Below are 144,179 nucleotides of genomic sequence, written 5' to 3' on the forward strand. Positions count from 1 at the left end.
GGTTATAAAGGGATTTTAGGGTGACTGGACATCTACAATAAAGATGCCCACACATGAGCGACAGGTCTATGAGCTCAATAACACCTTTCTCTCTTTCATGAAATCCATGTGGTTTGAATTTTTTGAAGATTCATCATTCTATTGTCAGTTATGATGACCTAAAATGAGGTGCTTGCATGTAATTTAGCAAATACAAAGTATAAGGTGGCATTTTGGAGGAATTTCACTCGCTTTGGTAAAGCTTTCTGCTCCTAATTTTTTTTTTAGCTTCAGCATATTCCATGTTCTCAGACAGAGAGAGCTGAGAGAGACAGTAAAACACACTGGAGAACTAATTACCATCTTAGAAAATACATCTCATAAGAACTTTCTGGGAACTTTCCTTCAATGCCTACTTTGCCATTTCTGCCAACTGGCAGTGCAGGTATCTCTCTGAAACATCTTCAATTCTGACCTGATTCTAAGACAGTTATACCATTGGAGTCAGAAATTGTCCCAGAATTACTATTAGTTATTTTTTAATGATAGACACATTATTGACTTTAAACTCACAGTTCCTTTCACACTGCTGAGGTATGAGCATGGCTTCTAATACAGATGGAGTATAGATAAAGGCTATTCCTTAGGGCCTGTGGAGCCCCACATTTGAGATTTCCAACATTTTTATGAATTGCCAAACACACTTATACAGGCCATCCACAGGATACTTGTGAGAAAGACATGTTGATATAATATGGGACAGGAAAAGAGAGTCCCCAGTTAATGTTTGTTATGGAATTGCTCTTTCAATGTAGTATTAACTTTCAGTCTAAGCAAAAGAAATTGTGCCAGATTTGGAGAAATTGTAGTTCTGAGAAAGAGAATCAATATTTTTTCTCTGTTTTAATAGCATAGTAGGTTAATTCAAGGAGCACTGATTGGAAAAGAGGTTTTCAGTTGGTAAGTCAGTCCAAAAAATAAATGTTCAGGCCTTGAAAGTATGTCATAGTATCATGCAATATTTCATTTATATCTCACAATTTGGATCTCTTGGGTCTTTGTCTGGCTCTATCAATGTCTCTCATATAAAAAACTCAGACCTTTAGCCTTCATATGCTGAATATACATAACTGCAGTGTGTTTCAGATTTATAGTGTCAAAAAGGCCTGTCTCAGTTATACTGATTCTCTTAAACAAAGTCCTGTTTCCATATAGATGTGTGCATTCATGTGAGATCACATATGGCCAAACTCAGCTGCACATTAGCTGCAGGTGGAAAACTGCCACCATTTGTAGACTCTAATGACAGAATGTGTCTATTGTGGGTCACCTTTTTCCTCTCCATATCTAAAAATAATGTTAAAAGGATTTTCATTCTGCAGGCATTATTATCCTTTTAAATCTACTTAGTGTACATGGATTAGTCTAATAGAAGAAACCGTCTCATTAGACAGCCATCATATGCTTTCAAGGAACTATAACTACAGTCTCTTTAGGGGATGGAAGGGAGAAGCAAAGAATCAAAAGTGTATAACTATTTACTAGGCCTCAGAGGGTCAAAAGTCTTTCATTTTGTGTGCTTGTAATTAACTTGTCTATCTGGCATTTCAACTGAGACAAAGTCTAAAGTTCTCTAACCCTTTTTTATAATGTCTCTGTGATGTCTCTTCTTAAGTGTCAATTAAAAAGTGTTCTCATCATAGACAGAGGGAAATGGAGAAATGAAAGGGTTGTGTGAGTGTAATTTTCTTATAAACCTGTAATCAGAGAGATAAATTAGCCTCAAGAGGAGACAAAGTGAGAAAGGACATTTGTACAACACAGAAATATAAAGATACTGTTATTTTATTAGAGTTTATAAGCTGCAAGGAAATGGAGTGTGAGAAAAAAGCGAAGCTTTATTGAAAGGAGGAAGTCAGTCATTTATTATTCCAAGTCTCAGAAAGTTTGCAATCTCAAATTCACCTTTCCCACCCAATTCAACCTTAGAAACCTTTTTAAAAATGTAACTCCTCTGCTGCTTTGCATATGAGGGTTTACCCAGCTTCTCAACCTGACACTGTGTCTCAGAGAAAGAAGAAATTGTTTCATTTATTTTCCAATTAAAAAAAAAAATTCCTCTGACAAGGTTATTTCCTCTCTATCCCATTCCCTTTAATCAAAATGAGTGTATGAGGCTTTCCCTTCAACCCCCATAGCAGAATTTTTTTTTTTATTCCTGATATCATACATCAATCAGTATGTTGCTGGTCTTTGCTAGACATCAAACTTGCTGTGAGTCAAGTGAACTTGGAGAAGCAGCAGCTGAATACAGGATTCCTTATTACAAAGGTGCCAGCCAAATTATCAGCTCAAATTCCCTCAAGCCATTTTTATTGTAAATTGTATCTTAGGTATAATAATTAGGCTCCTCAATTTCAGCTAGAACACCTTTTAGTACTGGAGCAGATGACTCCCCAGATGGCACAAAGTTGATCTCATGTATTTAGGCTGGGTCCCGGGAGGTGTAATCCAGGCTAAATTCTAATGTCATGATCAAAATTCCTGACACTGCCACCATGAAGCTGTATCTGATATTTTTGTCTAGGAGGAGAAAAAGCCAACTATGAAGTGCCTCTCACAGGTGACATTTAGCCATATTTACCTAAAAAGTAAAAGAAACAAGTGGTTAGTAAAAAACTATCCGGATTTCTGTAAATCATAGGCAAAATACCTGGAAAGTTCTTGTATGGAAAATTCATGTTATCTTTTTATGAAAAAATAAATGGTACATTTTGTTTACTGGACATTTTAAAAATTTTTGTCAAAACATTGATATCTATTGATGGAGTTTTTTTTTTAATGTTACAATGTAACTTTATTAAGATCTCATTCATATTACATTAGGAGTTTTACATATTTTGTATTCTAAGCTGCTCCTAGATTCACAGGACCCTTTGTGTCTTTTACTGTGTCAAAATATCAATGTCCAAATATAACACCTTACAGAGCCTTCTCACTGACTTCAAAATTTAACTTATGGTACTGGAATGGGGTGGGATAGAGCGGGTGTACACTAATACAGGAATGGTTTTCATAGAAAAGTCTTCTTAACCAGTCTTTCTAAAATCTATGGTCACCCAAAATCATCAATTGCCATTATGCATTATTTCAAGAAGCAGCTTGTAACAGCTATAAGAATTTCCTTGACTTAGATGTTTTCATGAAATATGTGTATTAATTAATATATTAAATTGTTATAGAAAGTAATTTCCAAAATAGGAAATGCTTCATGTTGAAACATAGTAATGAATTACCAAGAGGGAAAGGGTAAGATTCATTATGATTTATTTATTAATCAATCAAATAGAGCAGGTGAGACTTTGTTAAATTAAGCCAGGCACAGCTACAAGTTGGAGACATTTTGGCAGTTTGAGATCTGCCCTTCCTTTTTTATAAATTAACAGGTACAAGGCGTTTATTCTTATTAGAATTGAATGCTGGTATCAGATGGATCAAGAGTTGCTTTTAAGCATCTATAGGCAACCAAAAAGCTTTAGCATTCAGGAAGAGGTTGGGGTACATGCTTAAATCTCAACAGCCTGAATGTGTGCATACCATGGATTTGTTTGTCAGTGGTAAGGAAGATTGACCACACATGAAGAAATGTGTGGTCAATCCTGGATAAGATTAAGTGCTATGAAAGAATGACTTTTACAGCAGCACTTGATTAATCCCTTCCACAGTGGGCTTTTCTTTTTTTCAGGCAAACCCTTCCTTTGATCAACTATAGAAGACTTCTCTCAGCTGCATGATCTCTTTTGCCTGTAACGAATGACAAAACATGCTTATTCAGTAAGATGTCGCCTTCTAGAGATAATTATGTCATATGTGACATAAACCCATTAACCTTTTGGTAGTAACATGAAATTAAATAAGTGAGAGATGTGTGAGATTTTCTTAAAAGAAAGGGTATGTAACTACCTGCAGTATGGAGAGATCAATGAGTACCTTAAATATCCCAGAGACCTGGAATAATTCTTAGATATATTAGTAATTCCAGTTCCAAAGATTTTCTGTTGTCTCCACAGATGCCAGAAGCTTCAGGGGCTAGACAAGGGTCCTTTTCAAATTTCATATCATCTTTAGCCTTTCATGCACAAGCTGTGAAAATCAATTAGACTTGGTGAAACTAAGCTGCTGCATGTTCTCAATAATGAAAAATAACAACTGTGCTCTGGTGATATTCTCTGTCTGTAAAAAGAAGGATGTTGCTTCTGAATTTCTTTCTCACGTTTTTCCTACATATAGTTGACTTTTTACTTCTGCTTTTGAAATTTAACAGATGTGCCAGACAGGTTAAAACAGGACAGTGTTTAAAAAGGCAAGAAAGCTATACTGTAACCCAGTTCTGACATTTGTGATTCCCTAAGGCTTGTGCAAAGCCAGCTCTCAAAGTGAAAAGCATCTGACTGAGTGCCAAAGTTGACTTACACTAATTCCTTGATAATATTATGATGCCCAGCAATTCCTTGGGAGTTTAAAAGTTGTTCCTCTTACAAATGTCTTCTGCTTCTTTCTTTGGTTACGAGAAAAGACAGGATCTTTGAACTTGAGAAACTTTAAGACAATGTTTGAAGAAGTGGATAAGAACAATCTGCCTGCACTAATTACAATGTTATAGACAAAGGGAGTTGCATCCTTCTAGCATCTGGCATTACTGATTTCAACATAAATAAGAAGATAAATGGAAAAAAATCCATTTTTAAGACTCCAGTGCTTATTATCTCTCAGACATTTTGTGTTTGAATTGGTGAGTTTATCTTCTTTTCCCTTTCCCCTTTCCTCTCAGGAGTCTCAAGCTTCTTTGGTTCCTTCTACTGCTACTACTTCTAGTAGGCAACACAAATCTAGGGAAAAACTTAGGAATGGATCTGACATAGATACAGGAAGTTGGAATAACTCACTGTGTAAGAGTCATTCCCTGGAGAACTTTCTGAACACAATAAGCATTTACTGACTTGCTGAGAAGCATCTAAGTTCACTGTGTCAGAGGGCAGGGTGATTTTCTTCATGACAAAAATTAAATTTTGAGTTAAATCCCCACAGATGCCTGTTGGCTTATAGTATTATATCCTGGCATTTTTCTGAGCTTTTATTCACACTTCAATGGTATCAGCTACCTTTCACACCAAGGACTGAAATGCCACTGGCCCAGTCTATTGCTTCCAACAAAATAACACACAGAAGAGGTCTTTTCCATAACTTAATTTTTTGAATGACAATACCATTATTTTATTTTATTCCTCAATTCAAACATAAGCATATCCAAAGACAGTGGTCCCACCTCTCCCTAAAATGAGACCAACAGAACCACAGACTTTATTTTGCCAAGGAAGGAGTACTGGGAAATGATTGAAAGTAAGTGTATAAAACCTGCAGTCTTGGCAGAAAGGGTGTAAGTATACTTTGAGTTATTTTATGGCTGTCTTCTGCAATGAAGCATTTGTATGTTTAGCAGATAGAAGTATCCAAGTTATGCCTAGATCCTGTGCCTGGACATGGAAGGACAGCTAACAAAATATAAGGTCTGTCACAAGGTCTGACTTTGGATAAATAAAAGATATTGCAATGGGATTTTTCCTCATGGTTGCAATACTATCTATATATCAGTAGAAAATTTAGTTAAACAAACTGTAAAGAACAATACGTTCAATTCTGTTGTAATTTCACTTCTTTATTAAAGTAAGAAATTAGAGTTGTGTAAAAAGTGATGATTTGGTTACTTTTGTGTAAGTCCTACTTTTTCTTGTACCTCCTAGGTATGTTTTGCTTCTATAAAACCTTCATAAAATAAATCAAACCTGAATATTCTATCTGTGAAGTATATTCAAAAAATTGAGTTGTTTATAGTGTTGATTGAGAAAAACAATTGTAAGGACTTACAGATTGCATCATAGATCACCTACAAATGAGTGAATCAGGATTCTAATGTTTTGTTTGTTATTTGGTTGTACAAGGCAATATATTGGAAACAGAAGAAGTCAGGGTTAGTTAGACATTTAAAATATATTTCATTCATATTCCTCTAGTGTGTTTAAGATAGACTGTAAAGAAAAAACAGAAGAGGTGTTTCAAATATGTAAATCTTCTCTTTCATCTCACATTTCTTGAAAGTTGCTCTCAGTATGATTTCCTTAGTTCCTAGATATGAGAAATAGACCATCTATATGAACAGTTGTGTAGTGTACATCTGTACTCTATATCAGAATAGGAATTGACCTCCAGAATTCTGCATCATTAAAACAAACAAAAATATAAATATATACAAGTTACTGTATTAGTAATCAGCCTGGAATATTTTTAATGTACTGCTGCTTTTAATGTACTGATAAAGTTTTAAACACTTTCTTAAATTAAATAGAAAAATGATTAATGCACTGTAACTACTGCAACTATCTGTACTTTCAATAGACAATGATATTCTGTTAGTCAGAGAATTCTACCAATGAAGAAACAAACTAGAGAAATGTACCTTGAATTTCACCAAGAAAAAGGGATTTTCATTAATTTTGGGCTAAAATAACTTAGTGGTGTCTGATGTCTTTCATCCTAACAAAGTGTAATGTATCAGCTTCTTCTTTATGGCAGAATCAGTGCTTCTTCTTTATTCCAGAATCAGTGTCAAAACAGTTCTGAAGACACCCATATAACATGTAACATTACACAAAAACATGCATGGATTATTCAAAAAGTGCCACTAAACAGAGAAGAGTTACCCTCTTTAGGCAGTTACCCAAGATCAACCTCTCTGTGATCTTGTGTCAATGACATCAGATCGAGTGGCGTTACCTGACCACACCCACCACAGTGCAGTTCCATTAGCTGCCAACATCCCAGTCCAGCTCATATATATATATATATATATATATATATATGTATGTATGTATGTATATATATATATATCCATCTAACACAAACCTGTCCTTCCTAGATCAAGTGACAAGGAATTCTGACAGAACATTTCACTGCAAGACAAGGGCAATCTACCAGGGACCTAAGAAAGGCATGTATACAAGTACCATTAATTTCAAAGGAGCAGCCACCTCCTCTCAGCCTTTAAAAATCCTTGTCATCACCACAGTTTTAAACTTTCAGCCTGATGGCTGAAGAAAGAGTATAGAAAAGCTAGCACTGTGGGAGTCACAAAGATATATCTCAGCAACAGAATAATTCCATATATCAACAAGAGCAAAACCAAATTTGTGCACCAAACTCAACTAGCATAACTTTCTCAAAAGACCATCTGGTTAAACATTATCATTAGTACTTCTTATTTATCTGACCCTGCAGTCATCCAGAACCATTACTGAGGTAGGTTGTTAGAAGTTAAGGACAGCTTTATATGCTGCTCTTTTGCCAACTTGATTCTCTATAAACTAGTAATTTAAAATTTCCCAAGCCCCTCTTACAAGTTATTGCACACTTAGTACCAAAGATGACTCAGGGAAATAAATGGTAAATACTTTTTCTTGTTCCATTGGACATCTTGCCACTTCAACATAGTTTCTAATAATCACACTGTTAACCTTGTTACAGTCAAAGAACAACTCCCTTAAAAAAACTGGTTCCTGTCCTCTTCACATCAGCCTTATTTTTCTGAGGCACACAAGATTTTTTTTCTTTGAGCTAAAAGCTTTGATTCGTCTTTGCAGCTCAGGCTGAAAGACTTTTGTCCATAATAATGCAATTTTACCTTTTCAGTTTCTGTTCTTCCACTCCAGCTGATGATTACATTCCAACCTTCACCTGAAAACCAAAAGCTCTATCAACTTCACTGAAATCAAGCGATATTCCAATAACTCAGTTTTTTTACATCACGCTACTGCTTCAAACTGTCCAAAGAGAGAAACTGGAAAAGATGGGTAATTGTCAATGTGGAACTGAATAGAAAGCAAAAAGCTCTTTAGAATAAACCCCATATTTTACTGAATAAAAATTTATGGCAATAAAATTACAGCAACTTGTTTTATTAAATTGATAATTTAATTCCAAGGTGAATTTGTAAGCCTTCAGGATGAAGAAAGAAAATAACTTTCAAAGGTAATGATATCCTCAAATTAATTTGGAATGTGTGGTCCACATACTACAAATTTTACTGCTTAACTAGAAATAATATCTCCAGACAGGTCTTGTGTCTTAATTAAATTCACACGTTTCAAATAAAACACTCTAAAGCTAGCAGCTGAAGGAAACTAATTAACAGAAACTAGTAATTCTGAAGCTTAATGTCATGGTCCTAAATATTTATTTTGTTTTATTTATTTATTTAATTTTGTTTCATTTAAATGTCATTATCTTATCAATTATTACTTTGAAACAAGTTGTAGAGCAATTTTGAAGCACCTACTTTTGCAAAACATCTTTAAACGGTAAATGTATTTTGTTTTTCTTTTCCCTTTCCTTTTGCTTTAAAACCAAGAATTTTTAGGGTTTTCTTGATTTTTTTTCAGTTTATTTTTCTATTGCACAGTAAATGTGAGTTTATGAGCTGCCAAATTTCCTATTACGTGAACTTTAAAAATAATTTTGTCATTTTCAATAAGCTATAAGAAACACATTTAAAGGTACATCTGCAAATCAATAGGTGAGATGTAGAGCTATTCAGAGAGAAGAAAAAATAATTTTTTATATGTAATATGTGTTTGTCTTCCTACAAGATAGCATTAAGGCTTATCATTTTTTATAGCTTCTGTACTCCTTTTCTGAGACTCACTATATATTAGAGAATACAATCCCAGTATCTGCTACTTTCCACACTTCCAGAGAAGTCTTCTATGCCTTGAGTATGTTAGGTTTATACTTCTCCTTTTAAACAAAAAATTTTAGTCTTTTATAGTAATTCTCAACCAGGGGGCACTGACTGACATCCTCTCTGCATATGCTGCATATGGTTTTAATACTGCATTCCATGAACTCTGGATTTCGGGGCTTCATTTCCTTTTCTCATCACCTTTTTTGGCTCAAGGGGAAATTCAAGGCATCGGAGAGCATCAAATTCATCACTTGAAATGCAGTGAGACCTCAAGACAGATTTATTGCTTTACAAATGAATTTAAATAAAAGTAATTAGCTAGCATTCTTTACTAAAGGAAAAAAAAAAAAAAAAGATAATTTACCTCTACAGAGAAATCCTTCTTGAGATTCAAGACTTACTGGAATTATCCCTGAGGGTGATCCAATAGCACAAGAGTAAATACACCATTAACCAATTACACATAATGACTCTAAGACATAACAGTCGTGATGTCATTCAGGTGATTTATTAGATTTACTTCAAAGAGTCTAATTCTAATTTGTATTTATTAGAGAAAACATTATATGTATGCAGGACATAACATGACGTTTTAAATCTTGCACCATGATACAAAAATTTCAATACTTTCTTTCTTAAAAGAGGGGAAAAAATGAACCTTGAAGACAGTCTATATTACATAAAAATGATATCAAAGATTTCCTGAATTATCCCAGACTTTATGAGCTTAAGGACTGATGTGCTTATGGGATTACTTTAAATGAATCCTCAATTTGATTTCACTTCTAGTATTACTTAACAGAAGAAACACAAATGAAGATATATTTTAGTGCTAGTAATTAGATAGGAAGAGAAAGGAGAATGGACTCAAAGAAGGATTGTTTGATCATGTTCTGGAGCTAAATAAAAGTGTATTGTTTTTATCTTGAATAAAGAACATTGGAAGACTTTTCTTTTACTCAAAACCTCAGAAGCTGAAAGAAAAATTTCTTTTTCTGAAAAAAGAATATCTATAGTGTCATAAACAAGTATTTTCTCCCTAACTTATCACTAAAGCAATATATACAGAAATCTCCTCAGCACAGTCCTATGAAAAAAGTAGATCTGATGCATGAAAAAGTCAAAGAAAAAAGTAAACCAAAACTGAAATACCTTACCCAACATAATAAACTAGAGAAGGAATAAATGACAGTGTTATTAATTTATACAACATGGTTCTTTCTAAAGCCACAAATATGCCTATGATATCACATTGCATGGGTGCCAGTATTCATGACTATCTCTTACATCTGTGGAGAGTGGGACAGACAGGCCTGTGTGAGGAGTTCCTGCATGAGGAGCAACTCTAATGTTGGCTAGGTGGTCAGAGATCTCCCCATTCCTGCAGTAATGAAAGACATTTTCTGATCAGGGCTTGGAGGTGCTTCCTAAAACCTCTTCCTTTTTATCTGCAACACATTGGTTTCCTCTCCATATTTCCTTTTTATCTGTTACATACCTACAACCCTGCTCTTTACCTTCCCTCCTTTTTCCATGGATTTTAACTTTCATTAACAAGTACTTCTTGAAAAAATAGTAAAAAAAAAGAGAGAATTCTTTATTCTTTCTGCCATGTTTTATCTTGGTGATATTTAGGATGTCCCACATTCTGTGCACTTAATGTTAATATGTGATCAATACTCTATGAAAGAAAATTATCTTCTATTGTCTAGCATAATCAAGTTTCATTGTTTATTGGCCTCTAGGTGCTGTCCTAATAAAAATTAGCAATAATAATGCCTGAAATAACCCATGTTCTTGTCTTAGTTGTACAGCTGTGAATTACTACAAATTAAAGGTATTTCTGTAATTAAGGATTTCTTTTGTTTTTAGTATAAATCTCAGGAAAAAGTTTGTGTGATTGCTTGTTTATTTATTTTCTTTTGATTACTGTATGTCCCCAATTGTGTAATGCTCCAAACCAGTCCCTTAGTGTTATGTGGACCCCATTCCTTTGGCATAAATCCAATAATTTATTTAAACCTGAAGGAACACTACAACACTAAAGAATTTAATCAGAGTTCCCAGATTAAATGAATAATTTTTAATAACTATTGTTTTTCTTTGATCCCCAAAAGAAAAGGTAAAACAAGGAGAAATTGCTCATTGCTGAGAACTCATCACCAAGATATTAGTGCAATTTAAAACTATGAGATGACCCTACAGTCTCATATGTTTCATCTATGAGACAGGGCTACTACAACTAAAGAAAAATCTACCAAAACCATATCATTCCATTGTCCATGGATTATTCCATATTATTCCATGTATTAAAAACGGATTTGTCTTTAATTTTTCAACAAAACTGCATGTAATTTTTTAAAACGTATGCATGACAATACTTCCGAAGTTTGATCTATTTATGATTTTTCTTCATAATTTATTTATTAAAGTTGAACTTCAAATAAAGAAAATTCTATATTCAATTGTGCAGTATAGCAATACAATATAACACTGGAAGCAACAAAATGTTCCCTTTTTGTTCTGTCATGTTCATGTGCACAACAAATATGTTGTCAAATCTGTGCTCAGTTCAGGAACTAAAAGTTAGTGTCAGCTCTTCAGTTCATATAAACAACATTGCTTGGATGCTTCAATGCTAATTTGCACCAGCAGAGAAGATGTGAACCGAAGGATCTACAATGACATATATAATTTGAAGGGAGAATGCAAACACAAAAGATTTGCCTATTCTGATCCACAGGGAGCATAGGAGTTTAATGCAATATAGTTTTTCTTTTGCATCACAAACCTGTAGATATATTTGTTGCATGTTTAGTCTTGGTTTGTGCTGTATGTTTAAGGATAGTAAATGAAATTAATGTAAACAGATAGCACAAGCACTAACTTGATACCTCATCCCTCAAATGTGATTTCATGTTTACATTTAAGCATAACTAGAATACTTCTGGGGCAGTGGAATTTTTTATTAAAATTAATTCAAAGAAATGTGTGAATATGTGTGACATGAAGATTCTGAGACAAATATTTTGGATGCCAGAGAGGAGCTGGACTGTATTTAAATCAGATAGAAGGTTTGATAGTCAAGATGTAATGAATTGCTGCTCTGACTAATGTGATATCATTAATGTTTTCTACTTCCAATTAATGCAGATGTCTTCAAATTAATTAGACTCTCAGGAAAGAAGACTCAAGTCTAGATCTTTACAGAAATGGGATATCTGTATTACTCTGTGCAAATAGAGTAATTTAAACAAAAAATATCACATCAAGTCTCCCAACAGGAGAAAGATCTTGAGCTTAAGAGTACTGAATTGAAATTTGAGGTATTTGTATTCAGTTTTTACCTTTTATTGTCTTTAATTTCTATTACACAAAGCAATCACTATGGTTAAGAAAAAAATTCCTCACATAAAATGGAATAGTGCTATAATTTAATCTTTGGAATCTGCAACTTCATTCTCCCACACTGAGATTTTGATCCTTCCCCTTTACCAAAAAAAATATTTAAAACAGATCCATGAAAATTCCGTAATAAAAGTAGCTCTTCATAACTACATAGACAGATGTAACTATCTAATTTATTGTCTTCTGTGTTTAAACAGTAATGGAAAAAACCCCAACCAAACCCACATCTTTAGTTCTCTCCACAGTGTCAGAATAAATGCCATTGTACATTTGATTACTAAACTAATGAAGACACAACCCTAACCCACACAAGGAAGTTGTAGATTGTGACAAGGTCCCCAGAAGGGAGGAAGCATTTTGATCAGTTTTGGATGCACATCAACTCTTTCAGAATCTTCAAACTCGGAACATGTTCCAAATAATTTTTTTTTCATGAATTTTTAATTCTATTTGTAAATTGAGCCACAATCTTAGAAAAACCCCTGAAACACAGTCTTTCAAAATAACCAACAGCACCAAGATAATTTTAGATTATGTTTGGTTTAGTATACAACAAGAGCTAAGATTGAGAAAAATGACTGGATGTTTCTCATTGTATCTTTATTAGATCAGCCATCATTTACTTCATTCATGGACACTCAGAACCTAAAGCAGATCAAAAATGCCAAATTTTGATCAACTGCTAATGAAATTCTTCTCATATGATTTAAAATACTTCTGAGAGGAGACAAAGCAGCAATTGCTCCATCACAATTTTAAAGAGCCCACAGGATAATATTTCTGTTTCCACACAGCAAAAAGCAGGGTTCTATGTCTTTGCATACAAGGGAGATAACAAAGAGAAGGTATTGTAACATTAGAATTTTGTTTGTTTTTTAAACTGTATTTTTACTGCTCTTTTTCTTAGTAACTTTGCAACAATCAGAACTGAAATCTCACAAAGAGCTGCATATTATAACTGCCTTACTGGTATTGTTATTTCTGAAAACTCAAAGTTCAAAGAGCCATGGACACCCACCTTAATAAAAGATAAAAGAATGTTGCTGTATATCTGGTTTAAATTTCTTATCCCTTATTAAGCAAATGCATAGCCTTGTCAGTTGTGTAATGATGTTCTTGAACAAACAGACTTCATCTACAAGAAACTGGTGATGTTTCACATTTTATTTCCCTGTAAATGAATTAAGGATGGCAAATGAGGTCTTAGAATTTGAATTTATCAATAAAAATGTCTCTTCATGACCCACAGGGTTCAGTAGAAGTTTTGGCTTTTGCTTTCCACTCCATAATTTCTGGGAGGGTGATTTTACATAGTTTCTGTTGGTATTTTGGAAAAAAAAAATTAAGAAAATGAATCTTTGTGCATTTCAAAATATGTTAATATAAGTTAATATATTAAAAATATATTAATATAAATATATTAATTGTGGCAAGCATTTTATTGTTGATCATTAAATTGTGTAATACTAATCAGCTTTCTGTTAAAAAGTTATTTAGCACAATAAAAAGTGCAAAAGAAATGGTTTATTTAGTACGTTGGTTACTGTGGTGCTTTAAATAAAAATTTATAATTTGGTTCATGGAGGGCACAGCATTTCATGCTAACCAATGCCATTTTGCTTTCCAGCATCCCCATGTTTGCTCCCTCTGATCTGCATTGCTTGGGATGACACCGTTCTGCATTTGTGCAGAATGTGACAGAATTAAAATCCCTTCTACACCAAACTCTGGGTGTCAGACAGTGATTGCACAAATAAAGAAATAAAGAAATAAATAACACTGTAGAAGTGAGAGATTTTTTGTATATATATTCCCCAGTACTTCTGTATGAGTTCAATAACTCAGTGGCACCACTTACCTTTGCCCCGGGCTGGCACAGCCTGTGCTCCTGTGACTGTAATCATCTACTTTCAGTGATTAGGGAAGAAATTTGAATAAACAATGCAGACTGATAAATTCATATTTACTGGGAATGGCAGACTAATTAGAGGAGATTAAATGTCTTGTATAAAATGTAGAGACTTGTATAGCCCTTCAGGACTTGAATTTACCTAAAAAAAATTTACGATCTCTTGTCTTTATTACAAGGAATTTACATTTGATTCCACAGCTCAATTTGCACAAATATAGTAAATACCTAGAGAAAACCTCAAATATTTAACATATTTATTCTTTAAATGAATATAAAATTTAAACAATATATTTGGGGTTGTATTTAGTTTTGTTTGAAGGCTTATTTAGTGGTTTCAAAGACACTGTGCCAGGTATTCAAATGAAGCTGAAACATGAACTACCATTTCTAATATACCATATCTTTCATTTATAAGCAGCTGATATAGCCTGGAAACTGCTGGGACATATAGTATCTCTTCAATGTATGATGAAGGAAACAGAAATACACTCTTACAAAATGTTCTCTCCAAGGACCACGTACCCTGTAAAGAGCATCAAATACAGCTGTAGATCAAGAGGTGAACAACACCTCATGGTCCAAAGCCCTGTGGGGAAAATCAAATGATTTATTTTGCAGATCCAGTAGTAAGTAAGACCACACAGATAAATATTTCAAATCTGAAATAAACTTTTAGGTTTTGTTGAACACAATTTAAACCTGATTATATTAAAAAGTAAGGATGCATGCCTAAATCACTTTGAAGTATCTTAATATTTTAATATCAAACTTTGATAACTTTATTGAAATGAATCTCAGTATAAAATTCACACTAACCAAAGTGACTCAGTATTAAGCATGTTCCACTTACGAATTTAGACTGTAAAATGAGAAATGCAAATAGATATAACTGAAGAATATTAGATCCTTAGAAGGTGAATTTTCAGTTCCTCATTTTTAAGATATTGAAATCAAAGCTTTGCCTTCAGTGTTACCTACCCATTAAAGGGCAACCAAAAGCACTGTTTTCTGCAGTCACTGTCATAATTTTTATATGTTACAAAAGTGGGAAATTTGAGTGCAATGAACCTGTGCTGTAATAACAATAAACAGTCAAGAATTATTCATTCTGTAAGTTATATAGGATGAAAGAAATTAATACTTTTTAAAATAATAATTCACATTCATTATCTATGGTATATGGAGTTGTTTCAAATCCACACTGAATTAATATTAAGTAATAAATTAACTCTTCTAGTAACCCAGAACTAAACAGAAGTTTACTTCCATTAACTCACTCGCATTCCTCACTGCTGCCACCAAATTTACTCCAGTTCAGCAGAAAAGAGAAAGATATTAAAGTATCTCTTGCTATTTTTGAAGGAGAATCCTTGGAAAAATAAAAACGATGGTTTCTCACTCTGTGTTGGTTTTTAAAAGGTACAAAACCTATCAAGAGCTCCTGAGGAAAAAACCATTAAGATTAATAATTCATAATGTGAGTCCCAGATATCTTCAGAAGAAAGATAAATAAAGGAATAACTAGGAGAAGAAAGTTAAAAAACTAGGTCTCTGCAGTAAAGATGTTATGTTGAAAAGGAAAAAAAAGAGAAGCCTTTTAAGGAAAATGTAGTTCAATATCCACTGTAATTTGGAGATGCATGGCATCCCAACTGGACATGTTAACCAAGTCTAGGCTTAGTGCTGTAGGTGAATTCAACCAGGCACAAGCCAGACTGCTGCCCTTGATTCCTGTGTTAGCAGATTCCTCTGAGCTGACAATAGCAGCCTCCAGGCTGTGTGTGCCCTTGGGGAAAGCAACCTGCCATGTTCTGGCAGATACGACCATTTCAAATCTCAGGGGGAGACATTTGATTGTTCCAGGAGTGTGTGCTCCTTAAATAGAAGTTTCTTGTCTTCCCCAGGGATAATGGAGTAGGTTACTACAGCATTTGTAACTGCCACCACCTTGTCAGCAGCATGTAATTATGTATAAGAAAAAACATTTACAGGAATTTCCCAGTAGACAAAAAAAACTTATAGTGTCAGATCCCTTCTAGCTGCAAAATGGTTGTTTCCCTCTTCAAAGTCTTGGATTCTATAATACATTGGAAAGATGCCAGATTCTGTGACTATGTTATTATAGATTTAGTGGCATTTTGAGTGGCATGATCTTAGAAAGTCATGCCTCCTAAAACTATTCTTACAGTCTCCATCTGGAAATTCAGGATGACACTCCACACTGGGCTCAGGTTTCTCAGGTTAAGTGTCAATGGAAGATGGGAAAGGAAAAGGGAAAGGGAAAGGGAAAGGGAAAAAAACATCCAAAGAACCCTGGACAGAAGTTTCTCCAGAAAGGATAAGTTCTGTAGAAAATTCTATGACAGCTCAAGAATATGCAGAATCCTAAAACAACTGTAGTAGAAATTAGAGCTTTAGTATTAGTATGGTTTTATTCGCTGCAAAGTATGTATGAATTCTTTAGTTATTGTGTGCTGTGTTTGAAATTATAAAATTCACAGTGCATTTAGGCAGTACCTTTTCTATAGATTCTGTCTCAACATAAAGAGATCCCAAACCCTTGAACAATTGCAGCATTTAAATGAGATGCTTTAAGCACTAAATTGATATTATATTATGTTTATTATACATTTTCTAAGGAGTCCAGTCATTTACGACATTTAAAATATTTTTTATGCTCTAGAAGAGTCTTCTGAAAACTTTAAAAATTAAACAATAAAAGAAAGAAAGAAAAGAAGAAAATCCAAAGATTTCCATGGTTAATTGCTTATTGAAGGAAACCCTTTGCTGTCAGAATAGCTCAAGACCTGCCAAAATGTTGGTCACTAAGTGGGCCTGAAAAGCTGCATGATAGACTGCAGCTTGTCAAGAACTAACTTATTCATTCTCATTAGATTCAGAACATCCTGCACTGCAGCAGCTGCAGGGATTTATTTTTCACAGAGTTCTTTAAAAGATTTTGTTGTTTGCACATTCAAACTCTTTTCTGAACTCTGGAAACCTTTGAAAATACTTCACTTAGGAAAACACAGAAAGGGCATGTCTGTAGGAAAAAGAATGTTTTTCTAACTTAGCTTCACTCACCCAAGTAAATAAAATCAGTCTAATGCAGCAGTCAGGCAAGTTATCTCAGTCTTTGGTTGGGTTAAGCCCTTGAAACTTTCCAACACCTGCAATGACTCTGTACAACAAATGACAGTATGCAACCTGATGGATGTCTGCAAAGTTTATTTCCTCCTCCAATTTTGGTTCAAAGAGAGCCCATAGCTCAGCTGGAGCAATTAAAATTGCTGTCTTTACTGGACTATTAACTTTAAATGGTCTGAGGCAAGCATGTTGAAGTTAAGAACACATTTCTTCAGGATGAAGAAATTTTGCCCACTTCATCTCTAGAGTGAACATGTTTTGGAGTATGATCAGGAGATCCAGGAGATCCAGCTATAGAAATGGAAATCAGTGGCACACACCAGTCTTTAGTGTAGTAATGACACCTATGAGAGCCTTCTTAGGATAACAGAAAGTCATCATCAGCCTACAGCTATCAAGGTTAAGGGAGTCTTACCAGCTTTAAAGGCATTATGTGCTGTCACCTCAAAACATTCTTCAGTTACATCCCCTTTTCTGTAAATCAAGCTCCTGAATTCTGAGAGGTCTAACCAAGACCAGAAATGAAATTAAAGAATGGGTATCAACATCCTCTAGAGCAAAGATAATCATGAATTTGGTTTTGCTTAATCAATTGGCATTTCATTAACCATGATGATATCATACTATGGGGTTATCCCCTCAATGGATTCTAAATGCAGTGACTGTTTTTTAGGTGTCATTCAAGTCTTTCTCATGAGTCTGTCAAATATTTCTCTTATATACTTACAGCAATCAAATCAAAAGATAGTTCTTGTATGATTTCAATCTGCTTTGGTTTAAATTAATAAATTATAAGCACAATTTTTTTTAAATAAAAAGTTACAATTTAGCATGAGAACAAGCAAAAAATGTTATTCTGTTAAAAATTATACTTTATTGTTTTGAAATAGGCTTGATTTTAAAATTATCTTAATTCTCTGAGGTAATTCCAGCAAAGAAAGAGAAGTAAACATAATACCCAGAAATAAAATTTTGAGAAGGGTCTGTGTAAGCAACCTGATATATAATGCCTAGACACAATGACTTATGATATGGGGCACTAGTAAAAAGCATGTTTCTCTACCTTCCAATTAAATCCAGTACATTTCATCCACTGTATATTGAGCCTCCTCTGAAGGTAAATAAATAGTGTTTCTACCTAGGAAAGCAATTATACTGTAAAAAAATCACAGAGCTTTCAACCCTAAGTGGTGTTAAAATAATAAAATAAATGCATTGGTGTGATTCTCTCTTTCTCAGCATACTTTGACTCCTAAATAAAAACTGCAAGATATAAACTTGAAGGTGTCACCACTTGAGAATTAGTGTTAATATAACCAAGAGTGTCTATCATTCCCATGGTCTAAAACTGGATTCCTTATGTTACAATACTTGAGGTGCAATGATTTCTGTTATTACTACTGCTTAGTAATGACAACTTGAACATTTAAAGTCAGTCAGGCAAAACCCACTAATATGTAGACACTCCACAGTGTTATCAAAATGCAGTTTAAAAGAGTGAAACATTCATTTCATTCATTTGGAATTTAGCTGATTGCTGCTTCTGAATCTCAAGGATTTAGACTGATGTCTATGCAAATTCTCAAATGCACATTTCCTAGAGTTATGAAGATACTTTCAACTTGAGCAATGGTGGATTTTGGTGAAATTGGGACTGTGACAGTGTGAACTAATCTTTTCATACTGCAAACCTTGCTTTTGACTATACTGCAGTTTTAGCATGTTGAAGATATTTATCCTCTTGTAATTCAAAACCAAACCAGGCTTTTTTTTTTTTTTTTTTTCTGAGAGACATGCTCAAGATTTTATTTCTCACACAACTCCTGGTGAAGTGATTTTTTTCTTGACAATAGTGAAAGCGTTTTCCAAAATAGAGATGAGTCATCTGGCCACGACAAAATTTTCCCTGGACATTTTTCTTTACAGAAAAATTAAAGCAATAGTAGACAGAACAAATGGCTAAAAAGTCTCTGTGTTTTTTCTGTATTTCCCTTTGAACTGTCATATCAGTTATGTGGGTCTACTTAAGGTTTGGAGGAATGATGAAGAAAGAGGATAAGAAAATTTATAACTTTCAGCTATATTAAGCATCTGACTATGTTTAATGGAATTTGTCAAGGAAATAGGGGAGGAAACAAGATAGATAATAAAAAGCAAGTAACTGACAACTTTTGATGTGCTGGGGGCCATGGATGTTCCTCAGTAAAAATAAATTATTTGTTACCAAAGTATTTCCAAAACATATTACTGCTATTATTATTATTATTATTATTATTAAATATATTATAATTGTTGTCATAATAATTGTTATTATTTTAGAGTCTTATAACTTTCTGACTCAGGTAAATTCACTTCTCTTTGGTGAGCTCAATCCATGAACCCTCTTCTGTCACTGGTATCAGTACAGTGCTCTGTTTATTGTATATGTGGGTCCTGGAATTGTTTGCTTACTGACATCTCACACATTCCTTTGTTAGATGTAGCTATTTTGCATATTTTACTTTTGTAGTTTGCCTTCTAGATACTAAGCAGCCAAATCTGTCTGGGATTACAGAGTATACTTTATATTTGCATTTCATGGAGACACATGTAATCTCATAATGCTGAGAGCACATTCTCAGATGACATCAGTCCAAGGTAAAATGAGATATATCCCAATATGAATCTCTGATTTCTCTAAACAATGTAAAGATATAGAGTTTTGAAATGGGTTTCTGTAATCAGCTTTGCAAACCTTCATTTGGAAACGTTCCTTCCAGTGATTAAAGTCCAACTAGATGCAGAAACAACAATAACTTATCTTAGCCATTTGTTGCAAAATTATTAAAATTAGACATTTTAATGACTTGAGAATATTTTTCTTATGAATTTCATAATAAATATTATACCACAACCAACTTTTACAAAAATACCAATGCAGTTCCAGAAGTATATCCAGTTTTGCAATGCACAGAGAATGGAGGTTTAATTTAACAAAAAGGTTAAGTATATGGGATTTTTCCTCCCTTTAAAGAAACACTAAAAAAATGTAACACTTCTGAATTTGATAGATAGCAGAGGACAAGAAATTTGCCATTATAAAATTTGCCATTAAACTGAATTTATACTTTAAAAAAAAAAAATTTAGACAAAAAAAAGAAAAAAAAGTTTCCGTATATAAATGCACATATGTAAAAGATACGAAAATATTACTACATTTGTTGAAAGTGATTAAAAAGAGAGATTTATTTGTTTTTTTCTTAGCACAGGATTCTTTTTACCCCATTAAATGTCTCTGGTTTCTTGTCTATGCACCATACATTGCAAAATTAGTCCCTGTTGGATATACATTAGTACTTTGTCCAGTCTAAACATCTTGGGCAATGGAATGTCCATTGGGAGACTTATTTTCCATAGTCTAATACATCTCACTGTCAGAAAATTGTTTCTGATATCCAGCCTAATTTTTTCCTCCCTTAATTTCCTCCCATTGCTCCTAATTACACCTCCTTACGCCACCCTAAATCATTTGTCCCCCTGCTTAGTGTTTATGGCCTTCAAATACTTGCAGAATGCTATCATATCCTTATGAGTTGTCATTTAGCCAAATTCTGTGTAGAAATTTATGTAAATTGGCACTACTATATTGATTTATAGCTGTTTTTACCACCTGAGGATAAAAAGCATGGCATTTGATTCTCTAGGAGGGAATTTTATACTAGTTTGTGTCATGACTCACACCTGCCTAGAGAAGAGAGAAGAAAATTGTGCTTCAAACATTATGTATTTCACCTAGTCCCCATGGCCTGCTACTGCTGCTGTAGTCTGCAAAGTTGTGAATAGATTCAAATACATATATATATATATCTATATATATATATATATCTATATATATATATATATATATATATATATATATATGTGTGCTTGTGTGTGTGTGTGTGTGTGAAATACTGGACACAAACACTGTAAAAAATCTCTGATGCTAGCATTTTTTACATATTTGAAAAGGGATGACCATAATAGGGCAAAGCCTTAGGCTTTTTCTACATGCAGTGAATATATTTTACTTCTGGACCGGTGAACTTTAGAGGAACATCATAAATCCTCACAGGGCTACATTACAATGCCTACGTCCCAACCAGAAAACTCTCCTGCAGAAAGCAACTAGTCCTTGAAGGACAGTATAGGAGAAAGAACAGTAAAGACTCTTCTTTTGAGCAGTCTTTATGCTTTTACTATCACCTGTTCTGATCAGACAGAACATGGACTTCGATGACAATTCTGTAAACACCACTAATTGCTGGAATAAATCATATTTCTTGATAAATTAGTGATTGCTTTTCAGCAAACACCAGTTCTGCACATTCTCAGCAAGATCCAGTTCAGCTAACAAAATCTTCCAGTGGTCTGGGTATCCTATAATTATCTAGATACGTGGGTACTTCAGGCAGTGGTACAAGAGAGATTGGGTTATCACAAGAGATATTTGTGTGATTTTCATATCATTCAGATTATAAGAAACCTGATAACCTGAGAAATAGCTTCCCAGGCCTATGAAATTTATCACCCTCTTTCATTCTGTAAACTCTTCTGAGAGGACAGAACTGAATTCAGCACAGATGTAATCTCCTTAGCACAGCTGCAATTTCATCTAAAGAAGCACAGTCTTGAGGCAGAACAGTAGACAGATAACAAAGATTCCTTGCTTGCTCCTTCAAACCAGCATGGGTCTATACCAAACACATGACAAGGCAGGTTGGTTTCAAATAAAGAGCATCTCAGAGGGTGTCTCTCTGACAAGCACACTTCCCACACAACACTTCTCAGTGTCAAACTCTCACAGCAGGAGCATTAGGAAACTGTGCAACGTGACCTAGGAATGCAGCAGAGGATATAAAATGGGGATGTTAGAATACAAGGTGCTCTTTTATCCCTATAATCACCAAATTATTCAGCAAAGAGATTATATTTGTGTATGTAATCCTCATGCTGTTTTGACACTCTTTGTAATGCCAGTGTTAAAAGTATTCATTACAAAAATGAAATTAATCCTTAACAGTTAGAGATATTTCTAGACATTACCGCCATGCATGATGAGAAAGATTTAGTGATAGAGACTAAAATTCCCCTTAATAAAATGCGTATAATGCAGTTGACAATGATCTGAAACACATTTTAGTAGGGTGTAACTGCTACTGAGCAGGACGGCCTGTGCCCCTAGCTGCAGTCTGCACAGCACCCATCTGCATCTCTGGAGCTGCACATGAGGAAAATGATCATGACTGAATGTCACATGAACACATAACAGTACCTATTTTTTAGGTCTGTTTCTATGTCAGCAGACACTCAGAAAAACAAAAAAGGCAGAAGAAATTCTGTGTTGCAGTGAAGAAATAAACAAACCCATCATCAGTCAGTCCTAATGGACAAAAAATGACGACACTGCAGAAAGATCCCCTGACACACAAAACTTTTCCTTCCATTAGAGAAGCCTTCAGTAGGCTACAAAAATTAACAACAACAAAAAAGTAATTTTTAACAGAGTAAATAAGTAAATAAATCAATTTTCTGTGCTACTAGAATACCAATGAAGGCACTATTTCAGCTTTCCTAAGTATGATCTTCTTGAACCGCATTACTAAAATTGCAGAGATTTTTCCTAATTATGTTTGGTATTGTAAACTTTCAACTCAATCTTATTCTTCTATGTCACCAGGACTCTGTGAAGTTTGTACCCTTCTGGAGTTTTTATTAAAACATTTCTAACTGTTCCTGTTTAGTTAGTTTGTACCTTATCTCTTTGATGGATACCTTATCTCCAGTCTGTTTGTGTGTGTGTGTGCATGAGCACATTTCTGCATGTGTGTGGTGTTATTTTTCCCTTTTGAATGTTTTCTAGGCTAGGAGTACATAATAAAGAAAAATAAATAATTACTGAGGCCAAAAAGGGTCTGTGACATGTTTCCAAATTACTAATTTCCTCTCAGTACTGTCAAAGTGTGCCTTTCTTGTTGGGAATAAATACCACAGCAGCCTGGATTTTATTATTATTGTGTTCTATTAATTTTCATTATAAGCAAATCTAAATATGCATAAAATCTAAAAATGCATAAAATATTTGATGTTAGAATCAGCTGTACTAGTAGAAAAAATGGGTATAGCATTCTGGTTTCACCACAAGATGTGCTCCTGTGGAAGTTTTGGTGAGTATGCAGACAAGCCCATTCAGGTGTGAGCATCTGGGAACAAGTGCCAGAGTTTTTTCAAGATATCTTAAATTTCCCTGCCTCAGGGTGAGTGACATGGTGATGTCCAAGTTGTGAATACAAATGCTTGAACTGAGTTTCAAACGTAATTGACTACTCAGCTCAATGAAAAATAATTTCAGGGGGGTGTGTAGGATAATAATATTAGAGAATGCTTTCTAGTGTAAGGTCATTCAGCTACTTGATTTGTGATCTTCCCATTTGGTCATGTAGATACTAAGATACAGATGAAAACTGAGAAAAGTTTAAAGATATTTTCTTTCTGAACATAAATTAAAAAATATGTAGAATATATGAGTTCTGATTTTCAGAATGTTTTGTGAAATTAACTTCTGGAGAGGAAATATGATTGTTGAAGGTGATTTGAGTCTTAGCTTCAGATTTCCAGTAAAACATCCTGGCAAAACAGCTAAGTGTTTGGATATTGAGATGGTCAACTGTAGTTGTGGGATGATAACTCCTTTCTTTTTCAACAGAAATGTTTCATCTTTCACATTCTAAATATTCCTGAAAGCACAGGACATTTTCCCCTACAGTAATTGTAGCAGGCGCCTAGTAAGATCAGGTTTTTAAGGCTAAAGTGACTTTCTGGATATCCACTTGATTTCTTCTTTCTAGCCCCATTTGTAAAATTAATTTTCCCAAATTTCAGCAATATTTATAAAGACAAAAAAAACCCAACTTTGTATTGTTGAGATGTGTCACTACATAAGAAATTTAAGATAAGCTTCCTCCAACCTTACAAGTAAAAAATGAAAAATAAATGAAGGTCCATAACATATTTAAGTGTCTAATTTAAGGAATTTACTGAAAAGTTCATGGGCACTCATGACTGTTTTGATAGAATTTCCCAGCATGAGTAAATCGTGTGCTTGTGTCCCATATGTAGTGTTAAGCAGGTTGAAAATTGAGCCACACGTAGCATAAATTTTGACTATGCAGAGCAATAGCAGAAAAGCAACTTTCCCTGTGTTTAATTTATTCAGCTATAGAGACATATAGAAATATTGCACTTATAGTGCTATAAATATATCCTTAGCAAGTCAACATAATTAAACCTGGACAGAATATTTTCAGCAATATTAAAAGGGAAGGCAGACTGATCAAAGTCTGCTGTTTTATCCAAATCAACAGAAGTCATTAAAACACAGTTTTCATATAAATTTTCAACTGGAAAATATATTCAATTTGTATTGTCACACTAAATATAATAATTTTTTAATTAATTTAATTTTTTAAAAAATAAAACAAGCAGAAATTTAAAGTGCAAAGTAGTTGGTATTTACATTATAAAATATTAATTTCATGATGGTAGTAATTTTGATAATATGTCTAAGGGTACTAAATTAGAAAAACAAGTGGTGCTTAAAACTTGTCATGAAGTAGAATAGGTAGGTGCAAATGCACCCAAATTTACATTAATTTATATTTATATATATATAAATTTAAGAGTTTTAACTTTTCTGATTAAATATATTGAATTTACTGTACTAAGATTAAAAACATTTTAGACCTCAAATAGTTTGCCACTGAACTAAGTGATGATCCTTCTCTTGGCCACAGTAGATTTCGGATCAGGAACTATGTTTGTGACAGGGAAATCTGTGAGTACCTCTATTTCATGTCAGTGAATGATCTGATAATACCCCTGATGCATTTCACAGCAAAGAACCAAGAAAAGAAAATTACAGCCGTTGGCAGTCTCTATTTCATACTTGCTTGACTTGCAGGTGTTCCCTTGCTTTCACATACTTGTGGTCTGGCCATATTTTCAGTGTAGATGAAATTAGGACTTTCCTGTTATTGAAAGGGGAAAAAATAATTAACATTCCTTCTTTACAGTGCAATGGATAGCAAAGAGAGTATGTTATTGCTAGGATTTCCCTCCTCTTTTTAAAGATGTCAATTTTTACATCTGTTTTAAAACCACATGCAGAATCATTTGCTCTTTCTTGGCGGTGTTATGCAGTATTCTTTTTATTTTCTTCACATTTTTGAATATTGCAAACAAGCAAGGTTACTCTGCCCTTGATGAAGATTTTCTCATATTCTCGTTGTTTAAGATCTTAGCACTATTATTTTTCAAAAGCAAAAGCCAGACTGGCTGTATTCCCTTAGGATAAGTAGAAAAAAAAATCATTTTTTCCTACGCATTCCTCACATGTTTGTGCATGGTACTGGAAAGCACATTCATGCAATGTTGCCTCTGGAGTATTGGTATCTGTTCTTCACTATGCTGTCAGGAATTTATGCCTGTACCTCTGACTTTAATCTGAAAAGGTCAGGCTGTTAAATATATAGAAATAATATAGCTCTTCTTTAGCTCTATCTGAGAACAGATGGTAAATCATCCTTAGAAAAAGAGAGAATAATTGGGTTCTTTTTTTTTTTTTGGAGAGAGGCATTCCTGAAAGTTTCTTCAAGGCTGATTGGAAGAAAGTGAAACATAAAGTGGTATTCACAGGCCATGAGAAGGTATTCCCTGTCTTGCTAAATGCCATTAGGCATTAGGACAGTCACAATGATCTAAGACTAGGTTGGGAAAAAAAAAAAGTCAATAATCTATTAGTCCATTTCCTATCTTCTTTTTTGCAGGCATTTTGTCTCAGAACAAGTTGCTTCCCAAAAGCTGATTGCAAATCCTTCTATAAATGTTTTGTTCAAAACTGACATTCAAAGGAAGAAGTCTAAAATTGCATATAGATGTCACAAAACATGTTTATGCAATCTGTTAGCATAGGTTGTGAATGAATATTTTGAATTAATTTTCCATAAATATTGTGATCCATGATACTTTAAATTTACTTCTTCTGTATGTGCATGTATTTTCTAATATTTTTGACTTTCATTATCTTAGGAGCTAGTCCATCTATCTTTTAACATTTGATAAAAAAATTATGTCCAGTTGGAGATACCAAAGGAGGAAGATTTGTGGCTTACACATATCACTCCTAGGTAAGCTTCTGTTCACTTAACATCATTAATATGCCAGAAGTATCAGAACAGGAGTGATACAAAGTGTGTATTTAAACACTGTTTAATATTTATAGTTAACTGTTTTTCTTTCACTTTCCCTGTATGCCTACACAAAGTTCTGAGTGTGTGCTCTTGAACTTTGGGGTCCTTGAAGTGGGACTTGGTGGAAAACTACCACAACAGTTATACCTATGTAGCAATTTTTAACTATAGGGATGTAAATTCTTTGCACACATCTTGTCCCAATATCACAGATAATAAATAATGCTACTTTTCACTTATGTAGGAAATTTTCACCCATTAGATAAGCAAATTAAGGTAAAGAAAACAAATGGCAATGCCACATTCAAGTTCTGCTGAGGTGACAGAGCCATTTTTGGACTCCAGTCTGCTGACCTACAATGTGCATCAGGTTTGACCCCTCCTTGTACAACATTGCATTTAATAGGAAGACTGAGTCAACACAGTTACTGAATATCAGAGAAATAAAAAATTAGTAGTGGCAAGCTGGCTTAAACCTGTACTAATGTGTGTGGGGGGGGAGAGGGAGGGTTGTGAGAGGTTTTATCTATTGTTTGATAAACAAATGATAAGCAAATGACAAAGATGCACTGCAATGACAGATAGGTAAAGCATCACTGTCTTATTACAAACTTTGTAGTGAAGATGATTTTATTCTGTTTTTCTGTGACTCTGCTCAATTGTCCATATTTGCTGTCTCTTTAGCTTCCAGAAATGATAAAAAGGATTGATTGTATTGTTTAGTGCAGTTATGATTGGTCTAAAGCACAAAACCTAAACTGTCAAGATTCTGTACAAGGATAAAAAAGGCAGTAACCGGGAAAGATGAAGAAGTGTTTATAAAGCAACATATATTATAAAATCTTTGCAACAAATTGAGTTGTACGGAATTTTATTCTTTAGTGTTTAGTATATAATTTTTCTCCATTTTTCTAACAGTGTAAAGAAAGAATGGTTCTGGAGGTAGATCAGCTAGGTTGCAGCAAACTGGTAGAAATCCAAGTCCAGTTATGACTAATGAAAATGTATCTTTAAGGACAAGAGAATTTGGGAATGACTGCTAGTATTTTAGGCATTTATATGTAGATAATAAGGCCCCCTACAGCTGTGCCATAAAAAGGCAATTGATGTTAGGAGACTTAGGAATGTGAATTTCCTGGCTATGAGAATAATTAAAAAATACAGGGAAAAGAATGTCTTAGGCTGCTGTAGAAACCCTCTGGAAAAAGGTACCTCTACTATTTCTTCTGTTTCTGTGTTCCAAGACATATTGAACTCTCTTAGAAGGAAAGGATTTAGGGCAAACAGGAATGGATGACATATCTAACCAAAGCCTTCTCTCATATTTCCTATTTGCTGGTTTTAATTTGTTGCCTCTTAGCACCCAGACTTCTAAATTTCCCAATATTTTGTCTGTCTGTTCAAAGTACAGGAAGCCCAGCCAGTGGATTATATTCACAGACGGCCATAAAGGAGACTGTACACTGATATGTCACCCCCTGAGCACCTAAATCCTTTGTAGCCCATACACATCCTGCCCCTTTGCGTCTTGCTTTTAAAATGTGTACAATAGCACTTTCTTACCTAATTAGGGCAATGGAAGGAAGAAAACATCAAGTACAAGTGATACAGCTAAATCACTGTAAAAAAAAAACTGCCCCCAAGTATCTAACTCAGACATAGTAAACATTACACCAGACTTCAGGCTGCCAAAGACCATCTTTTTCAGTGATCCTACATAACTTTTAATGTTTTGCCAAAGAAAAGTCATGATACAAAATTAAAGTACACTTTGCTTCTTTAATATCACTAGCATAAATATAGGATTTCCTCTGTGTGTTTCATCTCCCTTTTCCTTCCAGATGTCAATATCAGTGTTGCAGAGTGCTGGTGAAAAAATTAGAATGCTAGAATAGTGAAAGAGATATTTTGGAAAAGGTTCTGATATTTCCTTGTGAATAAGGATGTAATGTTCAAAGAAAACTACCAAAATGGTGATGCTACATGGTTGAACTCTCATTCATATGGTAACATTAAATATTCCTCTTATATGTGCTCAGCATTTCAAATTTGAGACAGAATTTCAGAACTCCTATGTGAGTTACTGTAAAATACTTTAGTTCATAGATTAATAAAAAATATTAAAACTGATAAGAGGTAGTATTAAATAAGTACTGTAATTGACATGGTAGCACTGCAGTAATACCAAAGAAGGGGAACCAAATCACCCAAAAAATAGCTGCATAACACTCTATGACAATGTGTGGGAAGCCGAAATGAAGAATTGAGACCTTTTGAACTGGCATATCCTGTCCAAATATACACTCATTATCTTCATTGCTCTGCTGTGTGTCTTACATGCTGAACACTGATTCAGGCTCTAAGGTTCTCCTATAAGATTATGCTTTGCAAGTGGGATAATAACACAGCAGAGGGAAGAGAGACGCTTATATGGAATTTTGTCATAAACTCAGAAATATTGACGCTGCTTGTTAAAACCAATGCCAGCACATTCTCCTGAGAACTGAGAGGAACAGTGATAAACACTCAAAACCTTATTGTTGGAATGCGTTGTAAACTACTGTCTAAAAAATCCAACCAGCACTCTGCAACTAACCACCCCATCTCCCCCCTCACAAAAAAACCCCACACAATATCCTCCCAGCATAGATTTTGCTGCAGTTAGAGTATTTAAGAATATAATGAACAGATATGGATTAGAGACTATTTCAGATCCAGATGCTGAATGACTCTGAATCAAAAGAAACATCTGGGTCTGAAAGAAATTACGGAAATGTAGCTTGGAAACTAACGGGAACACAGCAAAATAATTGTGAGTCAGATAATCTGTAGAAAAAAAGTGGGGGAAAAGAAATTTCATTAAGGATGTATCCAAAGAGGAAGCTCTTCCTAGTCTACGCAGTGAGGGAATCTAAGCCAAAGTGTTTCTGTGACAATGAAGGCGTTACACATGCATATATATAAATATATACGTATACATATTTTCATGTGTGTGTGTGTAGCACTTTTAAATTTATTTTAAAAAATAGAAAAATTTTTTCCTGATGTACAATCTCTTTACTGTAACCCCATTAGACTCCAAACTATAATTCTGTGATTTGTTTTCTTTTCACGCTAGTAATAGCAGTTTTATTGCCATCTTTCGTCTCAGTTATCCCTCATATTTCTCTTTCAGTAAGTACTACAGATGTCTGCATAGGTAGATTTCTAGAGGTAGTGTGTCTATTCTCACTGTTCTCAGGAGTGACACTTTCAAAGCAAATCTCACAGTTCTCTTCACATGTCTTTGATTCACACAGTGGAACGGTCAAGCTTCAAAGAACTGCATTCCAAGAATATGTGACCTAGGGGTACATGTATTTCATTCCTACTACAAATAGGCATTAAGGTTTTGGTAACAAACAAGAACAAATAAAAGGAGTCTAAATTATATATATTCTTTTGCTATTGCAGTTACTAGTTCTTTCAAATATATGATCTCATGAGCCTTCAGGTTGTTCACGGAACAGCATGAACAATAAAAATGACTAAGAAGCCTGTTTCACTTCTGCTCATAAGATGTGCTCATTTAATAAGTGTACGGCAAAGATTTCTCAAAATAAGATACCTTAGACATGAAAGTTTCTGCTTTTTTTCTGTCCATAGATTATAAATCTGTGAACACCAAGAAGTCTTAGCTGCAGAACAGTTCTTAGACAATTCTGAGATGCCCAGTTTTGCTAATCATCATTATTCCATAAAAATGTCAACCTCTCTTCCAAATCTAATCCTATATGCTCTTGATCACAATCTTCTGCCTTTCATCAAATGTGGCCCTTAATGACCTCCATTCAGTCCTTTCACCCCAGAGCAGTTCACCCAAGTTCAGTGATAAATTGTAAAAGGCAAAAGAAGGAAATCTGCACTGTATCTGTATCTTTCCTAAACTTAAAAATCCCTCCTGCCTAATGAATTAAAAATTATTCACAAATTTATAATCTCTTTGTTTTAGACATGGAAATGTAAGCCCTTGATGTTGTGCTTAAGTTTCCTTTTACCACTTTCTAGAAAACAACAGTTCCATTTTAATTTTACTCCCATTTTTTTTTTCAATTATTCCTAGAATAGTACTAGGGGAATCTAAATTTGAGGGAATCAAAACCTCAAAACGTCAGACATCTGGTTACTGTGTTATTAAAAGTATCTCAAACTTGGTGTGGGCAAGAAACCAAATGAAATACTATGATTAGTGAGAACAGTAATTATATTTGTAGAACTATATCTATTCTGAAACTTCAAAGAAATTCAGGTATGGATCTTATCATCCTCGTTCTTTTCAACCTACAGAATCATGGAAGTTTTTTTTAAAGGAACCTTTTAAAGATCATCTAGCTTAACCCCATTGTTGCCTCATTAGATCAGGTATGTCAATGGCTACACATGAATTGAGGAAATGTGCTCTTATCTCTACCTTCTTAAAAATCTTTCTTGCTTCATCAGTTTTACTTGTTTATGGCCCTCATTACCTATGGCATGCTGTATTTAGGTTTTATAAAATTCTAAACAGGAAAGTAAATTTTTGAGCTGCACTTATATTTAGGTTTTCCTTAGGAAACATAACAGTAATATTGGTCCACCTCCTCTAATGGTGTAAGTCATCACAGCAGCACTGATTTATACCAGCTGAGACTATCTCACAGTAATTCCATTCTTTTTCTGTTAAATACTGTCTGTATGTCTTCTGTACTGGTGAGTAAGTTTAACCAACATCTATGGGGACTTTCCATTTTTTCAATTAAGAGAGAGGTCATTAAGGGTAGAGTTTTGAGAAAATACAGAAAGCAGTGTAGGAAAAGGTCTTAAGCTCATAAATGTTCTTAATTATATATTGTGTCCTTAGTGTAAAGAATTACCTTCAGGTCATTCTGTCTCTTTTATCAGAATAAATCACCATCATCATCTATTCACTTGTGCATTCAATTCATGACATAATAGTGTCAGAGGTGGCACAGAATATACACATATATACTCAAATTCCAGCACAGTGACCCAAATTGTGTCTACAGCCGCCAAGCAGAGTGCCATAGACATTTAACAGAAAGGGTTTGTTTTAAAGAAATATTTTTCCTATGAGGGGAGGTAAATGGAACAATGTCTTAGTGAAGCAGCCCAAGAAACTAGATTCAAAACACATTTATCTCTTAACTGAAAGTGTTTGAATACCTCATGTTAATGTTCATATTGGAAAAATACCAGACTATATGTCCTAAATGGCAATTTTTACTCCAAAGAGAAGGGACCCTGGAAAAGAATAGAGCACTAAATTTCAGAACTGAAGTCCATTAGCAGTGTTGCATCAGTATAGTTTCATGGCAGAAAACAAGTACAAAAATTAAAAAGGTTAAGTTTACCTTGTATTTTAGCAAGTTGGAAGAAAAAATTTATTCACAGAGAAATATTTAATCTCAAATTTTAAGTGTGCATATGCCATCCCTCAGGAAACTTATATCCTTGGCAGTCCAATGATTATGGACATTAAAAAAATGTAAAAACTTTTAAGTTCAATGACTGGATTTTCTGAAGAATTTTCTGAAGAATTCCTATGTAACCACATATCTGTGTTATATTTGCAAAACAGGACAATTCTACATCTGCACAGTGCAGCTTTACAAGCCTACTGGGGACTGCAAAGGCTTGGGCAGAACAGCTCTGGTATATCTGATTTCACAGTGCATGTAGCATAAAGTCACTGTACAAGAACAGAATAACTCTCAGGTGTTGGACTTGCTGTGTACCTGCAGATCAGCTGCGTAATATATGTACATCCAACACACTTATATTGTGATCCTGAGCTCACTTGTCACTGCCAGACATAACCTGAAAAAAGTGCAAAGTGTCCTTGAGAAAATTTATCTGCTACCTTAAGGATGGCAATCTGACATTGACCTTCAATCTCCACATTATGGGAATGTAATGATACAATACCTCCACTCAAAGAACTTAGGAAAGAAAGATCATGAAACACATACCCATAAAAAAGCACCCTTCAGCAAAAGGTCTTAATACAGCAGGTATTTTTACTCCTACAATATTTTATTAAAAAATACCTAATTATTTACATTTTTTTTCCAAATTGATCCCTTAACTGCGGCTTGGGAACCAACAAAAAAAACCCACAAAGTTCAACATCCCTAATTATTGTAACTGTATTTGATGTTTATGCAGCTAGGTCTGTCTTTTGTTTTGCTCCTCAAAAGTCATGAGGGAAGTAGTTCTCTTCTGTCACAATCTGTAAAGCAGCAGGTATTTCACAATCAATCCAGTTTCCAGAAATTGAGTTGGTTGACAATGTAAATAAGTATTCAGCATTTAAGTTTGGAATGTAGTCTAAGATTTTTCAGATTTTGCCCATTCCTTATTAAATTACAATAAGAAGAGAAAATGAGGCAAGCAATTTGAGATGACCCTGACCTCTTTTTCTGAATAAGTGCCCAGGGTTGATAGTTAATCCTGTTTAAGTTCATAGACATGTAAACAAAGAGCTATTAATTTAAGAAAGACTAATTCCTCTTAATTAGATATGACACAGAAATGCCTAATAATTTTTTTTCTCCCTTCATGTTAAGGCTTCGTAATAAGGCTTACTCCAAGACAGGAATTTAGGTTAGGCTTCTGTCCTTAGTGAATTATCAAAACCTTAACAACGTCGGTGGGAGATTTTGCATTTGCTTCATTGCATCATGCCATGGTCTCCCCAGAAACAATGAGCCATGATAACACTTGATTCCATTGTTTTAAAGTTACTTTTTGAAGTGGCACTGTAGATAAGTTTAGACTATTCTATCAACATCTTGAATATGAACTGTAACCTCATTTCAGCTGATGGAGTTTATAAAAGATATTTTTGTGATGGATGATTTTTATTTCTAACAATGACTGCTTGATAATAGAAACATCAAGAATTTTAAGGTGTTCTAGGTTTTTTTGACATTCTATTGTTTGTTTTTCAGGACTTGTTCATTGATAAATGGGGAGTCAGTCTTGGGCACTGGAGAAAGGAAAGCTTCTTTTATTACATGTTATATCTAGAGAAAGCACAGCATCAGGACGTATTGTCCCTTGCTTCTCAAAACATCTCACTGATGCATGTTGGCACATGTAGAAGGTTGTGATGGCTATGTACTTTGAGTTCCCAAAGTAGTAATTTACCATGGATTGTTATACTTTTGCTAATACAGCTGAATCTGGATCAAAACCACCCTTCAGATCCTACCCTAACTAAACTCTTGTTTGTGTCAGTAGTGGGTGTTCCACAATGCATTGTTCTAAAATCAGGACACAACCCTTCCAATGCCCTGTTCCCTAAATATTAAAAACATTCCTGTGTTTAGAAAACTATCATCAGAACTGTGCATGCCAAATATTATTGGTAACTTGATATGAAACACGCTGAAATTGTCTCAGAGTGAATAAAGTAATTATTTTCCTAAAAAAAAGCAAGCTAAGCTGACCTGGGGAAAATGGGTTAATTACTGTAAAATATTATTTGTGAAAAGAAGAAAAACCACTTATAGACTGTTAACCAGGCTGCCAACTTACAATCTAACAAGATTTAAAATAACAAGGACATAAAATGATGTCCCATCAAGTGATGTTTTTAATGGCCAGGAATATGAGTAGGGTAAGACTATGTAGGACATATTAGTCACACAGCAAAGCTACTTAAGTCCTTTGGTACTTCCAGGAAAGCTACAACTATGTGACTCCTAGAAACATTATCTGATAATATTTTCATTTTTGACAGTGGTCTCTAGAGATAGTACATTAGAACACAACAGATAAAAATGTTACTACAGAAGTTTACTATGCTGTGGAGAGTTTATGTGGTCCTAGAGTTCTTGTGAGTGACAAAGTCATGTATCAATTTTGTGTTGATGTCAAATATTCAATGGACTCAACAACTCATCTCAAGAGGTCTGATTGACAAGCAGAAAAGGGAACCAAACTTCATCTGGGGTTTTCTGATTAATGACTCATGTGCTCTCCTTGTAGTAAACTCTCTGATTCAAGTACAATATTCAAAAGTTGTGCAGACTTTTCAGAGTCCAACCCATTGCAATAGACAAATCCTTTTCCACTAATCACACCAGCCATGCACTGAGAATCCCTACAGTGATGCAAGAAGTTCCCAACTGTGCAATGAGAATTTAAATCAAAACAAAGCATCCATCAATCTTTTTCTGAAGGAGAGTAAACTAAAAGACTACTTTTAACAGTTAAGGGACAAATAAGTAAACGTAAATCATAAGCCAGTGCTGATCTTCGTTTGTCCATCTTTGTTGCCAGCGTGCAGGGAGGAAGAACTCTTTTTTTTTCTCTTTTGCCTAAGAATATTATATTACCCCATTTACTGCACTAGGAATAATTCCTATGATCATCTATCTGGTCTTTGTACTAGAAATGTATCTATCAGTCAGAGAGAGAGACAGGGGATCTATCTTTAGGCAAAAAGCAGAAATTCAGGACACTTTGTTGTCCATCCAAGTTACCCCAGTGCAAGGTGTTGGTCTCACTCACAGTGCAGTGTATCAAGAGTGTCTAAGTGTTACTGACTGCAAGCAGCAGCACAACTCTGGTCTCTGAGGAGGCTTTCAGAGTTACATAATGCTTCATTACTTTCAGGAGACACTGAATAGGAACCTTCTTTTAGTCTAGAGATTTGCCTAATTTTTGAAAAGACAACTACTTTGCAGATCTGACAAAATACTTAGAAATCCCACCATGTCGTGACTATTACATTTAGCTGACAGTTTGAAAGAGAGGGGGACAAGTCCCAAATTGTGAAGTGAAATCCTAATTCCTTTAAAATTAAGAAGATTTTTCTTTGTTCTGTTTTGTTTTCCAGTCACGACAATGGAACAAAGAATGTATCCTTGATTATGCTACTTATGGACTGTGAAGACTTGGGTGAGTAAGAGTTCTGTTGTGTTTTTTATCCATTTTCAAAGTAGTTTGTCCATTATCAAGTAAAATAATAAAATTGAGAGCCTTTTCTTGGTTTAACAAAACTAGTGGAGTTACTGTTCTGTGAGATTTCTGGAGAAAATACTTTTGCAGTTATTTGCCTGTACTATCATGCTAACACCCTGTGTGTGCTCCATTTAGCAGTTCAAATAGCGTAGTCTTCATTTAAAAAAAATACATATGTAACATAATGACAGACACTGTCAGAGAAATCTTGTATAGATAAACAGACACAAGATAGAGTTTAAAAAGCAGAGTCACAGCAGTGCAGCATGATGCTATTGCTGAGAATGGTTCCGAATCCGAACATGACAACATAAAGGGGGGTAGAGCAGGAGAGAGGGTTTAAAAGTGTCTTATTGATTCACACCACCTTTGACATTACATTTTTAAGTACTGAAAAGTTTCTAAAAAAAATACAAAACACAAGGTGACTTTATGCTAAAGCAGATAGTGACAAAATCTGCATTCATGTTGCAAATCAGAATCATTCCTAGTATAAAAACTACTGTCTTCCACAGAGTTTACATCAGATGTGAGATTGTTCATGGATGTTAAAAGCCATGGTCATACAAGATTAAAAAGTTTTTCTAAGAGATAGCAATTTTATTTGCATGCAGAAGGATGGGTAGCAGACATCTGGACTGGCAGAGTGAGCAACAGCAGTGGCAGCATGAGCAGCAAATTTTGTTATTATTAGCAATTCAAATGCAGGTATCAGAATGGTTTTGTGTTTGAATCATTCATCAGGGTTTGCTCCAAGGCTGAAACTTGCTTTCTGGAAATTCCATAAAATTTAATTCAAAACACTTTTTTTCTCCATAGAATGAAAAAGAAGGGAAAAGAACAGATAAGAACACATCAAAAGAGTTATTCCAAGAGTATTAAGATTTTTTTTCGTTTTTGAAACATAATTGAAGCATTATTTTCAACCTAAAAATTCACTGCAGTTCCAATTCTATAGAAAAATCTGGAATGGGTTTTTCTTGGACGGTTCTCTGACTTCTATACATATGTGAAACTTTCAGTGATTCGCATGCTTGGAAGAATCACCAGCTTTTCATCTCTGTTATTAACACTCCAGCAACTGTCTTGTTAAAAACCCTTATTCTGTTATTACAATGTGTAGACTTCCTGCAAATGGCTCTTTCTGCTTATGTAATCATCTTTCAATACTGCATCCTACTAAGACAGTCAATTACTAGCCATTCTGCCCTGTCAGAGCAATGAAGCATTTATGTACTTGAGATATTCATGTCTGGAGTTTTAGCTTTAAATCTAAGAGCTCCCATCACCTTCTGAAATTCTTTGCTTTATCAAGTGATTTTGTTATATAAAGCCATTACTGAAGGAAAGACTGTTTCATTATTCATCACTTGCTATCACCAGAAGTCTTGAAAGTATAATAGAAAACAGTCTCTGTTTGAGCATTCATCAAGGTAGATAAACCATTATCTCACTACATTAGGAGAGACACAGACAGAGTACATCGCGTTTTAGCATCCCTGAATGCTTGAATAGTGTCATGAGAATCGAGGGCCAGATATGAATAGATAATCAGATAAATTTTATCTCTGAAAATATGGTATGGTGGGTAGTCAAAATAACTAGGGACATGGAACATTTTGGTACCACTTCCAAAGCATCGGCCACTAAAACTTAGAGAGCACAAAAAAGTAGTCATACAACAGTCTGAATCACTTTGGTGATTTGACCTGTCTGGTTACACACCAAAATCTCTCCATCACTCCATCCGTCAGCTGCAAGGAGAGAGAAAATTTTGTGAAAGGCTCATGGATTGAGAAAGTGACAGGGAAAGAGCACTCACAAATTGCCACCAGAGGCAAAACACACTTGACTTGGGGAAATTAATTTGAATTACCAATCAAATCAGTGTAGGCTAGTGAGAAATAAAAGTACATCTTGAAACACCTTCTCTTCTGCCTATCACTTCTTCCCAGGCTCAATTTCATACCAGATTTTCTCTACCTTCTCCCCCCAGTTAGTGCAGGGGGATGGGGAATGGAGGTTGAAGTCAGTTCATCACACATTGTCTCTGCCTTTCCCTCCTCCTCAAGCAGTAGTATAACAGCTCTGGGAAAACAGAGTTTATTATCAGAAATTGAAAAAATATGAAAAAAAACCACCATTATTGCTCCTTATTTTAAGTTTTCAAACTCATTTTTTTAAAATGCTAAAAATAAACACCATGATGCTATTAGAGGTCTAAATAATTAGTTTGTATTGGTTCATATTCATGGTTTTAAGATTTTCACTGTACTGAGGAATTGAATGTGTAGAAGAAAGAAAAAGGGAGAAGAAAGTCTCTGATCCTGCAGGAAAAAACTCAAAGAGTTGAAATTTGAAAATAACCTACTGCTATTTTTAAATTTTCAGGCAATTTTAAGCATATTTTATGTAGGCTTTGACCTTAATACAGAAGTGAAGGAATATCTGAGTTATTTACGTATTGACAGTTATATCTGTTCCCCATCAAAGCAAAAATGTTCTTGAATTAATTCAGCTTCTTGCATCTCAGATAGCTTTACTTTCTGCTCCACCTCCAGATACCAATACTTATTACAGGGCTTTTCACAAATCAACTCCTTCATGCATAACATAGTATTACAACAAACAAGAAATATTTGCCTTCCAGTCACTGTATATTTACTGTGTGTGGGCTTTGCAATACACTTCCACTGTGACATACTTCACCAAATTGCTGAATCTCATTTGCCTTCAGAAAAAAGCTTGAATAACTCACACAGTGTGATCCTCTTGCTGCTGTAATGGATTAATACATGGTATCCTTGGGAAAATATCCAGGCATATTTTACACAGCTGTGATTTGGTGGAGATTTCACAAATATATATATATATATATATGCTTCAAGGAATTATTTATAGTGATTTTGTCTTTGGAATTATGATTTTGGTCAAGAAACAAATTAATATGGTTCTGCTATCTTGACCACACTTTGCCTTCTAGCCTACTTCCAGAAATAGCTGCATAAATGTGAAAAAAATTATCTGCCCCGAAGAGGGTAGGAAAACTGAATAGTGGGGAATTGCATCTTAGGAATGAGGAAAATTGGCAGCTCGTGAATGGATTTGTGTTGCTACATAGCTTGGCATGTAGTCAAAAAATTAATTTGGTCACTTTTTTCTGTAGTGCATCATGTAGTGCAATAAATTGAAGATGAAGATAAGCAGAAAATCTACTGTGTATTTGTAGCTCTTCACTTGCTTATTCAGCATATCAACTGCTATTGCCATTTGTTTATTGATTTTCATTTTTATTTTATTTTTAAATAGAAGAAACCAAAGTGTTCTTTTGATTTATCTTCCTCCAAACAGCAGCTTTAGCTTTATTTCTAAGCTTCTGACACTCATTTTTCTTAAGCTGCAGTTTTCTATTTGTACTCTATATGCTGTGTACAATAAATACCTGTATGGAATGGGCTCTGGGAATTTTGCCATAACCAAGTAAATGAGGACAGAACTGCTATCTCATCCTCCCAGTCACCATACTCGATTTCTTCTTTAAAATGTGTTACCTCACACTGCATTAAAAAAAATAAAATATCATTTCTAGCAAGTGGAGTAGCTTGATTTAAAATGTCCAAATAGAAAGTTAAAAATAAGGGAATTAAACCATTGTATTTTCTCTAAGCATGAGCTTCCAAACAGTGTCTTTGATGGCATCCCACAGCATTATTATTGGACATTTACTAATTAGATTAATCACCATGTCATTTTCCCATCTCCCTTCAGATGTAAAAAACTCACCTCCCAAATGAAATTTTTACAAAAAACTCAAGTTAAAAACAGAATGATCAAAATTATTGATTGATTAAACTAGTGACTGTGGAAGTCTCCTCCTGGGATTCAGTATGATGGGGAAATATTGATGATAATAAGGACACTTAGCAAGAACAAAGAGATGTCAGTGTCACTATACTGCAATTAGAAAAAACACGAGTCTTAGAATGCCAGAATTCATACAGCTTTTGTGGCAGGAAGCTCAGTCCCGCCTGAGAAATTTGTGTTGTTTAAACCCTTTGCTTCAACAGATTTCCACTCTGTGTTTGATACTAGACAGAGTCAGGTTAAAGCTCACTCTGCTACACTGACAGGGTTGCAGCTGTAACTTTGCAGTGTGCAGCCTCGGGATGCTCTGTGAGACAGAAAATCCCAGAGCACACAGTCATGAGGCAGCAAATCACTCAGGGGACCTCCCTGGTGTACCTGTGCTTGCAATGCTATTCCCATGCCAGAAGAAGGGAACACTAGCACAAATGTTTAGTCCGAATGAAATTATATTCGCCATGTGGCTTTTATTTCAATATACAGACACTTTATCTTTGCAATAATGCATAATATCTTAAAAAAAAAATTAAAAAAAGTAAAACAGCCTTACCAATTTATCCCACAAGAATAGTACCAGTCTTCTTTTTGGTAACAATAATGAGTTTTTGCCACTGTTTCCAAAATAGCCCCCACATTTTTCTTTTGATAACTCTCAAAAATTATTTTCAGAATAAAGCATGCCTATTTTGAAGGTTGTCTTCTCAGCATAGCTCTGTGAAGTTACCCCTAGTTACAACATAATTTTCACAGTACTATCTCTAAGTTATAAGTGAAAGACAGGAAATACAAAACTTTTTTTTCAACCCCTTTTAAATTCAGAGGCAGTAGCAACTATGAGCTTCTGCATTACAAGAATTGTGGTTGTTTGCTAACTAAGAGTACAGCAATTATGGTTATAGTTAGAGACCTTTGATGAAGGAGTTCTGTATTGAAAAAAATAAAAGAGGGAGATAAAAAAAGAGAAATAAAACTCATTTGGAATCTGCTATGATTTTAACAGTTGGGTGAATTCCCCCCCCTCTTCAATATCTTCCATAGGATGGGAAAATTTCACATTTTCTGTGTCCTTCAGTCTGACAAGCACAAAAAGTGTTGCTGTTAAATGACTGCTTGGACAATTTGCATGATGGAGATTGTAACTGGCTCTCTGAAATACAGTGAAGTACTTTGAAAATTGTTTTATGAGTAGACACAAGAGAAAAAGGAGGGTTAAAAAAAAGAGCATAATGTGTTTCAAGCTCTTTTTACATTTTTTCTCTGCTCAAAAATTTGTCTTTCTGTATCAAAGACGTAACATTTCTGACTCACAACATTGCACAAATATTGCCAAACAAATAAGCATTTTACACAGTCTTGCAAAAGCTGCCTTCAACAAACAATAGTAATCTAAAGGGCAGGAGGAAATCTGTGACATTTTCCTAAGGCAAATACTACTTAATTGAAAACATTTTTCACCTTAAGAACTATAAAGACTGTCACTCACATCTCCTGCTTTTTGATTACAGTAAGAAGTTGTTTAGATCAGATTCAGCTAACATGAATTAACCAGATGGAATTAAGGCAAATTTTATTTTATTATTGACTAGGCAACAACACCTTTTGCAGGACATACTTTTTAGGCAGAAGTGACCCAGGCACTATAGTGTTCACTGCTAGTAATTTCTGAACCATTTCAAAGTGATGATGATGCTGGGATGCAACAGAGGTGTCAGAAGTGGGAACAGCGCCAGTTGGAAATCTGGCTTGTGTGCTATAAGGCACTAGGGATGTCCTGAGGCAAAGCAAGAAGTTTCCTGGGACAACAGCATGATGAGATTTTGATGGCAAAATTGCAGAAGTGGCAGAGCTTCTACAGACAGCAGCCTCCCAAGAATTGCAATGTTCTGCCTCAGCAGTCCTTGGCTATGGTCCCTGGTTTTGCACATCCAACCTTATCCTTTTATCACCCTTAAAGCACTCTTGTTGGGGAAAAAATCCATTTAAATATAAGTTTACCTCAGCAGAGGGATTACAGTATGGCCCTCTACCCCCCTATCTACCTCCCTAAAACCAGAGATGCTGTCATTTCTCAGCAAAACACAGAAGATGGGAACACAGGCACGTGTTCATTTCAGGGGCTGTGGTGCCTTGTATATCTCAGAACACTGATTTTTTGGGGGGGAAATTCTCCCTAAAGCACCTTTTGAGATTTGGAAAATAAAACCAGTGAGAAGAGAGAAAATGGGTTGAGCACAGAGTAAGAACCTTGATTTAGAGAAACTGGGAGCATGAAGATGCGGCATATGTCAGTAAGTACAATGTCCAGTGTTATTACTATATTACTATTATTTTAATCTCTCCTCACAGGCTAAAGAGCAGGCAAAACTTTTTTTCTGTATCTGTTAAAAAAAAAAGGAAAAGTCATCTCTATATTAAGGAAGAAGTGTAATTTCTGGGTAATTTCTGCCTAAATTGATCTGTTTCATTAATACAATGTATTTCTTAGTGTTTTCTTTATTTTGAAATGGAACATTAATCCATTGTTTGAATTGACCAGCCATTACTTATGACAGCTGGTTTCAAAGCTGAAATTTCTGCTTTAAAAATATTTACATTGTATAAAATTGTTATCTCTCAAAAAATCAGGCATAACAATGAAAATAGAATAACCAAAAGGCAATGTTGGTGACTATGCAAAAAAATGCTTTTCACCATTCATTTGCTGTGAATTCTGTATTATTTCCTGGTGAGAAGAATTAATAACCCTGGACTGGATATTTATACTGTTGAAGATGTGCACTTAGGGAACATTTTCAGAATGGTTCGTTAGGGTTGAAGGCCTGTTAGCAAGGAAGCACTTATACATGTGAGAATTAGGTCCCCAATTCTTGAGTGTCCTAAGCTATTTTGTCACCATACACCTCACAGGCATCAGCTTCTGCACTTCTAACCTATGCTAGTGCTCAGTATTGTTACTAGCTTTGACACTGAATACACTCTTGGTCAAGGCAGGGAAGACCTGTGCATCCATAGGAGCTAAACCATCATGACAGTAGGGCGGATTCTTGCAAAAAGAAGACTCCTGAAAAGAAAACTGTACACAAAGAATCTCACCTTGCAGCCAATTGCCCAACAGTACTAGTCATGGCCTCTCTTGAGTTCCCCAATTTTGATTTATTGCCTTTCATCTTCAGTGAGAGCAGTAGATGAATACCCACCTCTTGCTCTGAGAACAAATCATATTGAGTGGGAAAAATAGACTCCTGGGAGCACATCTGGGAGTGCAAGCCCAGCCAAGCTAACCATGAGCTTCCTGTTTTCTGTATGAGTAAGTTATTGGGCTGTCACATGAAAGTGACCTTATTCACAGTAGTGACAGAGTTTGGACACTGAAGGGATGTCTTCAAGCTGTAAGTCAAGGTTCAGAGAGAAGCTCTTCTCCTGTAACCCTAACGTGAATGCATCAGGTCCAGACAGATTTCAAATACAGCCCAGTGCTTGCCTAAACAGCTGCCTGTAAAAGTTAAGCAGTTTCATGCTCAGAAGTGCCACTCTTTAGAGGTCCAGCCAGAAGTCATTCACCTCTGCCAATGTGCTCACAGGGCCTTGCTCAAATACAGGGCTGGGCTGTGTTCAAAGGAATGGAAAATTTGTGTTCCTGTGAAGAGCTTTTGGTACCCGAGTCCTCAACTGGATAGTGCAAAAAGTAGTATTTGGCATGGTTAGGGATTATTAGGTTCTTTCTTAATATATTTTATTGAAATACTCTATTTCCTTTTTAAGTCTCTTTTTGGTAGGTTGCCATAACTCAAGCACTGAATTATTTAATGTTATGCAAATTATGATGACTTGCAATTCCAAGCTACTACAAATAGATGGCAGTAGGAATTTGTGGATACTCCATTTTTAGCACCTAGATGTATCTATTTTTTCATTAATTTTGATGTTTTGTCAAATTTTCTCTAATAGGTGAAAAAATATTTCCTTTTCCAAGTCAATGAAAAGCTAGTTAAATTTTTCTGATTTTAGCAGCAAATTGGGGATGAATAAAAATCTTCCAAAATTTTGAAGTTCTTTTATGAAAGAATAACCGGTTTCTTGCCAGCAGGGAATGCAGAAGTATATCTGAGCTTCATCTGGTCTCACTTACTTTTTAGATATTTTATTTCTTGAGCAAGTATCTGCAGGAGCTGTATAATGCACTGAGTTTTACATAGGCCAATATCAAAGAACATTATTTGCTAGTAGCTACAGATCTAGAATATTAAAATTCATGTTTGCACAGAGTTTATTTTCCATTTTGCAATGGAAAAATGTATACAAGAGTGAATCTATAAAATACATTAAGACTTTTTTGAAATTATTTTTAAAAAGAGTTTGTGAATCTAAGTGTGAACTTTTAAAGAATTGAACCATTTCCTGACCAATGCTACTTCAATAGAATGAGTTGTGGGCCTGAATGTTGTCTAGATTTCGTTTTATGTGACAATAATGCTGCTCTCCATTGTCTTTCTGTTTACAAAAGTACAAGCAATCTTTTCCCACAAGCCGGTGTGTTTCTGGTAATGAGAGGACACATTTGCCACCTAATTAGTTACCGGTTTGTCTTTTTGTTCTCTCTTTTCAGAACTGTGATTATTTTGACTAAAAATTATTGCTGTCTAATGCATCAGGATCTGTAAAATCAGCACCTTGTGAGACCTTTGTGAATCTGCAATTTTTATTTCTATTAGACTATTACTATCTACAGGAAATCTTAATATTTCCTGTGGGAGTGGGGGGAAAGTCTTCACATGATCTACAACAATCTTTAAAATTCAATATCTTCCAAGGCTGATTTTTACATAGCACGTAAATCTGAAAAAGAATTTGTGGATAGGTGTAGTTGAAACTAATTTAATAGCAGTTTTAATCTGCACATGTGTGCATCAATTGGGGTCTTAGGGTAGCTCTTTGGGGTACAACAGGAAGTTTAGATGGAGCTACTTTCTAACATTAACAATGTCAAAAATTAGCTTGTGTTCATAAATCTAACAATGTCAAAAATTAGCTTGTGTTCATAAATCTTTCGTTTCAGTATTTGTTTGCTGCTAAATTCCAGAAGTTTTCATTTCCATCAATACTTTTATGTGTGACAGCTGGTGTTTGAGTATACAATTAGGAAGTGCTGTGCTGGAAAGTTGGCAAATTGTGGACAAGTGGAGAGAAATGAAATGTTAAGACTTTGTTGCCAGATTTTTATATTGATTGCAGGTTTTATATATAAAATATGGAAGCAGACAATACAATCTAAGCCATTTAAAGATATTGAAAATCGAATAACAGCTTGAAGCACGTTTTCCAGAATTTTTTGAGTTTGAAATTAGCAAGCCCATTTCTATTAAACCATAAGTACAAATTTAAGTTACCAATGAGACTTAGGGTGTAATACAGTGAGATTCAGCCCTCTCTGTAATGTTTTTTCTATCCAAACCAGAGAAAGTAGCTTACTATTGTCTTGTTAGGTGTGTTCTTCTGTGTCAGCATGAAGAGCCGGAAATAATTCAATGTAAAAAAATTTATCAGAGTGATGTTTACTTGTGATTTTTACTTTTGTTTGAGTCATCATAACATGATTTTGTATTATTAGTGTCATTTTTAACCATAAATATTACAAAATCTTGAATTTGATATTTGAAAATCAGATCACTTAAGGATCATGACTTTCTTTTATAGCATTTCCAGTTCTTTGCTTTCTGAAACAATGAAAGAGAGGAATTTTTTTTACAATTAAAATATATCCTATTGGATATAAATCTAACCACTTTGTAGTCATCAGAATCTTTACACTGATGATTCTGCAGAAGACAAACACATCTCCTTGTAGGAATATAGCTTGTATTTTCTGTTTACAATGAGATTAGGCACGTATATTTTTTTATTCTTTTCATACAAAACCAATAATTCCAGTATTTTCACAAGTTTTATTCTTGAGAGGGAAAGGAAACTTGTTTAACCAGCTGCCTGCCACATTTGCATTCCTCTGGAAGACAAGAGCTGTCAGTTCTGCTTCAGGAAAACTTTGCTGTATTTTATTCTGTTCCCTCCATCACTTATTCCTCCTCAGTGCAATTCCTCCTCCTGAAAAGGTGGGAGGACCTTGCAACTTCACTACCCAGGCATCAAGAAAATGCTGAAACATGCCAGAAGAATCAGGAGGACAGAATATAAAGGTAAAATTAAATGAGGGGGAGGATCTGCTTTGCCACTGTCATGTGAAAATAGAGAGTTGGGACAGAACTGATGCACCATCTGACAGGATATGATTTATTTGAAATTTGGGTGGGTAGAAGTATTCTCTGAACAAGAAATGAGTATTTGCATGAGTAAGGCCTATGAAAGAGACAGGATTGTCTTAATTTAAAAATCTGGGGAAAACAGCAACAACCGTTTTCAGAGCAGCATATTGAGTATAACTCAGCCACATACAAAAACCCTTCAATATAATCTCTGCAGGGAAAAAAAAATCCAAACAAAAAATCCAGCAACCAAATAGGTTTTCATTATTCAGGAGTCTTTACTTTTGGGGGTAAAACAATAGAAAATTTATATGTATTTTCATTGAGCCCAGTATTTCTGGAAACAGTTATTTTAATAAAGGAACAGTTTGATTCTACATATGAGAGCCCTTTAACATGATAATGTGGCATGCAGTCCTGGAATCAGTGATTAGATAAAGAAGTCTATAAAACTTCTATAAAATACATGGTGGGAAAACTGGTTATTTACTTTTTTCATGCATATTTCTAGTTGTTGTGCTTGAAAATGTGAACTAAAGTTTCAGGAGAGATGAAGTTAATGTAAAGCTATGGTACCAATCTCTAATCCATTCAGCTTCCTGATTGGTTTTCTCACATACAAATTCTGGTTGTGCAGTGCATTGCTTCACAGAAGTGATGAAGAGATGGAGGACTTGTAAAATATGCTGTCCATTTTATATAAAGGAGGTGATAACAAAAGAAAAGGGCAGTGACAATAAAAAAGAAACAACAGTTTTTAAAATTTTATTAACCTAAAGTCTTTTATCAGTCAGTAATTCCCCTAAAGAATAGTAAGAAAAGTGTTCAAATAATGTTTCTCATATAAGAAAATCAGTATTATTAGACCAAATGATTTTTTAAATGTTTTTAAATCTGAAAATTTTACATCTGTTGGGGTTTTTTAATAACAAGAAAGAGAGATTCTTACAGGTAAAGTAATTTCTCTCGTAATAAACCAATCTATTTACCCAAGCAGATTTATAAGTTAGATCTCACACTGCCAGTAACTGATCATAAAAATAAAGAAATCATATTTTACTAGTCAGCAGTGAAATGAAAAATGAATGATTCTGTGTCATGTATAAAGGATGAGTCACAGGATGGGTTGCACAGAGGAATTAAATCTATGGGGAGCATAACATATATATACCAATATCATATTATCTCATTACATGTTAAAAATTGTGTCCATCTTGATTTTTCCATATACACCCATGCATTTTTCCCAATTTGTCTTGCAAAAATAAGAGTAAGGAAATGAACTATAAAATTATTAAAGCAAAGAACTACTCTCATGCTTATCTTTGTTATTTATGTGTCTGTATCTTGAGCTTGTTTGTGATCTTAGCGGAGGACAGCAATCTTGAATACCTTGCTGGCCTTCTCATGGTGCAGTCGTCGAAAATTTAAGCCTCTGTACAATATGTCAATGAGTAAGACATATTTATGCAACCAGAAGATAAATGATGCACTAATATCCTGTTTTCTATAGACTGATAAAGTACATGGGCCACCTGAAGGGTCAGGGAGGAATGGTTATATAATGTATGCTGTGAATGTGCCATTATCCAGAAAAACATTTAAAGAGCATTACAGCTGTTTCAGGAAATTCGCAGTTCAGGGTGAAATGTACCATATGTCCATCAATACCTAGGCACGACAGGGTGCATTGAGAAAACTATTTAGGTGGTTCCCCATTGTGCCAAGGCTTTTGAAGACATATGGTACTCTTCACCCTTGACTAACATTTCCTTTCATTCCTTGTTTTCTGTAGCCACCTTAAACATTCTTTGAGTGTCATTTTCATTTCCAGTTATATTTGTACATATGAATGAACACGTGGATGAGAAAGGGAGGGAGAGGCAGTTATTTAGAAGACTTCCTCAGAAGACATCCTTCTCTATTCTTAGAGATTGAAAGATTGTGTGCCAAATTTGGCAATTCCCATGGCTTTGTAGACTGGGAACAAGTGAATTTCTGACACTCTACAGAAGATACTAACAAAAAGAGGTCTGAGCCTTAAACTAGAAAAAGAAAATAGAACAATAAAATCTGTGTTCATGACTGGAAGGAGAGATAATAGAAATTCCAGTAATAGTAGCAGTAATAATACCACTATCAATACCAGTACTAGTACTAGTAGTACTAGAACAGTGATAGGAGCATAAGTAGCAACACTAGCAATAAGAGTGACACCATATAAGCCATGGATATTTTTACTAATGTACCGTAACTACCTAAATCCATTTATAAAGAAACATAATTTCCTCTTTAGAAAGTGCATGCAAGTTAAATTCTTTATCACCTTATTTGAAGAATTGCTGATGTCTAATGTCCCAGGTTGGGAAACTCACCCCTGCATTTTGTATTCCTTGTTAAGTTTCTGAAAACTGATGAACTGAATGTGCGCTAGATGCCTTTTCAATGTATTAGCAATAAGTTCCCTGTCCAAAATTCTGAAGTTCTATTTGGTTTAATATTGTCCTTCTAAGTAGATGTGATATAAGTTGTTTTTATGCACTCTAGAAGGGTGGATGAGGATATTTTGCAGATATTTTTCCTGAAAAGTAGGGAAGAACTATTTTGTCCAAATGAAGTCACAAAGAATTTGAGAAATACATTCTGAAAATAACAAAGTACTTCAAGTCACTATTGCAGTGCCCAGTTTCTTAAATTCCCATCATCTGTGTTTTTCACTGAGATGCTTCCTTCTTAGCTTGTCTAGAATGAATTAATCATATGGGAGATGGAGACAGGAAAGGTAGCATGGTAATTCCATAGGATTCAAATAAAAGTTAAAGGAGTAATGTCAGAAAAGGATGCATCAAGCTCAACTGCTTTGAAGACTATTGTATGTTTTTCATTGCTATAAGAAGGCTCTTATTCCCCAAATGCAATACAGAGACATCTGTCTGTTCACAGGGTAAGTGCCAAACACAATGGAAATGTGATGTCCAATATTCATTATTTCATTTATTTCTTGCCCCAAGGAGTGAAAATTCCTTCAGTACAAGAGGATTTGACTTCACTTCCATGGGAAAATATTAAATGCGATGTAATTTCATAAAGTAGGCAATTTTCATTTTCCCCTGTTGTATTTTATTCTGTTTTTATGCAATTACCAAGTATTTAGGGGAGAGAGAAGAAAAGAATATGCATGAATTATTCATTAGGTGGACTCTTAGAACTGTTACCCAGGGGAAAGACTGAAGTTCAAGCTCTTACTACCAGAACAATACTAAAATAAAGCACTTAAAGATTTAATGCCAGGATGAGAGGTGGTAGCAACGTAAACCTATTATTTGTGGAGATCTCTTCAATCTAATTTCTGCTATCTGATTTCTGTCATGAATTCTTTCTCTTCTCAAATATCAGCACATTATGTCCTAGGAACTTCTTATTAGAAAAAGTGGAAGAAAACACTCATCACCTAGACTATTTTACAAACTGAGCTGGCTTACTTTGGAAGATCAGAGAGAGAAATCATAAAATCAGGACAGGAGATACATTCATTCTTTTGATTTGACAGTATATAGGAACATCAATTAGCTGTTTACCAGGCAAAATGGTGACATAAATTTAAAAAAAACCCAGAAAAATAAATATTCCAGAACAAAATATAAAATATTTTGTAATTGGACCTGAAAAGCATGCTGATGTGAATGAAAAATGGCTATTTTTTTAATACTTCTATATAATAAAAGTCCAAAACGCAAAAAAAAAAAATAGAGAAAAATTGTATTTATTGAACATATTTTCACAATAACTGCAGCAGCAAAATTTGCTGATCTACATCACCTGCATGCTCATGCATCATGTTCTTAGTTGGTCTGCTACATATTAAAATTTTACTAGATAGTACAATATTTTCTCCAAGCTGAGTTAGCAAATTATAACTAAAGCTACAACAGAAGACAGCTGGGGCCAGTACCTTTCACATCTTTTGCTCCTGACATAATCTGAATAGTGAGTAAAAGCGCATTACAAAGAATGCACTGTATCTAAACACTATTTTGATACACTAGGGATCATGTCTGAATCAAAGTTGGCACTCACCTTTAAGAAATGAGCCATTATTGAGCCATACCTAACATACAGGAAACCAAATCTCTCCTAAACATTAGTGATTAAATCACTTATTGAAAATAGAATTAAACAGCTAAAAAAGTGATACTGTCAAAGAAGCAAATGCAATGACAATAGGGTAGCTTATGTAAAATTCATATCCCTCAAGGAAACTTTTCTCAGACTTTGAAAAGTCAAGCATTTTGGACAAAGAACTGAACATGCTCACATTTGCTCTGTGTTCTCAAAGACCTATCTTTCCCAAATGCACCCACTCTATCTCTCTTCACTAATCTGTTTACAGATCCTGTACACCACGAAATTCAGTTTTAAAGGGGTTTGGAAGTTATGAGCTTCAAAAAACCCCATTGGTAGTGCCATGAAAGGGGTTTTATCTGAGGTGAAGGTAAGGGCAAACTGCAAGAAAGATGTACAGAATATCTTATGATGCTGACAATGAGATCCGAGGCTATAAGGAAATGTGAAGTGCTGAAGTCTATATTTCACTTCAAAACCAAAGCTGATACAGGTTATTTTGTTTATCCTTATTTTTTCTCACAATCAAAGCTTTTTTCTCAGGTTTGAAGGAGGAAGGAAGACATTGAGATGAATTTTTTTTTTGCCCTTTGCCCTCATAAGCCTGTCCTCTCCTTCTGACTTCACTAGGAGAAGAAGAATTTCATGGAGATTTTTAAAAATCCCTCTAATTCATCTGTTATCAAATGATTGATGCTGCATATTGGTATTAAGTGTAATGTGCCTAAATGAATGTTTCTTTATTTAGAACTTTTTGTTCTTGAGCTGTAGTAAGTTTGCTACTCAATAAAAACAAAAATAAAACCTTTGGTTCCTTTCACCTTCCTTATTTTCTCTTCATTTTCTCCTTTTGTCTTCTCTTTTTTTTTTCTTCCTCCCTTTCTACTTTCCCCTTCCCTTCTCCTTTCCCTTTTTCCTTCTCTTTTGCCTTCCCTTTTCCTTTTTCTTTTCCTTTCCTTGGAAAATAGTACACTGTAGTGTAAAATGCTTTTTGTCCATCCAGCAATTTCATCCAGGATTAAATTTTCCAACTCATAAGTCATTAGCCAAGATCTAATTTTTCCAGATTTTATTCACTTGAACAGGCAAAGAAACTCATTTTATCTAAGATTCTCCATCATGAAATGACATTCATCTTCAAGCTCCTGAGTTTTTAGGGAAACTAGGAACAGAGAACTAGGTTTCAACCACCTGAATGTTCCAACTATCTTAATATTCTGATGGGTTGGAAAAGATATACATGAAAGTTCACGTTGGATCTGATAAATCTCTGCCCAAGAAATGTTCCATAGGAACTTCGTCTTTCAATAAATAAACTACATTTTTTTGAAAATGAGAGAAAAAAATGAAGAAAGGATTAAGTTGAGTTCTAATTCCAAACATCTGTATTAATTCAGACACTTTGGATTTACATCAAATAAATCAGGTAGTTCCATCTTCAAGAAGTTAGAAATAAAATAAAGAAAGAAACAACAATAATATAAATAATGTAAAGAAAAAAAATCAATAAAAACCACCCCTTTTGAGTTCTTGTTCAAATTAATAATCAGAAATATTGGTTCCTTTGTCCAATAGTCCTTGTCCTAACTTCAGAGAACCTGGTAATATTTGTTAGGATTTGCATTTTTGATTCTATGACTAGTTAAAAGACCAGATTTTTTAAAAGTCACTGAAGCTTCATGAAACACAGAGAACATATATTTCTTTGATCCATTAGTATCTTTCTCTCAACTATCTTAAACAAGAGAGAATTTATGTTCAGGTACGTTGCTTATCGAGTGCATGTATGTTTGCATTGGTGGTTTCAAATGAAAAAGCCATTTGACACATGTATGTATACAGAATCCATCACCCAGAGACAGATGTTGCATTCCTATTAAACACAAACATTTTCAAAAAGTCAGATATGTGTATGTAAAGGAAGGTGGAAGACATCCTCAGAATTTCCCCTGTTGAGTATTGGCAGGATGCAAAGTATCAAAAGCTTTAAACATGAAGAGAATAGAATAAAATGATTGCTGGAGACATCATGGTCACTCTGAGGAAAAGAATCTTAAAGCAGCCTGAAAAACAAATTTGACAATTAAATTTATGTCAGATAATAAATAATAATAAAAAATACATGAATACATACATAAATTAACTTAACCTGAATTGTCAATAAAATCAGCATTCCCTTGTCTTCATAATGATGTTTCTACTGATGAAATTATTTTCTGTAAATAAATCACACCAAATAAGGACCAGTCACCGCAAATTAACAAAGCAGGATGAATTTTTTCAAAATTTTTTCGGTAAACTCTTTTAGATTAAATAATACATCTATCTCATAATTCCCAGGCATTAACATATGCAATGTGTACAGAGGATAAGTATGTAATTTACTATGTGTTTAAATATTTTTGATAATGCAGTAATACAAATATCTTTTAAAATTTCTCCCCATCTTATATCACTGGCCCTACTTTGCATAAATCTAATGGAGAAAGTTGTTCTTCCTTCCCTTCCTATCTCCATCTCAATTATCCTATTTCCACACCCAACCAAAAAAAAAAATTCACAAAAGAGAAAAAATGCACGCAAACAATAAAAAGTAACAAAGCATAAATAAGTGAAGTCCTAGAGACATTTCAAATTCTCCTTATCTTCTGTGTGAAGATTATCAAAAGATGCTGAGGTTGTTGAAACAAAATTATGTTAAAAATCACTGAGGTACTTTTAGGCTTCTTTAAAAGTCCCTCAACTTTTGCATTCTTATCAAACTACAGGGTGAATTAAAGAAATGTACATTTCAGTGCCTAGACCTTGTGTTTGAAGAGAATATTGCATCTTTCCTCTGAGTGCAAATTCCCAGTAGGAATGTTTTATTGTAGTAAAAAGAATGTCTCCCTTTCATTCAAATGATAATCAAAACAGAACCACATAAATTACCAGAACCTCCAGGGGAAAAAAAAACAAAACAGATTTTTTGATCCTATGGAATACCTCGGCTTGTAAGAGTGATTCTTGTAGTAGCCATGTTTCTCACTTTTATTCTGCATATATATTTTTAATCCTTGTCACAATAAATAATCCTTGTCTCCATCTCTGATTTTTATTGATCCCCTCATTTTCTTGTTTCCTTTTCCCTTTGTGGTTAGCTCTTTGCAGTCATTACTCAGAGCAATACTATGTAACATCAATGAGAGAGCAGGCTGCCTTTTCATTGTATCCGTGTCTGTTCAATGGTGCAAGCTCACACAAACTCCTTTGCCTGGGCTTCCATCTTCCTTTAGTGGGTACCAATTCCTGAGGATTAGCTCTGTCTGGCCTGTTGAAAGTTGAATCAGACTGCCGGTGGCTTTGGCTGTGCTTTCTTCACTTACAGGAAGGTCTCTGGAATTAAACCACAGCCTCACTTGAAAAAAACAACATGTTCCTAAAAGCAACTGATGATATGAGGGAAATAGCGAGATTTGGGCAGTAAATGTTCTGCTTATTTTCTATAAGTGGACTTGAGTTACTCCTTCCTGCAAGAATAGAGGTAGAGCAATAAAGAGCAAAGCTTGGACAACACAATGAAGGACATCAATAAATTTCTGCTAACAGCTTTGCCCTTTGTCTTTATTGACTTTTGCCTTTTTAACCTGCAGTTAAGCTACATTTGATTGCTCATCTTTTGAGCTAGTCCTACTATTGGAGGGTGACACAAAATGTTTCTAGTAACGTTAGGAAATACAGCAAAAAGTTTGCAAAAAGGCACTGGGGATGAATTTGCTCTCCTTTATGCAAATACTTCATTTGATAACAACAATAGAATTACTCAACTTGTGTTCTATCTGATCAGCTGATCCAGGAACAGATTTATTGCAACTTCACTAAGAAGCCTGACTATTCACTATCCAGTCTTGACACCTGAGATTATTCTGAGGCAAATATATATATGTGAGAACAGTCATTTCACACTGGTTCTTCATGCAGTAGCTCTTCAGATTCCTGACTACAGCCTGGTAGACAGCTATCCCAGGATTTAACTTCAGACTGAACAGTGTCACTGAGGCTGAATACAACTTACAGACATTGTCAGTATGATGTCAGAGCATTGGTAAATCATCATAACTCCCTTGCATGAGTTTACTTGAGTAGTAGTGCTACTGTCCTATTTGTTTGCTGAACTGGAAGATCTCTGTCAAGGATGTCAATAGAAAACTGCTCTTTATTTTACTGGAATGGATTATGTTTTGAACATAGAATGCATTGTATAGAAAAAAAATAGGTGATGCTATGACATACAGACCTGAGTACAGTGAATTTTCAAAACCAGAAAAGCCTTGTATTCTCTATATTTTTTTAATCTGTAAATTAAGACTATATGGCTGGATGGATAACTGGTTTGTTTGTTGGTTTTGTTTTTTTTTTTTTTTCCCTAAGTAATCTCTTTTTTCCGGAAGTTGTTTACAAGAAGAAAAAGAAAAATGCATAAAAGAATCTAGTATTTATTCAATGCATCAAGTTTTACTTACAAAGAATGCATGGGGGATTTTCTGTGAGGAAAACAAACTAGTTTCTTTGTTCTTTTTCCCACATCATGCAAAATTTTTCTCATTTGTTTATCTTTCAGACATTGTTAAAGTTTTCCTGGTTGTACTTGGTGGATTTTGTTTTTTACTTTTCTATTTCTGTGAGCTTTTACTTCTTTTTTTAATATTTATTTTATTTATTTATGTATACAGCACAAGCATTTTGGATGAAGTTTCATGGAATGCCTTCAAACATACAGTGCAACTACTACCTAAGATTTCTCACATGTGTGGGTATCACTGAAGGGACTTGGTCATTCCTTACAGTCACCTCAAACCGAAGGCAGTCACTATGGAGGTTAAGATTAAACACATATGTTTCAGTCAAATGTATTTTATTAGGACCAGAACAGGATAAATTACAAGGGCTGGAACTATGCAGTCTGCATTATATAGTATATTAGAACATAGGAATTTAGTCACCTCTTGGCCACAGAATCTATAGGTTATGAAGAATACCTCTCACAAAGTACTGGTAAAACTCATCCCTTTTTCATCCAAGTCCTCATTATCTGATATGGAAAAAATGTCTCAAAAGGAGCACATAGTTGAATAAAATTAATGTTATATCCTAAGTATTGAAATTGTATTTCTGAAAGTTTAAAACTTATACATTGGGTGCAGTTGGCAAGGTTTTGGTAGCAGAGAGGCAGAGGAGCAGAGGATGGGCCTGCAGGGGTGGCCTCTGTGGGAAGAGGTCAATGCCTGGCCTGTGCCAGACACAGCCGGTTCCATTTCTCTCCTACCACAGGAGACACATGGTGCCATCTCTGGGGAAACAAGTTTCAGAAAAGAGAGAGGAGGAGGATACAAAGAGTATGACAAACAATATGGAAAATACAGAGGTCAGGGACGGAGAATGGAAAAACTTCATAGTGGAGTCAGTATCTACTGCAGCCTGGGGAGGATTCATGCTGGAGCAGTTGGGTTTTCATGAAGGAACAATATCTGATGGAAAGACAATTCAAAAGCACAGGAACAGCCTATGAGGAAAGAGAGGCAGAAAGGAACTGCTATGTACAGACTGTAACACACACACCAAAGGCAGAGTCTCATTGTGCTGCTCAGGGTGGTGAGGTAAGTGTGAAGAGAAGGACCTGAGAAAAATATGTTGATTTAAAGTTTATCTACTGGTTTCTTACTACCCAAGTTGGCAATAAATTAATTATTACCCAGTGACTGTGTTTAACCTGTGACTGTGAATTACATCAATCTCCTTGTCTTTATCTCAAACCCAGCTTTCTAATCCTGTTTTCTCCCCATGTACTGTTGAGAAGGAAGGGTGTATGAGGTGTTGTGTGGACGTTTGGCTGTTAGCTAAGCTTAACTGGCTACATCTATGAATGACATATAAAATATTGATAAAAAAAGTCTTTCAGATGCTAGCCTATCAGAGGATTTAATCCATATCAGCAAACTCAGAGCATTTAAGTAATTAGAGAAAAGGTAATTGAATAACAGTCACTAGGAGGTATAAATGAGTGTGACAAGATTACTAAATGGACTTTCAAGGATCATGCTGTTTTCTGACTAACACTTGTAGAGTATTACAGTATATAAATGACAGTAGAAAGAGGATGGAATTAAATAATACAAAGTAAAAGTTCACCTGAAAAAAACAAGACCTCTAAAAACTCTCTGGGTACTATCAAGAGGAAACAGCAAATTCTAAGCCACTCAGCAATACATTTATAAGGTCCAAGGAGCTTCTTGTCTGTGACAAAAAAGTAAGTTTGTATGATGCACAGTTCACCATAAAAACAAGTGGAAGAAATCCCAATTAATCTTTTTTTGAGGGTAATTTTTTTAGACTTATATGACGAGAAGAGAATTGAGTTTCTAGTGTCTACAAAAATGTGTGCATAGGTGTGTGCCAACATTACACCAGCCAGATGCTGTTCAGGCACTGTAGACAAGTGCTGTTCCTGAGACAATAAGATCAACTGAGATGGAGCTTAACTGGCTTGGGCATGATAGACATCCAATCAGGCTGGAGCTTGCTTATTAGGTCAGAGTACAGACATGGCAAGCTAAAACCTGTTATGCACAAAGATAGAGACGTGAAAACATGGCCATACACACAGGAAATCACACACTGCTGTGCACAGGCTCAGGTAGGTAATTTAAGACAGAATTCTGAATTTCAAACTTGCTTCAGGTCACTCTTCTATCCTTCTGCAATATGTTGTACATAAAATCTCCTACCAACACTAGAGAAAATAGCATGGGTCAAATATTTCATGACACAGCCCTTTTAAAATAATAATTCCTAGCTAGAAAAGCGTGATTGATAATAAATGACTATGTAAAAATATAGGAGATAGCTGGGAGAATTAAAATGATGAGATTACAATGATGTCTTTATTTTCCCAGCAGGATTTGTCAACTTCTTCTCCTTACAAAGGGCTCAAGTAATGATTCTATTATTGTGTAAAACTCAGATTTTTTTTCTCTTGAAATGTATTAAGTTCCATGAATATATTTGTGTGCACACAAAATGCATGAATAAGGGAGACAGGACTGCAACCCTGCATCTACATATGCTAAGGCAGTGTCAACTGGTGGACCTGCTCTCCAGGACTCCAAAAATCCTTCCCTCTGTAGCTGGCTGTACTTACCCAGCAGCTACAGCATGGGGACACACAGGATGATCCAGCTCCTTCATCCTTCTCAAATTAATAAATTCCCACTTCTTTTTTTTTTTTTTCCTTTAATATTGAGAAGCAATTTTGTCATCCTTGTTTTGGTACAGGAATGTCTACCCTGTTTTAATTTACTGCAACCACTGTAACTCTTTATATGCTCTTTATACACTCTTCATATGCTGTCTTTCTGACTATATACCAGTTAAATCTCATTGAGTGTCAACATATCTTCCCTTAAGTGCCTAGGGAATGGCCAGCTTTCATGTAAACTTGTTTATGGCAATACCTATGAAGGTATACTTTTCTGAATTGCTTTGATTCAGTAATCAGTCCAAGCTGGGAATAGAAATTATATTTTCTGCAGACTTTATGTCATTTCTCCATCCTGAAAGCATTGTATATTATAGGAGAACATTTTTCTCACAATATTCATATGAATATTGTTTTATACTCAGCCAAGTGGGGTTAGATAGAGAGAAAATAGCTTAGAATTTGTTGGGATATTTTTCTCTACCTTATATATCTACTCTATCTAAAAAAATACAGATACACATATGCATATTTTTATTTTAAAAAACCCATACGTTTCTAGAAAAATTGAATCAATTTTTGATCATAAATCCCTTTTATTTTGTTTGGACATTATTCTCCTTCTTTCTGTCCAATAAATTCAGCTGGATCCTATTTAATAAGATTCCAAGCTTGCCATAACTCTTATGTCATCATAAGAGTTTGTCATTAAAATATACCCACCCATAACAGACTGTTATTTTGTTTTTCTTTTGCTCTCCCTCCACCCTTACAAGTGGATGACATAAGTAGAATTTAAAACTGTTTTTTTCCTGTTTCATCCTTGGACAGTGAAAATTTTAAGGTTAATTAAACATTAAAAACATAAAATTAAAATATATAAGAAAACAGAGAGCTCTAGATATATAACGGTAAATGTCCTTTACTTACATTCTGTGCTTCTTGCCAAAAAAATCGATCCAATAATTGTTATTTTGAAATTTCAATGGTAAATCTTATAAACTGTTCAAAAAATTTTAAAAACAGAAGACTATATTTTGTCTTTTTTAACTAAAATGATCAAGCATGGATATATGTGTGTATATAAATGTCTATCCACACACAAGTATATGTGTGATGTATGCATAATAATATGCATATGTAGTCTCATATGCAAACACTCACATATAATTGAAGAGATTTTATTTCCAGGATGGATCCATGTATGCCAATCAGTGACTAAAGTCACTGATTTGAGAAAGAAACTTTTTCACACAGAGAGGGAATATGAGCAAAACTAGATTTTTCTGAGTTTCATACCAGGATCCCTAAATGTTCATATCACTATTCTTAGGTAGAAAAGAATGAATTAAGCTAATATAACTTAGAGTATAATGTAAAGATTTTTAAAAGAAAGTTTTTTTCTGGTTTTGTGTATTTTAAGAACAAATTCTGACAGCTTAGTTACTGTATTGGAGTACTTATGAACATATTTTTCCTGTGTATTTCTTATATATCTGACCAAAGCAGACCGTGGTTTCATGTTGTTAAGAAAGAATGCCTATTCTCCTGTCTATTCTACCTCGCTGACTATAAGAGAATCAGTAAATAAATAAAAGTGTCAGTCTTGGTAGTCTGGTCATATTAATATTAAATGTTTTGGATTCTATGTTATGCCAAAATCTGGATGATGTTTAGTATCCTGAAGTCAAAGTAGAGAATGATTTATCAGATCATTTATCACAGATCTTTACATTACGATTAAAATATTTGTTCTAAACAGTTGCTTAGTTCTGTTGCCCCAAATTTGGATTCAAGTTTCTGAGAATGACACTTTAAATACTTTTATTTCTATTGATGACTAACAGTCTAAAAATGATACAATTTTTTATAACAAGTATACAGATGATTTCAATTCTTTTTATTTCTGCAATTGGCATGACACCTTGTAGAGGAGTCTGCAGTGGTTGTTGTGCTGGCAATCTGTATTTAAGCATTCTACATTTAATCTGTTTTTATTGAGAAAACCTTAATTTGGAATTTATATGTGAAAGTTGCAGACATTGTTTTTCTTGTTTAATCTTTACTATTTACACAATATTACTTTTCAAGCTTGCACAAAAACAACTTTATGATATGCCATAAACAGGCACTAAAGACTTCAGTTGTATAAGTTTCTCAAAGAAAATAATTTTTAATTGCACTATCTGTCTTACTGTGGAGCTAAACTGCCCTTGAGAAAGTGATTTGAATGCATGCTTCTGAGTCCAAAATAAACATGCGTGAAAGAAAAAAAAATGAAGCATACAAACTATAGCTAAATGGGAAGAGATTTAATGTACCATTCAGTAATAACATTCTAAAATGTTTTACAAATATTAGGAGCCTACCAATATTTTCACAGACCCACAGGATTGTATGGTACCTTTTTGTCAGTTGCTGTGAAGTTCAGTGGGAAGACAGTAGTTTTGAAAGAAATATTTTCCAGCCTCTATATTTTGAAGCTCTGATAGACTTCTTAAAAAGACTCAAATGCACTGTAAGGTCCTAGCCATAAAATAACTGCTAAATCAGAACACATTACAGTGCCATTCTCATTAGTCTGCAGACAGAAATTGGAAGGACAAAAATAAACTTTATATTAATCTCAGTGTTCTGAACCATTTCACTCATGGGCAAATTCTCTTATTTTCTCTTTGAAATGTCTGTTTATCTCTAGTTGAGGCACAAGTTTATTGTTATGCTTCTTTTGCCTGCATCTCAAGTAAGATAACATTGTAAAAAAGCAAAGGATGCAGAAGAAAAAAGAAAAAAACCCCACATTCCTGCAGAGCTGACATATCCACCAACTGTGATCTATTACACATCAAAGCTTCTTAAATTTGCTATCCAGTATGTAAAATCTGGTTTAATAAAGTGAACTATCAACCAATGTTTGTCAAACCCACTCAATACACATGGAGTCATTGGAGCTGTGATAGACTGAGATAGATATAGGGATAATGTGCATGTATATATAAATATAAATATAAATATATATATATATATATAATCTGGTGACTGTGTAGAGTTTTTTTACTGTTACCTATTTATAAGTATCTGATCAGGGCATTTCATATGTACTAATAGATCATAAAATACTTTGCAGTACAAAATCTAATAGTATATGAAAGAATTCTGACTTTTAGACCAAAATTTAGAGCAAGTGCACAGATTTTACAGCTCTACCTTTTTCCCAGAGCAGCCTTTTCCTGGCTTTTACTGCAAAGGTCATGACCAGGATATTTGCTTCTCAAGGCTTCCTTGATGGCAGGTTTGGTTGGGTTCACAAGGCTAGAAAGTGACAACAACATTTTCACAGCTTTTTGCTGAGGGGATCCTCAGTCTGGTAAGTCTCACTAGAATGGACTAGAAAACTTTTTTTTTTTTTTTAACTTTCAAAAAAATGCTAATAAATAAAATTATGATAAGTTTATTGTTCACAGTACAAGAGAGACAAATATGCTATGTATTAACACAAGAAAGTGACGTGGTATGAAAATTAATGAACTGACATTATTTTACCAGTGCTTTTCAGGACATATTTTTGTTTTATTTATTTTGGCTTCTAAACAAGTAAGAAGGCTAGGGTACAAATGGGCTTATGACAGATGGCAGGAGAAAGCATCTGTTTTCAGAAATATAATTTCAACCACGTTACAAAAGGATATTTTCTGCATATATGTGAGGCCTCTAAATTGTAAAGTAATTATAGAGCTTAATGTTAATTTGTGCCTTTTACATGACGTTGATTGTGGCTTTGTGGTTTCCTTGATTCTTGTGGACAAATCTCATCTTACATTTAAACATTCTTATCTGATATATACGCATTTCAGATTCCCTCTGTCCTGTTCTCTCTATAAAAAGATAGAAGACAATCATTAACAAATTTTAAATGATTAGTTGACTGAAATGAGCAGTCAGTAAAAATTATTATCTGATATGAAACTGTTACCTAGACTTGCAAAATGCTTATTCAGCTGCTGAGATGGATAATAAGCACAGATCAGAGAAACACTACAAATACAGACAATCACAACAAAACAGAATGTGAGTTCAAAGAGCTGACCCAGATGAAAAGTCTAGTTTAGTTTTAAAAACCGACTGATTAGATGATTGTAATAACAGTTATAAGGTCAGAAGAAAATAAAAAAAAAATCACCTGAAATTATCTGTGAAGTTTCTACTGCAGTGGTATATTAAATCACATATAAAATTTCTTTTATCATGTTAAGCATTTGCTGCTCTGTGAAGTGTTTTAAGGCAGATCATTGAGGTAATTTCTTACCACCACAGATAAGCTGTGTGTCTTCTATTTTGAACTCCTTCTAAAGCAAGTTACTAACCACACCTAGAAATTCTTGAGTGTGACATTACTTTTTACAGCATGTGCTTGGAATAAGCACAGTAACATCCCATGGCTATCGGTTAGGATACCTACCCTGTATTTGGTTATAGACCACAGCAGAAAGACTACCTGATCTATGTCTACACTTAAGACAGGTGAAGTGCCTAAAGAAGTCTTTCACCTCCCTAACATTCCAGTTCTGAAGCACAGCTGAGCCGCAACATCATTGAAATGCCAATTCTTTATCTTCATTTTACTTATTCCTTCTATCTGAAGTCTTTCTCATAGTCATCCTGGTGACTGACCCAAATACACTGCAGGCAGTTGAACAGTTAGTCAGATTTCAGTGACTAGCAGAAATATTTAGTCTTTTTTGTCTTGGGCAAGTGTTCCTGGGAAGTATCTTCTTTATCATCAGGTGTTGTACTAGAAATGTCTGGACAAAGAAGGTAATTTTTGTGCTGTAATTTACACGTGGATGAGTTCAGTTTCTTTGCTTTGGAAACCCATTCTTATGTAGAGAGTGTCTTTTTCTCATTCATAAGCTTTGGGCACAGTTTAAAAAGCAGACATGCTATAAATATAAGAAAATAAAATATAAATATGTAAAATTGGAATTCATCCATTTGCCCACTTCATCTGATTACTAGTTATTTTTCTTTGCTATACTGATATTTGTCTCTCTTTTTCAGCTAAAAATCTGGTATATTTAGGCATCAGAAAAGAAGCATTTTGCTTTTCAAATGGAGAAGATGGTTCTCTGGAATCTATAACTATTAATTTAGGTAATTTCTAAGAGCCTTAATGGATACTTATAAGTTGAAGCCTGAAATTTAGGTCATGTGAAACAAAGATTTTTTTGAAGCATAACAAAAATAGAAATAACTTCCTATGCCTACATAACTACCATTTTGCAGATAATCCCAATATGTTTATACTGATTAGAATTTGGGATGCAGTTTAAAAACAGTGCCAGGGAAAACTTTACATTTGTTTGATGACTTCTCACAAACCACGTGGCTACTGTAGTGTTTCCTTTGAGTTTTCACACTTAAATATGTGCAATGGCTTTGTACCCTGTGAATGTCTTCTGACTTCCATCTGTTTCTGTTAAAAAAATTAAAAAAAAATGAAAATCTAATTAGTGAGTTACATAGGATATTCTAAAGCCTTTATAAAGGCAAACTTATAAGCAGAATTATGATGACATTATTTTGGCTTAAAATGGATAGCATAGCATAACAGCCCACACTGGAATATCATTGAGTTGATTCAAGTTATTTTATGTCTTTCTAAATGTTGTCTGACTACATTTATGGATTTCTTGTTTTCGAGACTGATGAACAGAGCCAAAATCCAATTTCCATCCATGTTTTAAAGAAAGTCTAATTAGAAGTGGCTATTGCTGATGTAATTTCCATGTTGAAAGTATGTAATACTTACCAAATTGCGTACAGTATTTTAGATTCTGTCTCAGTGCTATTATAATGTTATCCTAAATGGTTAGGCTCTTAACCACTGGATGTAACAAATAGTGTTCAAATTTCTTATTGCATTTTCACTAGTAGGACCCAGCTTTTCTTTTGTTCTTTTGTTTACATTTAGTTGACCACCTTCTCACTTAGAAAGGAACATTTCACTTCTTTAAACTTACTAGAGTCTTGCAGAAGTAGAGAAATGCTTTAGTAAGAGAGAACCTTCCAGGCTTTCCAGGGAATGGTTGCTAAGGACACAATGTTTTGTATAAGCACTTAAAGCATTGCTTGGGTTGAGACTAGGGGGTTTTTGGGTATTAAGTTGTGCTAATTTTGAATGAGGTGGTCTTAATTTTCCTCATAGTAACTAGTATGGGCCTACATTTTGGATTTGTGCAAAACAATGTTGGTAACACAAGGACTTTTTAGTTACTGCTGGGCAGTGCCTACAGAGGCTCAAGGCCTTTTCTGCTCCCCATCCCACCAGCACAGGGGCTTTGAGTGCATAATATTTTGAAAGGGGACACAACAAGGACAGCTGATCCCAAATGGACAAAGACATATTCCAGACCATAAGTCATACTCACCAATAAAACCGAGGGGAAAGTTTTCCATGGAGCTGCTGCTCAGGAATGTCTGGGAATCAGTCAGTTAGTGGTGAGGAATTGTTTCCAATTGCATTGTCTTTCTATGGCTTTATTTATTGGTGTTACTTTCCTTTTCATAATTATTTTTTTCTCATCAATATTACTATTGTGGTGGTGGTGATGATCTCTAAATTTCAATTATTAAAAAGCTCTTATCTCAACCCATGGATATTCTCATATTTCTTTTCCAATTCTCTAGCCCCCATATAACCGTGAGAAGCCTGTATGAGAAGCTGTGTGGTATTTGCTTCCTCAATGCAGTTAAACTCAACCTGGGTATTTATATATTTGCTTTTCAGCTGTTTACAAACACTGATGATATTGAGAGTTGATGATGCTCAGCATTTCTGAAAACCAGGTCAGGCGTATTGAAATCCGTCAATGTGGCTCCACATCCCTAATGATGGCTGTTAGCTGAGCCTTACAAAAATATATTTCCTACTGAAATTTACTGCCAGGAAATTCAAGACAGGTTCCAAGGAAAAAACTGTGGAGGAAGCAATGTTGTGACAGTTTTGCATTCCTCTTGGGATTCCTTTGCGGCTGCAGTGTTCCTTGAGCCTTTGTAGTTTTCAAAACCCTAACCCTAGGCACAACCCTAACACTAACCCTAGGCTGTAGTCTGCTCTTGTCCAAGACACCAGTAACTCCAGGCACCACCCTGTCCAGATTCACTAATACTTCTGGCATTGCTATTAACTACTTAGTCTTCTCATGCCTGTTGGTATTAAGTGCAAACCCCCAGTATCTGACAGTCCTTTTGAGGATAGGCTTTTATATTCAGCATATACACTGCATCATTGCTATTTGGCCTTCTTTAAAGAAAAAGAAAACATGAAAGTTAGCTCATTAGATAACACAGAATATGGTGGTGATGATTACTCTATTAAGACATTAAGTCTCACTGTACCATGGGTTAAAATTTTTCACTCCAGATTTTTGAAGCAGATTGGTAACTCTCAACTAAGAGTCCTTGAATTACTAAAAGATATACAGTGTGACCTAAGGTTTTTTAATTTTTTTTTTTCCTGCAACACATCAAGGAGAATGTATTACAAAGTGGAGGAAAGCTGTCTCCCCTCTATCTTATGTTTTGGCCCTTTAAAGCATGGGTTCATTTTCCTGCCAGCTTTAAAAGGACATATAGTATAGATCAGCTCCCACTATGTTGTTACCTTTGAGAGTCAGCAAAACATAAAGTTCCTTCCTTCTCTTTCAAAGCTCTTCTTGCTAATATATCTGTTCCCTATTAAAGACTTGTAATTGCAAAGTACCGACATTTTCTTCCTATTGGTTACATGCTAAAATTCTGATTTCATATTCACCTGAGCTTAGAAATATTCCCATGGTCCACTGTCATCTAGATCAGGTGGGAACTCAGACTTATTCTGTTAGATAAATTTTTCTGATACTATTGCACTTTGTGCCACACACTTTGTGTATACCTTTGCTGTTCCTGCAGAGCCTCATTTCATGCCAGTTTTTTTAAAATTTTTTAATGCAGAGATTTTACATCAGTCAGTAGAGTATGGGGAAGGTAGAGGGTGGGCACTTTGATGTACTTTCATTTTTTTTTACCTAGAGAGTTGTTTTGTAAAGTGCAGAAGTCAGTTGACCATTTCTTCTTGCAAGTTTACTCCAGATTTGTGGCATATATGTTTATAGTTAAATCAGTTATTATTATCTCAATTTGCGTTATTCAAATCTGTAACATCAAACAAAGACATGTCTGTACTGTAAGTTTAAGACTAGCAACAAGCACTAAACTCTTGGGTAGGTTATTGCATCCAATCCTTATGACAGAATGGAATAGGAGCCTGCCTTCTAAATCATGCAGAAGATTTAGATGTTATGCATATTTCCCCTTGCTTTGTTTTCTGATTGAAACTCCCATTCACAGGGCTGACTATCTAAAACTGAGGCCAGCTACTGGCTCTCCAGTCACATGGAATGCATATCCAATTCAAATACAGACTCTCTTCTAGACCTACATACCTGGGTGTGGGAGTAAACAAGATTCCTGATGACAGGCATGGGAAGCTTTTTTGAAATTTAGCCAAAAGCAAGACCTGGAGTCTCAGAATCCCTATAGAACCACCACCTTCAGTTTCCTCTGTAGCGTAACACTCAGGTCTCTCCAAGGAGTGCAATATGTATCTCTTTTTTATTATTTTTTTTACTATGCAACAGTTTTGATATGCAAGTGTCAGAGTGAAGGAAATCAGCTGCTTCTGCTACAGAGACTTCCTATCTGCTTCATTTTGGTGATGGTGCTTAAGCGGAGCAGATCGGCGCTCAGTATGAGTGTTTAAATGAAACCATTGCACCACAGTCTTCTTTGGCCCTGCTAATGTCCTATTCTAGTAACTCCATAATAGCAGGAAAACATCAGTAAACACTTTAGATCATGCCTAAGATAACTTTGTCTTCTTGTTTCTATCGAGAGAGCTATTATCTCTGTATTCTCTCCCATTTTCCTCTTTTCCCTCTTCTCCTTCATTTTTTACCCACCTTGCCACACAAGTAATACTAAATCAGTTCATCTTTTGCAAATATAAGGATTAAACCAAGCTTTGAAGATTCTTATTAAGACAGTATTATTAAGACATACCTTTTATCTTATCTAATGTATGATCTCTGAGAGTTGCTCCTTGTACCCCACAGATATGCTCCACCCATATTCAGAAAATCTCCATTATTTCAAATGAGAAGCCAGTTTATGGCCAGTACATGAAATTATGGACTGTATACACAGAGGTAGCTCACTAGGACAGTGAAGTAAGCTGAAATGATTAAGTAATAGCACAGTTTGTGTGATGTGTAAACTATTGTAAATCTTAGCTCTCATGCAGTGCTCACCCTGCATAAAGAATTCCAATACCATTATATGGATATATGACTGCCAGAGACCTCCTTGGCACCAAGTCCTGTCCTCTGTTAGAAAAGAAAACAATTTTATGCAATCCTTTCTATAAAACTTGCATAAAAAGATGCTTTACAGATAAGCACAATAATTGTAATCTGTAGAAGAAACAAGTAAAATACAATGTGTAGCTCACAGTTATGCTAAAGCATTTGCTTACATGCCATCGTATATCGAGAGACTAGTGAAAGGACATTACAGAGATTATAAATTGAGAAGTTACAAACCAAGTATTTTACAATTCTACATTACAAACTTTCAAACATAGTGATATATTGCCTCGGGGAGAAAGTCAGGTATGAAGTTTAAAATTGCACAAGTACCAGTGAATTTGATGTGAATGGAGATACAATGCATAATGTTTGGAAAATACACCTGCTTAAATTAAGTATAGATACTTCTGTTATCTGATCTTTTGCTTATCTTAATCTTCACATCAGACATGCTCATAAATACTAGTTCTCCTTGTTTTAACAAAAAGCTGTCTTTTGCTCATTTGTCATAAGAATTATTATTCTTGATTTTTTTTTATTTCATTATGATCTTACTTTTCTAGTTTGATCATCACTATGGTTATCGTCTTCTTTAAAATTCAAATAATTTTAAAACAAAAAGGGACTTATGAAGAAAGTGAGCAAACCTATTTTGATTGTTAAAATTTTCTTTCTAGTACAATCACCAACTAGCAGAATCCTAAAATTGCATTTCCTCCAGCTTATTCTCTTGTCTCAAGTATATGTTGCACCAAGTACAGAAAAACTGAGTAAAGGGCCAGACAGATCATCAAGACCATCAGCATAGTCTCTTCCGAATGCAAGCAATAAATTTTATTAAATTAAAAAAAATATTTATTTTTATAAGGAGATCCTGCTTTTATTCACTGCAAGTACAAGTATACCTCATTAGGAATTATAATTAATATTTATTAAAAAATACAGCTATTTGCAGCAATTTTACCTCTGCTTTTAGATAGAGCAGGGAGTGGAGGATAAAAACCTGTGTTTGTTCATAAACCCCCACAGTATAAACATTTAAAGCTGGGTGATACAACCTCCATTACAAGTTTTGTGATCATAGCTATCCTCACCTTTTTTTTTTAATCTTGTTACAAAATGATGTAAATTACTATTCAGACTCACAGTGTGTACTTCAACTTGTCTGAAAATCTGAACACATTGAGGATGTCAGAAGGGAAAGGTGGAGAGCGCATATTCAATGACCAAGTACATGAGGCTGAATAAATGGAAGGGTTTGTGTTTCACTCTTCCTCCATGCATTGTAGAGAATTCACACTTGCTCATTCACAGAAAAAAACAAGCAAAATATTGACAATTTACAATCTGATCAAACAGGTACAGCTATTTTTAACTGATTTCCCATAATTCAGGTTGTCCATCCAACTGTAAAGCTCAGGACAATGCTATTGTACATTGTAGAAAGGAAGCTGATGCGCTGGGTCACTGAACTTTTGAAAACTGTTATTGGCAAAGGGACACCCTAATAATTTAATGTTAGTGTCAAACTCCTAAGGATGCTCTTTCCAATACCCCTTCGGTTTAGGAGGATACTGCATAGTAACTGACAAGCTAGAAGGCGCTTGAGGAGGTGCAAAAAAAATCTCACTTTTTTGTACTTAAAAAAGTTGCTTATAGTTTCTCGCATCTAGACAGTATTATAGTGTAAAAATAAGTGAATATGTCTTATTCAAAACCACTATGATTTTCTTCTTAAAACCTAACTTATGCACCATATATTCTTATTTTTATCATCGATGATATGCAATATAATTCTAATGTCTTATAACTATCTTTCCTTCTTTCATCTTTCAAATTTTTTCCTCAGTGCTGTGTGTTTTACTCAAGGTCTGTGGTTGGCACTGAAGTAGTGTCTGCATCTGGTAGGAAGAGTGACAGATTGAATGCAGACTAGGATTGGATTATCATGCAGTGTAGCTCCAGACATGCTGCAGTTCTTGAGTTGTATAATGCAAAATCAAAACTTTTTCCAACTGAGCTTTATAGTGTGTACTTTTTATTATACATATAGTTGTAGTATTTGGAAAGTCTTGTCATAAGCCATTTATTGGAACTGCATTTGTAAAAAAAAAAGAGAATAAATTTGGCTAAACCTGATAAGAAATTATAAGAAGATACAAACACTCAATATCAGTAGAGAGAAACTATAGATGTGTCGGTGTGTTCGTACATGCACATTCATTTGACTAAAGACTGTCACAAAGCAAAACAATGACTTTAGCAGCCCTATTGTTTATTACCTTGTGTTTCTTAATCAAAACAAGTAGAGCTAGAGAACTGGTCTGTATGAAGCCTTCTTATTAATTTTTTTTTTTAAACCCACACTCAGCAGTTTATATCAAGTGGTCTGGAAAGAGACTGGTCTGGGTGTCAGACATGCCCTTAGTAATTAGCTTCCAAGCAGTGTAAAATAGTCAGCTACCAGCACAAGAATTTTAATTTTCTTTCAACTATTGTTTCCAAGGGTAACATGTCAAAGCTTAACAGTTTACTCTGGATTCAGTTCAGTTGGCCCACAGCCACCTGAAGTTCCACTTTCCAATAAGTTGTGATCTAATACATGAGAATGAGCCATGTAGTTCAAGATGAAATAAAATCTATAAACTTACTACTGGTCAGAATTTTGATTTAGTCAATATGTTGAAATACATTATTTACCCTGAAAAATATGTCAGCAAAGAAATAGCCCAGGTTTCCTAGTTAATAAAAATACAAGATGAATTGTTTTAGACACTATTTATTCATACATGAAATCAAAATGCTTCATTAACTCTTCTATGAGATTTTACTGTAAAATTCAGCTAATAATTTTTTTCAAAAAATATAATTTTTTTAATTTAGATGATTTTGTCATGCTTCATGACTTGTAAACATGGAAAAACTTGTTCACTTAAGTCACAGAAAGATAACACATACACTAATATACATTCATATTTGAGAAGTTTACAAGAGATTGTATAAATGTATTTGTGACTATATTTTGGGTTAAGAAGTTAATATGAATTTTGAAATAACAAGTCAGAAATATTTTTTATGGATGTTAAGAAACTTCATGGACTCTCCATTTTGCAGAGAATCAGACTATAAAGAAATCGATGAAAACATAGGATCAAGTTAAAAAAGAGATGTAGGTTTATAAAGACAATGATTATAAGAATTCTAACAGGAAATCAGGCACTAACTGCTTCGTTTTCTTCCTCTCAGTCTATTTTAAAGTGATGAAGCCAGTATCTTCGCAGGTAGTTTTTAAAGATAACCCCATTATTTTCGGAAAGTATTTAATAATGTGATAAATGCTTATTCACAACACATTTCCCTGAAAAGCATTGTCTAGAAGAGAAAATAACAGGAGAAACAAGAAAAGAGAAAAAAAGATAGCCTGGCTTTTCCTACCATGGCAAGGAGGACTAATTTTTTTTTCAGATTGTTAAGGGAGAAATCAAAGGGGTTCTCTTTCATAGCTATAGAGAGTGCACTTAGCTGTAGGACTAATAATCAAAAGGACTAGATGAGCATGGATACCTCCATGAATTACCTTTCTTTTAATTTTAAAAACAAAACAAAAATAAATCCTCTTAACAGTACTGAATAGCCTAAATTCAAGACCCAATAGTTCAGATTTTGATTACATACATGCCATAAATGTGGTAAATACTTTGTTACAACACTCTCTGCTCCTTCTCTGTTAAAATTCATCTGCAATTTTCCTACAGTCTTAGGTTTTGGTATCTGGCCAGCACTTCTAGACAGGCCACCTGTTGCCATTAAGCAAGGAAAAGATCTGTATCAAACACTGAAGTGAATGTCCAGGGACTTGGTCTTTACTTAGACAGGTATTTGAAAACCTTAATAAACTGAAGATTTTTAATACATCTTCACAGCCTCTTGAAATATTATCTGAATGGTTATAGTACTCATAAACTTAAAACTGAGGAGGAAGATGTTAACAGAAGGTACAGAGTAGGCAAGACACACATTGGAACAAGAATATACTGGGTATTTATCACTTTGCTTTGTGTTCTCTTCACATCAGAGCAATGGTTATTTTTCATTCTCAAACACAGAAAAAAGCCAGTGTCTTTCCTTTAAAAATCATAGTAATTTCCATTCTTCTCAACATCTTGAAATTTCAGACAGAGATTGTTTCTCTTAGGCTTGGTATTTGGGAATTATTTTCTTGAAGAGATGTGAGGGAATTGATTAAGGTTTTCACATTAAAGTGTATTATTTTTTCCAGTATGCTATGCTTACACATGCTTAAAGGTTAAAGTTTCATTTGGCTTTTTTAAAATTATTTCTTTTAAGGTTGTTCTTGAAAACATTATTTCAATAAAAACATATATCCAAAATTGTTTTTCAAAGGTAAAACATCACCCAACAGTGGAATTATATTAATTTATCCATTTTTAAGTTACTTGGAAAACTGGAAAATTAGAGAGCAAGTTGATTTAAAAATATATTCTTTTTATTTATTTAACCAATGAAATAAAAATTTCAAAAAGGTCTATTCATTTTTTTCTTTTCTTTAATGTGAGCATACCATAGAAGTCATTCCTCAGTCAGTCAGTGATGGAAATCTAGGGCACAATACATAAACACTTTAAATACCTGTGCAGCAGTCCATCCTTCCCTACCGTTTTTCAATATTTCCAGATGTGCCAAAGATCCCATTTCATCCTTACCAGGATAAGGCACAGTCTATTCAGTGTGTGTGGTATTTTCAGTGCTCCAGAATTCCTGGGTATGTAGAATTTGCCAATCATAAATTCTGCTGCATCCAGGATCTCAGAAGTGCTATTACTACCTTGCAATCACATGCAGTTGAACAGAGAAGACCAACAGAGCCTCTCCATTTCACGGTCAAACATGCCTTACAAACAACTTATCCCAGGAGCAAAAAAGAATGGGAACATACCAAGAACTTTTAAAAAATAAGTTAAATAGCTCAATTCTATCTTAGACATTAGCATTCAGAATGGTAAAACAGCACAAAGGTCGATGGAGTTAAAATCTTTTTGTTTTTTGAATAAATCTCTTATTGCTACACACGTGGTAAAATTGTGCTGATCCAAACCATTTGGCATGCCAAGCTGCTGTATTTTCTACCACCATCCTGTTTCCTGAACACTTCAAAATTTCTCTCAGCCAAACTTCTCATGCAATTTCAAGCTTAATTTAACACATCTCACAAACAGATAATAAAAGAATGTCCTATCTTACAGCACAGAGTTGAGCTTATGTTGTACGATTGTCTGTTTATCTAAGTAAATTTACTGTGGCTCTCTGGTCCCTACTTTGGAGATAAACTATTAACCAGTGGGCTTGCTTTTCTAAACTGTAGCTAACTAATCTACTGTCATCTCAATATTCAATTTTGACTTGCTTCTGCAGGTCTCGTCTCTCAGTATTTACCTACAGGCTTTCCCTACAATTATATTTCTATTAATTTAAGAACATTCCAGAGACTCTTAGCATTCCAAGCAAGAAACACTAAGTAATTATTAAGCAGCCAAATCTTCAATAAATCTCAGAAGCAAAGGTTCAGAAATGGGCAGCAAATTAGCAAGAACAGATGTTAAATGATGTCCAAAGCAATAATTGTACAAACAATGTACAATACATGCTGAATATTGAAGGACTATTGCAAGTATTACATCCAAACTTAAAAATTTGTCCTTTTGGTGGGTGGGTATTTTTGTAATGAATAATAGGAAAAGTTCTCTGAAGTTGGTCTTAAAGAGGCAAATCTCAGATACTTTCTAGTTGCTGGTTTGTACCTTTTCAGACAGAATATAAGAAAATCTCTGTTTTTCATCTGAAGATTTACATTTTGTTGTTTGATTTATATTTGTTGACTGATCATGTTTTCTTTTTTTCCAAACTAACAGCCCTTATGTGTCAGGAGGAGAAAAATATGAAAGAAGTGATCAATGATGTGAAACACACCTAGACCTGTAAATTAAAACTAAGCATGTAAATAAAGTGCATTACCAAAATATTTCTGCTCCAATATGCTGTTGAAATGGAATGTCAAATTTTATCACCACCTATTGGATCACACTTCCTTTCAGAAATAAAATATTTATTTCAGAACAGATATCTGAAATATATGTTCTGAGTTTCAGAACACTGAGTTTCACCTCTGGCTCGGAAGCTTTCCTGGATCTTAAAGTAATTAATATGTAAAGGTCATCATGATGGGAATTTTATTTATATATTAGTATCTTAAACTTCTACTTCTAAGGAAAGGTATGGAAATAGGCCATAAGACTTGGTTTCACCAGGCACAACTGAGACAAAGAAACAAGAACAGGAATGACAGGGGACATAAAAATTGAAAATTCAAACATTTATTTTTGGAAGAAGGAAGTCAATATAAGTATTACATACATGATTTAAACTGCTCAGCATGTTTTAATTTCATTTCAAATTTAGATGGAAAGGCTTGAATGCTCTGTGACATTTTAATTTTTAAATTAAAAAATTTACTAAAAAATAGATAATTTTCAAATAAAGTTTTTAACTCTCAAAATCTTCTTTGAAGATTTCCAAATCTATAAAAACCCTAAAGAAATCCCAAGCAACAATGCCAGCTAGAGGCCTCCCAGATGGGCAGAACTAACTTGCAGGATGTATCTTTGGAAATCATCTGTGATCTTGATGGAATTCTTGGAGTGTTATGTATTCTGAACCGATAACCAAAAAAAAAAAGAAAAATAAATTCTTTGTGTTAACAATAAACTTCTTTTCATTATGCTTAAAAAGTCTGCTTCTTTATAAAATATTTTCTTCACTGTGGAAGTATGTTCTTTTTATTTAGAGTGCTTTTTGTTATCTTGGCATAATAAAAATATAACATAGCATGTATGTAGACATTACATGAATAGGTACAAAGCTTCACAAGGGAACCCAGACTGAACTCAGTAACTGCCTCTGTGACTCCTTATGAATGGAATGCCTTGTCTATATCCTGCCCTAAGGTTTGATATTTCAATTTAGGGGCCATGCTATACTATGTACTTATGTGCCATTATTGATTCCCACGGCCTTCTCTTAAAATTCAAGAGTGTTTATCTGACATGTTGTCAAAACAACAGGAAATATGACCATTTAGGATTATTTTTTTTTTAAGACTAGCCACTTGAATGAATAATTCAAAATCTTAACAAATTTTCTCAGAATGGGTCCGAAAAAAATACAAATGTCAGTGCAATGTCTTGTGGGACTTCTCTAATGGCAGTAGTTCTCTACCACGGAAAATGATTTTGTGAATAAGATTCCTGAATCACAGGGAGGAAATGAACAGCAGGAAGGGGAGAAAATAGCAGTGGCAGAAAAAATGCAATCTCCCTCAGAGAGAAAACTTGTAATAAAATATATTTTCAATATAATAAACCTGACTGACAAAGAATCAAATAATATCTGTGTGAGACAGTTTATAGAAAAAAGAAATTTTCATATCTAGGATATACAGGTCAGAGTGGTGCAATATATAGAACTGCCTCACAGAGAGAGTGGTAGGGACAAAGATTGAAGAATAGAGACAGGAGTTGTTAAACTATTCATGCTGCAGAATTGTTGATAGTTCACTAAAATAGCCACTGGTAACTAGTGCCAATATATGACACTTTGCAAATTGGAAAGGTAGAAATTCCTCATAAGTTCATAAAGTATTGATGAACACACTGGATATTAGAATTATCTTAAATTTTACTCGGAAATTCTGAGCTACTTATGAAAAATTATTACAATGCTAGCAAGTCATCAGGAAGCAAGATGAGGTAAGGGGAGACAAGGAAGAGCAGGGAAGAAAAAGAAACCAGCCAAGTCTTCTAGGCAGGCATCTGGATAATAAGTCTGAACCAAATGAAGCCAATTCACTGCACTTCTTGGAACATCTACCTACTTGCAAATTTATTAGTAGAGAGAAATTTACCCAAATGAACATCTTAAAGCAGGTTCTTTGCAAGTAATTATTGATTATTACACTGTAATCATATAACCCAAGGCTCATATATTTCTCATTAAAAAGAAATTGTATAAGTGGAAAATCAGCTAAAGTCATCTCTCTTGAACAGGATATGTGTTTAGACCTGAATTTTCCTGTTGATTTATCAAAACAGAGAAAAAGAGCATGTTTGTATCTATAGCAAACAGCTTATCTAACAAAAGAACAGCTAATTATTTTTAATTAGTAGAATTCTAGCTTCATTTATATAAAGGCTCTGTTTGTTCTCTGATACTTCTGATTTAATTGAATGTATGCAGAATGATTAATTGATTAATCAATTATTTGGTTATTGCAAAGTCTCTCCAGATATTTATTTTTATACTTACCTCTATGGAATAATCACTTAATTTTAAATTTCAATGCATTAATTAATGATGAAAATTAATTGAATATTTTAAAGTATTTTTACTTTATCTTTCTACCATGAGTTTACTAAGACATGTTTTCAGACATAATTATAAGTAAAAAGGATGACTTATCTTAGTTAAAAAAAAGTCATAGAAAATGCATCTATGTATTTCAATATAAAAAGGGCACAAAAGATTCAGCCAGATGCTAAAGTACCAGTACTATTGTGCACAACTGGACATGCAGATGACACAAGAAAAGGTCCTCAATGAGGTGGCAATGTCTTCTGGCTTCTCAGGGAGTTACATAGATAAAAGCACTCTGATAAATTGGACTCTGCCTGGAGAATTGCTTTCACAGTGTGGTTTCACAGCTTTTCACCCTTATTTCATTTCTACTATTCTTTGAATGGTACACAGCACCTGGCCCAGAGCTACCTGAAATGTATTTATATGTCAGATCTGCCCAAATGATTAGGGAGAAAATGAAAGTGCATACAGGTTTAGCACTGACAGAAGTTAATTAAGTATCTCAATCAATTTACTAAGACATTCATAGAGATGACTCAGAGTGATGGAGAATCTGGATTTGGGAACACTACTTATCATTTTTCTGTATACAGAATTGAATGTAAAAGTATACAAATATAATTTTTAGAAGAGAGATCCACTGAATATTCAGCTAATAGAAACCAGTTGTTTTACCTGAATTAGATGTTACTTCTCAGTGCTTAATAGCAGAAGAGAGAATCTTTGGCACAACTTGCTTTCTGCCATGTGTACTTGAGTAGCACTTGAACCAGTATAAAGCTCTAAGCTTTGAACCAGAAATAGGTATCAGACCTTTAACATGACTACTATATTTTTTTTTTTTTTAAAGCTCTAGACTTTTAGGTTGTATTATTACTGAACTTTTCATCAAGGATAGAGCAGTCAGTCTGAGCAAAATCAAGATGATGCCTTAATGAAATTTAAAAAAACCCCAACACCAAAACCTGATTATAGTGAATAATCTCAGAGGTTTAATTAAAAAAATAGAGGGGTTTGGCCAAGCTATTTTCTATTTTTGCTTTTCAAGTCCAAAAAAGAAAAAGAACCAAAAAGCCCCTACCATTTACCTTTCTGGTATACATCCACAGGAAGAAGCAGTAGAAAAGCAAATTTAGCAAGCAGCAATTTCCAGCAGGATTTCTCATCAGAGCATATTTAAAAAAAGAAGACGTTTTCTGGCACTCTTCCCCCTTTCTCCTCATCTTCCAGATCAGAAAAACTGAATGAGTGGTTCAAGTACTGTAAGAGTACCACATGGTCACTCAGCTGTGGTAGAACCTTAAATTATAATGGTTCCTTTGCATTTTTATGCCCCCCCCCCCAAAAAAAAAAAAGAAAAACAGAAAAAGAAAAAGAAAGAAAAAAATAAAACAAAAAAAGCAAGAAAACAAGAATTTACCCCATTTCCCCCACTTCTCACTGGCTTCTGTGTATTACATTGACATGTATGGAACTATGAAAAAGGGAGTCTGCAGAACTGCTAATTGGCATTATTTCCCCAATATGACCCTTCAGCAAAGGAGTTTTTGACAGCATTGCAAAACAACAACAAACCACTAATTTTCTCTAAAGCCTGGTTCTTCAGCAGTTCACATTGCTCCCTGGCTAAGAGTTGAGCTTTGCCACAGGCTAAGCATTTGTTTACATGACTCTTGCTTTATTTGAAAGGACTGTCAACATAAACCCATCAAGTTCTACCACTGTATATTGTGAAAGGCTGACATATTGAGAAATACTGAGATCTGCAAAACTATGACAATTCAGGGAAGTCTAGGAAAATGTAATAAAATCAAGAAATGACTGTGGCACTCACTCTGTTTATTGTCTAAGCAATAAAAAGTTTTCCAAAGAAAATAAGTCAATGACAAAAGTCTCCTGAATACAATCAACAGTTAAAATTTAATCTAATGCTGTTTGTGCTTGATTACTAGTGATCATTTACTGATCCACATATTTTTTATAAACCTGTTTTTCTTGTTAATACAAACCTATAATGTTTATAAACAGTAGTAAAATAAATAAGCTACACAACTAAAAGACAGAGCTTTGATTTATTAGTAGTACAAAAAATTAGATTTAATAGTAGTACAAAAAATAATAAATTGATAATTTTTTTCAGAAAGAAGGTAACCCTAACATTTAGTGGGGGAATGGGGCTGAGGGGAGGAGGGTTTTGTGGATTTCTTAAAATCCCATTAGTTCCCATAATGCCAGTAGGTTACTGACACACCTATCAAAGACTTCAGCAGAAACTGCATTACATTAATCCTGAGGCCTTTTGAAAATTCCACTCATATACAATACTGAAACAGGACTAAGTTGCAAAGAAATACAAAAGACTATAATTTATATTATTTAAAAAACCAAAGAAAGAAGAAAAAAGAAAAATTACAAGGTTGCCTCATATGATATTTGTGCTGAATTTTGAACCCTAGGCATATATAGGTATTGAAGCCAGTGGGAACTTTACTGACTGAAAAATGAATTTGAATGATCCTGGTTTTTACACAAGCTAGCTGATTCTGGTCAAACTGGGTTATATTTTTTCTATTTGCATTCCTAGCAGGAACTGTTCCATAAAAGAAAATAGTTGCATTCAACATTATGTCAAAGAGGCAAATTTATTTCACAGGCAGCATTTTCTAGTGGTCCAAAGAAAGGAAGAGAGGAGAAAGCTATTAAAATCTTATCTACTTTATACTGTGTTCAGTGGAGTCACTCACTGAGAAAAATGTGAAAGTCAGAGTTGCCTCTGTTTCTTATCACTGACTTTTTAGAATTGGTATTATCTATATCTCTGTATCTATATGGAGATACAATGCACACTTCATGCAAAAATTACCACAGATGCACTTCTACAATAGACATGTTTTATATGAAAGCAATTTGAAAAAAATTTCATGAGTCACCCACAGTTTAACTATTAGAATACATTGATAAAAAATGGAAAACTACATCCAAATTTTGGGGTTTTCTTCTAGAAGATGACCATAGCTGATGTGAAGGTGGTTCCTTGGAATAAATTCTATGCAGCATGATACAGCCTGGATTCAAATATCATAAAATTCTTTGAGGTTTTTTTGGCAAATACATAGTAATGAAAACCCTTATGTGCTCTCCAGCAAAACCATAGTAACCACTGTCTATGATTTCCACAAAATCTAGATAAGAACAGTGTTTTAGTTTTACTTTGACCTTTAAAACAGAAGTAGAATCAGGGCTAGAAAAAAATAGTCCTGAATGATAAATCTGTACCTTTACCAGATTTTAAATATAAGTTTCCTAAGCTGTTTTTTGTCATTAACAATATCTGAAAACTAGCAAATTCTCTTCTTACGCTCATGCCAAGGTAAAATAAGATGTGCCATGAATAGAAGGAAAATATTGCTGCAAAAACTATTGGTTTTTCTGCTATGAGAAAATTTCAGTACATACAACCCCACATTGAGACAAAAGAAAAAAAATTGGTCCAATTTTTTTTTTCTTTAAGTTAATTGGATTGTGTCCAGGGAACCTCCCTGACAAAGAAATAACAAGCAAATAAAAAAAAGCAATCAAGAAATTGTGTTGGAATTCCTGTGCACAAACTATTCTTGATTGAATAATTAAGAGCTTGTATCAGAGACCTGAGCAAGGTGTGTGTTTGTAGGTATCCAATGGATAAAATTCCAGGTTCTTGAGGAAAGATGAGGAAATTCTCAGTCCGTTTTTCTGGCTCTATTTTCCCTTTTTAACAAGAGGACAGAAAATGAACACAGATGCATAGACACAGTTTTTATTCCAAGTTTTTTTTCTGCCTGTTTTTTTAGCTTTTAGAAGACTTTTGTCACTAAAATTCTCTTTTTATTGATAGTACTTAAGCACTATTCTTGTTGGGTTTTTTATTCTCTCTATACCTCTGTCTATCCAACTATATAAAAGTCACAAAGAGATTTGCCATAGTAAGAAGTAACAACAATTTATTGCCAATTATGTAGTAGATAGTCCTGAGGTGAGAGGAGAAATACATCAAGCAGTGTGACAATTTGCTGGACTCCTCCTTTTCTAGAAGATGGTGCTCTTGATTTCTTTTATATTGTCCCTGGAAAGAATGGAAGCAGTGAATCTCTATACAAGAAAAGATATTTTATGTTGCCAACAGCTATCTTCCTCATTTTGAAATAAGTTTCCCAGACAGGGTTTTTTAAATATGTGTCTCTATTATGTATCAGGGACAGAGAGAAAGGTTTTTAACCAAATCACCAATAAATTGTAGAAATTGTAGCACTTTTTCTTGGTACTTATCAAAGGATGCAAATTTGATTTCCAGTGCTCCTGAGTTGTTTATTTTACTAATTGAAAAGCCCACTGAATAGATGGATCTCTTATACTTGTTAAGTGCTCAGAAACAAAGCAGTTCAGAGAAAATTCAATGTCACTCCAAATACCTTTGCAGAAAGTTTGCTTTCCCTGATTCTCCTCAGACTGCTAACTATGCCCAGCAGCACACTCAAGGCTCACACACTCAGCCTGACCTCCCTAGTCTTTTCAGCTGTATTATTCCACCAAATTCATTCCAAGTGCTTCATCAGTGCGGAGGAAGTGAAGATTCATGAGGATCTGCAGGGTGGGGCATGACCAAACAAATACAGATGTTGTTATGCACGTTTTGGCACACTGTGATTTTTCCTATTGCAGTGGTATTCAGATAAGGCTTTGTTCCTTTCTGATTTGATAGACAAGAATGAGGCCTGGGCTGAAATTAAATGTCACCACAAAAAGTCCTGGCTCAAAGCTCTGGCAAAATTCTCTGAATTTTGCGCAATGATATTAAAATTCAGGCTCCCATTGAACTAATTTTCCTCTTTGTCAGGAGGATCCAAGCAGGTTTTTAAACAATATTGATTTAAATGGTAGAGAAAAGCACTAATTAGAAAGTTAATAGAAACGAACACCTAATTTCAACAATGGAACTAACCCCATTTATAATCTGCATCTCCAGAAAGCCACAGCAATGACAGATGGTTACTTTTCTCCTCTCACAATAACCTTTCTTCACTCATATTTTTAAGTTTTGTTGGTACTGAGATCTGAATTAAGTTGATGTGATAGGGCACTATAAATTGCTTTTTCAAGCTTCTCCTCAGTCCACGCACCTGTCCCTCTTCCCTTGCCTGCCACCAAAAGACAGCCCACAGACCTGCCTACAGATTTTGTTATTTCAGCTCCTGTGCAAGGGTGCATCACATGCTGAAGTGAAAAGTTGCTCAGCTCACCCGAGTTTCAACTGCTTCTTAAATTCCCAATTACAGGACATGCTTGCAATAGGTTTCTTATTTCTGATTTTGGGTTTGAGCTTTTTAGCATAATACTAAACTCCATTGGTTTTGGTTAATAACATACTCACCTTAGAAACATTTAGCCAGACCCAGCCTAAATTTCTAGGTAGGTTGAAAACTACAACCTTATCTCTAGTCAAAGGTATAGTTTACTCTTTAACACCAGTCTCTCTTAAACATACACAACATATGCAAATGTGCTCCAAGAATGCCCTTCTGTGCTACCAAATATCAACATATTTCCCCTTTAATTACATTACTTTTGCCTTAAGTGTCAGGTATCACGGTTGCAGGCTAGTTTTTCAGAACATTAAGTCTAAATATTTTCATGCATATATGTATATAATAAATCTGTTATCAAAAAACTACAAACAGATCATAGAAGTTCTATTATTCTCATTTTACTGTGGTTTTGAAGGTTTAAGTGGCTTGCCAAGAGATCAGGGAGTAACTCTGAAGGAGACCAGTTCACTGCTGGTTTATACTCCAACGGAAAATCACTACAACTCAGATATCTTAAGGTGAGGAATGGCAATTCCAAATTGATTTTAAAGGAAGTAGCAAATTAATATAAAAATACAAGAAGATATAAGTATTACATGATTTATTTCAGTTAAAAAAAATATTTTTCTGAATCATCTATTATTTGGCATACCGGTGTGAAAAGCTTCACTCCTGTTGACTCATTGTTGTCACATTGATTACACAGTTGCTCATTTTTGGATTTAGGCATGAGTTCATTAGTCACAGGGTTTACTTGAGTTTTGCACATTGCTCTGTAGTGATGCTATCCAGAAGCTATTCTGTTCAGTGATCTGTAATATCTGAGCATATTCATTCCTACTTTCTGAATATTTGTATATTGGTACTTTAGATGTTAATATAGATTCTTGATCACTTTTTATGGTCCATTGCTTGCTCAGGCTCTTTTCTGTATGGGGCACTGAATTCCTGTACCAAATAAGTGCTATATGCATTTGCAGAATGTTTGACTTTGATGCTCTAATATTTCTGCATTAAAGATTATTCTTGCTTTTACTGAGTGGTAGCAGCGGTTAAATTGTCTCTCCTCTAGCATTCAGCCTAGTGGATCATCACCACTTTTTAATGTCCTTTTGTTTTTGTTGAACATACCCATTTATTTTCCTCTAGAAACTGAAAATTGTGGAGCTTTCTAAGGTCCTCATCTAGAAATTCAGATATCATCCCTCAAAATGAAGAGAGACAAAAATATAATCCACCTGTGAAGGCAGATTTTTTTTCACAGGGCATGTGTAACACCACAGCAGTTAATAACTAAACTGTCTACTTGATCACGTCTAGAATCAGCGGTCTCCTGGGTCAGATCCTCACAGTAGGTGACCAAGAGCTAAGCATAACTTTTCTGTAGTTCTTTTGAGCATCATAGTCTCAACCATGCAATATTTTTCCTGGTTAAAACCTTTTCTATTTATTACATGCCATATTAATTACTCAGAGTAGGCCAAGGGAGCTCTTCTATTCTTTTAATCTGATTAATCTAATTTCTTTCTTTTTTTTCTTTTAATTTTTATTTTGTTTTCTATTTTTACATCCAACCTGAAAAACTTATAGTCAAGATGAAACACTTACTTCACAAAGGTAATAAAAGAATGAGAATTCAATAATTATTATTTTTATCATTATTGTTATTGAGTATATTCAAACAAATAATCCTTAAACTCTGTAACATGATATTGATCATCATTATGGCAACTGTACCTATCTATTTTCTGAATATATTTTGAATACAAATATCTTTTTTTTTTTTACTGTGAGGGTGGTGAGACACTGGAACAGGTTGCAAGAAGTTATAGATGCCCCATCCCTGGAAGTGTTCAAGGCCAGGTTGGATGGAATTTTGGGCAATCTGTTACAGTGGGAGGTGTTCCTGGCCATGGTGGATTAGATGATTTTTTAGGTCAGTTCGAACCCAAACAATTTTGTTCTATATATGATTTTAAACCCCATTTTAATCTCAATTTATTACACATGCCAATTATTGATTTTATTATCCAAGTATAATGCCAATTATTTTATTTTTATTTTTATTATTTAGAGAAAATTTCCTCTGATAGAGAATTAATCGAACTTGAAGATACATATGAGTAGAAAATTGTTTAATATTGAATTTCATTTATTATTTTATGACAGTAATATTTAGACATCATTATCTGAAAGAATCAGAAGAGGCCTGAAGTCCATATTCAGAGATGTCTGCAGGGAGATGTTACAGTTTGTAGAAGACAGAAGGCCATCTGCACATCACTATCTACTACATTTTAGAATCCTGAGCTATTACAGCACTTACTTGCTCTCCTCAATTTGAAAATGGTAATGGCAAGTAATCCTATTTCATTTTATGAAAATGATATTTTTTGCAATCTTCTGTGGAATCAATGTCATGTCTGCCTATGTTCCAGCAACTGACCATATCACCATTTAATTTCAAAGTATACTCACACCACAATGTCATTTACTGGATAATAACAGACCAATAACAAATGAGTCTTTGTGCCTCTCTGTATCTGATCTCAGACATTATCATTTAGTCAACATTATCATTTAGCCAACACATCATGCAGAAACGTTTGAAAATGATAAGGACTTTTATTTCTCTTCTTATTAATTGATGTCATTAATTATAATCATAATGCAACCAACTTTTTTTCCACATTTTTCCACTGAAACCAAAAGCTGTAGCAGACGGATGGACCAGAGGACAAAGACAATATGGTGGAAAAGCCTCTCTTAGCTCAAATTTCCCCCTGGAAAAAAAAATAGAATTCAAGATTTTAGGAGTTTGCAAAGCAGTTCTAGTGACATATGGGAGTGGAAAGTAAGTTTGAGGTTATACAAAAACAAAACAATGAAGAACAGAGTGAGTGAGTTCTGTGTACCTGAATATATATTTAATCACTTATTCACAGATTTAATGAAAGCAGTAAGCCAACAGGATAGAGGATTTACCTACTGCTGCAGTAAAGTCCTCTATTTCTCCAATCACAAAGATGGACAGATGGCCACCAGCAGATCAAACCCAAAACTCAATGTTGACACTCATGTCATATTTTGGTTTGTATATACACCATTAAATCTTTTCAGCATCTTTTACCATTCCTGTTTCAAAGCAATAAGAGAAAAAATGTACTAGCATCATAATGAACCCAATGTTTGGTTTTAACCCAATGTTTGGTTTTTTGGATCCTTTTTTTTAATTTTTCCATATGGATAAATATTATCACGGTAATATTAAAAAAAAAAAGAAATAAAAGGGCGTTTTAGCAATATATGACCTTTGCTTCTTTTTAAATTGCTTATAAATTATTTAGAGCTGCATGGAAATCAAATGAGTTGAGAGTTGTAGAAGGACAATATTCAGAAGTAGTAAGTTTTCCATGGGCTCTGACAAATACACTATTCGTATACACTTGCACCTGTACATAATGTTAACAATATTTCAGGGAAATTATGTTCAAATTCTATTTAATGTAGGTTTTCTACAGACTTATTTAGGCCTTTTCCTGTCTTCTACATCTTTATGAATGGCCAGGAACTTAGTGCAGCTTAAGAAAAAATTATTTGATTTAATATTTATAGCAAAACTAGTTATAAAAAATTTGAGCAACTGAACAGGTTATGTTAATAAATGCACCTCTCCAAGTGGAAAAACTTAAAAGTAGTTGGACATAATAAAATATTACCATATGGAATATAGTACCTTAAATATCTGTCCCAAAGAGAAATAAAGTTTGATGCTTTCTGAGGTAGCATATTTTTATTCCATGACTGGATTTCTTCAATATTAAAGAATAGCTATTGTTCTACCTGCAGTATTACAATGTGCTGAAACTTTATTTCCTAACACTAAATAGACATTTCCTATGATTTAGGATATGCTAAAAACTTAATCAGAGTTTACTTAAGAAGTTATCTCTCCAAGTTATCTCTCCAAATATTTGAGAAAGGGACATCTTTTCATGGATCTATCCAATAAATGTGGTGTTATGAACTTGTCTTTGGCCTGATATAGGGTGGTTTTTTCCAGCTTTTAAGTTTTCCTCACAAACCAAGCAAAATGGTCACGAAGAAATGGTGATTAAGTGATTGATTGAGGACATTTCTAAATTGAAGACATTCAGATAAGTAATGTAGTATGGACTGCAATTGCTAGTTACCTTGGGTGAGAGTATCAAACTGATTTTTTTAGCATTTTAACATAATGAACATACTATTTGACTTCATAAAGTGCAGAAATAATTTCCAAACTTGTGTTATTTAAAGTATAAATGAAGGTTCTAAAACTCTGGGGGTTTTGGTTTTTTTTACATTTAGTTGCTGATGACATTGAATGAGTAGCAATCATTTGTGACTGAAGAGTAGAAACAAGTGTTAGTCAAGCTTTCCCCCGGCAGTGTTATTAACTATTACATGACTGGGTTTGATTTAAACAGTATAGCTACTCAGGATGAGGATTTATAGATGCTTGCTGCATTACTCAGCATTTCACCTCTGCATTACCAGGTTTTTACTGCAGCTCTGGACTGATCAGATCAATCTGGTGACATTGTCACTTTAGACTATCACAGAATCACAGAATATTCTGATCTGGCAGTGACCTACAAGGATCACTGAGTCCAGCTCTTTAGTGAATGGCCTGTGTGGGGATGTAAACCACAACCTTGGCAGTATTAGCACCATGTTCCAACCAGGTGAGCTAACCACACTAGGAAAACCAAAGTGAAACACAAAGTATCAGCTTACTGCAGTCTGACTGCTCACTGTGCTCCTTTCTTAAGAGCACTTACCTCTTCTTAAGGTACATTTACACAATGCATTAAATTACTGCAGGTAGATGTACACAATACACTACAATCAACTAAAGCACAGAACATGCCATCATAAGTTCTATTGTGTTTCACAATACAATAATTAAGTAAGTTCAGGACATGCTTATTAGCTCAGTAAAATGCCATTGCAAAAAATGCATCGGTAATATAATTTTAAAATTTTTCGTTATTCAGTAAACAGAGATATACAAAAATTGAATGCTATTTTTTAATTAACATAAAAAACCAGGTATCATAGCGGCAATTCATTGATCATTAAAGGACATTAAATCTTCAATCCACAGAGCAAATGAGCAAAACACTTTTGTGAGTTGTGCTGACCCACAATAAGAGGAGAATTTCCCCAATACTCACTAAGAAAGTGAAAAGTCAATATACAGTTTGAAGCAGGAATTTTTTTTCACCACAGATACTATAGATGATACAAGTGGAACTTTTCAGACATACATTTGAATGATAATGAATTTCCTTACATAGCAGACAGTAAGCTTGGCTATCATTGCAGTATTATTTTGAATTATTGCATTGATTGACCACTACACAGTGAACTGCAGTCTTATTTGTTTGCATATAGAAGATCTTTTGACAGTGCTACAAAACATTTTCCAGGCCATGTGGAATTTCCCACGGATTTTGAAACAATACAGGCATTTGCTGAACTAAAATCCTGATTCCATCATTTTAAATGGCTGATTTTGGTGAAATGCCAGATCAGTTCTGAGTTTTCAGCAGCAAGTAGGAAGGTGAGGTTAAGAGGGAGCATTTGACAGCAAAATCTAAAGTCAGCTCTTTAATTGAGAGGATTTCTTCCTTTCAGTGACCACTTGATCATTGATATTAAAACCATTTAACCCAGTGCTATTGTTTAGCTGGCTGCTGGTTAATATTTCAGATGATTAAGTAATCAGCATTGTAAATTATCAATTAATCACAGAGGGACAAATAATAAATTACATACTTAACCTACATTTTATCACAGCTAGGAGACCAAACCAGTCCTCAGAGTTCCCATAACAGAAATGAAGTGACTATTAGCTATAAATCAATACCATTAACCATTTAACACTTGACCTTTAAAGAGAAGGAGACTTTCCTTAAAGAAAATAAAGATACATTCTTGAAACTCTGGTAGACAATGGATGTATTTTCAAATGAGTGCTTTTTCAAATGTAAGATTATTTTCATTAAACAAATTATACTTTTAACTGTCCTGAAGTTTGTGCAAGTGCCCAGAAAAAAGAATGAAAACATGCAATATGTAATATCTATGAAATACACGTCAGTATGTATTTAGAATCACAGAGCTATAGTGGGTAAATGTATGGAAATATATTAACAATATGATAAATACAGTCTTAGTTGATATATATAGATACACACACACATATGTACGTATATATGTATATATATACAAGTGTTAAATCCAAAATCAATCAAAAACATTTGTAGTGACCTGAGGCAGCTTCAAGATTGCTTTTCAATATATCAGGAATTAAAGTCAAACAAATAGGTAAGAGGTATTATATTTTGATTCGGGCTCAAGTATATTTTTGCTGCTTGAATCACTGGTAAAGCACATCATGCTTCTGGTACTCTAACCACGGATGTATGCTCAAATATTTACAGGGGCCTTTTGGGGATATCATGTGGCCAGTGGTAAGCATGCAGGATATCCATTGTTTTATGGCAACAAAGATAGACGGAAAATTGTAGATGGATCCTATGGCATAGGATCTGAAAATTGAAGTTTTAGGAATGATCCTATTCACCTTATCTAATTGGGAAGAGACAATGAATTCAAAAAATGTAATTGTTATGGTTTTTTTATCTTTGAAAACAATCCTAAAAAATCCACAAGACAGATTCTACTACTAATTCAACTTCATTGAAATTCACCAATATTTCACATATATACTAGAGATCAGATTGTGACTAACCATGTTTACAGTCTCCAAATTATTCTACAAACACTTCTGGTTGCATCTCTTAAGAATTAATTCAGTGTCTTTTTTGTTTTAAATGTAAAAAAATAAGCACAATATGAAACCAAAGAAATGTTAAAAATACCTTCAGTAGAAAATTTATCCTCACATTAATATGATAATATTCTTATATTTCCAATTATTTATTTTATCCAGTAATCCAGTTCAGATGGCTGAACAATTTTCAGATTTAAAATATCTTTGGCAATAATATTTTTCTGCAAGATTAAAGGAAATTAAAGGAAAATATTATATGAACATGGATGCACATATGTCTGAACATGATCTCACTATGCAAAGTTCTTTTCAACAGTTGTGCTTCAACACAGAGAATTTTTTTTTAATCATTAGAGGACACTCGAGGTTTTTACTGGAAAGAGAAGTGGCAGGTATTGGGATTTTAAATTTTTTTCTGTAGCAATACATAGCCACTCTTTTTTTTGCCTAAGTATAGAAACCTTTAAATTCATATTGTACTGTGGATATCATCTGATTCCTTTCTGAGCACACCTTCTGTTAGTGGAAGAAGTATGCATAACTTTCCTTGACTGTCAGCATTTAACCATTCTTTACTTGATTTCAAAGAACAAGCTGAAAGCCTCTTTGGTAATATAGTATAAACCTGAGACATAGAAGGTCCTTCTTTTCAGCTCTTTGATCTCGTCCTAAGTTCATCTCACCTCTTCCCTTTGGTCTTGGCACAAAAGACTGTGACATCTCCTAGTACTTTGGCACCTCTTATGGCTTTGAATCTGATTTTTCTGACCAGTGTTGTAACTCATGAAGTTTGATGAGGAACAGAAACAACACATTTGTTCTGTAATATGAGAGCTAATTTAGACAATTTCTCTCTCTTGTCTTTTCTCCTTAAGGACCATGTCTTGAAGGATATTTGAAAAAGTTGTTTGCCTCAAAGATAGCCATCATGACGGCTGGAAACAGAGCCTGAAAAATAGTGGCAAGTCATTGTAAATCACATCTGATTGGAGACAGAAATGTCCACAAAAATAGTCAAAATTTTCAACAAAATTTGAAAGAAAATTTCTTCTGGTTGAAGGGTCTCACATATAAATTTTCCAGTATAAAATAAAACAAAAGAGCTGAAAGCAAAGATACTAAGAAACAAAAAAGGAAAAAAGAAATACAATGAAAAATAGAAAATTAAGCAAATGAAATCTGTCCTAGTAAGTCCCAGTACCTGGGACAGTCTGAGACAATGGGAATTTATTTTTAGCTTTTGTGCTGTTTTCTGGTGCCCCAGCAAAATGACTAATTTGAATGTGAATATATAGCTATATAAGGAAAAAAAAACCTCATGGATGAATTCACAAGAAGCAATCTGCAGTGTGAAATCCTCCCTCTTCAATAAAAACCCTTTGCAGTCATATGGAAGTGCCTGGCAAGGTGAAAGGAGATGAGATGAGATGAGATAGTGTGGGCATACAGAGTGACTAAACTTTAAAGAATGCTGTCAAGGAGAACAAACTGGACCTACAGGTACTTACAGGAGGCAATAAAACAAGGGGGAAAATATAACTACAATAAATACTAATAAAAGTAAAATAATTTGGACCAAATATGGACTTGATTCAGTGATGGATAAGAAGTTCAGAAGTCATCAAGCATGTAGAATTTGTCCCAAATTACATTAATTATGATTTTGTCACAAAAGAGCAAATACCCCTATTGAAAAACTTGGTTTTATTAGCATATGGTTTGCCCTAATGTCATTTGTTAACAGTATTTTGAATTAAAGGGAAATTCTGTCAATCAGTTTTGTGCTTAGTGGATAAATAAGAATGTGGTTTTCTTTTTTCACTTTCTTACAACAGCTTTTTTTATAGTATTTCTTAGCTGATATTCACCTTTCTTTTTGTCTTTTGTTTAGTATTGAGGTCAAATCACAGTTTTAATTGTCTATACTTCTATATTCAATTCATTGATCTTTGTTCACTTATTCCAATTCTGTCTATCATACATAGGGAGAGGTCACCCTGGATTTCTGCAGATCTATTTCATTCTACCACTAAAGTCTTTCTTTTGAAATTTCTTTTTGTTCCAGTAGCTTAAAAATAAAATAAAATAAAAAAATTAAAAGGTAGCATTTCAGCTACTGATGTGCTATGGTATCTGTCTTCTACTACTGCTACTCAGTATCATATCACATCATATACTTCCCTGTGTCTTGTTCTTCATTTACGCACAGAAATCTGTTTGTTTCATAGACTGTGAAATGCATGGGCCACAGATACATTTTTTCTCAGCATATTGCAAAGTGTCTATCAGAAATGTAGGAGAAAAACAGTTTCTGCTGTAGGAAAATGTCAGTACCAGTGTACATGTGCTCTGTGCCATTGGGTGAATAGGTGGCCACTGAAGTATAAGGATCAAAGGAATGGGACTATGAATGTGCCTTAGTTTCTTTTAGCTATTCAAAATCATGACTATAGTAACCATTTCAATCATATTTTGATCAGTTTGGCATTACATTATAAGACCAGTTTCTACAAGTTAACTTTCCATATTGTATCTTCATATGCCTTCATGGTCAAAACCTGGACTGCAGCATAGACATTTGATGGAATGAGCTACTCCAATATAACTCTGAGCACTTGTATGGAGGAGAGGACTAAGGAATATTCATAATTTATTGTGGTAGAAACATGGCCATCCACTTCCAATATTTTCTCAAAAATCATCTCAAATTCATTACAATCTCCTTACTTCCCCTTCTACTGCAATATTTTCAAATCAAGTTCTTTACTATACTGCATATCAGGATCTGGTTAAGATTTCTTTTTTATTTTGGATTTCATTTGAGCATTTCCTTTCTTTTCCTTTCTTCTCCATTGTCCTCCACCTACAAAGCCATCTGTTCTGTTGGCAGACACATGCAAATTCTGTAATTGTTGTCATTCTTAGCATAGTACAAACCATCCACAATTCAAAGGACAAGGCATGCTTTATTTGTGAGTTGGCCAAATGTGTGTTGTTATCAAAATTGCTTTACAAAACAATAACAGGAACAATATTTGATTTTCCGACTATTTAGGATATGCATCTGTGTTACCAGGATTAGAAGACTGGATTTTTTTGAAATTGCTAAGTACTGTGTTCTTTTCTCATTTATTTTTCTACTGTTTATGATGTGAAATTAGTTGATTTCGTCTTTAGTAACCTTAGGGTTAGATTTTTTCTGGAGGAGGCACTGACAACAGATAAAGGTGACAGCTGCTTATAAGACTAACCTCTTCTATATATGCACAAGCAGAAGCAATGCAAACTTCATCCTGTTATTAATATCCATACCTCAGCTTGAGTTGGGAAGGAGAAAAAGGAAGCCAAGCTCTTGAATGCAAGGGGGAAAAAAAAGAAAAGCATGCAAGTTACCCTAAATGGAAAGTCAGGGAAATTACACAGTGCCAAGACTGTATCCTTTCTCTTCATATTTCTACTTTCATAGAAAGCTAAAACTGGAGGTGGTAGTAAAATAAAGGCCCACACAGAATAGAGTTCTGACAACAGATCATTAGACTTTGAGGATTCCCTTCTTATCAACATCATCTTTTGATAGAGATGTCTCCCACCTTTTCTATACATTTTTCTTCATGTTTTAAAAAGGAAGGAAGTTCAATTAAGTGTCAGATCCACCTTCACTTTGTTGGGAAATTCATCCAGATTCTTGATAGTTACAAAAGTTTCTCACAACAGTTCACTGCAATTTCTATCTGAGAAAACTAAAATGAACATATTTCTCCTTCTGGAATACAGACAAAAATGACATAATATGCATTACGTTTGGCAGATCTCAGTTACAGGGTGGAGCTTTCTAACCTATAAGCAGCAGTGAGCTCAATATTTTTCCTGTATCTGTCTTCCACTATATATCTTTACTTTAAATTTTATAACATTTCAATGAGTGTAATTAAAATACAAGAAGTTTAAACAAAGATGTGAACAAGATTATAATTTTTATCACTGAAACTAGTACGTACACTCTTAGGAAGTACTTTGTAATTTAGATATTTAAGGGGTCATGGCACTGCTGCTAAATTGAGAGAGCTTTTCAAAGCCTTCTCCAAAACCCAATACATTAGTAGAAAAAATCTTGGTGATTTCAACAGATTTTGGTTCAGTTCCTTGGTGAATATATGTTTACTTTCATATGAGACCCTTGGAGATCCAGAAGCTGGACCATTTCAAGTATCTTTATTTCCATATGCTCATGTATTAATTATCTTTATTTTCTTATTTCTTTTTGATCCCCTATCCTAACTTCAAAACCACCAGCCATCTCATCAATGGGAAAATTACCAGGAAATAACAAAAAAAACCAAACCTGTAGTTTAATGGAAGGCTTTTTGTTGGGATTTTGTGGGGGTTTTGTTTGTTTGTTTGCTTGTTTGTTGTTCCAAGGTTTAAGAATTTAAATGCTGAATGTTGCAAACAGAAAATTTTGCTCAACTCTGCCAGTTTCATCCACCATCTGCAAACTGAATGAAGGAATATACATCATATCTAGGGCTGAAGATAATAAAATGTTCAGAAATAAAGGCTGCTAGGACATTATCTTGGGACAAACAATTTTAAGTTCCTAATAAGTGTTGAAACTTTTTAACTCTTCAGTGATTTAAATTCTATCCAGTGTTGATCCTCCCTTGTCATGTTATACTTAACCATATTAAATAGGAAAGGAGATAGTAAAGACTACTTGGTAGAAGGACCTCTCCAGAAGCTGCATTCTTTTCTTTCAAGTTTTTTGCTGTTCACACCTCCCAGTAACCCTGAGACAATGCAGCATGTTACAATAGTTACAGGACAGCAAGAGCCCAGCAACTATTCAAAGGCAGCTCAATCATTCTTCGTCCTTCTCTCCCTTTTCTAACAGTAACAGAATTTGAAAATGTATGAGCACCTTTGAGCAAGGATACTAAGTCATCAAATAAGAATAGGCATCACTGGTGGTGGAATATAATAAAAGAGGAAAAGACAGACAGTAAATCACTGTCTTTAGGAATCTATTCAGCAAGGCTTTCAGAGAACGGCATTGTAAATGAACTCAGCTGTTGCTGTGAACATCAATCTCTGTGAAAGCCTTGTACACGAACACTAACATCCACCTGGTGACACCCTGCTGGTTAAACAAACAGAGCACGAGGAAAAAAAAAAGCACAAAAATCTAGCAGTGCTTGTTTAACTTCCATTTCTTTCTCTGATTGACATGAAGCCTCTGTACAGCCTACTGAGCTTTTTGCAGACAGATTACAGCCATTGTCCCTGAATCCAGGTCAGTGTGTGTGCCAATTTACCTGAGTACCTCATGTGTGGAGAAGAACATTTGTTGAAAGTTTCTGGGTTAGGAACAGAAAATTTCTCCTATTAAAAGTTTGGTTTTTTGCAAAGATTATTATGAAGTGTTTTCATCAATTTTGCTTGAGCACGCATAACTCACTCCCTGAAGCTGCTGGAAGTTTCTTCTGTATATACATCTCCAAACAAGTGTCAGACAGCTTATAATATCTCCTCCACTACAAAGGCAAAGTTGAAGATAAAAATAAGCTTATTAGGCCAGGAGAGATCAATCCCTCTGTTCTTGTCATTGCCTGATGATATACAGCCCACATTAGAGTGGCCAGAGGAAAAACGGTTTCTGATATGAATAAATTGCAGATCGGTCACCTGGGAACTGGTGATAAGTGGACCTGGAACATTTCAGAGAGATCAGCAGTGATTCTGACTGGGACTGAGTAAATCTGCATGGTAATAAAGTTCCTGTGAACTTGAGAATACACAGGAACTTTTGTTGCTTTTCTTTTTTTTTTTAACACCTTTTCAGTTACCCATAAATTAAAAGAAGTAACACAGTCAAATAGATGAGCTCTTATCTTAAGCTTATCAGATGTATATTTCTTAAATCCTCCTCAGATTTGCATATTGATAAATTCTGGAAGACTAAGCTTCCCTGCTTAAATTTCTGAAAAATTGAAAATGACAGAAAAATGTATTTTCCTTTTAAGAAAGGTTGCAATTCTTTTATTTTTTTGCATAATATTATATACCAAAATATCTTCAAATTGGAATTATGATATGACTAGCTGGATTCCCAAAATTCTTTGAGGCCTACAAACAAAGCAAACAATAAACCACTTTACACTGTTCTAGAACATTTGCTTGAAAGAGAATCAGATGCGTGCACCAATGTTTTTGTCTTATACAGCATTATGAGGCACTGTTGCTAACTCACTAATGACAGAAATAAATAAAGGAAATTGCTTAATGCTGCATATTAGTAGATAACAAACTAACACAGTTATATCAACAAAGTGTAAAATTTTAAATGCAAGGGGTCATTAAAAGCAATTTTTCAATGTATTTTGTCAAGCATAATTTAATTTTCATTACTAACACTCACAGTGCCAAAGAGCAATAAAGATTATTTTATTAAAAAAATAAAAAGAAAGAAAAGATCTTAGGAATACACCAAAACCATTCCTGTCTTGAAAATTTCTTTGTAAAGAAAATATTTTCATGTGTCCAAATTTCAAAATGCAGAGTTTAGTCAAATATAAAATTATTATTATTATTCTGCATATGTTTTCTTAGAATGTTCATCTCTTATCCTTAAAATGAACTAATAATGTATATGTATTAATCAAAAAAGCAAGTTCAATTAATGTATTAACAAGATATGTAATGGTGATTGTGCCATCCAAATACATTAGGAGAAACATTACTGTCATGGAAGTAGGCATTAAGATAACCAGTGCCCTTTCTTATATAAAATTATTGTTTGATTCATTACTAACTGTAAGGTAAAGACTTTAACTGCCAGCGATACAGAATGGAATGTGAAGAATTTGAGTTATATTTGCTAGTAATGAGCCTAAAATCTGTCTAAAAACAGAATCAAGAGACCTCTATCCACAGTTCAGGGCCTTATTGGATGAATATATAAACATGACAAACCCTAAGATGAGGGTGAGTTTTCCCATCACTCACTGAGGTGAAAAGCGTCAGTCTGTCTGAAGAGCTATGATTGCACTGTCGTTGGAAGAGACTGTGCAGGCAATAATGCAGCATGTGGGCTTTCAGTTCTGCAGGGCTTAGCATGAGACTGGTTTATGTCAAGAACAGAACCTCGTGGCTTTAATTACTCGCCAGGTGTTCACAGCACTACTACATACTGTTGTGCAGTTCCATTAAAGGAAAGCTTTAAAGCATCTGCAGAGCCATGAAAAGAAAAGTGCACAGCACCTGCCCACACTTGTTCTTTTCAGAGTGACAGAAAACCTACACTGAACTCATGAAAAGCTATAAAAGGAATGTTTATATGGATTGCATGTCACTTCAGAAATCTGCAATGGTATCAGGGCACAAAACTTATTCTGTGCTCTTTTATGTGTAAGCCATTGTTTTGTGTCTTGGTGCCTAAAAGGAAGCAATAGGATATGTGCTGCTCTTCAAGTTTTCAGTTTGGTGGCAGAAGCCTGTCACACCAGGGAACTAAGAAATCTATAGCCAAAGCTAAGGTTATCTCATGCAGTCTGTTCAGTCATGATGCATCAAATAACTCATTGAATTCTTGGAGACAAACATGGATAACAATTAACAATATATTTTGAAACATAAATAGGGAGTACATATATAAATAACAATAGCAGTAGTAGTCATAGAGAAATGACAAAACAATGAGAAAGGCAGTGTCTGTTTGTAACTTATTCATTCCAAATTGGCAGCAAATTTGCAAACTTGAACATTTGATTTCACGGTTTGAAAAAATTAAGATTTAGCCAAAAAATTAGAATAAAAAAGTCTCAAACCACCAAGTTTACAGTTTTGTAAGGGGAATTTGTGGCAGCTGAGATACGAGGAATTAAAGGAGGTAGCAGAGCACTTGGTATAGTGGATACTTTTCAGAAAAATCCTAAATCATTTAACTCTTCTAGAGAGCTGGGAGTCTGAACAAAGATCTGAGCTGAATCACAATGGAAGCATCATCATGACACATATAGGAAAGAAATACATCCTTGTTAGCTTCTACAGAGCATTCCAAATACTTTGGTAATGTAATTTGGGTTGTTTTGGCCCTGCACGTATGTTGCTGGAGAGGAGAATCTGATCATATATAGCTTTGGGTTTGAAAAATTTGAGACATAAAAGCAGTGTTTAATGTCTCATAGTTTAAATGAGCTTGACTTTTTTCTGCTTCATAATTTGGGAAAATTTCAAGCATATTTCATGGTTGGTTATTATGATTCAGAAACTAGCAAAAATTATGTAATTTCTATAATAATATAAAATATCTTCTTCATCTCTAGTAGATGTACAGTTAGGATTTCCCCCTAAAATAAAAGGGACATCAGTACAGGGGTTAATCTGGCTCCAGCTCATAGGCAGCCACACTGTTCCATCAATGCTCAGTCACCTTCTCCTAGGAAAATCAAGTAAGACACTCCTGTGCCAAGAGCCAACCATACAACATAAATAACTCTCTGTCCCACACTGACCAGAGATTTTCTTCCTCTCTGCCTCCTCTGCTCTACAACTGCCAACTACATTTTCCTCTCAACTCTGGCATTAGTGTTGCTCTATACATACCTTGAAGCTTGCTGCTCTTATTCCAGACTTCAAGAAGGACTTGAATTCTTCAAAATTTGCCTGGTTTTTTTTTTTTTTTTTTTTCAATTATATGCAGATGTTCTGGTAATAGTTTTTAATTTTACTTTCAAGATTTGCCAGAGCCAGTTGCATAACCTGATATGTCAGTAACTGCAAGGGACTAGAAAAGAAGGATCAATGACAGAAAGGGCACACTGCCAGGCAGAGCAGATCTCTATCACATATGGCAGTGTAGAGAGAAATGTAATGGATGAAAGTTTCTTGAGAGGGAGAGTGGACTAAATAGTTACCATTTGCAAATATTTTTTTGTATATCAGACTTAACTGAGCCAGCTCATGTAGAAAAGTAGACTACTGCTATAGGATTTGGATCTTGCATATAACAACTTGGAAAACAGCATACAGTGACCAGTAAAGTAAATAAAATATTTGAATAAAGCATGAGAATTCCTGCTTCTGCAAATGAATTCCTTTGTCAGACTATTAAAATGTCCCATTTTTAACATCAAAACTTTTGGGACCCTAGCCATATATTTGTTGTTTCTAGGTTTCACATATTCTGCATTCATGCAAATTAAATTGTGGAGATGTGTCTTTTGAACATATCTGGTACTAATAGAGACTCATGGACAGCAAAATTCACAACCTTCATACATGAAAGAGGATGTCAAAATATTCCGTCCCTCAATTCATTTGAATAAAGAGAATATTGTAGAGGAAAAATAATTTATGCAAAAGTGCTTATGTACTGTAGAAAATAAATAATCCTGTCTGCAGAATGTGTTCAAAATCATGCAGAAAAAGGCACCATCCAGTTTGAATAGTAAAGACAAACCAATACAGCCAACTGTACTGTGACAGGCAGCTTTCTCCGTTTTACAGATCAACTTACAATTCTGTAAAAAATGTGTATGTAGGAGTCATATTAAAGATTGCACAGACAATCTTACTGTTAGGTATGTCAGATTTTGACTTCTGTACTTTACAGTTTTCATTACTGACCTCCCAAATTTTGCAAGTTCTAAAGGATTTTATTTTTTCTTTAGGAATTACTTATTTGTTTTGCTTTGCTTTTCTTTGGCCATTCAATTCACACACAAAAAAAAAAAAAGGTCTTTTTTTTAATAGGCTGATATGTGGTGGTGCTGAACATTACATTTCTGACAGGTGTTAGCAGCAATTCTGCATGTTTCCAAATCAATCTCCTTTAAAATATGTGCTTTGCTTTCTCCTTCAAAGAGAAGCCATTATCTGTATTTCTCGCTCCTTTAGAGACTCCTTAAAAGTATTCAGGGTTTGAAAAGGAGCCAGAAGAAGGAAGGAGTGTGTGGTAGTCAGAGAAATGGACAAGTGGAAGATAAAGAAAAAAACAAATCAACTGGCATAAAATAATTAATGAATAAATTTTGCTTTATTGTTAAATACCTCTTCAAAATCCACAAAAGTGAGAACTTTAATAGTTTTTCTACAAATAGCCTGAAGGAACTATATTTGTAAGTAAATAGGCTGGGGGTGGGACAGCTGACCCAGAGAGAACAAAGGGAGATTTCATACTGTGTGATGTCATGCTCAGCAAGAAAAGCTTAGAGAAAAGAGAGGGAAAGAAGAGCATTCATGGCTGTGGTGTTTGTCTTCTCAAGAAACTGTTACTCACGCTGGGGCCTCGGTCTCTAGGAAGTGGATGGACATCTGCCTGACTACAGGTAGTGAAAAAATTCCTCTTTTTTATTTGCTACTATGCAAGTATAGTATAGTTTCTGCCTTCCTTCTATATTCTCCCCATCCCAAGGGAGAGGGGATTGATCAAGACATAGGTGGGTGTTTGGCTGCTGAACCCTGCCAAACCTCATGGAGACTTTAAGCAAATCCTTTTCCCCCTGAAGTTGCAGCCTTCCCTATCACAGGGAGCAAGCAAAAGTCTTTGAGGGGTTTCACAAATCAGTAGGAGATATTTAAGAAAATGACTCTTGTTGTTAAAGGATCAAAGATGTAATGAACATTACATGAATAAATCCTGTGTCATTAGTGGCATTCAGAAAACTAGTGCAGGATCAGGACGTTCCTCTAGATAGTGCCAACACACTGAGGGTAGGGTCGAGACAATACACTGACCTCTGCCAAAGATGGTCTGATAGACATTCTATTGTGTTCCAACCACACTAACACTGTTACTGACAAATTAGGCCTGCTACAAGTCTTGAAAAGACATTCACAATGCTCAAAATCTCTGGATGGTACAAGTAGGAGCATTGTTGCACCTTCTGACATTGCCTGAATGAGCACAGCCAGTAGAGTTTAGGAACACGAGGAAATATTCAGCTTAAGATATTTTGGTAAATAATTTTCTTTTAACTCGCATAAGTGACATTTTACAGGATAGTGTTATTCACAGAAATTATTCATTTCCAGACAGAAAAAAACCCCTAAAAAATCCCAAAAACAATAGCAAAAAAATCACAACCAAAAAAACCAAATTCTAACTTACAAACCACCTCAGAAAAATTTCAACCTTTTTATCCCATTCAAAATGAATACTTAAAAACTGAACCTACTGGAGTGTTTTTAGCAACACACCCCACTGATCATGATGTCTAAATAACTATCAAAACCCAAGACTTACCAAATGATTTTTCATCAATGATTCTACAAATATTTTTGTCTCTAGATCATGAATATACCTGTAAATTCTCAGCTGGTCCATCTATAGACATGGAGAGAGAAATACATAAAGCATTATGTATAGATTTCCTGTTTTCTTAAAAAAATTCAGAAAGTATAGTACTGCTAATATTCATAAATAAAATAAAATCCCTCCCGCCCATTTTGTACATTTATATCTTTTTGTTGCACTGTACAAGTCTTATATCACTTATGCATGTCAGAAAAATGCACTGCTGAAAACTTAAGAGCTAGAAACAAATACACAATAGTTTGTCCCACAACCCTCATGTGCTCTTTAAGAATAAAATCTGCCACAGACAGTAGATAATATACTATATTATCTGGTTTTATACTTGTGGCAAATATATTTGATTACAGCTCTAACACTGCAACAAGATAAATCATAATTAATCTATCAGTATGTTACCCCCTCACACACAAACCAAAACTTCTTTCTCTGTCACTTTTCCCTTCTTCAAATATAAATAAGCACAACTCAGATTATTACAGAATCCCCATTAAATTAAGTAAAATTCATGGTTGAAAAGGTATCTTGTGATCAGAATTGTAGAGAATATTTTATTTTTTTTTCTAAATTCTATCTGTAGGTAATTGACTTACTTATGATTTCATCTCCTGCCTTTAAAGAAATTTTTTAATTCCCTTAAATTTTTTAGCACTCAGTTTGTATTTGTAGATTAAACCGATACTATCCTGTCTCCTGCCTGTGAAGCTGCATCATTTTTATCATTAAATCACTAAGTTAAATCAGCTAATGGCACCTCTCTGGCCTGGCTAGAAAACTTCAAGACAAGTTTTGTCTACATAAATCATCAACAATTCCTACTAAGCATATCTTAAAAGGCTGATTTCAAAGGTAAGAACCTAATAGCATGGCATAGCGAAATCCTTTTATTTGGTCAAAAGACCAAAGAGTGGGTTCTGAAACAGTTCACTTTGCTAACACACATGGATATACTTGAGGTTTCTTTTTCTTCTACTTCTTGACACCAAACAGCTTCTATTATACAGGAGTAAAATCTCTTTCAAATGCTGTATATATACTGTACAGTATATATAGTGTAATGCACTTGGCAAAACTTCACCCCAAAAAATCCTTGAGGCTTGATTAAGTAACTTGGTGCTAGACACTATTGAAGATTTCTAGAGGGGCTGTGAGAGACACAAGTTAGCAGCTTCTCTGCCTTACTACTTCCCCTGTAGCATTGGATGAAGAGTTAGGCAGAACGTGACTACTAGGAACTAGTGTGATGATCCTAGGCCAGGATGACATTGGTGACCTTGGCATCAGCTTCAGTAGCTAGAGGTTCTTCCAGAAAATCCATGAAATAAAGACTGCAAACAGAAGTTGGGAGTTGGTATTTTTTGGGGGCTATACTCTTCCAGTTCTGGGCCCCTGAGTTCAGGAAAGATATTGAGGTGCTGGAATGTGTCCAGAGAAGGGCGATGAAGCTGGTGAAGGGTCTGAAGCACAATTCTGATGAGGAGCAGCTGAGGGAACTGGGGATGTTTAAACTGGAGAAAAGGAGTCTCAGGGGTGACCTTATCACTCTCTACAGATACCTGAAGGCGTCTGTAGCCAAGTGGGGGTTGAGCTCTTCTCCCAGGCAACCAGCAACAGGACAAGAGGACACAGTGCCCCGGGGAAGGTTTAAGTTGGATAATATGAGGAATTTCTTCACAGAAGAGTGATTGTGCATTGGAATAGACTGCCCAAGGAAGTGGTGGAGTCCCAGTCCCTGGAGGTATTTAAGGAAAGACTGGATGTGGCACTCAGTACCATGGTCTAGTTGAAATGGTGGTGTTTGATCGTAAGTGGAACTCAATGATCTCAGAGGTTTATTCCAACGTAATTGATTCTGTGATTATGTGAGAATTAGGAGTAAAGATCTTATTCTCTAGAAGCTGGAAAATATTGAAAAAGTGTCGGGATACTCAAACCATCAGAAGTAAATTCTGGAAATATGTTCTTTACCCAAATCCTCTCAAATATGTCATATATTATATTTGAAGATTACGTAATGAACAGGTATGTACTACAGTCAGAAGGGAAGCTACCTGGAGATAGCACAGAGTTGAACTTAAGTTTTGTATGAGATGACTCCTTTCACTGGAGAGACAAAACTACTTATCTTATAGCCATTTACAAGCCATGTTTTAAATCAAGAATGAGTAATGTATATTTTCCTTGCCTATCTACAAACATAAATCAGGACAATTTGCTACACAGAAAAGAATGCAGGAAGAAACTCCACCATCTCATAAGTTGAATTACTTCATTGCAATCTGCTTATCGCTTGTCTCAGGATTTAACTATTTGTGATCTACTAGAGTTTGCTTACAGTTGCCAGAAGACAGAGCTGTGGAGCTAAGTTCTTCCAGTCAAAATGTGAAATTATAGGTAAAACAGACATAACATATGCTATTTAAAAATATATATATATTAGTCTGAGTATTTCAAATGCAAATTATTCAAAAAGTGCAGAAAGAGGCATCTAGCTCCAGAGATTCATGCATGCTTCCTTTTTCTTGAACATATTGCTGAAGATTTTACTAGAAATTCTCTCTTTTGGATTAATTTACAATTTTTTTTCTCAAGACAGACTTTCAAGGAAGCATTTGTTATCACTTTCCTTTTTCTCTTGCAGGTTGCGGGGTGCTCTTACTTTCAATAAAGAATGGGATTCTTACTTTCAATAAAGAGTTTTACTTCACAAATTATGGGACAAAATGGGATATAAGATCAATTTTTCTTGAATTCTGAAAGAGCTTCAGTTCTTTGAAACAAAACTCACTGATTACAAAGGCAGAAAATTTGATTTGGCTTTTGTTACTCTATTTTGTTACTGCTGCTAAGTTTCCCATTCAATTAGTCTAGTATAGGTTTTAGATCACCTTCACCTTTCTCCCTTTCAGTGAAGATTATATTCTGTACATCACATTAGAAATCAGATGCAGACAAAAACGCAAGATGACTCTTCTGAAGTTTCCCTTCAAAAAGGGGTGGAACCTACCTTTGATGGTTTTTTAACACAAACATTTGCAGCTGTGCCTGTATTGCTGTTGTAGCTGTGTTGCAAGTTATTCACTGTGTTTAGTATTGAAAAATCCTTGGCACTACCTATGCTTGTCTTGTGGAATTTTTGTGGATGAGATGCAATTGACATACTTGCCTCCATGTTGAGATAAAACCTCAAGTAAATGTCTAGAGAAATTCTTGTATGTAACACTATGGTAGTTTAAATTCTCTTTTGCTTAAAAAAATCCCTGACTTGATAGATGGCTATCCAAAATAAACTATTGATAAAACCTCTCTGGGGTGATAACTAAAGAGTAAATTATTAAATAATGTTTTTAATTTATTTCCAAAAGAGAAAGAACCAAACACAATGCATCTGAGTTGCAAAATTTTGTGATATAGGAAAGAAATCAGGAATACTGGAGACAAACTTTAAAGGAAACAGAATCTTCTGACCTGATACTAAAAACCTTCAATATAATGAAGAAACAGAATCAGAGAAAATCTTACTAGTATTTATTACTTCATCCAACTTTTGATATTTACATCCTGACTAAGAATATCTTCAAGAAAAACCATAAAGCTCATTGATACATGAACTGTGATCTCAAAATACCTTTCAGAATAGTTTGTTATGAAAGAATAAGGGTTCTAGACAGGCCAAACATATCCACTGCTGCAGGCTACCCAAAACAAGTTCAGAAGGAAAGTGAGGGAAATTCAGACTTCGTTTTTGCATAGTGTCATCTGATCAGAGCCTGCTTTCATTCAGTTTGCTAAGGGGACCACGGGGCCTATTGAAATTAACAGAGATTACCTAGAAAAGGAAAAGCTGTCCAAAAATATTGGACAATATTTTTGTCCAAGAAGTCTGTGTACTCTAGAGATAGCTGCTGCTCAAGTCTGAGTCAGATTGTCACTCCCATTAATGAACAGGGGTGAAATATGGGAAGAATGGGAACAGAAAACAATGTGAAAGACCTGTACCTCCAGTCCCATCTCTTGTCTCTATGAATAGATGCCAACTCCTGTTTCAAGACATGGAGATGCCCAGCCAATCTAAAGCAGTAACAAATGACCAGCTGTACCCTATGACAGAAGATTGACTCTGATGTCACTTTTCTTACCAGTGGGGAATTAATGGTGTGTATCATTTTAGTGTTTAACAGGAATTAGAGCATAACAAGTAAGAAAGAGCCCAAAAAGAAGAAACCTTTTGTCACCAGTAACATAGGCAGCTGTTAGCCAGGAATCTAGGTCTGACTAAATTTAAAGAAAATCTTTCCCCAAAATAACACAGCAGTTGCATACATAGAATGAAATTGGAATATAGAGCTAAAAAGCACCAACCAACCAACCAACCAACCAAAATGGGTAAAATAAAGAATGAAAATTTTAGCTTCTTAAACAGTTTGATCAAAAATCAAGAGAACACAAAGCTGCAGATCTCATGGATTCAGAACTGATGGATTTTATTATTAAAAAATTGTCTTTGTTTTTGAAAGTCTTTCTCCTGGTTTATATCAGCATAATTGAATCAGAGTTCAAAAACTTTTAACTGGACATTCTTTATGATCACTATTTTTGAAGCTTAGATTGCAATAAAAAGATCAGATCTTTTGTCCTTCTCTTTTATGTACATGTACACCAAATGATTATCCATAACTGTTAATCCTCCTGTGAAATAGCTGAAATAATACTTGTGTAAAAAAAAAATGAAATAAATGTTAAAAAATTGAGAAATTTCTGTGCTCTCCATATTTGTCTTGAACAGTACATGAAATAAATAGCTTATCTAAACTCTGATATCTAATCATGCAGTAGAAAATGATTCTGCATGCATATAAAACGTTGTGAAATTACATGGTATAAAACATTGTGAAATGACATGATTTCCAAGCCATAATCAGTAAGTTAATACTGATGACTAGCTGAATTGTCTTTCCACCGTACAGAAGTTGAATGGAATGGTCTCTTGGAAGAAAGAGGCAAGGAGAAAGGGGAAAGGTTAAAGTCCAGATTGCAAGTATTTATCTTTTCATTCATCACTCTAAATTGTAGTGTTCCCAAAATGAATTTTCTTTCAGGACTAGATTAAGTAACTCATTATCACATGTATATTTTTTAAAATAATTGCATCTGGCTGGCATCAGAAATAATTTAAAACAAAACATATTGGCTTTTATTTTATCATTTTCCTTAATTTACAAAATTTCATTAAGGTTCACAATCTAGACAGCAAAGAAAAACTCCAATAGAAAATTCAGTTAATTTACATATATATTTTCAGTGACTCTTTTATAAACTATGAAGGTAGTTATCAGTGAACTGCTAAAGATAATTTCCCCATAATTTTCTTCCTCCTACATCATGCATTATAATTGCTTTCATCTTCCATTGCATGCGTTCTGGTGTCTTTCTGCTCCTCCTCCTTCCTGGATGGAGAATGAGCGAGAAAAGAATATATTAAATCATGTGTAGAGGTAGTTTTTCTTTTGGTGGTTAAGTATTTTTTATTTAAAAAAGAAAGAAAAGGAAAAAAAATTAAATTGTGAACTTAAAGTACTTGGATTCATTTAGCCTCCTCAACTCGAGCTTGAATTCTAATTCCAGGCTAAAATCCAGTCTCACATGTACCCAGCATCTTTATGGTAAACATTAGATGCTTGCGTGGTGGTTAGGAAGGACTAAAGCTGCATTTGGTTTCTGTCCTGCTCCTCTCACATACCTCTTAATAAGAAAATAAAAGAATATGTATAAATCAAGTCCTGCTCTTTAATATGATTGCCCCAGCCCCTCCTCTTGGCCCTCCCTGATGTTCCCACACTCAGTTTTCAAGGTTTCTATGAAGCCTAGGTTTTGTGCATTGTATTTATTCTCAGTTACAGATATCCCATATTGATGATGTTCCCTCTTAGCCTTTATATCTGCAATACAAGGATAGAACTTGCTTTACTGTAGAGGAAGGGACTTCTAGGACACCGAATCTACCTTTTGTCTACATTCTTCACAGAGTTCTTGCCTCATTGATCTGGTTGCTTATATAATTTATTTGCCACAATCTCTACAGTCAAGATGTTGTATGGATCATTATTGTTTAATGTATTTATCTAACAGTTAAGCAGATGGCCAAATTTTTTTCCTGCTCCATAATTAACCTCTGGGGTCACAGCAAGCCTCTTCTAGAGGCCTTTCTTTCTGTTGGTAGAAACAATCTTTGATGGAGAAAATGTAATGACTTTTCTCGAGACCATCTTAAAGAAAGGGTTCCCAACGTATCAAATATATTCATCATTGGCCATCCAATACACTCACAAACAGAAGTTTTAGACAGTGGATTGTGTATTTCACAATATTGCACTATGGCTGGACCTGGCATGAAGCACAGAGAGTTATGGAATTGACCACAGCTTCACACAAACCAATGAAGCTACAGGTAAGATACATAAAAAGCAATAAAGATTACAGTATTTTATTTCATTTCATGTTCTCAAATGACTTTCTCTGAGAAGAAAAAAACAAACAAGACAACCCTCCCCCCCTCATCAAAAATATGCACCTGGAGAGGAATGGAGTAAAGGGAGTGTTGGTGTTAGTCCCATATACTATAGCTATCAGACGCATTCAAGTGGACCTCCATCGTATTTTTCTGTGGAACCATAGCAGATAATACAACCAATGAGCAGCAAAGCTGAGGACTAGAGCTAGCATTCAGTTCACTATACATAGATTAGTAAATCAAATAAAAAATTGAGTAGGTGGCTATGAAGGGACTCACAAGAGGTTTTACCTTTGTCAAATGCTATCATCAAACTTGATTTGATAAAAAGGTGTGTCTGCCAAATCAGTATTATCTTTTATGCATGCTATGTATTTTGTGTTATAAAAGCTTGTGTAAAACAAAATAAAACAACAACAAAAAAAAAGGTGAAGGGGAAAGCTGCTTATCTTACAGACAAATAAGTAATGACCTTCAAGTCAATAATTATATAGGGTGTGTAAAAGAGGTGGGAAGAGTTTCAACAAGCTGCAGATACAGAAAAGGTCACACCATTCAAAAAGGTTCTGTTCCCACAATCACTGGCATTTTGCCCCTCTTTGGTGAAGATGCCCAGGTTCTGTTAAGAAAAACATGAAATTGTGCAGTACTAATGCAGATAATTTCATTTGTTAAACTGATTGTATGCCAACTGTAAAGAAACTTTTGATACTATTTAACTGTTCTGCTTAGGAACCGGCCAGTAAAACAGCTATTTCCAGTCTCATTATGGGATTACACAGTGGTTTCTGATCAAGAAAATGGGGCCTAATGTTGTTCTTACCAATTTATAGTGCTCACCACCCCAAGATGGGATTAAATGAGGAGATAATGATCTGGGAGTTCAAGTTTGCTAACATCATTGTCACAGTCATGTGTGATATCGCAGTCATGCTGTGATAAATGTTAGATTTGTTTGATTCTGGACTTGTTGATTAGACTAGATTTTCTGTTTCCTGAAAAAAACCTTTCCAGGAAAGTAGGCAGTTGAGGTGGTAATGGTGAAAAAAGAAAGAAAATCCTCTTGTATATCAATTCAGCCTATGTATTAAATTAAATTCAGTTTATATGATTTATGCAGCTGAATAGATGCAAGAAAGTTTTGAGGAATGGAATAAAAATCCTAGTGTAATCACATATGACCTGACCAGAGGAACTCATCCTGTCAACCCTGAAGATTTCCTGAGGTTTCTGTAGGACTTTGGCTGTATGTATAAGCCTGAAAATATTGTTTTCCTATCTTTTGGTAGTATGGCACAGAAGATCCTCGGTGTAAAATCTTCACAGATTCCCTCATCAAAAATGTCAATAGGCAAGATATGTAATCTCCCTATGCTTGCCCTTATTTACACTTTCAAAATGATTTTAGGGACAAAGAAAGAAAAAAAAAAATCTTTATTTAACTTTGTCTAGATGTCCAATTCCTTATGCTGTTCCAAATCTGCTAGTGTTCCAGAGTATATTCTGGACACTACTTCAAGGTATTGGTAAAGACTCTTGTATATGTAAAAAAAAAAATCTGTTGTTTTGATCACACTGCCAAGTTATTAAGTTTGACCATTAACATAAAAAAACCCACAGAAGTCTGTCCCTGTCCTCTTCCTCACAGAGAAGTTGAGACCCTAAAGTACATTGAAATAGAATTCTGCTACATCTTAAGTCTATTTTCTGAATCACCATGTCACACAGAAGACAAAAAGAACAGAAGCTCTGGAAGAGCTTGAAGAATTGAAGTCTCTGGAAGGCAAAACCAGAATGACTAAAACGAAAGAAGCATCTCCCTATAAACAAATGCAGATATATACCATATAACTGTTGATACGACCCTAATGTGTGGCTGCAAAACCAAGACATATTCCACTGATTGTTTCAAGCACCTTAGTCAGCCAACTATGCTGTCTTCTTGCCTTTTTTAGGATAAAATTACAGGATTCATTATGAAATACTACAATCTTACAGAATTGTCAAATATTTATCACTGAAAAAACATATCTTCATTCTTCACTTCATGGTGCATGTGCTAGCAAACATACTACTCAGAGCCTCTTTATATAATCATTTAAAACATATGTAAAAGGATGAGGAGCAGGCTAACCTCCATTCCTTGCAAAGACGTGCTGAGTGAAAATCTTGAATACAGATTCAGTGACATTGATGTCTAAAGATGATTGCTTTTTATATATCTGTAGCTTTATAGATTTTAATATATAGCTGCATAGTTTCTAGCACTTTGTCACTTTAGTATAGTAGTTGCACTTTCTTACATAATTTTCTTACATATTATGTTACCTTCTTGGAATCCCATTTAGTCTTGCTTTTAGTCTAGCAAGGACAATTTGATTTGCATCATAGATTGTAGACATAACAAAATGTAGGGGTAAAATATCAAGAGAGAGACTCCATTGGGACAGAACCCAGGGGGAAATTATCTAACCAACTGCTTTTCTAATTGGACAGTATTTTTTATATATGCTAATTTTTCAAACCTATAAAAATTGTAGAAATCTGATGCCGGGTGTGCCCATAACCATGGGGGCACCTGGAAGATTTCACTAAAGATCTGGGTTTTATCTTACTATTTCAACACTATTGCAAGGTTTTTAAAAAAAAAATTCTATTTGCTTTTGTTTGGATGGTTTTTGTTTGGATGGTTTTTGTTGTTTTGGGTGTTTGCTTGTTTGTTTTGGTTTTGGGTTGTTTTTTTGCAACAAAATCATTATCACAGAGATGGAGGGCATAAATAAAGATCATAATTTTCATTGGGAATGATATAATTATTGTGTTTAAATTAATGAAGGAAAAAGTCAGACTAATGGTGTATATCACAAAGACATGAGAGAAACATATGTGAGTACGAAGATGACAGGAAATGACTGCAAGTGTGCAGAAAAATATGGGCAGTTTATCTATGCTAAAATACATATTTGCTAAATTATCACATACATAAACCCACAAAAACTTCATCACCCTTGGTACACAGTTTATACTGAGTACTTCTGCTCCAGAAAGGATTCACATTTTATTTAACAAGTGTGGCATGCTAACATGTCTCTAAAAGGACAGACAAGTCAGCATAATCCTGAATCACTTTTAGATTTTATTGCTCAGCCCGTTATAAATCAATAAGCTTGAGAACAATTTCTTTATTCTGTGGAAAGTTGTAATACTTATTCCTGATGGGGACATTATCCCTGCATAAAATTGTGGTATTTCACAAGTTAGGGCTCCAAATACACAGAAAGATCTTTTTAAGCCACTTTAGACATTTTAAAGTGTTATTAGTATAATATATGCCTCTTTCAGTTTCTTGCAATAAATAAAGCACCTGGTTTCACAGGTGGAGGATAAATACATGGTTTCAATTTTTTTAAACTTCTTTAAAGCACATTTATAAAATAGTTCACTTTTCTTTCCTGTAATATGCATGGCACATTCAGATACCTGTAGTGTGGGATTGTATTATGTGTTAATGCCCTACTGGGACACCCTGCATAATTCTCTCAAGGTTTTGCCATTTATGAGTGCAGTGATCTCAAATTCATACTTAGAAAGTTCTTGTTACAGCATAGTGTCTTTTCTATTCTTTGTTTATATAATAGAAAAATTTTCTGATGACATAGACAACTGCAAATTGCATCACAGTACAAGCATGAATGTATTCATGCTGTCAACTGAAAGGTAAAGCTCTTTTTCACTCCTTGACCTGAGTATGTTTCTGGGCTGAGCAGATTGTATCCTTTGTAAGGAAACTCACAGAGATAGAGATATTCAGAAAGAACTAATAGTGAGAAAAATGAGATTTTAAGTACTGTCTAATGAAACTGAGACTCCCAAGTTTTTAAAATTTTTTTAACATTAAAAAATAATAGGTTATGCAGTTTAAATGTTGAATATAGAATTAAAAGATACACTTAAACAACATTCTGTGCGGCAGGCTTCATTATTATGAGAGGGAAGAAATTTTGTTTATGTTGTATAAGGAATTTTCATAGATGCCTACTGTCACCATTTTCTGTGTCATGCACAGAGAAAAATTACCAAGCTGTCTATTATAGCCAATCTGTACTTTAGAGCTATATTCAAGAGCCGGTCTTCACAAAATTTATGATTTTTACTACTACAGGTAATTTAGATTGGAAAAGTGCTTAGCAAAAAGACATGTGATGGGAAATCTTATTCTTGTACTAAACAATTAACACCTCACCAATTTTTTTGCAATTATTTTCTATTGTATGGTGCTGGAACCTTCCAGCACAATATATTCTATATTATTTGTGCACCTGAGAGTCAAACAATGCATGCCAAAGCTGGGAAAAAGCAGTAGAGTGAAATGGCTACTAGAGTGGGCCAGTATAGCACATTTTGATCTGTCAGAAAATGATAGCACATTCAAAGACAACATTAAAGTGAGCATTGCCTGATGCTTTGGGCCTCAGGTTTACTTTGGGGAAGGACAAACAAGTTTCCATGCTCCGAGGCTTTTCCTGAAAACAAAACTGTTCTAGGAAGCCAGTCATACAATTTTCCCAAGTTTGATCTTTATTTTCATGGGTGATAAGACACTGAGGCATAGAAGCCACAGCATTTGAGCATGTCTCAGCTTTACCTGGGTTAAATTGAACAATGTTATATAAAGCAACTTCAAATCCACATAAACATGGATTTTTTTTAAGAGGTCAGTATAATTATTAGTGAGGTGCCTGGTGTGTAGAAGGAATTTAATCTCAAAGGGCATGAAATATCTGGAAACAATTTTGTACCTGGACTAACGATACTGTCAGGGCTCAGACTGTACCCTAAGACTTGTTAGACCTTTGGCTCAGACAACTGAACAGCAGCAGGTAAGGGCTACACTGCTAGAACATCCATTATTAGCAGCTGTGTTTTAGGCAGTCTAAACAGTTTCCCTAGAAATATAGAATAAGTTATCAGGAGGAAAAGGAATTATGACATGCTCCACAATGAAAGTAGAATAATTAAAAAAATAAACCTTATAACCTGGAGCTGAATAATGTAAAATAAACCTTATAACCTGGAGATATTTGTCCAACAATAACATAAAATGTGTAATTGGAGGAAGAAGGAAAATAGTTCTATTTAGAGAAAACACTTCCAAAATAGAAATATTTATTAATCTATGTTGGCTTTAAGTTCCAGATGCCCAGAGTAGAAATGTAGATGTGATCATTCAAAAGAAAACATTCAGCATAAATATCTCTTTGCTTCCAGTTGCTGCCATGGTTTAGAGCAGGCATGGAGGGGTGCAGGTTGTGTTTTATGGATTTAGATATTCAGGCCCAAGAGATTTCCTTTTGTTTCTATGTACAAAATTTTTTTGCCTTAAAAAATATTTTGCAAACATTCCCAGCTGAATGTATGCATTAAAGGAGAAGAAGCTGGGTTATACATCTCTTCTGATTAATATTTCAAGTGCTGCCTGTTCCAGACAACTGCACTGCCACAAGAAGTGTCGTTTCCCCTCCTGTTCAGGCTTCAGTGCCTCGCTTTGCATTTGAATTTCTTTGATCCCAGAGCACCTACAAACAAGTATTTATACCTGGCACAACCATAGAGCTGCATTTTATTTTCACTCTCCAAAACAGCAATCACTTGCAGTTTAGAGCTAAATTTGTTTTGGCTTTGCTTTGCCTAACATTAAGAACAAGCACTGTTAATAAAGAATGTTGAGATAATGTAACAAGCTATGAAATATCAAAAGAAGCAAATGAATGAAGAAGCAAAAAGTGACAAAAGTGATTATAAAGAATGAGATTAATCTAAATATATGCAAATCATTAGTTATATCTGCTTTGATATTTCTTGTGTGTTATCCTCTACACCAAAAAATACTTTTCAGATAAATTTCTTGTATTTGAAGTCAGATAGCATTCTTCTTTCTTAATATAATCAAGATAAAATGTTGCCTTCAGTATCACGTAATGTGTGAAAAAACAATGTTGATTTTCCTAGTAAAGTAATATGTTTTTTCTCATTCATTCTCTTGAATTTAATCCAAAATCCATAGTAAGAGAAGAATGGAAAGAGTCTTTGTAGAACTAAACACACATATATAAATTGTGTGCGTGTATATATATATATACGTGTATGTATATATATGCACACTTTAAACACTTTAACCTGTGTGTATATATATAAGTATATATATATATATATATAAAATTGATATACCTGTATATGTATGTATATGTTTCTAATGCTATATGAGATCTCTACTTTTGAGTATGTTGAATTGTAAGGAAATTTTCAGAACTAAAATATAAATAAAAAAATAAATAGGCAAAAATTAAAGTATTTTCTTAACTTTCATATTATGTCTTATATTAAGAAAAAAGAGGTTTAGGATGTATAAAGAAATGCCACATCCAGAAATAGCTTTCTTTTTTTTTACCTTTACCCTCATTTTCTTCTTAGCATTAAGTCTTTGTGAGTAACTATAGTTTACCTGTTGCACAGTGTTGAGTGTCGTATAAAGGATAATAAAACTTCAAGCAGCTTAGTTTATAACAGGTTTCTACAATCTTCCCTCCATACCATTGCTACAGAAATAGACATGATAATGTTATGGGGCACTGTAAGATCTGTCAGCATGCTATTATAAAAATGAAAAATTTAGGTTTCTATGGCATTTTTCACAAAGTATATATGAAGCTAATAATGCCAGGACAAGATACAGAGAAAAAAATTCTGATATGTTTTATACTTGTAACACAATATAGTCTTGTAACTCCTCTTCTTTCATGAATCTAGTAAAATATCTGTTTTACCACTCTAACATATCAATTTCTCTTACTGGGAGGAAAAAAAAGGAGATGCTTGCAGAATCTTTCAGTGATTGCAGCTGTGATCTTCAAATCAAAGATTCTGCTCAGTCTGGAAGAGTTTTTCTTACTTATCTACCCTAGGAAACTTATATTTCACATTTAAAAAATACGTATTCCCCTGTTCCATCTACCTAAAAAAGAATCTTGATCTATTCCACTCTCTTCTTCTTCTGGTAGTCTCTTTCAGTTGCTAATGAACATTAACATAAAAAAAAGCACAATGTTAAATCTATAATCTCTACTAAAGCCAAGAATTTATCTTCTGTTATTCTCAGTTAATTTTTCTAAATTTTTTTTTTTTATGGAACTATTTTTCCTTTCCCTCCATGTGTATCTGCTTTGGTTTCTGGCAGCCCAATAGTGAAATGAGCAGTTCTGAATTGCTCACCTGGATTTCCCTCCCACCCTGCTTTCTTTAGCCTTCCAACCACTTAATTAGGTTGTCATATCGCGTAGGCATATAGACAGCATGTGCTGCTCAATTGCCTCTTTTAAAAGAAAAAGAAAAACAACTTAAATAAAATCATACCAAATACTTCCCCCCCCCAACACCAAAACACTACAGAATTTTCTTGCTTTTAAAAACAGAAATCTGTGAAGTTGTCTGGTTTTCGTCACACAAATTGCTAACACTGACTTTCAATTTTAAAATATGCAAGGTGTAGATTTTAGCCTATGGAGAAGAAAAAAGGAATGAGAATAAAAATTTTGGATAAGCATAGACGTCTTTTGTTTTGTCCAAGCATATGTAAAGTTTATTACATTGTCTCCTGTATTACAGATAAATAAATTTCCTAGAAGGTCAGAGATGTAATACACACAATACACACACAAAAAATAAGGCAGGGGGGGATAAAAAGGGAATAAAACCACTGAGATGCACATATAATTCAGGTTTGCTGTCCCAGAAGTTACGATTCTTCATATTGATATCTTCATATGTATGACTGTGTCATACTCCATATCCTTCCACATCCTATGTGGATATCATCCCCCCTAAACAGGCATTACCAAAATGCATTTTAATATGACAAAAAAATTCTAACAGCATTTATTTTGCATATGTTAAAATAAGATCCTGCCCAGACTTCTAGTTTAATTATAAACAGGAAGCAGAGAGGATGAATGGCTATGAAATGCAAAATGATGGGTTTCAGTGCATTAATTTCGCTGGATGAATAAAAGTATAATGGCACACATGTAATGAGGGTCTTGGTATAAACTGCATATTACTGTGAAACTCAGATTTTTGCTTCCTATTTTATTGTTTTCTATATGAAATTCTACATAATACTGAGGTCATTTTGATAAGTAATTTTTAGCCATTTGAGTAGAGATGTTCATGTCTGAAAGGAGCATTGGGACCCTGACAGCATTTCATGGCTGTTTTATAGAATGTATATGTAAATTACTGAGTTGTACATGCCACTTTCCTGCTGCTGGATGTCTTGAAACATTGGTAAGATACTGTTGCTTTGATATGTCCAGATAATTGGGAGGAGCTGTTAGAATTTCCTGCTTTTGAACACTTATGATTTTTTCAGCAAAGCAATCTCGTTTTGCTTGGATATTCCCCACTTATCCTGGAGGGAAAACGAAGGGTAAAAAAAAAAGAAAAAAAAAGGCAGCTTTGCAGCAGATGTGGTTTACCAGGATGTGCAGTACAGGATATACTTGCCAGCAGACATATTCTACATGGATGCTTTTGGCACACGCTCTGACACAGATGGTGTTTGCTCAGCAGCACAGCCAGAGCTCTGGCTCTGGATCTGCATCACCATCTCTACCTGGATCTACACGGGGGCTTTAGAAGCAACTAAGTGGTTAAAATAAGTGTAGAAATACCTATCTTTTCTGTCAAGTTTCTTCCAAGCTTATAGCTCGTTCTTCAAACTTTAAATAAACAGACTAGAAGGACAAGGCCAGACCAAATACTGGTTTTCAATCAAATGGAACCTGGACAGAGGAAGAAAAAGCAGACTGAAAAGATTCAACAGACCTCAGAAACAATTAAAAACCCATTCCAATTTCACTGAAAACATTTGTAATTTTTTTTTCAAAGCTGAATTCAAGAAATATAAATGAAGATCTGAATTTAAGAAATAAAAATGAAGATAGAAGGATAAGTTTTATTATGTGTGTACAGTAAGAATGTACATAGACATTCAAAAGCTGATGCAATTTTGGCTGTGTGGTATTTCCATCTATTCACAATAAGCTCAGTGGGTGTTCTGGTTTGATTTGGGTTGGGCTTTGCCCTCACAAAAGCACCTTTTGACTTTTGAGTACTACTGTATTTTCAGATGTAGGAATTGTTTTAGGAGCCCAAAGTCTTTGCTCCTTGTATAGACTAGAACAGTTCTCCTGTGAATGTTTTATTTGCAAAGAGATATATCTTTTTTCAACATAATTGTTCTGACAAGGCCTTTATAGTGAAATTGTGATGCCAGACAACTTTTTTCCTTACAGATAAGTTTTAAGTATCATGGTGGGCCTAATCCCTTGTTTATAAGGAAAGTATTAAATTACATTCTGGAACCTCAGAGAAAACATAGGTAGAATTTAACTACTCTGAGTGTCAGATCTATAGTTACCAGTGTGCTGGTGAAGTAAGAATACTTCCATGTCCACATCATCCAAAATAAATAATTATATATATATATATATATACGCATCTATATAAATATATATGCACACATACCACATACATATACATTTTTTATTATGCATACACATACAATATCATTTGCTAAATTCTGCTGCCTTGCCCATTTTGCCTCTTCCAAAATTCATTCCTTTTGTTTCTCAATGAGAATAAAAACAATGAAGAATTTTGTATCCTCTACATGTCAAATTTTGTACCCCATCTTTGGGGTACAGACACCAAAGATTTTTGTAGTAAACCCTAATTAAATCCTAAATTCAGGTCAGGAATTTTCAACAGTACAGAAACTCCAAATAAGAAACAGACTTAAAGGTCATTCTCATGGTGTTTAATCAAGCCTATTTCATATCCAATATCCAAATCTAATTTTTTAAGGAATCTTTAAATTTAAATTTAATATAATGATCAGGATAGAAGTTAACTGAGTTAAAAAGATCCCTAGAAACAATAGGAGGACCCTTTTTTCCCTAAATAAACTTTAACCATACAGACTTCACAGCAGTTAGCAGTAAAATATCATCTGAAGAGTTTTCTTAAAATTTTCTCCTCTGGATTTTTTACAAATGCCACCATCAGAGTAGGATTTAAGCAATTTGAACAGTTGATTCTGATAGGACCAATACCCTCCCATCCTTTGATTGACACAGGTTGTTAGATTTGTCAGAAGCAAGACAGAAAAGAGAAAAATAGAATTTGTAAACAATTTCTTCTGTGATAACCAAATGGTCTGTCTGCAAGGAACTTGGATGACAAAAACCTCTATAGTGAAGGCCAAATATTTCTGCTAGAACACAGGCAGGAACACAGATTTGAGTGCATTTGTGGTTGTGTCTTTTCAGTGTGTCTAAGGGCTCAGTCAAAGCAAGCTTGTTAGCTTCAGAGAAAATAATTTAAAACTAATTTTTAAAACAGCTGTTTAGTGTGTGGGAAAGACATGCAGATGAGGATGAATGCAGAAGGGAGGGAAGTGGTGCTTTGATGGAAGTGGAGGACTGTGGCTTTGACTTTGGGAGACAGAGAAGGGTATATACAAATGGGAACACAAGCCATGACAAAGAAAATAGTTGCCTTTATTCAGTGGCTTTCATTAAATCAAACACTAAGTGGCAATTACTGAGATTCAATAGGTACATTCAGACTTTGACAACCTTCCTCCTCCTCCAAACATGGCTTTTATATTTCGTTTGTCTTGAAACACCTGATGGCTTTGTGATGTGAAACAACTATTACTCCAAACTATATAACACAGTGTGGGACAATCAAGTGATCCGTGAAAGGCTCTTTTATTTCTAGGTAATTTGAGACGTTTTTATTTATGGCTCGTCTGTGATTGTGTGGGAATGTATATGTGAGTGTGTGTGGAATTATGTTCAAAGGTTAACCTCTTACATTTTCAGCTCTGTCATGCAATATATGTGCTTTTTTTTTTTAACATGAAACCAGTTTTCAGTTTTGTTTTATTTTTCATCCCAATCATCTACATATGAAATACTAGTCTTTAAATATCTGATGTATTGAACAAAATTTAATGGAAACAAAACAGGAAAGAGAATTTTATATTTTATGGTAGATATAAGAGTGCTAGTAAGGGAAAATATAAATTACTAAATCTAGCCAGGTCACTCATTTTAACATACATGCTTATGTGTGACTTAATAGAATATTTTCTGGCTAAAAAAGGATAGTGTTTAAGGAACACAGAAATAAATAAACAAGTGGAATCCAAGTATCTATTAAAGGTCATCATGCCATTAATCCTATTTGAATAAGTTACATCTGACATATAATTTTTCTTTTAAACACTCTTCTGATTGAATGCTCCTTCCAATATATCACAAAGAAATATATTTTTCAAGTTTTCTTCATTTTTGTTTTTAACTTAGTTTTGTGTACTTTTAGGGAAGCTTAAGTATGAACTCAGCAGTAAGCTGTGTTTGATATACCATGTGTTAGATAAAAAAATGCCATGTGTCCAAAGTGGTATCAGCTCTTGATGAAGAGAACTATTCATCTGTATGTGACAAATTCAGGTTACATTCAAGGTATGTTGAAATACACATCTTTTGCAAACACACTCTAGATGTGAGTGTTAATGGGACAGGCTTACAGTACATCTGTCCCTGAAGAATATTGATTTCCTATGCTGAGGAATCTTTGCAAGTTCTGCTAATGCCTTCTAATGTATTATTCCTACTTTCTGCAAAATCTTGGGTTTTATCTATGAAACATTCATCAAAATAAATATCTAACCTTTCTTAGTTTTTGATAGTTATTTGGATAAAACTGCACAACCTCCAAATATGCCTCTCTCAAAACTTATAAACAACTTTCCTTTCTCTTGTTTTCCTCAATCTACAGGATTTAAATAGTAGGTAAAAACAAATTTTAAAAAGTTTGCTGCTAAAATTGAGGCATGCGTTAAAAGGCAGAATATATTTAATGTTAAATTTTTAAAATATTATAATCAGAGATTATAATTAAATAATAAAATAATAATAAATAAATAAAAACAAATAATAAATAAATAAATAATAAATAAATTAAAATAATAAAAAATAATTAATTAAAATATTATAATCAGAGATCTTTATTTTTCCTTAGACTCACAAAAGACAGCAATTTTAAAATGGATTTATAATAAGTTAATAATTATGTCTTAAAATTAGCTTCAACTTCAGGACTTTTGGTACTTACAGGCCTATAAAGTGTGAAGAAAAAAAATGGGAAAGTACTTTGCTAAGAGGACTACATCTGCATCCACATTAGAATGCATTAGAATCTAGTCAGATACATGTATTTTCATATAACTTGAACTTAATCGAGGGTTTATAAAGATCATAAATACTATTTTCATATGAAAAAACCCTGTATTTTGAAAGTTATCCAATACAGAACATATGCAAAGTGCAATATCTTGTGCTATTTTTTTCATCTTTAAAACTGACAAGGTTTCAATAAACAGATTTCAGTCTTTAAGTATCTTCTCAAATAAGGTATCTCTTGTTTTTTTAAATAAAATCTCTCACTTGAAGAGCATTCTGTTTATATGAAACTTCAGCCTTACTATAGAAAAACATTATTGACATTTCTATTCTAAATTTCAGGTTTTGGTTTTGATTTTTTGAGGCAACAGCCAATGTCCAACTATTCCTCGCCATGCAGCCGGAGACGTGTAACACACTGCCAGCTCTCTCACTGTTTCCCTTCAAGGCTGGCAGGTATGGCAATGCTACACTTTGAATTTTCAGTGGTTCACTGGATAGAATCACTTTGATGCTTAACCTGTAGGTGCAGCTGGGAGTGCTGGAAAGAGAGGGGCTACTGAAGAGGTGGAAAGCATAGTTTAAAAGAGGAAAAGTTGTTTAGAATGCTAAGCACATGTTAGTCTACATCTGTTGCCGTTTATGATTTCATCACTGCAACCCATATTTTCATTCTTGAAGCTGTTTTGCTTTAATAAATTAATCTTTAATTAGCAATATATTTGAATTGGGAAAAAAAGGTGTTGAATCTAAGCAAGATACTTGAAGTGTTCTTTTTCTTGTTTTGTTTGTTTCTTTCTTTTTTGGTTTTGTTTGGTTGGATTGGTTTGGGTTTTTTGCTTTTATACAACAGATTGGCAGATGTGCAGGCAGGGAAACGGACCATATTTCCCTTATATAAAACTTTTTTTGTGTTCCTCTAAAAAAAATAACTCCTTGTACTGCTTGTGAAATTAATGTTTTGTTTGATTGCTACTGTAGCTGCTTATGAAATGAGATTTGGTGATGTCTACCCTTAACAACTATGCTAAGCCCCTGGAAATTCAGTATCATGACATAATGAAATCTACTGTGATTATTAGGATACTTTTGCTGCAAAATTACTGACTGCCAGTGCTATTACTATGAGTACTGCAATCACTTTTGCCCCTTATTCCTGTTACTGACTACTATTGTCATGATTGTTTCCATATTAAGGCTATTTCTGCTGCTACAACTACTACTACTATTATTAAAAATTGGTCACCACTTTCAAATTGCTTCCATTTCAGAGTCAGTGGCATTTCCAACAAGGGATCCTTTTTCTATTGTTAGCTTGCAGTCAGATAAACCACTTTCTAATGCTATTTATTCCTTGACTAGAGAGCAAGCCCAGATGACTAGTTTAGACTAGATTCCTTTATATAAGTCAGTTAATGGAATTAATCTTATGTTAGTAAAGGTATCTCTACTGGATGAAGGAAATACGAACTTATGAATTTACTGATCACTTCTTTGCAGCAGGATACTCTAGTCATAAAAGTTTCTGATTTATCTTTTTTTACTTTCAAAGTTGTAATTCTCCTAAACTCATGAAAAGAACAAAGTGGAACTTAGAAAAGACAGAAGAATCTCTTAAACTTTATTTACAATAACACTTGTCTCTTATCACATTCTTCTATTGTCTGAGTGCTGAATCAGAGGCTTAGTAATACTAAAAGCCCAGATTTACTATTGGCAGAAATCACCGCCAAGAGAAAATGCCATATAAATTCACATCTTGGTGTTCTTAATATTAGGGAAAATCACTTTCTCCTTCCTCTTGGCTAAAAAATTAATTTGCTCTTGGCTTTGAATGTCTTTTGTGCCAGTTTTATGCTGCTAATAAGTTATATTAACTACTTGCATCCTCATTCTTACCAGCTAGTCTATATCTTCTCTTTCCTTCATCCCTCCACAAACTCTTTGTTCTGGAGACAAGTAAGCAGAAGAAAATTGGTTTCTTCTTCCTGAATATCCATTGTACCATCCAAATAACTTCCTATTCTGTTGACCTCTTCCAGCTATAAGTTATGATTTGGTTGTGATTCTAGAGGGATTAAATATTGAATAGGGAGAAAAAGCATCTAGCTATTGAATACATCTTTAAGAAATAATAATTATGTAAAAATAAAACAAACCCAAACAAAATAATAATAATAAAAAAATCCCCAATAAACAAACAAAAAGAACACCCAAAAACAACCCTTCACAATTTTTCTTTTTGGTTCATGCTACCTGATCTGGATCAGAAGATACTTTAAAAAAGTGATAAAAAAACTTCTTTCTCTTTTGTGGTATGAAATCAAACTTCCTCTTGATTCATTGTTTTTTTACTTTTTTTTTTTTCCTCAAATGCAGATCAAAAAAGTTGTGTGCTTCTAGGAAAATATTTAAAACTTATGAAAAGCACAATAGAAGAAGTTCTCATTTTTACCTGCTGCCCATGGTAGTAAATATAAAACAAAAGAAGGGAAGTTTTTTTGAGATTTGATAAATATAAAATAATTTTGCACCATCATTTTTAGCTTCTGAAAGTATGTAGTAAATAGTTCAAGAGGAATTTTGTTAGAGAATAACTAAAAGTTTTCTATGGAGAAGAGCAGATAATTGTTATCTTTCTTGTATCTAGCAATTGTTAACTTTCTTGTATCTAGCATCCTACATGTTGAAAACAATGTAGGGTGTTGTGGTTTCTTAATACATTTTTATAATCTAAATCCGAACTTATGTGTACCTCACTGGGTTGTAGGAGATTCATTCAAAACATGTGCATAACCCTACTCTAGCACAAAAAATAAAAGTGAAATTCTCAAATCGACAAGAATATATCAAGATGTCTGGCACAAGGACAATCACACTGGTTACCATGAATAATAAATGAATCATTTTATTTCTAAATGAGCTTTTTCCCTCCACTGTTTAGAAATGAGAGAGAAAAATCAAGAAAATTAAACCATCAATCCTCTGTATCAAATCAATTAACAAAGTGGTTAAGTTTGACCTTCAGGAGCCCATTGTTGTTGGTTTCATCACTCTATTGGGAATACTCCACCTTTTTCATTATGTTTGTAAAGTAAGTTCTTTGTAAAGTAAAGTACAACAGGCACCTAACTCAGACCAGAGTTTCTATTGTAATGGGCACACATCAAAAATAGATCATAATAACCAACAGATGAGCTTGAAAAAAAACCCCACTGACTTGCTAAGATGCTAGAAAAATGAAAATTCTTATAACTTATACAAGAAAACAGCCATCATGCCAGCATATATCTCGTTTAGGAAGGAAAAATATTAATGCTTACAAAATAAATACATCAGAAAGTTAAAACATTTTTAAAGTTGAAACTAGTTTTTAGAGAAAAAATGCTTTGAGCACAAATAAAAATATTTGGCATTGTTGTTTTAACCTAAGGCAGCAGACAAATTATGAGAAAAATATCATATTTATTATTGAAACATGAAGATTTTTGATTCTGCGATATGTTTTAAATAAGGTATGTTTTAAATTGCACAGCAGCAGATATTTCTCCTGAACAATCCATCAGTGCCTCTTGACTTCAGCACTTGAGAGAGAAGCTTCAGAGGGATTGTAAAACTGAACCAGTTAGAAAAGGGTATTCCATCACACATGTATTGCAGAGATTGGTCAGCCTTTACTTGTTTATTGTTTTCCCTTTGTGCAATATATATACATTTTGCAGGTATGAGTTATTGTTATTTTAAATTGTGTTAATCTGAACCAAATTACATTGTCATCTGTCCATGCTGATATATTCAAAACCAAGATTTTTAACAATATAAAACAAACCAGTATAATTCAAACCAGTTGCAAACTGGTTGTAAGAGAGAAAATTTAAGAGCTGAAATATCTACGACAATCACTCATCCTCAGAGCATCTGCTAAAGCAAGTACTGGTGAGAACATTTTTGATTATCTCTATTAAGGTAAACATGAAGAATACAATGAAAATATTCCCAGAGCAAATTTAAAGTATTTCACATTTGATTCAAGCTAGTAAAGGGGCACAAAGGATGGAAGATCCTATTCATCATATACTTATAAAGGAATCAAACAATGTTCCACTGAGCCTCAGGAGGTGAAATTTCAAGACTAAAATCCACAAACACAAGTTCAAAAAACCATTTCTCCTCTCCTCATCTGTGTTCAGAATACAAAGAGCATGTCTGAAACTATAATTCCCATTTTTCTAGACCTATGTGGCCATTTCTGTTTCCTTCTACTGTGGTTAAAATGAAATATTTGCTTGGATTATGGCTAGGAATGTCTAGTGAAATATTCTGGCAGATATATGCTTTCCAGTAAGGTGCAAAAACTTACTCCTATAGAAGTTATGGAACAAGAAAACAAGACAGATGCCATGATCTACATGAACTGTCAGCAAATTTCATAAAATCCACATATTTGATCCCTTTGGAATCAGGTGTTGATCTTTAGTGAATGAGTACTCAGTATCTTCTTCAAACACATTTCTGACTCATACAGTAACACAGAAATGAGATTTCTATCTTCTAAATCCATGCAAACCACATTTTTCTTATTTAATCAACATCAATTAATACTGCCTTGTAAACTGGATCTATAGAGATAGTTGAAATAAGACTGAAGTAAGGGCTTTCATAAAATTTCATGGGGTCCTATGATGGCAGATTCAATTTCCTCTGGATGTTTCTATTCCCAGTGGCAGACCTAGATATATTGCAATATTCCCTTTTCTTTAGTATTCCCTTCATTCCCCTAATGTTTTCATGGTAATGACAGTCAGGAGCTGGATCACCACAGAGCATCCCAACAGATCCCTCGTCTCTATGAGTGAGGAATGAGTGGCTCAGGGCATGCCACAAAATGCACTTGAATAAAGTTGCTGGTCCTCTGGATTATCTTGGCTGTATTTCTGGTATTCCCAGCTTTGGGCAACTTCCTTAGTAGCACTTACTGTCAAATCAGCTTTCTCATCATCTTGCTGGACGGGAATGTTTATAGAGTTGTCCCATGTATGTGCCAAGCATTTGTAATAGTAAAGCAGCTCAGGAGATCTTGAAGCTGATAAACACACATGAATTTATTATTCTTCTATTTAAATTTTGAAAAGTTTTAATACCCACACAACACAAAAAACAAGTAAGATAATTTCCAAGGACAAATGAGAAATACTATAAGGTATTTGAGGTATTTGATTTCTAGAATTTGTAGCCCTTCTGTTACAAATTCAGGAAGAACCACAACCTGGCCTAGAGCTTTATTATTGAATCTCCTGCCCAGAGCCTAGATTTATCAGGAGAATTACTGAGGCTTTTGTAATCTTTGAATGAAAGCCAGGCCCAGACTGGAATGAATTTGGGTATGATTTGTGGTTCCCTATCAAAACCTGATCAGACTCAAATGTTCTGTCTAGAGTTTTCTTTTTAATTTTTGAATTTGACTGATCTTGAAACTTAGAAGTAGGGGCTAGACAGAGAGATGAACATAGACTTGTGAAACATTTTAAAGACAACTGCCACAATGATACAGACTTCTGCTTTCACTTTGAATCAAAAAATGGTGCAATCTTCTTTTAAAAACACTACCCAAATTTCTCACTAGCAACTGCATACCTTTGATAATTTATTTTGGTTTATTGCAATATTTATTTGTTAGTGGTTTTTTTTCCTTCTCTCGTTCCAACTTTGCTTTGCTGAGTTGTGCCAAAAAAGTATTTAACCCTATAGGCTAAGATACACTTAATTTACTGCCTTGAAGTGATAAATTTGGATTTTATTAGAACTCTATAAGAATCAAACACATGCCATGTCCACAGAGGGAAAACAGTACAAGGGCTTCTTGTGAACTAAATCTCACATGAGCTTTTAGTCAGGGAACTGGGCTTAGTACTGTGAATTAGTCACTTTTTTCTTACGTATCTATGTTTTACCAACAGAAAATAACCCCTGCACCAAGATTTGAGGCATTTTTGTTCTTCACATATATTGAATTCAAAACTCCCAGCCCTCTCTAGCTTCCCATGCTCACACAGAGTCCCTGATCTCACCCTTTTTGGATAGGATATTTGGAGCCAATGCAGCAGCTGCTTAATCCAAGTTTTAAATGAAGCTCACTGCAAACATTTGCAGCAGTGAACTAGTCAGGTTTGATCAATGAGAGCCTTTTCCTCCATAAGTTTAAGTATTCTAGACAAGTGCTATGAATACTTCTGGCTCTGGGTATGGTTTCACTTAGGAATTTGGAAGGGGTGGGGTAGGCTCACATGGGTAAAGTGGGGCATGATGAAAGTTTTCCACGGAGAAAAGAATTAAGAATTCAGTAACAGAAAGATAGGGAGCTGAAAAATTTATGTCAGAATTATTTCTTAAGGAGATATCTTTGGGGAATGTACTTAATTTATTATTTCAGAAAATTCTACATCTTCTGAAAGAAATACAAACATACCCAAAGACAGTTCTGAGGTTTTATGCCTAAGAAACTCCCTACTTGCCTCTGAGGCATTCAGTCATCTTGTTTACTTTGCAATGTCTGGGACACAGTAACAAACACTTTTCTTGATTAGGTCTCAGTGAAGGTTTTAGAGGCCATAATTGGTTCACAGCTGTCAAGGCTTTTCTTACCATTGCAGGGAGCAGCTGATTATTCTCTTCAGTCTGAATAGTGCATCACTTTACATGCACATATAAGTTTTTTCTGGTTTGTTTTTTTTTTTTGGCTTTTTTTTTTTTCTCCAATTTATTTCTCTCTTTAACTAGTCACAGAGTCATGTATAATATAAAATTCTTTACCAGTTAATTCAAATTTGAAGCTTTAAGAAAAAAAAAACTATGAAAAAATATCATTCTGTAGTTACTAGTTCTAATTAATAAATCCAAAACAACCTGGAGGAAAAGTAATTATTTTAAAGTCAATTTCTGGAAGAAGTAAAATCACAATATGAGCAGGAAAAAAAGTCCACCCTCACCCAACTAAATAAACTCAACCAATTAATCAACCAAATAAAAAAGCCAAAACCCCAAACAACAAAAACCCAAGGAACACCCCCCATTCCTTCTGAATTGCAGGAAGCAGTAAATATATGAAGTCTGGATTTTTTGGTAATTGGGGTGTATGTGCAACTGAGAGGACACTATTTTTAAGTTCCTATTCACATACTTTAGGGACTGAATCAGGCTAGCAACCTTTTTGTCTGGTCATCTTAGACTACCATGTATTTACCCTTTCTTTTGCCTTACTCATTAGTGTGTCATTGCCAGCAGAGATTTGCATAACCTCTCATGTAGTTGATGGGAATAATCAGAAACTTTTCTGTTAGGGGTTCAGATGCCTGCAAAAGAATCCCAGGTGAACAGAACAGTCTACTTTATGTGTCATAGGTATATAAAAATTTGATCCTAGAAATGTCTGTTTCCATTGACATAAACCCTCTCCCAATCCTAGATCTCACTTATTGTCTATATGGAGACCATTGAACTAGAAGACAAACTTACCGGTTACCCCAGAGTTGTCAAATTCTGTAAGAAGTGGGGAGGTAAAGTATGCAGCAGGTAAAGAGTCCTACACATTTTATTGGTACTAAGTCATGGTAAGCCCTTTGATTCAGCCTAGTTTTAGTTTAGCTTGAAGTTATAGATCAGCAATTGTCTTAGCTGAGAAGGTTCAGACATAATTTTCTCTTTAAATGTCCTCTAAATATCCGAAATATGAACAGATTATTTCTAATTCAAATTAGATTTTAAAACTAATTCTGTAAATCAGTTTCTTCATGCTGTGTTGCTTTTCTTCTCTTTCTCAAGTCCAATAATGTGATTTAATGGGAACCTACTCCCACAATGCGACAAATATTGAAGGTCTACCAATATAAATATAAAAGACACACTGTGATATCTGAGGTGACAGTAGAATCTTGTTGTTGTTTTTTCTGTGTGTGGTTCATCTTTCTGGCTAAACCATGGGAAAGGCTCAAAGAGCGTTTAAACAACATCTAAAGTTATTAAGATGTGACACATGCAGATCTAACATTCTTGTTTCTTTGTTTCTAAATTCAAGCATGAATTTAAGAAAAGTCATACAAAGGCTTTAGGAAAATTGGGACATGTAGCTTTTACTCAGCTTTTTTATATGCTTGATACTTTATTATGGGGTCAGTAGCAATATATGCACAAAGATGTTTATCCATTTCACTTGAGTATTAAAAATTCATATACTGAATGGTTATACGTAAAATATTTGAGTAATAAGATGTTTTGGAAAATTGACTTGTAAATTTTAAATTGAAACACTTTATTTGCTTGGAGCATTACTTTTTTCCTCATTCTTAAGGAATATCCAGGGTGTTAAATAGTCTTGCCTTGGGTTTATTTTATAGCTAGCCTAGATTTATTACTTTTAAAACTAAAGGAATCCATCTTAGTCGAAATGCACATATAGTTTACATGGATTATGGAATTTTTTAAAATGACTGATAGGCACATTTGGAACACAACGTGTATTTTTACATACTGTAGAACAGAAACTTAAGACTGGGTAAGGAGTATCTAAACTGGAAGTAGTATCTGTTTCCTGTATATTATCCTTATATGCTCAGATAGTGATGGAAAAATATTGTTTTAAAAACATCTTTCTTCATGACTGTGGTGGCTTCTTTTGTATGCAAGGGCAGATATATCTTTTATTAAAATTCACAACACTGAGTGCTTTCCTATCTGTTTTCATTACGTGTATTGATTACTGCATACTCTTAGTGATCTTATTTCACTTTTCCTTTTTCTTTTTTCTTCATAACAAGAAGAGTCCTAACAGCATTAATTTTTTTTTTTAATGTTTTCCATTGCAGTCACAGGAGGGACTACACTAAAACATGAAGGACTACATCCAGGCAGGTTGAATTTTTTGGAGACAACTGAGATTAGGTGCCTAAAGTTCTGTGTCTACATGTGATGGAGGTGACAGACCTACCACTACAGTTAACAAAGAGAAAGCCAATATCATCAGTGCAGCCTAAAATACTTTTTCTGCTGACAAACTGTAGGATAAACTGAATTTCTGCCAAAGATGTTTTGACTTTATTCATTAGCTCTTATTTAGCTAACATGTGAGCAGAGATACCTATGTGAGTTAATCTGCAACTAAATCATATACTAGTGAGAAACAGACTTACTAACTTAATTTACAGACAAAATAATTTCGTTTTATATGGTGGAATAGATTTTAGGAGCACTGCAGTTAGGAAAGAAAAACTGGGTTTTTTGAAATCAATGGAAACAACTCATATGTTTGCTTTTTTAGGTAACATGATATTTTCCTATTCACATAATAATATTGATGGAGCACTGGAATAATTTCCTGGATTCACTGACCAAGCTTCTTTCAATCATTTAGTTAAGTTCTGTATCCATAACTCTGTTGAATAATTGAAAATCCCATGTAGTATTCATAGCAATAATTAATAATGATTACTTATATAAATGTTTTGTGTTTACAATACCCAGAAGCTGGCTTTGTGGTTTTTATCAATAAAAAGTCACAATAAACATTTAAGTCATACTTAAAATCATCAGTAAAACTACAAATTGTCATTTTCCTGAAGTCACAGTGAAAATCTTTGGCCAAAGTAATGTAGAAGGTCAAATTTGAGATCCATAATGTCTTTTGCCTTAACAGTTTTATGGAATTTAAGTCTAACAAGTGTTAAATGAATCTTTGAGAAGAGTGAAGATACATGAATAAAATGCAATTGCTTCTCAAGATAAACAGACTTCTCTGCAAAGTTGTTCACCTACCTACAAATACCAAGCTAACAGATTTATAACTAGGTTACATTGGATGGCAGGAGACACAGAGTCTTGAATAATGGAAGAACTGTTAACTTGATTACTCAAAGTTGAGAGAGTTGCTGGTAAGGAGTCAACAATATCTGAAAGGAGTTGAAGAAGTTGTGGGAGTTCAATTAAGGATTTTTTTTATCTATGTGTTAAGAAAAATAGGTCCTCTGAAGTTGCTGAGGATAACTGCCCATGTGAATTTATATACATGTTTATGATTGTTTTGAGAATATTGAATGTGAATGTCATAAAGAGTCTTGACCTGAAAACCCCTGAAGTCAAAGTCTGTAGCTTTTGGGTCATTTTTGTGGCCAGAGTATAATCAATGCCCCTCCTCTATACTATCTGTCAAAGGATCTCACTCTCAACTCAAAACAAAATTCAGAAGAAATTTTAAGTGCCACTTGTCATTGATGACACCTCTTATTATCCCAATGCATCAGTAAAGCAGCAGGACAGATATTATGATGATAAAGCAATACTTTTAGACAAAATTAGACTTTTGTTTTATTTGGATAGTAGACTTTTGTCTTATTTGGATAAACTCTTAAAGAGAATAAATGGTATCATCATTTTCCAATCCATTCTACAAATAGTAGAGTAAGAAGATCAGTGCCATCTGTTAAAAGCTATTACAAAAAAGGGAACCTGTATCCTGAAGTCTCCAAGAGGGAGAGGCATGAAGTCTGTTGGAATTTGTATTTTAAATTCGCAGGCTGAGAAGAACTATTAGAAACTTAATTGCATAGAAACAACAAATCCCTCTGCTCCAAGCTCATCTCATTGTTTGAACGCTTATCCCACAATCCCATGGTGGATGATTTAAGAGAGTTCTGTTATCTTTCATATCACTGAAGCACTATTAGAATTATCAATCCTGTATGGAGTGTTGGTAGCAAAATCTGTCATATGGGGCCTCCAAAGTCTAACTGACAGAGAGATTAAATGGTCTCCATAGAGTCTGTTAGTCATGGAAAAGTTACTTTGGTGTTTGATATTGTGAGAATCAAAGGGATGTGGTGTTGCTCACTTGTCTTCTTTTGTTCTACGCATGTCCGATTGCTTGTGTAGTTATTTGCTCTTCATACAACAGAAATTACTTTGGACTGCTGAGAGGAAACAATAGGACATCTTCAGAGAAAGGAGAGAATTAAGCAGTTGTGTGTACAAATTCCTCTGAGTGGGAATAACATCAATCAATGGGTACTGTAAGGCTTTCTTGGAGTATTCCTTGTCTTTTATTAAAATCATTACTTTTCATGAGAGAAATTATTGCTGTTGTCCAAAATGTACAGGTTTTCTTTAGGTAACACAATAACGTGTTTAAAAGTTTATTGTAAAAAAAGAATGCATACTATAATAAAAGTGATTTACATCCAATACCCTATTTAGAACATAGAAGAGTGTAAAAATGTCAAGATGTGAGTCTGTCAAACATAAAAGGCAACTTTTCTTCTGGTGAAATATGTGACTGTTATTGAAATAATTTTTTTCTTCTCTTGTATAAACATAATCAGTCTCAACTGAAATGACTTACAGCTCAATTATATTTTGCATGTAATCAGTTCCAAACTGTTTGTAGGTGCACAGAGATGTTGAAATCAGCAACAGATCACAAAAGAAAACATAGGGTACCTTTATTTAAAATACACCTGAATAAAAGATGGGAATAATACAATATTGGGAACAATATTGTTGCAAGGCAAACAAGATCTAAATAGAAACTGATTAGAGATGTCCATAAAACAAAAATCTTCAAAGATGTCAATGAACCATCAAGTCTACAGCTGTCTCCATTTTTTTAATTTGAAACTAGTGTTTAGCAGCACTAGCAGAAAGAGTGGTCGAAAAGAAATATAGGGGAAAAGATAAAAAAAATATGGACATAAGAAATTTCCATATTCTGTCTTTAGATCTGGAATTTTCCTCTACTAGAGGAAGAAAAACATTTTTTTTAGTCTCTTTGAGACACATTTTAAGAAACATTACTTAATATCAAAATTGACTTTATCACTTTCACCCACCATGAAAGTTTAGAAAATGAAGACTTTGTGAAAACTAAGAAGAAATGGTTTCACTATTTCTGGTAGATCTGATTGCTACACAGGTGCATTTAAGCAGTAAACTTAAATGTATGCAGTTAGAGAATAGATGGAAAGGGGATCTCCTGCACCCTGTAAGAACTGTAGATATATCTAGCATGTCTAGAGGTTATAGGAATGGAATGAGATGTACTGGTGGAAAATGAGGAGGTAAAACCTGTGAAGTAGTATATTACTCTGTTACTTTATGTTATAGAGAGAATGGAGTGAAAATCACCATAATAATAAAACATAAAGATAAACAAACTTCCCCCTAAACTCCAAGGAAGCTCTGAACTTGCTACATGTGTTTGGATCAATACCTGAGTCTGTGATGAAATGGTAAATGCTAATTAACAGGTCTGATTAACATCCCTACTCTCATCCCTGTTGAAATACTAGCCATAGTTTCTGCCTCAGAAGAGTACATTCTGGTCCCTTATATATAGAAATGGAATAAAAAATGGTATTGAAATGGAAGGCAAAATAAAATTTGATTTAGATATAATTTTACAGAAATAGAGCACATAAAAGCTCAATCAGCTACTGTTTTAGAAAACAAGATTGCCGAGCTTTCTTTTAGAGTAAGATTGCTTTCAAGATTGCTTTTACACATAATAGGAACTCCCTTGATAATTTTATGGTTTGAACAGTAATTGCAAACGGTTCAAGATGCATTCATTAGCAACAGGATGTTATTGCCAGCATTAGTGACTACAGGGAATACATCTGTTTTGATCCAAATTTTGAAAATTTCATGATAAACAAAATTTCACCATAGTTGATGCTTTTTTAGATCAACATGGTCATGCGTGAGGCCTTTTTTGTTTATGAAACCTTTGATGCTCAATTGAGCTTTTCCCACTATGCTGACTGTCCTGCAGAAAAGTGCAGAATTTACTTAAATTGATTGAACTTTTTCCTGATTAATATTCCTAAAAATGTTATATGGACTTAATATGCACCTTTACCCCAGAATACTCCCTGTCAAAACTTTTCTACTTCAATTATAAGATTTCTGAAACAAATGACCGAATATTTGTTTTTACAGTAGCTGGATCTTCCTTGGGTAGAGGTTAAAACCAATCAATTAAAACACAGATATTCTGCTATAATTTTCTACTGTGAAATTACAGACAATTTGTCAGTGGTGGTTTTATTTTTTGTTTTCTTTTTAATCATGAGCCTGAACAGTGCAGGAGATCAGACATGAGACCTGGATCATGTCATATGTGTCAGTGCAGGTCTAGAATAGCTGTGAAATAACTGTCCTGACAGGATGAAATTAATTGGGAGCATGAAATCAGATCCTCTTGAAGCAGTAATTAAGTCTTTCTGTTGTTTACCTGCAGGAGAAATTAAATCTTTTTGTTCTATGTTCCATTCTATTTTATAGTTTTTTTGGTTCACATTTCTCTTGTGTCTGACCTTTTTACTTTATTTTTATATTTTTCATGTTTTAGAATTCTATTGTCATCAACATGAACTTTATGAATGTTTTATTCTCCAAGTAAGTACGGATCAAGAAGGAACAGAAATGAAGCCTTTCATAAAGAACTGTGGCTCTGACTTGGTGTTTAGCGATAGTGCACCAGTATAGCCAATGTAAAAGGGTCCTGCAAAAGGTGTGGGCTCTTGCTTTATGGGAGCTACTTCTCCCATATAGAAAACTCTAGTCTTTTATTTCTCTCTGTACTCTGATTTCACAGAAGCCTCATGAGCCAAAACAATGCAAATAAACACTGGAATAAGTTTGAAATATTGTTAAATGAAGAGACAAGGATGTAAGATAGCATGCAATAGGTTAATGAATTAATTGTTCTGGTGTGAGGAAATATCTTATCTTATTATGTGCTTTGCTGCAGTTCTGAGAGGAGAATGTTTATTGAGAGATGTCATCCACAGCAATTTTCAAACTCACTACCCAGAAAACAAAGGAAATGTCATAGGTTTCTGGACAGTGCTGGTAAGAGAGGCTTTTGAGTTAGAAATGAACACTAGCGGAGGATGCGCTCTGACATCAGAGTCAAGTTCTCCCCACATGAATTAGAGCTTTCCTTTTAATATCCTGAGCTAAACAAAAATTTATGCATAATGTATGCACATTTAGAAATCTGCACACCCTCTCCACTATGCAGCACAAAAGCAAGGGAAGCAATGGGAAATCTGGCCCTACGAGGCAGAGCTGTCAGAGGAATCGGCACAGGGCAGCACTCAACATCTTAACAAAGCTCTCTGCAGGAGCCTGCAGCTGGTGCACTGTGATTTCAAGACAATGTGCCAAGGCAGGGAGATGGAAAGGCACTAACCAGGTACACTGTGCACTCTGGGGATTCCTGACAACCCAGTGCACACATATTAAAAAAGCTTTGGAGAATTAGCACTCATTGAACTCTCCTCCATAGGGGAAAGTAACTCACAGGAAGGCATGCTGAATTATAAAGGGAAAGTACAAGACAGCAGAGGGATGGGTATAAAGGCTGTATAAAGGCTTTATAAAAGAAGGCTGTATAAAGGCTTTTATGGTTCTTGAGCATGGAAAATGATTATTCAATGTTCAGATCTGGGAACAGATCCTTTCCCTTCCCAGCAGTACACTGTTATGATGGGAACTCTCTACCTTTCTCTGCTATATCATAGAAAGCAACACTGAAGGGAACACACCTCAGAGATGTGAACGTTGGGTCCCTAGAAGAGAGCAATTAAAGCCCCTTCTTTGAAGAAGAGTTAAGAGTACAGAGGTTATCAGCATGTTGTAGCTACTACTTTTAAGAATTAATAGAACAAAATATTTCTTCTACAACCTCCATAATACAGTGGTTTTAGACTGGATCTGAGGGAAGGTCCAAGAACTAATGGTTAACTTCTTGAGACTAATTTCACATAGCTATGGAATTATGTATTTATGTATTTACAAATACTACTTTATATTTGATGTATACGAATATATACAGAATTCTACCTCCCTATATATTTATTTTTTGCAGATATTCCATTTATGTAACTCTCGCTATAAAGCTGTAACATTTAAAATACTTTACCTATGTCTCTGGGAAGCACAATGCTAATAATACAGTAAAAGTAGTGGTGAATGACAAGGTATAGAGACTTGAAATTGGCCCCAAATCTACAAATCTAGCTTCCATTGACCCAGTAACTTTAAAGAAAATGCAAGAAATTGCATAAATTCCTCTTATATATGGAATTTATTATGTAATTAATTAATTGTTTTAAAGTGATCTATGGCTGTACTAGTAGATTTAGTGCACCATTCTTTGCCCTTGAGACCAGCCAGGAGCAATGTTCCACATCTATGCTATGAAATTTTCCTTGTCATCAATATATTTTGTCTGAATGTGTTTTACCTACTGGCACTCCTCACTCCCTTGTAGTAAATCCTGATTTGTACCTGGACATTGTTTGGGAGTGTTGTATGCAAAACAGGCTGTCAGCTCTTTTGCTAATGTGCAGTGATTGAGTGTCTGGAGACATTCCCTGCTGCTGCTTAGTTTAACAGCATAAACCTATGCTGACAATCTCAAGGGCTTTTCTACAATTTCCTTGTCCCTGACCTCTATACTGCACCTCAGTACTGGTACAGGAGCTCGTGTATCTCCCTTTCTGGGCTGCTTTACACACAATGGTTATACTCTGAAAACCTTCAAATAAGCACACATAGCTCTCAAATTAGCATAAATAGCTTCTTACAGAAGCAGTAATATAGCTGCAGCAACAGCTCACTATATGGTGTAGCTGGTCTTTTTTTGTAGGAGTTGAACTTGTATTATAATAGGGATGAACAGCGTGACTCCAAGGTTGTTTGGGTGGCTTCTCAGGTATGGAGGCTCTCAGTATGCACTATGGCTTTCAAATTCCAGCAGGAGTGGAACTAGAAGTGTTTAGAAAATGCCGCTGCTGCTCAAAATGCTATTTTTTGATAATTTTTATAGAAGTGACACCCAAGTCTGCATCCCAGATTTGTGATATTAAGGAGTGTTTCAAATCATTTATCAAGCTTAATTTAAGCCCTAAATTAACCAGTGTCCTGTTTGATTTTTTTCTGTTCAGTATTCCTTTATAAGTAAGTGAGAGTAATAATTTTTGTGATTTTACAGTGTTTATGTTCTATTTTGAGGGGCTCATTAAAAATAAATGGTATGGGGAAAGGGAATTATCTTTACAAGCATCAACACACACAAACACACACACACATAACCAAACCCAAAAGAAACAATAAACCAAAGCAAATATAAGACCATTGAAATGTGAAAGTAGAAAAAAAACCCCAAATTTCTTTCTGCTTTTTCATCAAGTAAATGTATTGATACTGCAGATTTGGGTTTAGTTACCAACTTTTGTCAGAATCCCTTCTCCCATTAAGTGGTTATTTATCTGTAATGCCGTAGAAAAATTGGAAGTTCCAAACATGTTTTTATAAATTCTGCCAAAATCTCAATACCTTCTCACTGAAATGGTAGTTTCATTTATTTTTCTTTAGTTTTTATGCTACCTAAATGTATCCAGAGAACTCCAAGAGACTATAAGTGGGTCTGTTTCTGTGAGGAAAATTAATGTTAATCCCCATGTTGTTGAAATGTTTGTCTTTATGAACAGCAATGCCATATTTCCCATTACTACTTATTCCCTTTTCTAGAAAAAAGTAAGAAGTAAGAATAGAAAAATTAACTCTTCAATGAATATTTGGCAGGATCTTTGTGGACTGTCAACTAAATTTTGTTTGCTTTTATTTCTGTGTCAATTTCTAAGAATCAAATGCTGCTTTTAGATACGTTAAAATAAATCTGGTGTAACAAAAGGAAGTAATAGGAAATTACGTGCAAAAACCATCAAAGTAAGCGAGAAAAGACTTACTGAAGTTGCTATTCCCCTGAAGTTGCTATTTATCTGTAACTGAAAGAAAAAAGAAATCCCAGATATTATCACTTGTATCAATCCAAATGGTAATGTATGTGCCTAAGTCTAGACCCATTAACTTTTTGGTAGGCTCTTCTGTTTAGTGACAGACATTAGAAAATGTTTAAAATTCAAACCTTTTTTTGGAAGAGTTAACATCTGTCTCAGCAGCAGAGGCAAGGATGACAAAGCTAAAATCAGAAAAGTGTGCTTTATTTTAGAGACAAAAAGAAGTTTATTGATTTTGGTACTTTCCTCTTGAATAAATCCCTACAAGTTCTGGAAGTGCCACTGAAATGGATGACTCACCCTATCATGTGAAATGTCCTGTATTTGCAACTTGAAGGCAGTGCTAGGGCGGCTATCAGAAGCTCCAAAGAGCTTTTGTCCACATGAAATGTTTCTCACTTTTATAGCTAATGAATCAGGTATTCACAGCATTTTCTTTTTCTTCTTATGCCTGTGCCTGCATAGGTTTCACCTGCACAAGATGAGGAGGAAACACCAAGTTTACAATTAAAAAGTAGCAGAAAAGAAAATGAGGGAAATTAAGGAAGTGGCAATCTGGAGCTGAACTCTTATTTTCACATTAGTGAGAGTAAAAATTGAACCTTACATACCTAAATGAGTGGAATTATAACACTTAATGGGATGTGAAGAAGTTCTTTGATAAAAATACATTTTGTTCAAAACTCTTAGCTGATGTTCTCAAGGATGCTTCTGTATTTGTTTAATGTACCAAGGTATTAGAGCAGGGTCTGCAGGGGTGGCCACTGTGAGAAGGGCCAGGTTCTGCCTTTTGCCAGACACAGCCTGTCCCAGCTGGCTCCAATGGACCTGCTGCAGGGAACAGCTGAGCCTGTCAGATGATCTGGTGGTGCCTCTGTGAAAAAGTGTTTAAAAAGTGTAGAAAACACTGTGCAGCCATTCTGAGAGACAGGAGCAATGAAAATGTGAGAGAAAAAATTCTTCAGACACCCAGATGAGAGAACAAGGAAGATAAAATATGCTGCAGGTGGTGGAGCAGAAATTCTCCTGCAGTCCCTAGACTAGAGTGATGCAGGTTGTTTCCCTGTAGCCTGTGGAGAGTCCACACAAGAGAAGGTTTTCTGGCTGGAACTGTAGCCCAGGGAGAGAAATCCATGCAGAAGAAGTCTGTTCTTAAGGGACTGTTCCTCATGGAACAGTTGTTGGAATACATGAAACACATGTTGGAGTAGGAAAAATGTGTGAGGGCAAAGGAGAATCAGAGACTAGAATGTGATATGAATTGACTACAAGCCACCATTCCCATCCTCCTAGGACATTTTTTGAGGAAAGAATGAAAGAATCAGGAATGAAAGACTGAAGTAGAGACTGGGAAGAAAAGGGGATGGGTGAGGAGGGGTTTTTGGTTTTCTTTCTCACCATCCTACACCATTTAAATGACAATAAATTATTATTTCCCAAGTTGAGTCTGTTCTGCCCATGCTAGTAATTGCTAAGTGATATCCCTGCCTTTATCTCAACCACAAGATTTTCCATCCTGTTTTTCTCCCCCTGTCCTGTTGAGGAGGGGGAGTGATAGAGTGGCTGACTGAGGATCTGGCAGCCAACCAGGGTTAATCCACCACAAGTTCCACCAAAACCACTGAAGGAAGAAAGCTGTGCTGATTTATACTAGCTCCAGTACTGGTACCTTCTCTTCTATTACTATAAATGAAAATAGTTGTAGTACAAAATAAGCAAGTATGGTTAAATTCTGAATGTTGCCATAGATAAGAATGTTTACTTGGCAAGGAAAAGGGACAGGGGGGAGAAAACCCTGCTGTTAATGTTAGTCCTTAGCCAAACATTTGGAAACTGTTGCTATATTTAGAGGCTAAGATTCCAATATGTTTTACATCAGGGGATTCTACGCTCTTGTCTAATTACTGCTCTATACAACATACCTTATACTGGGCTCCTTGATGTTGAAAAGTGATCCCCTTGGGTTTGCAAAGCTAAATTATTTGAATACTGTTAACAGCCTTTCCACTACATGAATTCTGGTACTGGATTTCATTCTTGGACAGACCATATGACAATTTCGTTTAGAATCAAGAAACACATCTCTTCCAGGTGAACAAGTAACTATTTTATTACAAAACAGCATTCCATCACGTGTCATGATAAATTTGTCCTGAAACTTGAATGAAAATTTAAGAATTCTTTCCCAATTGACTGGCAGGTATTTTGTAGTTAAAAAGAATACTTTTTATTTTTACCGAAGTAAAAAATATTATTCTAAAAAAGATGCTTCTACTATAAATAAATACAGTCTTTTCAGGTAATAAACTTATAGCTCAGAGAATTCTCTATTTTTGAAAGAAGACATGAGCTGATAAACCAATAAGTTAGACTTTTAATGAAATCAGTGTGGACAATAAACAGTGCTCTGAAGTTATGACAAAGAAGCATAAAATATATCTTCTCCCCTGCCATAGAGGGAAGTGGGTGGGATGGAAGGGAATGGGATGGGAGTGAAGGGCTGGGGAGGAGACCTAGACATTCCTACTAGGAAGGGCCCTGGAAATATAAACAAGAAGGATAGAATAGAAACCAAGCCAAGAACAAGCAGCTGGGCTCTTCTTCTGCAGCTGGAATCTATGGAGAACTTCAAGTCCTCACATTCCTCATGCATATACTCTCCATGAAAATGAGTCAGTTTTATAAGACTGTCATAGAGGAAAAGACAGAAAAAGACCTTGAAATATCACGCAGGTTTTGTCCATTCTCCAGCCCCATTTTTTCCAAAATCTAGACTAATTCCATAAATAATTTATGTTTTGTCTATCTCCAGGCTTCTTCCTCTACCTCTTCCTCACTTTCTTTTCTTTTAAAAGCCTAGTTTGTGTTTCACAAGAAAGTTTGATGGCACCAATGCAGAGGGCACACTGAGAACACTTTCCTGCTCTGAGCACCTAATATCATTCAATTGCTGTAGGAAGTAATTGTAAAGCTGTGTGCCTCTAGGAACTTCTAAGCAATCACACTGTGGAGAACATAAAAAAAGCAGGGACACAGTTTCATAGATAAGCACAGTGAAAACGGAGTTCTCACCCAATTTTTTACATTTTGCATAGAAATGTCTGAAGAGCTTCAGTACAAATGTCAGGCATTTAAACAGCATATAACTTTTTTTGTTCTGATGATTAGGTTTAAGTGTTTAACATAGATTTGACCATAGGAGGACCTGGAACTGCCTCATGGGTCTCATGTGAGTAACAAAAGAATTTACATGGGATTTTGCAAGGCTAATTCCATTGAATACCACTGTATCCATTGTGATAAAGTTTACAGTTAACAAAAACAAAATTTGATAAGGATTTATTTTGTTTAACATCCTGGAAAAAATATGACTGGGTTGTCTCCCATTCTTGTCTCTAATTTTACCTTCTGTCTGAATGGTAATGGCATTCACCTGGAAGAAGGCAGAGCCTGCTTGGGAAATCTGTGCTGGTGTAAATAAACTTTTTCATAAAAATTGAAAAAAAATCAATGATGGGAAGCAAGTAAGCCCTATCCACAAGTAGTCTGAAGTTATAGTTAGTTCCTATTGCTGAAATTTCACCATTTAATATGTTTTAATATGAGCTGGGTAGGTACTGAAATTACATTCTCCCAGTTTTCTTTTTAATATGATGGTAACTATTGATCTGTGTATAGCAGTGGGGGTTTTCAACATGCAACAACTGCTCCAATTGTTTTTTGAAAGGACTGATAACTGTAAAGTTTTTGAAGAATTGCTTAGGTGATTCTCTTGAAAGAGGAAGTCAGAGTCAGGTGTCTTCTAAGGAGAGTCCCAAGAGCACACCTACACCACATAGGACATCATCCTACTCAACCTGGAGTAGTGCAGCTGTGTAAACTGAGAGCAGAGCTAATTAACTGGTGTGTTTGTCCTGCTTCCCTGATCCAAATGATTATCTTTCAGTGGGGCATCACTTTACTGTGTGAGAAAAGCCCAGCTTCCTCAGAGCTCATTCAGTGGTCCCTGGCAGAACCCAGTGTTCTACAGCATGTCCTGAGACAGGCAGGGAGTGACACAGCCCTGCCTTGCCACACCACTTGCCTGCTACAGAGCCTCACTTGCTCTGCTGGTGTTTGTGACTCATTCATCCCGTGGAAGAGTTAAAATCCCCGAGTTGTTACAGTACATATTTCTAGTTTTCCGAGATCTGATACTTTCAGAATGGGCACTGCTGTGATCTACTCTTGCCGTTTTAATCCAGGAATAACCCAAATGACTGCTATGAGTGCTGCTCTCAGAAGACAAAGTGAATACTATTTACATATGTAGCAATGATGCTTCTCTTGAAGATGGGAAATGATGCATTAGCATGTTCAGACTTTAAAGTTAAATCATGATCTCTTTCAATTTTGTTATATGATTAAGAATGACTTAGTCAAATTCACCCAGTGACAGTAATTGTAACACACAAAACCATGCCCTGTCAGAATTAAAGAATTTTTTTCAGTAATTAATTGCAGCTCCTCAAAGCAAAGTACTAAAAAAGTTGTCTAACATTAAGGGACTTTGTGTTGTCTTTGTATTCTTTTCTCTGTTTTTTTTTTCTTTTCTGGACAATATTCCAGTAATGAAATGGATATGGTTTACCTCATCTATGAAAATGTGTGCGTGTCTGCTAAACTCTCAACACATCTGCTCAGTTATTGAATTTATCATGTTCATTCAAATGACACTCTAAAAGCAAATATATACAGAAATATATAAATTCCCTAGACAAAAAGAGATTCTAAAATTCTAAACAGCAAGTCACAGCCTTGTCAATCATAGCAAACAAACTTTAAATTCTGTGAAGTTAATACTGAGCTTAGACATTGTATTATATATTAAAAAATACAAATACAAACGTGGAAGTTATACAAAGAGTTTCCAAAAAGAAAGCAACACTGTAAAAAATAAATTAGGGTAATGAAATTAGATAGTTAGATACACAACAACATCATGAGTGACAAAAAAAGAAAGAATTAATTTGCAATATAGAGACAATACTAAGTAAGGATGATGAAGAGCTTTCCCAGTGTAATGCCAAACAAAAAAAATCAAGTTTTTAGCCAAAACACTATTCAAAGATGCATATGGAAACATGAGAAATTGTTTATTTATTACAGAAAACAAAATCTAGGTGGCATTTGTACCCTGTGCTTCCACTAGAACTTTTTAAAGTCGGTGAGCATTGTATCATTTACTTTGAAGACCTGGTCTTCCAAACAAAAAATAAAAGGCATTCTCACATGGTCTACAGATGAGGCACTTTAGTCAATTTTTTTGAGTATGCCAATCTGATTTTTTTCATATTATTGAATATTTACTTAAACTAACTGTAAATATTATTTGCAAGCAGGCTACATACAGAATGATGTTGCTTGTGATTTTTTTTTACTAGAAAGCGTAAGAAAATATCAGAATTAGAAGAGATAATATATTCCTCAAAGACCCACTTTCAAGAGTCCAAGTCAAATTAGGCAGCAAAAATATCATTTTGGCTTGAAATATATTTGAAACTGTATCTTTTAAATAACTGGTCTTTGAGTTATTTATCTATCTTTATCATGGGTCTGGAAACTCTCATTGCCTGAGCTCCATTTTTAATTCCCCAGGTGAATATTATGCCTTCAAAATATAGTCAATGAACATATTTTTTTGGCTAAGTATGCTCATGTTGATCTGCCAAATGGCCTGATGCCTGCTAACATATTGGTCAGACACCTGTCTTTGGGTGTAAGTGCCAAGAAAATTTCTCACACTTGCATGCCATATCTTCTAAAGGAAGTAGCACCGAGAAGTTATCACTACATATGCCTTTTCCTTTCAGCTTTGCCACACATATTTAGGTGAACCACCCAACCGGCAACAAAAGCCCAACAAAAGGGAAAGCAAGGAGTTTTCTGATGTTCATGAATTTTCATAATGTAAATAGGAATAACTTCGGGCCCTTTGACAGTTGTATGTGTGATTTCACTGCCGGGGCAGGGGCGATGCAGCAGCTCTCAGCATGAGCAGCTTCAGGTTGTTGCTCTGAGAGCAGAGTTTGGGGCTGGGCTGGGGAGAGGTACCTCAGTAGGTGGCAGTGTTCCTTCTCCCTGCCCTGGGCTTCCCAAACAGCCCTCCAGCCTTTCCTCCCCAGAAGGAGAATAATCTGATGAGATGGCAGAATGCTAATTATCCAGGAAGACTGTGTGTTGCTGTTTTATATTGGGTGAAAAACAAACAAACATACAAACAAGCACACCTGTGAAATTTAAGCTGCTGTAAATGATTGAAGTCACGGCCAATGGTGAAAGAAGTTAATTAAACAGGCTATGCAAGTCTTTTAATCACATTCTGATCAAAGATGAAACCTCTTTATGTGTCTAGAGAATAGGATCTCTGAGTTTTTCAGAGCAAATACATTCACAGAAAACATGCTGCATGAGATCAAATAAGGCTGCCTTTTTGATTCATATGTAGACAGTCTAGATATTTTGGTTTGCTGTAGTTATATCCTTGATTTGTATTATGTTTGAATGAAAAGAAATCAAATTCAAAATTTTAAAAATTATGTTTCTGAACTAATGTAATTCCAATGTTTTTAATCACTAAAAATAGCTGCATATTTCTTTAAAAAATAGTAAGAATTAATTCTAGTATAGACCAGGAATCTCTGTCAGGGTGTGTTCAGTAGACCAAGTTGATTGTAAAGACAACAGCATAGAAAAGCAATAAGGTAGAATTGGAAGCCAAATTGTTCCTGGGAAAAAATCACCATAGGGAAAAAATACAACAATAAGAACAACAAAAAAAAACCCCACAAAACTTAGAACAGCTACTTCAATTTCGAAGAGAGCTTTCACATATGTAAGCAATTTTTTGTCAACTTCCTTTTTAGAATTTCTAAAATGCCAGGGTGTAACATACCAAGGATTGCAAGTAAAAGTTAACTAAAAGTGAGAATTTACAATATTTTTGGCTGCGAATGGAGTTTGAAATACCAAATATTCCCATGAGAAAATTTTTACTTCTGAAATTGCCAGTCAGGTTTTATTTTTGAATAGCTAATATTTGTGTAAGCATTCAAAAATGCACGATTGATCTGATTTGAACCTTTTGAGATTTATCCTTCACTCGCATGAATTGATCTTAACCAGAGTAGTTCCTGAAGTGCAAAAAGGAGTAATGTGCCAATATATATATAACTGAAATCGGGGAGGAAGAATTGTTTAAACATTAAAAGGTAGGTATAGAAGCCTATATGAATGAAAAAAAATGTTGCATTTTCTATACTGCTTGAGTATAAATAAATTGTCTGAAATAGAGAATTTTACATTGGTTACAATGTGTCAAAATGTCCCATTAAAAGAAACACCAAAAACTTAAGCATTTTGTAGCTGAAACTAAATATGCCAGTCCATAGGATGAAAACTGGGACTATAATACATCAAAATAAACACTAAACAAAATTCATAAATTTTTGCATAGCAGCATCCAAAACAGATTCCTGAGAACTGTCTAAACTGCATCCTGAGGAATGACATAGGGAGAAAATAGTGGCTGAGCCCTCCTCCTCACCCTGATCCACCTTGCCCTGGAGATTTAAGAATTTCAGTTTCAGTTTCTAAAAAAGTCTTTTGATCACCTGTGTCAAAATTACCAACTGAAATGTCTCTGCATAATGAGGTACTTGTCAGAAAAAATATAGCAATAAATAAGGGGCCTTTGTGCTTTTATGTAGACCAAAGCAGTATTTGAACAGACCATTTGATTGTGAAAGTTGGTTTGAGGATTTGTGGCATTATCTACTTTCTAATATCATTTGTGGAATAGGATAAGTTAGAAATATAGTAGTAATTAGCTAATTAGAACACATGGTGTGTGGGCTTGTTGAGAAGGCAGCAACATTGTCTAGTAGAGAGAAACTAAGTGCCTCACTGACTAGTGTAAGCTACTTGCCCGTGGGGTCAGCAAAGGATTCAACACCTCACACAAACCCAGCTCTCCCCACCTCCACCCCCTGGAACAGCTGGTAAGACTTCTCATGCTCTGGCTTTCCTTTCCTTAGTTTTCACCCCCACCCTAAATATAGAGCACCAGAGAGATCTAAAAGCTTTGCCAAAAGACAAGAATCTCAAGCACTATTTATCTGATTTCTTATGATAACATTCACAAAAGCCTTGAAATCAAAGGGTTCGACCCCAGACACCCTTTGGGAAGGTTTGAGGGACATATGCTGTGCAACTCCTGTTTAATGGGATATGGAGGGCAAGATGATGGAAAACCCTCCAGCTCTATAAGCAATGTGCTCATGGCTGTTTTCACATAATTGCTAAGTTTGGAGGAAGATGAAACAAAAAGGAATAAAGAAAGGGAGTCCAATAGACGTGACTTAATGTCACTGAATTAACTGGGAGAAAAAAATCAAGAAAGAGCTGGCAATGCAAAAAACATTTCTATTTTAGGTCCTGATATCCTTTTCCATAGAAATTGCTTGTCTCTTAAAAATATAGGCCTCTAAAATTAGCAAATATTGTTATTTTGAATGACAATTCAGTTCATGGGTAACTGCCTAAAATATATCAAGACAAACTAGCAATTACTGGCCTTTTTATTCCACTTTCTGGAAAGAGTAAAAGTGTTCCAGTCATGACAGCTCCTTTCCCTTGCTGAGCCTGTAGCTCTGGAGGAAGAGAGCTAATTCACAATCTGGAGATTTCAACTACAACATAATCGATGAACATCAATAAAGTACATCTTACCTTGATCAAAAAATTGTATACTTCTGGAAGAAAAAATAGTTTGTTCCTGGATCTTGCCTGTCTTCTTATTTTTGAAAAGTCTTTATTAGTATGCCAATATTAAGGTACACCTTTGCTAAGGCCTTCAAATCAAAATTTATTTTGTTTTGAAATTAATCTCTAACACTCTGTCTGTCATTCAATGGTAAGTTGAATTCTCCAACAGCCACAAAAGCTCAGACTAGCAACTGGTGAGGTGATATAAAAAACCCACACACACCAAAAAATCATAAAACCAAAACAAAAAGCCTATCTTTCTTATTACTTGTTTTCTTCTTATGCAACAATTCAAACTGCTATCTGGTTCCCCTGAAGCTCTGTGTAGCTATATATACTCTGATTTATCTACATCTATTTATAAATAGTCTCTGAAATATACATTCTGGTAAAAATCACCCTTGAAATTGGGGATGTAACAATGTTAGTCATCCTTAGCATTGAGGAAAGTTCTTAAATGAGAAAATCTTATTCCAATTCAGTACTTCTAGGGGAATTAAATAATTGTCTAAACACTCCTTGAAAGTACTTACTGTGCTCTGAAAAGTCTTTCTTTCTTTGGGCTGTGAAGCTCTAATGTGTGTATGTAATAAGAGAAATATCTCAACACTTCCAAAAACTGTTACTGAAAATAGTTTACTACTGTTAAGAAAAAACACCAGATGCAGGCCGAGCCACTGTCTATAAAGCAATATTTCAATAATAATAATAATAATAATAATAATAATAATAATAATAATAATAATAATAATAATAATAATAATAATAATAATAATGGTAACAACAACAATGATAATAAACAACTTCCACATACCTATTAGAAGTGTAGAAAGGGGAAAAATATAGGTGTCCTTGTTTAAAAATAGGATCATGTTGTTAAAAATACTATTTGATCAAAATGAAATCTCTTAAGTCTCTTGTAGACATTTGCTTTATAATTAAATACTCCTTCAAAATATTCTTCACATGGGAATATTTTTCCTTTTTAGCTACTGGATATCTTTTTTACCATCTTCTCTGGATGAGAGGCATCATAATATTTCCAATATACACTTTTTTGTAGTCTCATTTACTAGTTTACGTTTTCTTTCCTCTTGCTTGAGTATTTTATGCAAGTTTCTTTGCATCCATCTATCCAAATATTTTTGCAATTTTACGACCCTAAACATATTCTTATGCCCAATTTAGGTTTTTGATATTGCCCTTTCAGAAACTAGACTAAACATGCATCTGGATGTAAATACAGAAGAAACCTTAAATTCCTCTTCAGGTTCAGCATTTTGGGAACTATTTGCTTGTTTTCCAGTTCAACTAAAACAACTCAAACCACTGTATTTTCTGGCCACCATCCCATTCTGAAGCTTTTTAATCTGTAAACAACA

This window comes from Molothrus aeneus, chromosome 6 (genome assembly GCF_037042795.1).
Source record: "Molothrus aeneus isolate 106 chromosome 6, BPBGC_Maene_1.0, whole genome shotgun sequence".
Lineage (NCBI taxonomy): Eukaryota > Metazoa > Chordata > Aves > Passeriformes > Icteridae > Molothrus > Molothrus aeneus.